Source organism: Brachyistius frenatus, unplaced genomic scaffold (genome assembly GCF_029030835.1).
Source record: "Brachyistius frenatus isolate BFR_SWC_R1_liver_20210118 unplaced genomic scaffold, ASM2903083v1 Contig_10, whole genome shotgun sequence".
Lineage (NCBI taxonomy): Eukaryota > Metazoa > Chordata > Actinopteri > Embiotocidae > Brachyistius > Brachyistius frenatus.
In genome coordinates this window covers 205,583-348,604 of record NW_027210609.1, presented here as the reverse complement: position 1 = coordinate 348,604, position 143,022 = coordinate 205,583, and the positions used below count along the sequence as shown (strand labels likewise).

At 37.9% G+C, this 143,022-nt stretch overlaps 10 protein-coding genes across 20 annotated transcripts in view; 6 read left to right on the top strand and 4 right to left on the bottom strand.

The window, feature by feature from the left end:
* The window catches only part of LOC138616409 (green-sensitive opsin-like), an 8,248-nt gene extending 7,069 nt beyond the window's left edge, over positions 1-1,179 (top strand). For both annotated transcript variants that reach the window (XM_069690665.1, XM_069690664.1), the window contains 3 exons: positions 1-67; positions 185-424; positions 527-1,179. The exon at positions 1-67 is cut by the window's left edge and continues 99 nt beyond it. In XM_069690665.1, the coding sequence (XP_069546766.1) occupies positions 1-67; positions 185-424; positions 527-625 (406 nt within the window). In that variant the 3' untranslated portion in view covers positions 626-1,179. The remainder of the gene's footprint in view (positions 68-184; positions 425-526) is intronic.
* The window catches only part of LOC138616434 (sodium- and chloride-dependent GABA transporter 2-like), a 318,896-nt gene extending 290,873 nt beyond the window's left edge, over positions 1-28,023 (bottom strand). Inside the window, exons 1-15 of one of the 5 annotated variants that reach the window (XM_069690723.1) lie at positions 27,942-28,023; positions 26,310-26,512; positions 25,849-25,983; positions 25,131-25,271; positions 24,947-25,031; positions 24,735-24,867; positions 24,495-24,629; positions 23,354-23,451; positions 23,111-23,241; positions 22,900-23,012; positions 22,665-22,802; positions 22,257-22,359; positions 21,299-21,399; positions 20,325-20,495; positions 18,454-19,827 (exon numbers count right to left, since the gene is read on the bottom strand). In XM_069690723.1, coding sequence (XP_069546824.1) covers positions 19,663-19,827; positions 20,325-20,495; positions 21,299-21,399; positions 22,257-22,359; positions 22,665-22,802; positions 22,900-23,012; positions 23,111-23,241; positions 23,354-23,451; positions 24,495-24,629; positions 24,735-24,867; positions 24,947-25,031; positions 25,131-25,271; positions 25,849-25,983; positions 26,310-26,505 — 1,845 coding nt within the window. In that variant the 5' untranslated portion in view covers positions 26,506-26,512; positions 27,942-28,023 and the 3' untranslated portion in view covers positions 18,454-19,662. Of the gene's footprint in view, positions 1-18,453; positions 19,828-20,324; positions 20,496-21,298; positions 21,400-22,256; positions 22,360-22,664; positions 22,803-22,899; positions 23,013-23,110; positions 23,242-23,353; positions 23,452-24,494; positions 24,630-24,734; positions 24,868-24,946; positions 25,272-25,848; positions 25,984-26,309; positions 26,513-27,941 lie in introns of those variants that run through there. The other 4 variants (XR_011310593.1, XM_069690722.1, XM_069690724.1 and 1 more) reach the window with 4 other exon arrangements.
* Positions 28,024-31,319: 3,296 nt separating this feature from the next.
* LOC138616436 (sodium- and chloride-dependent GABA transporter 2-like) lies at positions 31,320-55,286 on the top strand. 3 transcript variants are annotated; one of them, XM_069690726.1, is made up of 15 exons: positions 31,320-31,395; positions 41,285-41,475; positions 42,306-42,440; positions 43,731-43,871; positions 44,613-44,700; positions 44,805-44,937; positions 48,883-49,017; positions 49,287-49,390; positions 49,843-49,967; positions 50,168-50,280; positions 50,972-51,109; positions 51,195-51,297; positions 51,384-51,484; positions 52,636-52,806; positions 52,890-55,286. In XM_069690726.1, exons 1-15 carry the CDS (start codon positions 31,325-31,327, stop codon positions 52,998-53,000), a joined length of 1,860 nt encoding a protein of 619 aa, XP_069546827.1. In that variant the 5' UTR covers positions 31,320-31,324; the 3' UTR covers positions 53,001-55,286. The 3 variants fall into 3 exon arrangements, with proteins under 3 accessions (XP_069546827.1, XP_069546830.1, XP_069546829.1); XM_069690728.1 differs by lacking the exon at positions 31,320-31,395 and adding an exon at positions 36,578-36,776; XM_069690729.1 differs by lacking the exons at positions 52,636-52,806; positions 52,890-55,286 and adding an exon at positions 52,126-52,597.
* A 21-nt stretch (positions 55,287-55,307) lies between these two features.
* On the bottom strand, positions 55,308-72,151 carry fkbp5 (FKBP prolyl isomerase 5). Its single transcript, XM_069690732.1, has 11 exons — positions 71,743-72,151; positions 66,634-66,776; positions 66,291-66,435; positions 65,625-65,767; positions 63,718-63,832; positions 63,464-63,620; positions 61,745-61,835; positions 61,455-61,538; positions 61,180-61,365; positions 60,803-61,042; positions 55,308-59,576 (listed from the first exon to the last, which is right to left on the bottom strand). Exons 2-11 carry the CDS (start codon positions 66,736-66,738, stop codon positions 59,475-59,477), a joined length of 1,368 nt encoding a protein of 455 aa, XP_069546833.1. The 5' UTR covers positions 66,739-66,776; positions 71,743-72,151; the 3' UTR covers positions 55,308-59,474.
* Positions 72,152-72,367: 216 nt separating this feature from the next.
* srsf3a (serine and arginine rich splicing factor 3a) lies at positions 72,368-89,341 on the top strand. 2 transcript variants are annotated; one of them, XM_069690739.1, is made up of 7 exons: positions 72,368-72,390; positions 82,453-82,502; positions 84,014-84,224; positions 84,314-84,448; positions 88,400-88,438; positions 88,542-88,628; positions 88,712-89,341. In XM_069690739.1, the coding sequence occupies exons 2-7, from the start codon at positions 82,496-82,498 to the stop codon at positions 88,737-88,739; spliced, it is 507 nt and encodes a 168-aa protein (XP_069546840.1). In that variant the 5' UTR covers positions 72,368-72,390; positions 82,453-82,495; the 3' UTR covers positions 88,740-89,341. The 2 variants fall into 2 exon arrangements, with proteins under 2 accessions (XP_069546840.1, XP_069546839.1); XM_069690738.1 differs by lacking the exon at positions 72,368-72,390 and adding an exon at positions 80,142-80,311.
* A 71-nt stretch (positions 89,342-89,412) lies between these two features.
* On the top strand, positions 89,413-103,087 carry rab44 (RAB44, member RAS oncogene family). The gene is made up of 10 exons (XM_069690721.1): positions 89,413-89,631; positions 89,977-96,372; positions 96,979-97,047; positions 98,314-98,383; positions 98,526-98,663; positions 98,748-98,829; positions 100,367-100,481; positions 101,195-101,293; positions 101,388-101,464; positions 101,559-103,087. Exons 2-10 carry the CDS (start codon positions 89,995-89,997, stop codon positions 101,644-101,646), a joined length of 7,116 nt encoding a protein of 2,371 aa, XP_069546822.1. The 5' UTR covers positions 89,413-89,631; positions 89,977-89,994; the 3' UTR covers positions 101,647-103,087.
* A 1,204-nt stretch (positions 103,088-104,291) lies between these two features.
* On the bottom strand, positions 104,292-107,454 carry trub2 (TruB pseudouridine (psi) synthase family member 2). Its single transcript, XM_069690737.1, has 8 exons — positions 107,206-107,454; positions 106,929-107,063; positions 106,678-106,752; positions 106,492-106,553; positions 106,316-106,397; positions 105,359-105,431; positions 105,012-105,148; positions 104,292-104,914 (listed from the first exon to the last, which is right to left on the bottom strand). Exons 1-8 carry the CDS (start codon positions 107,321-107,323, stop codon positions 104,577-104,579), a joined length of 1,020 nt encoding a protein of 339 aa, XP_069546838.1. The 5' UTR covers positions 107,324-107,454; the 3' UTR covers positions 104,292-104,576.
* A 162-nt stretch (positions 107,455-107,616) lies between these two features.
* hdhd3 (haloacid dehalogenase-like hydrolase domain containing 3) lies at positions 107,617-110,882 on the top strand. 3 transcript variants are annotated; one of them, XM_069690662.1, is made up of 3 exons: positions 107,617-107,810; positions 109,568-109,902; positions 110,267-110,882. In XM_069690662.1, the coding sequence occupies exons 2-3, from the start codon at positions 109,573-109,575 to the stop codon at positions 110,660-110,662; spliced, it is 726 nt and encodes a 241-aa protein (XP_069546763.1). In that variant the 5' UTR covers positions 107,617-107,810; positions 109,568-109,572; the 3' UTR covers positions 110,663-110,882. The 3 variants fall into 3 exon arrangements, with proteins under 3 accessions (XP_069546763.1, XP_069546764.1, XP_069546762.1); XM_069690663.1 differs by lacking the exon at positions 107,617-107,810 and adding an exon at positions 107,930-107,934; XM_069690661.1 differs by lacking the exon at positions 107,617-107,810 and adding an exon at positions 108,696-109,452.
* An 8,623-nt stretch (positions 110,883-119,505) lies between these two features.
* tgfa (transforming growth factor, alpha) lies at positions 119,506-126,543 on the bottom strand. The gene is made up of 7 exons (XM_069690574.1): positions 126,235-126,543; positions 125,144-125,329; positions 124,731-124,916; positions 123,202-123,316; positions 121,277-121,426; positions 121,032-121,123; positions 119,506-120,255 (listed from the first exon to the last, which is right to left on the bottom strand). Exons 1-7 carry the CDS (start codon positions 126,272-126,274, stop codon positions 120,248-120,250), a joined length of 777 nt encoding a protein of 258 aa, XP_069546675.1. The 5' UTR covers positions 126,275-126,543; the 3' UTR covers positions 119,506-120,247.
* A 5,806-nt stretch (positions 126,544-132,349) lies between these two features.
* LOC138616334 (solute carrier family 2, facilitated glucose transporter member 11-like) lies at positions 132,350-141,788 on the top strand. The gene is made up of 12 exons (XM_069690572.1): positions 132,350-132,373; positions 132,905-133,003; positions 134,096-134,256; positions 134,757-134,881; positions 135,077-135,206; positions 135,311-135,459; positions 136,061-136,248; positions 136,859-136,969; positions 137,981-138,082; positions 138,625-138,700; positions 139,274-139,401; positions 141,570-141,788. The coding sequence occupies exons 1-12, from the start codon at positions 132,350-132,352 to the stop codon at positions 141,786-141,788; spliced, it is 1,512 nt and encodes a 503-aa protein (XP_069546673.1).
* Positions 141,789-143,022: the final 1,234 nt, after the last annotated feature.

Below are 143,022 nucleotides of genomic sequence, written 5' to 3'. Positions count from 1 at the left end.
CCACTTCTTCATCCCTGTCATCTTCATTTTCTTCGCTTATGGGAGCCTTGTGCTGACAGTCAAAGCTGTAAGTGAAATTTAAATTCATGAGAGGTTTATAACTAAACTTCAAAGAAAAAGTTGTTTTATGGGTGCTTTTCTTTCATGCTTCGATAAAGTGACTTTGCTTCTGGTTTCACTTTAGGCCGCAGCTCAGCAGCAGGAGTCAGAATCCACCCAGAAGGCTGAGAAGGAAGTGACCCGCATGTGCTTCTTGATGGTCCTTGGCTTCATGGTAGCTTGGACACCATATGCCACATTCACTGGTTGGATCTTCCTGAACAAAGGAGCTTCCTTCACCGCCCTGACCGCATCAATCCCTGCTTTCTTTGCAAAGAGCTCAGCACTATACAACCCTCTTATCTATATTCTAATGAACAAACAGGTTGGTATATATAATAATTTACCCTGCTCTTTCAATGTTTAAACCATCATGATGCTCATCCAATGTTATTTCAATATCTTTTTTTTCTCTCTCTCTTTTCAGTTCCGTAACTGCATGCTGAGCACTATTGGAATGGGTGGCATGGTGGAGGATGAGTCCTCAGTTTCAACAAGCAAGACAGAAGTGTCCTCTGTCTCTTAAATATAGAAACATTTTCATATATCTGGACATTTTCCTTTATACTCTTTTTTGATCTGGAATCATCCTCGATATGGACTGAGTGAAGTTCTGGGACGTCTGAACTACTTAAACAGTGATAAACAGCTCAAGGAATTCATGAACTGCATTTTCTCTACTCTTATTTGAAGGATATTGGGACGTATGTGAATTTGAAACCAATGCAAATAATGGTAAGATCTGTGAACACATGTATGTGGATGCTCACTTTGACTCCCCCTGCCTGAGGCAGAGATATACCTATGATGTCTGAACTATTTGGTACCATTGAATCTACATAACATCCTTAAACAGCATATGATTTGAATGCCACAAAAATCTTTTTTCTTACATCAATGGGAACATGTTTTGTACTGTATTTTCAAAATGAGCAACTATATACCCTGTATAACTCTATTTTGTCACTTGTTCAATTGGTCATCATGAATTGTAAACATTGTACATAATTCTAAATAGTATAGATAAATAAATGCATGCATAAAAATGAGTTGTCATAATGAGTTCATCTCATAAACCTGGCTGCCAGTACTATTAGGTTGTGACCTTAAATAATATTTATACATGAAGAAAAAAAGCTAAGAATTACTATCATTAATAAAGATATTGAACGGTTTCTATATCATGATTTAATCAGGATTTAAAAGGCTACGAGACAACTACAACTTAGCTCGTGCTACTCCAGGAGGAAATATCGTTTGTGTTGTTTAGAGCTACGCTTGCTGACCAAATGTTCCCGATTTAAGTCTTAACCTAAACACACATGCTGCGTGTAAAGGGGCATTACCTTCAACATGAGGCCCCTAAGGGTAATGTCCTTATGATCAACAGGTGCTTATACAAAAAGAGTGTAATAAAGCAAGATCAAGTTAATCCACTTAAATAATTATAGAGCAAAATACAGAACACCAGCGCTGCAAAAGCTTTATTGGCTTTCATTGGCACAGGAAAATCAACTCTAAAAGTGTTTCACATTGAATGAAGAAGTTTAATCTATCTATAACAGGTAGAAAACCAAAATAACTTATAGTGGTGGTGGTGGGAATTGACTATAAAAAAAAATTGTACATGTTGCTCTTTCTGAAAAATATAGACAGGGTCTGACAAGATGGCGCTAACAATGACCAGACAGAAAAGTATGTACAGTAAGCCATGCATGCAGGTGACAGCTCTTGTTTGCTGTGTTTTGTCTATTTGTCTCTTCCTTTTTACATCAAGGAGGAGAGCGGGAGGAGCACAAGAGCCTGTTTGTTTGCACCTAGGTTAAATTAAGACCCAGACAAAAATGTTGTGCCTTAATGTAATGCATACAGTCAGCCAATAATATCTCACTGAATAAACATCTATCGTCTTCTCAGAGTTGTACTAACATTGTCTAGTACTAATTTAAACCAAATAAATATGCACACAAAAGAAGTAGTATACTATTAAAGTAACAATTGATTTGTTAAAATTCAAATTACATCCTGCTGTACTTGCCAGTTTCTTCTAACACAAAATCTAAAAGGAAAAACAAAGAAAAAGATTTAAAACAAGGAAATTCTCAAAAAGAAAATAATCCATGTGCAGCAATAGTACTCACCGACAAGTGACAGTACTGCTATATATATAGTAATCAGGCTTTTATTAGCAAAATTGCATATTTCAAACGATTATACTATTATCATTGCATTAATAGATAATGCATTAGCATGTTTACTTTGTAGTATTCATCCTATTTGACATAATTTACCAACAGGGGCTTACATTAGGTATATCCATAATATTTTTCATAATGCATCATGTAGGTAGTATAGAATATTGATATATTATGAATAAAAAGGCTGGAATACAGTCGCAATATAACTGCAAAATAATTGTATTTGACTATAAAGTATGTGAAGTAATACCTTACCCTAAATGTATATAGGCTAATAAAGAAAAATACAATATCGGCTAAAGTAAAGAACAAGAACTTCATATTTGTAAGCTAAGTAGCTTATAATAGCTTACTTGAGTAAATTATTTATTTTAAAGCCCATTTGACCATTTTCCTGAACTGTAAATCTCAGGCAATATAACACAAACTCTAGCACAGTTTAAGCTTGTAAACTGGTTACATAAGATTCACTGCAAAGACTGCTTTCGCTAACATAGAGACTACTTCTGTCTTGACAGTAGAACATATGGACAGACTGACACAATCAAAAGTATTAAAAGTAAAACTATTCATGATGCAATGATGATTATCGTAATTCAATTATTGGATTACTGCTTCATTGACGTGTAGTTGTGAGCAGCATTTCAAGGTTGTGATTGTGTGGCTTATTTCAACACAATACAGTTGACTTGTGTAGTCTATGTATTTGTGCATAACAAACTGATCATATATTTTATGTAACAAAAAATGAACTGAAAAGTAACTGTAGCTGTGAAATAAGTGCATTGGAGTAAAACATTTTCCCCTCTGAAATGCAGTGAAGTAGAAAACAGCAGAAAATAGAAATACTTAAGTGAAGTGCACGTACCTCTAAGTTGAACTGAGGTACCTCACTGCACTTTACAAAGCTATACACAAAATTGTGTGTATAGTCACTAAAGACCCAGCGATGAATGAATCTGGAAGAACCTGATAGTTAATGAGAACTTAATGATTAGTACTTATTAATTAACTCTGATCCAGAGGGAAACAGAACTGTAACTACTAATCCATTACTGATTGCTTGCTTGTGTACCCTCAAGTGGTGCCACATAGTACGGAGGACAATTCCATTAATTCATATAGCTCCCTTACTAATCCACGATATGTGTGCCGTGCCCCCTCCAGTAAAAGTTAAACACCTTACAGAGTGGTTACTAAGTAGCTCCTCAATAATTACCAAGTAGATTGGTGAAAGTAAATGGGACAAATGTCAGTATATTGCAGGGAACCTATATCGTTTTTCTCCAATTCACATTTATTTCTAAAGTATTATTCAGCTACACATTTAGGCAATTTAGCTTAGCCTTCTGGCTCAGCTCCCTCTCTATCAAAATGTGCCAGTACAATGTGCGCTTTAGAACTAAGCGGCAGGAAATGGATAGATGGATGAACACAATTGCTATTTGAGTATCCTGCAGTCTCTGATTTGAGGAAATAATTGTGAAGATAATGAGGAATTACATTGTTCCTACAGTCATTCAGCAGAATGGAAACCTCCCCAAACACAAATAATAAAAACCCATCTTCAGTGTCAAGAAGGAGTAAAGCAACAGATGGTACACTGTTAAAAATGTTCCCATCAAAAAACAGTAAAGAACTGTCAGCATGATTGCTAGCATGTTAATTTAAAATAACGGCATCTGGCTGTTGCAGGAATTCACGGTTTGCTACTGCTTTTATAAATTCATTATAAATACACAGTAAAATACTGACAAAAGGATTAACATTTAATTCATGTTTATGTGCATTTTTAACAAGATGTACATTTGCTGTATTTTACTGTTAACTACATTACAAATACAACATTCTACTGTATAAGCTACTCAGTAATTGATTGGTAACAAAAAAAAAAAAAGCACAATTTGTTTTTTGTCTTTTCCAACCAAAAAAAATGCACTTTCTGAGTTGATAAAAATATAGCAAAGTCTATTCTTGACTCATGAACACTGCTCTTTACTCCATTATAATGTTACATTTTGGGATCTTTTATCATTGTAACCTCAGGTGAAATGCCTGTCCGACATCTGCATCAGTGGATTTGTTGTCCAAGAACTCAATGGCTCTTCCACAGTCCTCCATGGCAAGCTGAATCTGAATACAATTAGATTTACGTCTGTAGAATTTGTATCATTTTTGGATCAGTGACAAGAAAATGTAAACATTACCGCTAATGATTTATTACATTGATTGAAGAATTTGAATGTGCTCATATGCCCATTAGAATTCTGTGCTTAGCAAAATTACATTACAATACTAACCAGCAACAGCCAAACTGTGAATGTGAACCATCTTTTCTGAATATTTCTGAATATATCCAATACAGCCAACACTCTTACAGAAAAGATTTCCCCTGACAAATGGAGAAATGTACAAATCAGAACTAGCTTACCCAAATTTAAATCCCAAACAAACTTTAAATTGAATTATCCTTGTAATTTCAGCACTCCAAGGACCCCTGACTACGTGGGGAGATCTGTGCGGTGCTCAATGTGGGCAGTCACATATTTGACCCCGCCTACATTGAGCACCCTGAAGAAAACTCTGATCTCACCATTGTGGAGTTGGTCTGAGATTACATGAAGATACTGGGACAGCCTAAATCCATCCAATAACTGTGGCAAATTCTGCAAGAGGCAACAACCAAACTGCCAAATGTTGAAAAATGGTGCACAAGTGCAAAAATATATATATATGAAGGTATAATTTCCAAGCATCAGATATCTTAGTTTTCCCCAAAGACAGAACAGCTGGGTGTGTTATAGGGCCATTTTGAGCCTTTACGGAAAATAATGTTTAATGGAAACTTAGATTTTAATTTATGCATTAAGAATTTCTCAATTTGCTTTGTAAAAAATACTATGTCACACTATACCTGTATATGAATGTTAACTAAAGCTGATAGAGGATGCAGATTTAATCTTTCTTTATCACCACTAGTGCTGTTATTTTTTCACAACTCTGAAAAAAAAAGTCATCTTACTCTGTAAAGTCTCTGCTACATATTCATTATTCTACTTATTATCATGTCTAAAACTGTCATTTAAATGTTACACCGAATAAAAGAAGAATGCAACAACAAACTGTCAATGCAATATTTGCAATTGTGGATTTTTTTGTTGAAGTTGAGTTGTTGAACCTCTAAAATGTAAAAAAAATAAAGAAAGCAACAACCAATAAATCGTTTCATGCAAGTATTTAATATCTGTTTTCTACATTTTTGGTTTAGAAAATATTTACAGAATATTATGACAGAGGCTCATAAAAACCTCTCCAAGTCATTAATATACAAATGTGATTCTCAGCCACTCATCATCAAAGATTTCACAATCTATCACTGTCTTTACACTGAAACTAATAATAATAATAATAATAATAATAATAATAATAATAATAATAATAATAATAATCTCCATGTGTGATAATGGCTAATCACCATTTTTCTAAAAGTTTACCTCCAAGTGTAGCCATGAATCCTTCAATAGCACAGCTAGTCGGTCCCATGGAGAAATAGCCATTGAGAGTAGAATAAATGGTGACTGTGAATCTAAAGAGAACCATGATGAATCCATCCACAGCCAAATTAACCAGGATAAAGTTGAGAGGCTGCCGCAGCTTCTTGTTCTGAGCTGTGACCATCAAGGTCAGAGCATTAATGGGGAGGTCCATGCAAATCAGGAAAAACATGTAGGCAGCTAGTAATTTGAACTGCCATGGGTCTGCCAAATAATACTGTGGATATTCAAAGGGACTCCTTACAAGCCCAGTCCTGTTGGAAAAGGGGATGTAGAAGTTCTTGCCCTCTGTGCCATTGGGCTCAAAACCTCCTTCCCATGCCATCTTTGCGAGTCAGTTGTTGGATCGGCAGAGAAAGAGATTCTTCGGAGGACTTTCAATTTCAGCAGACTCTGCTCTCAAACTTCTTATATGCAATACATGGTTATATAGCCCCCAGGGGATGCACAAGAAGATTAGCTAATAGGATCTGGGTATTCAGCACATAATCCCTTGTTATAATGTCTTGGTTTTTTTGTTGTTGTTTTTTTTTTGGGGGGGGGGGTTAAGAACGAAGGAATAAGGAATAAGGAATTATGGAGATCACATTACAAGAGAGAGGTTCTTCACTTTTTCCTTTTTTTTTTTTTTTTTTTTAAGTTTATACACTTTTACCAAACAGTTATTCATCAATTATAAGTGAAACAATTCCACAAGTAGCCCATTTCTTTAAGTAAGCAGCATATACAAACTTCTATCCACCCACTGATCTCTGTCTCTAAATCAGTTTGAGATTTCCTTTCCTGAGTGAACTGCACTTTCAAACATTACGTGTGTATATTTAAATGCAATACAGCACTTTTACGGTTACTGAACAACCTGTTATCTTGTTTAACCTGTATCATTAAGAGAAGACTCTGTTTAATTTTGTTTTCATCTAATTAGGTTGTTATCCCTTTAGTTGGGCTGGAGCTGATAATCTCTCAACAGGATTTCAGATGGCACGTTGATGTGCAAGCTGCAGTGATAGTTACACCATAGAAACAAACAGTACTCCAGACAGATTTTTCAAAACAGACTGGCAATCAGACTGTAAATAAAATTTTAAGAAGTTTTAACAAAGAAATTTTACCTCATGGCATAAAGGCTAAACTACTAACTGCCCAACCAATATTGGATTTTTGGTACCAAAAAAATTTCGATATTCTTCTTGTTTAAAAACTGCCAAATAGCGATATGAGCCAAATTTAAAACTTTTTTACAAAGCAAAATGCTGAGAAAGTTTTGTTTTTTATAGTAATTGCCTAACCTCCTTAGCATTGGGGTATTAATTTACATGTTGACGGTAAACCAATGGCAGTGGTTAATCAAAGTCAGGAGGCTCTGGGTTGAAGACAGTGTTGTTTTAATTAACAGGCAGTGGAAAGAGATACTTCATAAAAACTGTTTCTGATTTGAAAGCACGTGAGCTAAAGGTAATTACTATAACTAAACAGAGTGGCAAATGATAGCTAAAGCAAAGAAACCGTTTAATTTACTGCTGTCTGTTTCCAACTAAACACTATTCTTAACTTCTCTACTTGAATAACAAGAAGCATCTGAGCCTTGAATTCAGTGTTTTTAGTTTTTCTCTCAAACTACTCTCAAGTACTTATTTCCACTGTTTGTTTCAAATTCCCAGATTTTTTTTGGGCTATCATAAACCCCTTCAAACCTTTAGTCTTATAGTGAGTTAAATATTCAAGTCCTAGATGCTGTTATTTTAAAGAATTTTCCATTTCATGCGTCTCCACATGCGTCCCGAGTGACCAACTAAGATTGGATCTCACTTCCATGCTCTACATGCAAATGGACATGTTTCCAATTCGTTGAAACAAGCCTCGTCCAGCTGTGTTTTAAACAGCTAAAAAGCGGCTTTATAAAGTGAGTTTGCGGTAAAACTGTCCTGATGTCTGCACAGTTCAGCTCTGCTCGGCACAATCACACAGGAGTTTTATCTGGTAACAAAATAAATAGAAGAGGAGCAAGCAGAGACTTCATGTGAAAGATTGAATTGAGGGGGGGGGGAATCCCCAAATGACGAACCTGCTATAATGTGACAGTACAGTCAGAAAAAACACAAGCTGCATTTATTTTTATATCTTATTCAGAGGACGTCAGCTGAATAGGCCGTCTTCAAATGTGGTAGAGGACGGATTGAGGACGCACTGCGTTTCCACTGCAAAGAGAATGTGGCCACAAGCGTCCCAGACCAGATCACACCAGGACACGTGTTGATTCAAGGTCGAAACAGCGTAATAGTGCCACTGACTCATTGTTGTAAGGATGTTATCTACTCTGCACTTTACAGTTTTCATCAAGCAGAAGGAAAATTGTCAATGTTTGATGGAATTGACTTGGAGTTACACTGCTATATACTGTATGATTAGGCTACTGGAGGACCTCCAATGATGCACTAAGCACCTCTCCACTCCTCCATGCATTTACATGCCACTATTGCATGTCATTGACATATGTGTCAATTCTCTCATGTAGTTTGTACTTTTTTCCTCTCTGTCTCCTAATATGTATTGTTCGTCTATGCTTTTTCCTTTCTCTGTTCTCCTGAGTCTGGTTCTGCCAGAGCTTTCTTCCTGTTAGCAGGGAGTTTTTCCTCTCCACTGTTACTTTTAGTTTACTCAAGGGGGGAGTCATTGGAGTTCTTTCCATATTACTGTAAGGTCGCGATCCTACTATGTCAACTGCCCTGAGACAATCCATGTTAGTATTTGGTGCTATATACATAAACTGAATTAAATAGAATAATGTTTTTTCAGGTGGAAATTAAAAAAAAAAAAAAAAAAAATGGCCTGGGGCTGAAGGGGTTAATGTTGAACACATTTCATTGTATTTCTTCAGAACTTTACATACAATTTTGTTTTAGGTCTGACAACATTTGGTTGCTCAGCAGAGCTTTACTGTAACAACCTTCAGGTCCTTCAGGAGGATGTCTGGTGCTGTTTAATAAGTTAAAGACTTTCAAAAATAATTTTTTTGGCTGCCTCACTCAGCATCTTAATACTAATTAAATAACCAGATAAATGTCTAAGTGACATCTATTCCATTTTTTTAATTACAGCGGCAGTATTTCCAAATAATCCATTTACTACAGTCACCTATTCATGGAAAAAACACACAACACGTAAAGATATTGGACTTTGTTCGTAAATTCACTATGCGTTATACTGGTTGTTCTGAGTTAGATATACAAACATAAAAGATCCAATTCCTTCTCATGAAGCCTTTAGTTTACTGAAACTAAATTAGAATTGTTTAGCTTCTCTGCACTATAGGATTATGGATTATTAGGGTTAATACCAATTTGATTAACTAGATTACAGGCTGGGCCGAGTGTTTTGTCTTGCAGTAATTAATGATCGCGAGCATCTGAGGTAATCCCTTTATACAAATATCTAGTCTGTCATAAGAAAGCAAGTTTACCTTAGTAGAGTTTCAAAAGTCCATTACTTCATTACACTTTAAGTATAATACCCTTATAATTGAACCATTTTGCTTTCACTTAAGTCTATTATTTTAAGTTTTGAAACAAAGCAAACTAGTGTAGCAACTAGTCATTTATTTGTGAATGTAATCACAACGCAATTCAGATTGTTTCACCTAGTAAAAATAATGTACAAGTCACCTATATACAGAGAATGCTTAGTGAACTTTATTAATGATAATCTAACCAAATATTCTTGCACTCCCTTTGTATTAAAATCAGCTGATTTTACTTCTAGATTCAGTGTCAGCAATAATCTGATTTAAATTGACACATAAATTCCCTGCAGGACTCTACACTTACACCACCTTTTAAATAAAGTTGACTTCTTTTTGTGTTTAATTTATCACAGATATGTAAACAAAAGAAATAGTTTCTGAAGCAACTTTATATAAACTGCTATGGTGACTAATCATTGGGTCAGTATAGGAAATCTCAAAGCATTTCAATATTTGTAATGTAAATATTATTATTTAGAGCTTTTTGATTTAGTGCTGACCATTTTGAACTTTAACGATATTTGTACTGGTAATAATTGCTCAATAATTACATTTATTGGAATTAAATGAATTATCAACAGCCACGGTCGGTACTGTCGCCTCACAGCAAGCAGTGTCTGGACTCAAAGCTTGTTGGCTGGGGCCTTTCTTTATGGAGTTGGCATGTTCTTTCTGTGTCTGCATGTTTTTTTTTACGGGTGCTCCAGCTTTCTCCTACAGTTCAAAGACATGACTCATCACATTCTTTATGATTCCCTTAAATTCATAGTGTCACAGAAAATGTAAAAGATTTCTATAAATACAGTAAATGTGTTTTAGTTCAGAGTTACAAAAAGCTATTATAAAACTGAAAATATAGTTTCAAAATACTTAGAGTTGGAATGCAAGTCAAAGTAAGAAGCTATTAGGTCTACAAATATGCAATAATAAAAACTGAATATACATTTTTATTTTTTATTCCAAGGCACTTTTTGTTTTTAATACTTGTTGGACAGCGTAACTCAAAAAGGTGCAATTCAGCTTCACTTCAGAGTTCCCTATACATTTAAATAAAAGTCACTTTGTTATTTGTGTTCAGGTAAACATCTTCCTGTGTCACTTTGTTGTGATTTTGTAGCTCTCTATTGTAACATCATTTGACAATATAATAAAATTAGTTCTTTACTTATGAGAATTGAATCCGCAAAAACAGAGCATCTACTTTGTACGGCAGCTAATTTAGCTTCGTACTGAGTTTAAGTAACTAAATTGAGCATTATTTTTCTTTAATCTATGGACAAGCAAATTACATTTCTTCTAACTAAACATTCATATTGTTGAAACTATAGATGAGAAAGTGATCTTTACAAATTTTAATAGTAATACATTTGTGGGAATGACCTGGATGTAAAAAACGGAAACCATCTGTCACAGCTTTAAAAAGTGTGCCACTTCCCACAAGGGGGATTTTCAGACCAAGGAGCTTGTGTTTATCCGCTTTGCATCCAAAAATTGTCACTAACAGTAGCAAGCTGTTAAACCCGAGAGGTCTGTCCCGTTCTAATCTTCAATCCTCACAAATTGGATTCACACCTTGTACGCAGTTCAGAGGTGTTGAGTCGGATGTCTGGGAGTCATGGTGCACATTAGAGGTGGCACCTGTCTCCTTCAGTTCACTTCATCTTCGAAAGTGATTACAGGACAGCCGATAGCTGATTGGTTAAGGCCCATGCTGTGTGGGTGCAAATATACCTGGTTTCATTTCCGTCCGGCCAGGCCTACACTATGTGTCAAACTTCTCTTCTCTTTCCCCATATATCATATCTGTCTTTACTGCTCGTATCTAACAATAGTGAAAGAAGTATTCGTGTTAAATAAAAGTACCGATACAGTAATGTAAAAAAGTAAAAGAATTCCTACAAAAAACAAATCCTACTACAGTAAAAGTACATAAGTATTCTCAGAAAAATGTGGTTAAATCATTAAAGTAAAGGTTTGGTCCCTCTGACTGATATATTATATTATATAAAATCTTTGGATTATTAATAGTGAAGCATTAGTGTGTATGCAGCCTGTTACTGTTATAGCTGCTGGATGTGGAGCTACTTTGAGCTACATCATTTACAGTTTTATATAGAAGGACACCTGACACAAAAACTCCTTTGCTGATTTAAAATAGCACTGATTGTTTTGACAGATAAGCTTTAATTTTTATTTTCCAATATTTAAATAAAATAGAGTCACGATAAAACCTAATCCTCAATCAGGATGGGATGGAGGTCGTCATTTTCCAGTTTATTGTCCACACTCATACCGGTGCACTTAAACAGAAAACTTCACTGGAAATTTTATAATTTTAAAATACTATTTTTAAAAAAAGAACAAAAATAGCAATGTCTAATCCAGCCCAAGCATTATTTCTGCATTAAGTTCTGTAAAAAAATGTTGGCGGATATAAGCCAACATGTACACTGATGACCATAGATATCTGTGATAGGCCAATATCAGCCACTGACCTATCAATCAGGCTCTAATCTGCAGCAAGACAACAATAATGTCTTCTGTGTGGTGCCAATCCTCAAAGTTTTCCCATCCCTCTGCTTCTCCGTTCACTATGCTGGCTCCCTGTTGAAGCTCAAATTTATTTCAAGACCCTGGTACCCTAAACTGGCATGGCTATCCACTTCTGTGCCTCTTGACGACTGACCACCCGGTGACTTTGAGAACAAAGAGTCTCTTTTCTTTCCCAATGCTCGCCACCAAGTCTACAAAATTAAACAAGATATGTTGTTTCTAATTGGATGCATCAATCAGCATTTCTTTTTTGCATTTTTGCTTTCATTGTAACAACCCTCCTTGCGACCCAGACTGCACACTGTTCTTTGTAAGACATCAGAAGACAAACAGGTCGGAGACAACAGCTTTAAGTATTTTAAAAGCTTGTTATGATATCTATAGTGTAAAATCTTCATCTTAAAAGTAACTAAAACTGTCAAATAAATTTTGAGGTGCAGAAAGAACAGAATTTCCCTCTAAAATGTAATAAGTTGTAAGTCTATATATATATACATAGAAATATATACAAATACCTAAGGATAGTACAACCATAACGTTTTTTAATTCCTCTTTTTAAGAAATGTTTCTGTTTAGTAAACACCATCCCCCCCCCCCCTCCGCCCCAGTATGCCTCCCAGTATAATGAAATAATCTATTAGCTGTTTTATCTTTGTGATTAAAAACATATCCATGTTATTTAAGACAGTGAAAACCTTCAATAGAGTAAATTCAAACAATCAATTACAGGATTGTGACTGAAAAGAACCTCAACAGTGTGTTCAAGATAGATAGAGCGATAGATAGATAGATAGATAGATAGATAGATAGATAGATAGATAGATAGATAGATAGATAGATAGATAGATAGATAGATAGATAGATAGATAGATAGATAGATAGATAGACAGACAGACAGACAGACAGACAGACAGACAGACAGACAGACAGACAGACAGACAGACAGATAGACAGATAGACAGATAGATAGATAGATAGATAGATAGATAGATAGATAGATAGATAGATAGATAGATAGATAGATAGATAGATAGATAGATAGATAGATAGATAGATAGATAGATAGATAGATAGATAGATAGATAGATAGATAGATAGATAGATAGATAGATAGATAGATGGAAGATTTATTTTAACATGGTTTGAAGGTCAACGTGGAGATTTGTTTATTTGGCATCTGGTACAATGACGGTATGAGAGCTGAGCACTAAATGAGATTTATTTATAATCCTGAGGCAGGTAAGAAGACAAAAAAAACTTGGATCAATAGGATGCGTGACGTGCCTAAAGTCACACGTAAACAACACCTAATTGGGATTAGCTTTCTGCCCTGCAAGTACTTAACACACTCTTGGTGGAGGATTGGTGTGTTGAAAGTGTAACAGGAAGAAAACAGGAACAGCAGCTAATCTGTCAGTAGGTCAAGAAGACGTATTATACGACCAATCTAGGGCATTTTGTATCCCACCAAGTGTCAACCAGTAAAAATATGACAAAATGTTACCTACCTCCCTGACAGTATAATTTTAAAAATATTTTACAACAGGTGGCACTTCACTATCTGAAAAAGGTCATATGACATCCAGTATGTTGCAAAATTAACTCATGCACATTTAAGTAAGAGTGTCTCATTCACCCACTTTCCTTCTTTTTATCTCACCTGGGGAATTTTGTGTCATAATTTATTTCTCAAAAAGCAGTAACTCCCTTTAATAAGTAAAATATGAGGCATGGCTGGATATGGCGTTTTAGCAATTAATTACTCCGACAATTTATCACAAAATAAAAACATCTTTTTTTAAATGCATATGGGGTTCTAAGGATGTCCACCACTTAATTAGTGCAGCTAAAAAATACAAAGTAAAAGGTCCCTTAGAGACTATAAGAGTTGTATAAAAATATAGTCAAAAAATTGAAAATATATGCAATATGTTCCTCACCTGTGTATTTCTGATTTCTGTCCCAAATACCTGGAATAGAATAAAAGTAACAGACACATTGATTAGTTTGTTGGTTGGATGACTATATGTAATGTCCAGAGGAATACATTCAGGATGTTACTCAACAGTGTGTCAGATACCCTTTAATTACAAGACTATGGAGTTTTGGGGGGAGAAATTGAATTGAATATTGAAATTAAGATGTAATTCCTGTCAAAGTATTTTGCGATGTTATTGTATTTTAGTGTGAATAACACAAAGTGAACACTTTCCCTCAGGCTCTGCTGTCACAGACTCCCTGTGATGCCTGATGAGACCAGTGCCCCATCTGATCTCCGCTCCCAGAGTGCTTCGAGGATTATGCTCTAATGCTCTCCTCTCCACCTCACTTCTCTCCCATGCATAGACATTACAAGCCATTGATACTGCATCAAGTAATTACACCAGTCTTTCTAATGTTTCAAAAACATCTCCACAACATTTTTAGTCCAGTTTCTGATAATGTCATTGAGAAATAAGTAATAATTAGTACAATTACAAAAAAACCAACAATGATAGCTATAATTAGCAACCACAGAACACCTATGCAGAGATATATTTTTACAATATTACATTTTCCAATGGGTCTTTTAAGTGTCATCAGAATAATGACTAAATATTTAGTTAAAGCTCAAATTCCTCATTATTACATAGAAACAGCATGTATCCTTTAACCATTCATCTTATCATCATTAAGTAACCATTCAGTTCGTAGTCTATATAAAATACTGTTCAAAAATAACAACATCGCATGTACTGCTGGGCCACCCTCTAAAGATCTTTTTTATATTCTCTTCAGCATGTTTCAGTATTAGGGGACACACACACACACACACACACACACACACACACACACACACACACACACACACACACACACACACACACACACACACACACACACACACACACACACACACACAAACACAATAGCTTAATCCTGCCTCAGTAAAGTTTGTAATTCAGTTTCACACACTGTCATTTTGCACTGACTGGAAATGACCTCATCATGTGAATACATCACCCACCAAAATATCTGCAGCTTGAATTATTTTACTCAGAAATGAATGTGTTTTTGTTTCCTCTGTTTAACACACTCAATAGACACATTGATTCTTTTATACACCAGTTGGAGTGAAAAAATAACGTTGTGGTGTTCGGTAACATCTGCAGCTTCCTCGGGGCCTTAATTTGAAAATTCTTCACGCCGGTGGCCCCGCCCCTTCCTCAACAGAGCAAAGATGGCAACGTTTAGGGTGGAAAGTGTTCAGCATTTTACACTTGTTTTTTGGAATGTTTTGAGTGCATCATCATGGTACTTGTCGTTCACTGCATGTTTCTGTACTTGACAGTGTGAACGCTCTTATGCACTCAAAATAGTGAGTGTTAGTGCACAAGTACGCCATTTGGAACACAGCAAAGGTATTGAACCTTCAAACCCCTTCTGCACTGTAATGTAATGTGACAGTTTAGTCAGTGGTCACGCTCAGCACAATTCACTCAGTCAATGAACAATAGAAATTGTTGTTTAATGCTGGTATAACAGCAGTGCTGGCAATGATGCAAATACAATTGGAATATATAATTTATGTTGATTCTATTAGTGGTTTTACTTCTGGCTGATTTTCACCATATCTCAATTTGAAGGCCTCTGCTTGTGTAGTTTAAAAAGTTCTTTGATTATGAATGATGCTTCAGGAAACTTTTAGGATTTATTTTTTTCACAACCGTCAGTTCTATATATTTTAATCATATATGTATTTTTGAGGAATGTTTAACGTGCTATGTAAAAAATTTTTTTTTTTTTTTTTGAGCTTGTTAAGTGATTTACTATGATTTTCAATGCATTACCATCTGTTGTTTATTTTTGTAACTTAACATGTAATCTTGGAATATAGTGTCAGTTTGTCTTTAAGTGGTAGTGGAACAGGTTTTGTTTTAACTACTAAAATATTTTAACACATCAGCCCACACTGATATAAAATAAAATAAAATACAACACTAACTTCATCGTCATTCCTGTATCTGTGTGTATTGCAGCAGGTCAGCCAACAGGTCACTACAGTCCTACTGTCAACCTCTGCGGAACAAAATGAGCAGTGGTGCTCAGTTCTCTATATAACTGTTTCATTACCTCTGCTGTTTGCTGCAAATCACACACACAGTACTTAATATGGCTATAACTCTATATATAACCATAAATATAAGATGTAAGGCTTTTTTGCTGCATGTATGGAGCAGAGATCAGAGTCCTACTCAGTCTATGGGTGAAATACACTGATGTTGAAGCAGGATTGTTGACTACAGACCTGCAGCGCCTCCCACAGGCCAAATCTAAAAAGTTAGGACACTGCATTAGTTTATTTCAATGAATAAAGAACAGAGCATGGAGGACAAAACTTGTGTAACTGTCCAACTGGTTTAGACTGGGACCTAGTTAACAAATAACATGTAAAATGATTTCTCAAACAGATTCCCCTCATGTTACTCATTGGCAGCCAGTTCATTGACATTAAAAGAGGAGTGATTTGCTCTGTATCCTAGGTTTTTTGTCAAAAGTAGCTGCTAGAGTCAAAGCTTCTGGAAGCCTATTTGACAATAATTAATGAAGCCGCCACCATTAAACACTGGGTATGCTGTTATCAGTGAGCTTTGGTCTGGTTGAGGAAAATATGAAATAAAGAGCTAATGACCCTTAACCAAAAACTGGGTAAGAGTAATGCTTTTTTCATATTTACTATGTTCTACTGTTTTTTCATTTTTATGTTAATGTAATTAAGTTTATTGTATTATAGATGTTAAGTTTTATATTGCAGTCCAAGCCTGAACTTAGACCAATTGAAGTGTAAAATGTTTGAATACTGATGCTTTTAAATGCCCTGTAATTACTCTGCAATATAAGCTGTGAACATGTTGGATTCCAGCTAGCAGACCTGCAGGCTGTGTCTCAAATTGCACACTTGCGTAAGTGCATCCACACAGTCAAGTATGGAAACATACAGTGCACTCTACCCACATGGTGTGCTCATAACGGTCCACAGATTAAGGTTGGAACTCTGGACACTAAACAGTCACCTTCATGACTATGTAGTAAAACGGTGGGACCCTTGACCTCAAGTATTTTCAAACTGCGGAGGCCGAGGAAGCTGCATCTGTTGCAGAACGCTACACCAAAAGTGTTTATTGTTTACTGAGTAACACTATACTGCTGTTGGATAGAAATCAGCAGTAGGTTTATTGTGTGCATGAAACAGAGAGCATGAAAGCATGTTCATTTTTCAGTAATAAAACCAAACAAAGCTGACAGATATGTTGGCACGTGATGCTACGGTTGTGTTATGGTTATTTCCGGTGAGTAAAGTTGGGCAGTGTGATATGAGACATCACTAACCTGTTGAAATTCACGCACTACATTAATGTGCTAACAACTAAGTGTACTATATGTAAGTGTACTAACGAAAGAACATGAATTGAGACCAAGTACCAACCCACTTTGACATCACCCATTGGCATCTTGTTCATCGTCATCTTGGTTTTTTTGGAGCAATAAGTGACCATATTTGGATGAGCCGGGGAGGTGGATCTGACTGAGAACCCAAGGTCTTCTACTCTTGCCTACCTCATCTGCAAACCTGACTGGATCCAAAGAAGTCAATCAAACTAAATATGCCCCTAAATATTCCACTCTCAAAATCCTAATGTGGATATGAGGATTTTGAGAGTGGAATATTTAGGGGCATATAAGTATGGAATTATCTTCAGATTGCCCACCTACTAAACATAAGTAAATTTACCAACTGACATCATATAAACTTGTGGGGAAAAAAATGTATTGACTTTGTATGAGAGAAGTTAAATGGGGACCATAGAGAAAGAGGTTTTTGTTTTTGTTTTTGTTTTTTTGTTGTTGCTTTTTTTAGTGGCCTAAAGTGGTATTGCACCGTAAGTCACTTCACTTGTCTGACACAGAGACTGTATGTCCTTTTCTTCTAGAGTCCAGAGTCCATCCACTGAGGTTGAAAAGAGTTGAGTGTTTCATACTGGTTGGTGCTAGATTGGATCTGTTGGAGGGATGCTCTGGCGGGATTGATTTCTATGTTTTCTGCTGTCGTTGTTATGGTTGTTACGTTGTGATGCAAAAGAGAATGTGAAACTGTGTGATACTCAGTTTTTTGACCGCAACTGGTAGTTCACTACATGCTGCCTAACGTGTCAGTGAGAACGCACTTATGTCAACTCAAAATAACATGTGCAAGTACAAAGTACATAAATTGAGACAGACCCAGTTTTCCCTCAGTTTCAGGTGTGAAAGGTGAGCAGGTGTAAACTTCTTTACTTCTTTATCGCCATACCTTAATTACGTGTTTCATATATCTATTAACCATAAGTTTTTCATGCAGTATGTATGTCACTACTTTATTAACATTAACAAAGAAGTATTTATAGCTAAATTCATCTAAATGCCAAAATTTAAACTATACATTTTAAAATGAAGGATTCCAAAACTTTTCTTTTTGCCTTTTTCAACACCTTAAATTTACTGGGGAGAATGAATAATGAAAAGCAAAAACATCTACGTACAGTTAATATAAATGTACAATAAACAAAAACAAACTACCATTATCAGTGTCAACAACAAATTATTAAAAAAAACGCAATAAACATAAATGTTTTAGTTTGTGGTTTACTAAAGAGAGCTCTGTCCTTTCATGTATCATATTTGAATAGCGATCAGTTCAAATGATTTGAGTGTAGTTGGGGGGTGTCTGCACGTTTTCTTTACAAGGTTAATACTGCCCCAGAACCTCCACCAAGGCAGGTTGAACGTTGCCAGAGAGATTAAATCCAGGGCAAAAAAGTCAGAAGAAAACTCAGAAGAGCATTTTAACATTACGATAAACTCAGAGCTTCTACCATCTTTGATGTGGGGTGGCAGGGAAGCGGCACAGAGTGGTGCAGTGGTTAGCATTGTCCCCTCACAGCAAAAAGATTCCGGGTTAGATTCTAGGCCGGGGACTTTCTTTGCGGAGTTTACATGTTCTCCTAGTGCCTGCATGGGTTCTCTCCCAGTGCTCCGGCTTCCTCCCATCATACAAAAACATGTATCTCAGGTTAATTGATAATTCTACAAAAATTGCCCTTAGGTGTGAATGAGAGCGTGAATGGTCTTTGTTTCCATCTGTTTCTATGTGTTGACCCTGTGATAGACTGGCGACCTGTCCAGGGTGTACCCTGCCTTCACCCAAAGAGAGCTGGGATAAGCTCCAGCTCCCTCGTGACCCTGTTTAGTATAAAGCGGGTACAGATAATGGATGGATGGATATCATGGACATGAAGTGAAGAAGTCAAAGACCTATCTGGGTGAAAATGCAGTGATGTTTATTGGCAGAAGCTCAATCAATGAGTGAGATCACAATGCCTTAACTCTCACAAAGGCCCATACAGGAATACATTCTTCCAGATAAGGGCATCTGTCCTTTTGAGTGATTCTGCCTAACTGGGAGCCAGCCAGGCTGTCTCCAGTCTCAGCTTGATCACTCTAATCTTCGACAATTAGTTCATAAGGTCGTGGTGTCCTTACAGGGACCTTTACCCCACCTGCATCAGCAAATCAGAGTAGTCTCTGAGAGTGTCAGGCCTGAACAATTGAATTTCCCTGACACCTTGGTTTTTAGACAGTTTGGGTAACCGAGTATAACTGATTAGGAACTGCAATCCTCACTGTTATGGTTGTCTTTCAATTATTTATTCCTTGCAGTTTAAATAAAAGATGATCTTTGCGTTCTGTCTTCCCTCTCACTGGAATTTTCTATTTTGCGCAGTGTGTACAAGTCTGTGAACGTCTGAAATGCTTCAGGGTTTGAGGCTTTCTTTAAAGTTGCAGTAGGTAAGTCCTTTGCTGGAGTGCACAGACGTTTCAGTCTCTGTGTGGGGAAAGAGTGAGACAGTTGGCCATTATTAACTGTTACATGTTAACAATAATAGTCACACACACAAAAAAGTAACTTTTATGCAAATTTGGCATCAAATAATGCAAATATCCTGACTGCCAAATAGTTCATAAGTAACATGTAGCTTGCTAATGCATGGTGAACGACTGCACCTACAGTTCAGGCTGAATCGGTACAATTTTGAGTTTCATTGTATCATTGCCGATATCAGTGTATCAGTACTGATACTAACCTTACTAAACAACCGAGCATCACTGATCCACATGTAAAACAGTTTGTCAATGTCAGAATGAAATTCAAAGCTTCCTCTGTCTGCTACATTAATTTACTCAGTTATTCAGGCAACAGATATCCCTGGACTTCTTTTACCCAACAGAAACTATCTCCATCAGGAACTGATTTACGCATTCATGTTTTTTAGTTTGTAACCATTCCAAACTCTTTGACTTATGTTTGTCATGTGACTGTACCTGTTTCAATGTTCCTGGTGTGACACTCACAGCATACAGCATCCACAGGGGAACCATGAGTGTTGAAGAGAGAGTAAAGAACCCTCCAATGGCGTATCCCCACCAGGGGTATTCATAAGTATTGTTGAATTTGAGCGGCGTATATTTGACCACAGAGAAGAGAAATGTGAACTAAAAAAACAGATGCAAAGAGAAAAGAAAAGAAGGCATCAATCCAAAATTACCAAAATTCAGTTAGTTATTGCATATTTTATTTAGTGTAAAAGATCATTAGAGAGTGAGACTGATGTTCAGGCAAAGCACTGCATAAGCTGACGAATAATGTTCATAACAAAACAACTATGACTATCGATCATATCCTCATACCAACACTGTTTATTGATTCACCTCCATCAACAACTAATCCTCTTCTTTCTTTCACATGGAAACTTTTAGTAAGGTTAACTTTTGCTAATATCTAATCTCCATGTGCAGCTTTGTCTCTGTTCTATGTGGTATGAGACTTTTTCAACTAAATCTAATTGTATTACCGCTTATAATATATGTGTATTTTTGACACAAAAGAATAAAACAAACTCAAGTGAAATTATCAGGCCTTTAACAGGATTTGTGTTTTTGTCAGTGCAATGCTTGAAAATGATTGTGAATCTTGGTCTCAGTTTATTCTTAAAAGTTAATGTAAATAAATATTTCTTGGCCAAATATAAAAAATCTATTTGCCAAAAGATATCTTCAGGAGAACCATGGCAGTGATGAGCTTAAATCTTACACCAATTCATTAAACATTTCACTCAAGTGACATTAAATAGTCTTGAGTTGCTGTGCTGTGATTCTTCAGTGGAACTTGGATCCATCTGGTTGAGACATGGACAAGTTTCGAAGCAGAAGATTCTGGCAGCTGTCAGATACACTCGCTTGTTACAATAGCGTTAACAAAGTTAGAATGCAGGCACGCCTACATTTGTAATACTTACAGTGCATATAGCTGGTGTAAAGTACTGCCAGCAATATTTCATAAAAGGCCATGGTCGATATCCAATCATGTCCTTTATATTATCATACTGACGATCGGCACCTGAAGAAAATAAGTAGTGCAAGTTACTTTAGCATCACTGTCTTACACATTGTAAAACAATGCTTTATTGTGCTTGTTATAACACTTAACTGAATGGATTCTGTGAAAAATATTTCATTAACTACAAGTATTGTCAATTTTATGTGCATAATTTCCTCAAAACTCATACATACTTGCCAACTATGTAGATTTGGCGATCTCAACTAAGAGATTAAGAGATTTCTAATGTCATATCTGCAGTACAAACACAGGCGGTGACACCATAGAATGAAATTCTTACTTTGCTAATCTCCCTTTCACCTTTAACAAGAATTAAAAAATATATGATATTTAAAAACTTACAAGATATAGCAAAGAAAACAATAAGAATAGATATAGTTAAATAAAAATGTTGCAAATGCAGCAGGTAGCCAAAAAGTGCATTATACATCATTTCAAGTAGCAGTGAAATGTACATGAATTTACAGATAAATGGATAAAGAGGCAGTGAATGAATTCTAAAATGAAGATTTGTGGTTTAAAATCATGGTGTTATCAACCTTTCTGGTTTGAGCAAAGCTACTTATACTCATCAGACATGTGAACTGTAATGGGCCTCAAGTATATTGCTTCCGTAACCCTTCCAAATTTCAGATTAATTTACAAAAAACAATGATCACATTGAGAAAACATAAATTAATGTTGTGCTTTTTTTGTCCCATCACTTGCTAAACAAGCAGGCGGGAAACTACAAAACTCAAGTTAAAATAAAGCGCTATAAAAATAAAAGGTATTATTATTATTATTACGGAAAGGTACTTTTTTGTAAAACAGGATGGATAGATGTAAGTTTTTTCCAAGTTAAAACTGTTCCTTACCGTAAACCCATCCAATACAGAGAGACTGAAGAACAGCAAAAAGTAGGAGTGTCATCCCACTGCAGGCATAGTAGTCAAACAACTGGAAAATATAGAGGCCCCCCTGCAAATGTTAAGAAACAGTGTCCATTACTAAAAGTCAATCATACACCACTATGCACAGTGTTTGACCAGTGTCAAGAGAGATGGTTCATGTACAGGCTCAGTAAAAAGTACAATGTACTTTAGGTTAAAGGTCTATTATTCCTGTATATATGGTTCTTAAAAGCGAAATGTTTTGTCTTCTGTTCATAGATATATCCAAATGACAAACCTAATAAATGTTAACTTCATTTATTTCATTGATATGTACTGTAGATGAAGGCCAACTGTATTTGATTATGAAAATTAATATCTAAAACCACTCACCTCTGTCACCATCAGAAGGCCAATAAGAAAACTTCCAATACTGATGGCAAGAAGAAGAAGTTTACGGTGACAGTTGTTTTGAAAGAAGGAAGGATACATGTCAGAGATGGTTGTGACCAGCGCCTCTTGATAAACAAACTGTGGGGATGAGAGATTATTTTGTATTATTACAACGGAATTGTATTGCAGTATCTAAGAACTACATTACAAATTGACCAATACAACGTGATACTACCTCACTATCTAATCCTAAAAAGATGATCATAACGAAGAAGAAAATCGCCCACAGCTGAGGAAGCGGCATTAGAGCCACAGCACGAGGATAAGCAATAAATGCCAACCCTGGACCTGCAAATGTTCATGGAGAAAAATTGTCATGGTCTCAAGCTACTCACAACATTATTGTTCTGGGATTCTGAAAAACATGCATCGCCAGCCTTTCATACCTGATTCAGCCACCATCGATATATCCACTCCTTGCTCCTTTGCCATGAAACCAAGCACAGAGAAGATGGCAAAGCCAGCTATGAAGCTGGTTAAACTGTTTAACAGGCACAGGTAAACACAGTCTCTGTAGGTGAAATATTCAAGCGTTAGAAAAATTCTAGATTACAATAAGTTGTTGTAGGCAGTATGAACAAAACTGAATTGAGAGCAGCCAATAAAGACATAAAATTATAGACCTGTAGCAGTTGTTGTTGTACTTGTTGTAACTTCCTAATGATGTCAGAACACCTGTGCAAACTCCATAGGAGTAGAAGATTTGGCTGCCAGCATCCATCCATACCTGAGAGATTTGAATGAGTTTATGTTCAGTTTTTGTTAGTTAACATGCACGTTTCATACAAATTACATTTACATATTATTAATTGCTACTAGTAGGAAAACCTTAACAGTGTCAGCCAAAGTGAAAGCAAGCGACAGTATCTGTAAAATGTTCTACAACAACAATATTCACACTTCAAAGAGAAGCTCATACACTTTGGTGATTTTTTTTTTTTTTTTACTTTATCTGTTCAGCCACAATTAGGTTGACAGTTATGGTTTGAGTGCACTGTGTCAACAACTCTGAGAGGATTTGTCATCAAATTTGGTGCAAACATAAATTCTGATAAACTTGATGATCCCTTAACTTCAAATCTAATAATTTATAAGGTAGGTTACAACACACAATTATCAGGTCAACACGTTGTTGTTTTTTTGATCTATCTAATATATTTTTTAACCAAGTAACCGTGTACTGTATTGTGTTTAATGGTAATTAACAAAGGTTAGCTTGCTAACATGCTGGCTTAAAAATTAGCATATTATCATTGTAATTTTGAGTATTCTAGCTTGGTGACATTTCCATTTAGCTCAAAGCACTGCTCTGCCCTATAAACTCTTATGGACTTTAGGTCACCTGCTTTTTTGGCCAAGTGTCCCAAGTTAAAAACCAAGTGCAAATATTGACATACAGAGACACATATGGTAGAGGTGGCTGCCCAATAATCGTAATGTTGGTGGTTTGATACCCACCTCCTCCTGTCCACATGCCTAAATGTCCTCCGGCAAGACACTGAACCCCAAGTGGCTCCCGATGGCGAACCATCGGTGTGTGAATGTAGTCTTGATGGCAAGCACCTTGCATGGCAACTCAACCTCATTAGTGTGTGAATTGGTGAATGTAAAACAGTTTAAAAGTGCTTTGAGACTGCCAAGGTGATAAAGCACTCGACAAGTGCAGACCATTAACCATTTATATTGCAATAGTGGTATAAGAAAATACATTTTTAAGAGAACACTTTGACTGAAAAAAAATAGCAATAGCTGAATTTGTAACAGCAGTACCTGTGGATCGGTAAGGCGAGACGGGTCTGGGTAGAGGTAGAACATTATCCCCTCTTTGGCCCCCGGTAATGTAAGACCACGAACAAGCAACACCAACAACATCCCATATGGAAATGTGGCCGTGAAGTACACCACCTGCCGTCAGTATTTGTACCACTTTTTAAGATCAAATACTTTAAGGAAGCAGAAACGTTCAAATTAAATTGGACATTACAGTTAAACATTAGGTTTGTGATGTACCTTTCCTGTAGACTTTACTCCATTCCAGACACAGAAGTAACACAATACCCAGGCAAGAAGTAGGCAAAGTGCCAGGTCCCAACGAACATTGCCAATCTGATCAATTCCACCAGACAAGCCCAGGATTCTCCTCCTGTAATACAATTTAGTGAGTATTATAGACCTAAAAAAAAAAACGCAGGCCATTTCATGCTTCAAGTCATGATACTCACTCCCAAAATTCGACCACTGAAGATGTAATGTTTCCATGCAGGAGCAAAGGGGATGTTTGATTGTGGCCATGCTCAAAACAGCCATCTTGCATGAAAGGATAAATGGAGGTTGGGGAAATTGAAGAAAGAGGTAAACATAGTTCACAGCTGTATGTGTAATGAATGCTAAATAAAGTCTTGGTACCTGTGTTCCAGCTGTTGTTGCAGGTCGCCCATGGAAGCTCAGCCCTGAAGGATGAAAACAGGTAGAGAAATGTCCAAGCCAGTATGATGATGTAATACACCCCAGTGTACAAAACAACCACTTGGCTTCCGTAACCTAAGCCTGTGGAGAGATAGTTATGTCATACTGTGAAATCATGATCATAAATACTATTTAAGTTTATTGAGATAATTCGAATCGATTGAAGCTGCACTAAGCTTTTATTATTTAGGTCATTTATATTACCACAGACTCAATCAGGGACAGACGGTGGAGAGGTGACAGACGTGAACTGCCCATTCTGAAGTAAAATTTTGAGACACTTGTACCTTAGTATTTCTATTTTATTCCACTTTATACCACTTTATCTACTCCATTACATTTCAAGGTGGAATATTTCACTTTTTTTCCTACCTTTGCTTTATTTTAGTTAGTTACTTTTCAGCTTAAGAGTTAAAAACATAGGATAAGCTAATGAAATATAGTACATTGTTAAAAGTTAAAGTTGTGTGTGTGTGTGTGTGTGTGTGTGTGTGTGTGTGTGTGTGTGTGTGTGTGTGTGTGTGTGTGTGTGTGTGTGTGTGTGTGTGTGTGTGGAGGGGGGGGGTCATTTTTTTACCCATTTATTCAACATCACACACAAATGTTTTAAAAGTGCTCTGGTTTTTGGAGATGATAAAAATCCAATTTACAAACCCACCTTCAAAAAGCGGGGAGATTTTTCTCCAACATGTTATTCCACCCTGACTGGTGTACTGGCCCAAAGATGTCTCCAGGAAGAAGAGCGGGATGCCACAGGTAAACAAAAACAAAATATATGGAATAAAGAAAACCCCTAAAAAAAAAAACATATCAACAAATAATGATCACAATTCAGAAACGTGTGCACACAGATAATGTTTTTGTAAAAAGCATAGTAGTTGTCGAGCTAGGAGATCTGTTTATTCAGCTAGTCCTTTGAGGTTGGAGCCATTATAATTCTTTGCTGTTCACTTTATAAATACAACAACAGAATTTAAGTTTCTTTTTCATTGGTGTCATTAGCCATATACTGCCCAGCAAACCAACTATTAACCAAATATCATCTTAATCCCCAGAAAGACAGGTACATTGCAATATTTTATACGCAATGGAAACCTGGCCACAAAAACAAAGACTTACCTCCACCATTTTTGTAGCAAAGGTACGGAAACCTCCAGACATTTCCCAGACCAATGATGTGTCCAGCCACTGCAAGGATGAACTCTATCTTACTAGCCCACTGCTCCCTCTCCTGAGGTTTCTGTTGAACAGGTTCTGGTCTGTTCCCGGAGTTCATCAGATTCATTTTCACATGGGCGTTTCGTGTTTGATCCATTTCTAGCCTGAGTAAATATGAAAGCAGTGTATGTCAGTACATATTACACCAGAAAACATACCATGTTAAATACTGAAAACACAGTATACACGTTGGACTCTGTTCCATGTTCCCAGTGATTTAATTCATCAGGTCTCTATTCAATATTAAATTTTTCCACTGAAGAGGGATTATTACATGATATACTAGATGCTGGACCTGAAGGGGGGAAACGACTATAAATCCCACTTTCGACCATTAGGAGACATTATGAACTAAATGTAAAGATTGGTGTTGATTATGATTACACTGGAGACAGCCTGGCTGACTCTCAGTTAGGCAGAATCACTCCAAGGACACATTCACATCCTTATCTTAAAAAAAATATTTAATTATAATTAGGCCGTTGTGAGACACATTGTTGTGATCTTTCTCCTCGATCAAGCAGCTGCCAGTAAACATCACTGTATTGTCACCAAGAAAGGTCTCCTTTGATTTCTTTATTTCATCTACACAATTTCCATCACTTGCTGGAGGTGACTTCACTCTGAGCTAAATGCTAACTTTGGCATGCTCGCAATCACATGCAGATGTTAAGCAAGTATTTACCACAGTTTAAGATGACATACTGAATATATAGCGAATATTTAATAAGTATAGCTTAGGCTCATAGAAATGACATTAGATTTACAAGTACTTGGTCATTAAACAATCCAATTTAAATGTTTATCTGACAATGACACTGGATGACAAGTTATGGGATCATTATTAATCATTAATGACCCTACTGATCCTATGGTCAGTCGATACAGGACTGAATAGCACTGTAATCTTCTAATCTATATACAACGTATATAAGTATAATATTTTTGTAAGAGTAGCATCTAAAATTGAAAGACTAAAAATCCAAAATCATGAGCTATTTAAAACAGCACTATCTTAAAACTAACAAGGTCAAATAACCAGATAGACAATATGTGATACTGTCTGCCAATTGTTTATTTTGTTATAATTTTCTGCTTTTCACCAAAATACAATCTTCATGCAATCTTATCTGAATTGCATTTAATCCATTTTTCATCAGAATTATTTTATCTCTAAATTAAAATGTTTATAATTAACAGATAACTAACAGATAAGCCTTATTAGATATGCAAAAAAATTACGAGAATACATACACCTCCACTTAATTCAAGATGTTTTAAATTTAGGATCAAATACATTTCCTTTACAGCAACAAATGGGAACACACAATACAGTTAAGATGTAATATGTATAATCTTTGCCTTCAATTTTACATTTCGATGTATAGCTGCAGTAAAAACTAAGTATACTCTGGATTTAACTGCTTTAATAACTACTTCAAATATTTGTATTAGCATCTTGAGAAAAAGTAAAACATGAGCTAAGTTTTTACTTTAAAATAAGACGTCAAACTTAAAAGATGCACACTTTACCTTGAGAAGCTCAAATGGTTCGTCCTCTGGAAATAAAACGCCTGCCTTTCTCCAAAAATAAATTGAGTGAAAATGGGTGTCTGTGAGGAGTGGCCACTGAGACTAACACAAGCAATTTTTTTCTTGAGAACCAATTGAAACCAGTGCCGTGCACACCCACACCCACACCCACACGGCACACCCACAAAATTTGGTGTCTGTTTTGTCTGTTTGTCAACAGATAACCACTTGGGGGGGGGGGGTCCTTTATCTGGGGGCCACAGGCTCACATGCAGCACATTTGTTTCCCCCTGTTGTTCTAGAGCCAGGTCACTTTAAAAAAAAAAAATCGTTTTAGTTTATTTAGGTAGTTCCTAGGTAGTCATGAATCAACAACAATATCTGTTTTTGTTTAGGAACGAATTGATGCAAAAACAGTGCTGCTTACTGTGCATCAATTATGTTTACAAGTATTTCAGATCACTGTATTTTTACAAAGTTCTGCTGACTTCTGCTGAGTGTGAAGGCTACCACAGACAGGTTTTTCCAGCTTTTGTTTCATGTTACATTGCATAACAAGAGGAACAAAAACACAGAATCAGAGGATAAGATTTCTTTCGTTGCTCAGTCTCATTGTTCTCTTTAGTAAATTAAAGCTACAGAGATTTTAAAGGGTAAGTGGTCTGCACTTATATTGTTAGCAGTCTCAAAGAGCTTTACAATTGGCCTCCCACTTATCCATTCAGAACATAGTTACACACCAATGGTGACTGAACTACCACGCAAGGTGCTCACTTGCATTTGTTAAATCTTGGGGTTCAGTCTCTTGCCCAAGGACACTTTGGCATGTGGACAGGAGGAGGTTGGTATTGAACCACCAACCTTATGATTACTGGGCAACCACGTCTGTCATCTTAGCCACAACCAGCCTTTTTAAATTAATCATCTTGTATTGATCATTTCACAATTATAAGAATAAAGAAGAGTGAAACAAAAAAACATACTTTCAAGTTAAGGCAGTTCGACAGGTGCATTTTAACATTGTCTGCTGGATTTTCTACAAAAATGAAGACAGGACTCACAAGGGGTACTCGATTAGTAACACAAAAAGCAGAGTAGAAACACCAGTAAAAGATCAACATAAAGTCCCCAAAGCAGTTACAGTAATTAATCCAGTAAACATACACACAGAGAAATCAGGACAGGTAGTACATTTTTAGACCTGGAGAAAAAATTACTGTGAGCGTGAACCAGTGTGGGCTGGACAAATAAACAATAGACTGAAGCTCACTCACTAACTTTGGCTAAATCTCCATGCCCACCACTCCGCGACTGATAGGTCCGTTAGCGTCAAGTCTGTGCGGCCTTGGGGCTGTTCCACTGTCAAATTGTCAAATCCATGAGGGCAGACTTTTATTGATTAATTTACACTACCACAAACTCAATCAGGGACAGATGGTAGAGAGGTGACAGACTTGAACTGCCCATTCTTTGAAGCAATTCAAAGCTCTGAGGTAGAGGGACTCCATCAGCCCCCCTCAATATTATTGACACAGCAGTTAACTCAATAGAGCCTGATGAGGTGCCCAGTACCTCTGCTCCAGGGCCATCCACTACCCCAAACCAACTGTGTGGGGGCTCTAAAGGGTCCAAACCCCCAAAAAAGAAAAACCGAGGTTGTTGAGTACCTACAGGAATACACAGAAGGCAGGACAAGAGGCAGATAGAGGGATGAAAAGAGAGAAAAGGATGGACTAGCTTACTGTTATCTTTGAGAGATCAAAACACTATTCAATTTTAGTGGTTTGAATATTTTAATGAATGGTTATATATTTTTGGGGTTTGTTTGGAAAAAATAAAAATAAAAAAAATAAAATATATATATATATATATATACATATATATGTGACACATACTCTGTTTTCTTCAATCAAATGATCCCTAAGTTAAAAGCTGCATGACATTAAACGTGAGTTGCCTATCTCCTGTTTCGGTGTAGTATTCTTGAAATGGAGATTTCCAACATTAATATTGAAAGTTTCCTTTAAAATTTGTGGGTGCAAAACAGAAATGCATGTTGAAAAGCAAAAAAATGTATGATCCATATTCAACAAGAATCCCAGATGGCAGTAATGTTTTAAGTGTAAAACAAGGTTGTGGTAGCTGATATTAAGGGAAACTAACTACATTTTCCCACAAGTAGTTTATCTACACAACAAAATAGGCCATATGTCAATACTGTAACAAAACAGCTCATATGACCTAACAACCAATGCTTATGGTGAGGGAAAGGTTAAGCTTAGCAGTCATTATTCACATGGCCACTAGAGGTCACTTGTCAGGGAAACATCAATGTGTCTGTTCTCCTGAATGGACTGGACAGTATTTTGGGTAAAAAAAACTTGTGGCCACTAGGGTGCATTGGTTAGAATGTATTCCAGACAAAATGGTCCCCCTCTGTTGTTTATTTAGCTAGAAGTCTTATGTGAGTGTGGTACTGGAGCACAGACTAATGACAAACAATGATTAGAATATAGAAACAGTAAGCACACTTCAACAGGCTGTCATCTGCATCATACATACAGAGCAAAAACAGATCTTCACACACTGACCTTGGATAGTTGTTTTGCTTGAAATGCTCATTCCTAACTTGAACAAACAGTTTTTTTTTCAGCTGCGCAGTCACTCCCCTGTCTTAATTGTTCTGCTTCTCAAATAAATAAATAATTCAGTATAGCTCACTGCTATATATTTTGTTATTCACTTAATTTGAATGTCACATTGTTTCTGATCTGTATAATTATACCACATGTATTTGTGATTGTACATTTTAATACACTACTTTGGCTACCTGGACTGGCATTAATTAGCTAAATGTAGCCTGTTAAGTTCTAAAAGCTCTGTGATACAAAGTAAAATATACTTTCTTTTTTTTTGCACATTATTGTAACAAAATCATTAAGTTTAACTTTCTATGGGGTAAAATTATGCAGTTTTATTATCTTTTTGAAGGCTAAATTACCCAGACCTTTACTGTTAAATGTGTGCTTGAAAGAAAAACTCCTAATGACTGTTACATACTATATTTCAATCAAAATGATCCTTACTAAAAATGTAAAATGGGATTAAGAATAACACAACATAAGCATAAAGTGGCATTAGAAATGTAAGAGATGTGTAATTCCATTAGATGAAAAAGTTAGACTTGTGTTATTATTGCAAGAAACAGCTGTGTTTATTTGAACTTGAGTACCCCTGTCCAGCCTCCCTTTGAAGGAGGCTGCCAAAGATGATTCATTAACAACTTATAGAATGATTTGTCCAACATACAGCTCATAGCAAGCTCTTCTGTCGGACATAAGACAGACAGGCATAAGCTCTTAAGTGACGACAACTTTTTTGAAATGGAAAACAATGAAACAATGTCAGACGGACAGCCAGATGGATATCAAGCAGCTCCAGAAGACGACAAACAGTGAGTATACATAAGCCCTAATTTCCCAATTGGCTGTTTGTACTCATGTTTTTAAAGCACACAGCCTTCTTTGGCATTCATACGGTAAGTAACCCATTTTATTCAGTTAAATAATAGCAGAACTAATTGACGGTTTGATCTCAACCGCTTTTCGGAGATCTCTTAACCTCTGCACACCTGGCATTATAAAACCGTCCTGTGCTGGTATGATCAGATCACAAGCAACCAGTTAGCACCTGGCATTCTCATGCGTCTCCACATGCGTCTCGGCTGACCATTTGTGATTCGATCTCACTTCCCTGCTCTAAATGCAGTGTACATCACAAAAATATACTAATAAATAAGCACCAGAACACAAACAGAAACACGAGGAGTTTAAGCAACAGGCATTTAACAAAATGTGACCCCTTTCCTTACAAAAGACAATTTATTTCTTATTTCACATTTGTAAATTTCAGAACACAGCTCAGTGAGATTATAATTCACAATTTGAACAGTCAGGACCCGATCAATTCAGGTCAGACTATTTAATGTTTCCAGCGCACCAAGTTCTGCTGCTTTGGATAAATGAACTGTGTGAACGGATGACAACTCTTCCCATAGCACAGCTGTTGGTCTGATATGTGTCGGGAATTACGCGATATAAACTAAAAGAAAAAAAGATAAACCCAGATTACACTTCGGTGAAACAAGCGTAACATGCATCCTGTGTTTTAAATCACTAAAGAGCTGCTTTATAGCAGGAGTTCACAGGTAAATCTCTCTTGCTTTCTGTACAGTTCAGCTGCGCTCATCAGAATCAGACAGGAGACATTTTTTTTTGGGGGGGGGGATCAATAAATAAGAGAAGAGAAGAGCAGATAGAGATCTTCAGGTGAAAGATTGAATATCCAAAATGAACAAACCTGTTGTAATGTGATGGTAACATGTGTAAGCACACAGTCAGATACAAACACAGGAATGTGGTACCGAGAGCTGCATTTATACATATATTTATATATTATATGTGTATGTGTATATACAGTGGGTACGGAAAGTATTCAGACCCCTTTACATTTTTCACTCTTTGTTTCATTGCAGCCATTTGCTGAAATCAAAAAAGTTCATTTTATTTCTCATTAATGTACACTAAGCACCCCATGTTGACAGAAAAAACAGAAATGTAGAAATTTGTGCAAATTTATTAAAAAAGAAAAACTGAAATATCACATGGCCATAAGTATTCAGACCCTTTGCTCAGTATTGAGTAGAAGCACCCTTTTGAGCTAGTACAGCCATGAGTCTTCTTGGGAATGATTCAACAAGCTTTTCACACCTGGATTTGGGGATCCTCTGCCATTCTTCCTTGCAGATCCTCTCCAGTTCCATCAGGATTAGAAAAGGCATACACCTGTCCATATAAGACCTTACAGCTCACAGTGCATGTCAGAGCAAATGAGAATCATGAGGTCGAAGGAACTGTCCAAGGAGCTCAGAGACAGAATTGTGGCAAGGCACAGATCTGGCCAAGGTTACAAAATAATTTCTGCAGCACTCAAGGTTCCTAAGAGCACAGTGGCCTCCATAATCCTTAAATGGAAGAAGTTTGGGACGACCAGAACTCTTCCTAGACCTGGCCGTCCAGCCAAACTGAGCAATCGTGGGAGAAGAGCCTTGATGAGAGAGGTAAAGAAGAACCCAAAGATCACTGTGGCTGAGCTCCAGAGATGCAGTAGGGAGATGGGAGAAAGTTCCACAAAGTCAACTATCACTGCAGCCCTCCACCAGTCGGGGCTTTATGGCCGAGTGGCCCGACGGAAGCCTCTCCTCAGTGCAAGACATATGAAAGCCCGCATAGAGTTTGCCAAAAAACACATGAAGGACTCCCAGACTATGAGAAATAAGATTCTCTGGTCTGATGAGACCAAGATTGAACTTTTTGGCGTTAATTCTAAGCGGTATGTGTGGAGAAAACCAGGCACTGCTCATCACCTGCCCAATACAATCCTAACAGTGAAACATGGTGGTGGCAGCATCATGCTATGGGGGTGTTTTTCAGCTGCAGGGACAGGACGACTGGTTGCAATTGAAGGAAAGATGAATGCGGCCAAGTACAGAGATATCCTGGAAGAAAACCTCTTCCAGAGTGCTCTGGACCTCAGACTGGGCCAAAGGTTCACCTTCCAACAAGACAATGACCCTAAGCACACAGCTAAAATAACAAAGGAGTGGCTTCGGAACAACTCTGTGACCATTCTTGACTGGCCCAGCCAGAGCCCTGACCTAAACCCAATTGAGCATCTCTGGAGAGACCTGAAAATGGCTGTCCACCAACATTCACCATCCAACCTGACGGAACTGGAGAGGATCTGCAAGGAAGAATGGCAGAGGATCCCCAAATCCAGGTGTGAAAAGCTTGTTGCATCATTCCCAAGAAGACTCATGGCTGTACTAGCTCAAAAGGGTGCTTCTACTCAATACTGAGCAAAGGGTCTGAATACTTATGACCATGTGATATTTCAGTTTTTCTTTTTTAATAAATTTGCACAAATTTCTCCATTTCTGTTTTTTTCTGTCAAGATGGGGTGCTGAGTGTACATTAATGAGAAATAAAATGAACTTTTTTGATTTTAGCAAATGGCTGCAATGAAACAAAGAGTGAAAAATGTAAAGGGGTCTGAATACTTTCCGTACCCACTGTATATATATATATATATATATATATATACTTATATATATGTGTGTGTAATTGCTACACGAATGTGGACACGTATCCCAGACCACCCCTGAATGTGTCCTAAGCAGATCAAATCTTAATGCACCCTGGGTCCATCCACAACTGCATTCTTAGCTGATCACTTGGGACACAATCACACCAGGATGGATCAGATTGGATTTAGATGACAGTTGTGCACAGCCTCTTTTTTCATAATAGCAGTCTACCCGCAGATATATTTTTTTTTTTCAGCACCAAACAATGTCCCCTGGGACAAAGCTGCCAACTGTGGAACTTCAAACTTTGCTCTGATGATGTTGTTCTCTAAGTGTTCTGGTTACAGCAATGAGCACACTACGTTATTAGTTATTATAATGCTATTCATTGTCCAAAAGTTTGATGGTATAACAAATCCCTATTTCATTTGAATAAAAAGAGAAACACATAAGTATGGAACTATTTCAAATAAAATAGTATGCAACTGAGGCCACAGAATGTAGAATCTCAAGTTTTGCAAACAGTATTGCAAATGGGAAAGTGAATAAATTAACAAACTCTTAAAGTAACTCAATACTGCAATAGACAAAATGATGTCTCAGCCACAAAATCATTTTAATGATGAAAAAGCACAGCTGGTGACCTGAGATTATTTTTTTTCTCTCCCTCCCTCTGCGTCAGTCTTTGGCTCACACACCCTGCAGACCAACATCTACCACCAACACACATTATGTTACATCCAACACAGCTACAAATACACCGTGTGAATTACAGACAAAGTCACAAGTTAAATCCACTGATACAAAGAGCACTGGTTAATTGGCTTAGCATTAATATAGTTTTATAATACAAAACTTAGTTTGGACAAATAAGGTTTTGTATTTTGAGGATTTTTTTTTTTTATTGGGAAAACATTCAAAATCTTAAGTCTTTTTCACTGTGTTGTCAAAATGATTTCACATACAAATGATCTCCTGTTTTGTTTTCCAATAAGAATTACTCAAAATGACGTAACAGTGCACTTTTTGATGATTTGTCAAATAACCAAGAGACCATCGATGTCTGAAGGGATTTTTTTTTTTTTTGACACAAAACTGTGCCAAAAAAAACTGTCTTGTACTAAAACTAACAGGAAATCAGTTATCCGTAAAGTGATGCAAGTTAATTCTGGGAAAAAAGGACAGTTAGGAATGAAGAACTGAGAGGAAGACTAATGGCTGATGGATGTAAACGGTCACCCAGTGGGTGATTTGGGGAACACAGAAAACTTATGGTCTAAATCATGTTTGAATTTCCACATTTTACTGTACATGGTCAGTTGTTGATAAATAAAAAAAAATGTTGCTCAATAAATGTCAATCGTTTTGAGTGCACAAAGCCTGTTTTTGCAAAAAGTGCATGCGCTCAAACAACTTTTTTTTTTTTTTTAACAGGCAGGCAACAAGTCCATGGGAAACACTGTTTACAGTCTGTGTCTTAAGGTCACTCGTCTTCTGATACATGCAAAATTCAACACAGGATTTTAACCCTTTGTCCGATTACAGTATGTTAATCACATACAAAGTCACCGCTATTCGGTTGTGACCTAGAACAGGGGGAAAAGTGTTCTGTTCCCCTACCTCTCAGTTATTTTTTATTGATCTGTTGTTACGAAACAATTTCCAACATGGAGCTCCTTCATCTTCCACCAGACCTCTGCAGGGAAATACCACTGTAATACCAATACATGATTTTTGGGGCCAATACCGATGTTAGATGGGTAAAAAAAAAAATGCCACTATTGATATAGTAAACAATATTCTTTATATATACTGTACATACAGTATAAAAATATATTTTTAGTCCTCAGCACCAATAAAAGCCATAACCTGAAGGATTATTTTTGGGGGTTGGGTTATATATCCGAGGGGTCTTCAGATGATTACTGGTACAGCAACGAAGAAAAAACTAAAGTCCTGATCTGTGGTAGTTTTTCTGTTATCCTGCTGAAAACAAACTGCACTAAAAACATAACCCCCTTGGTGGAGGTGATATTATATAAGTCAGAGGGACCATACACGTACTTTAACTTAAATACTTGAATGGCATTTTGCTGCTAATGCTCAAGTACTTTTACTGAAGTAGAATTTCTCTTGCAGGACCATTATTTGTAACGGTGTATTTTTACATTACTGTATTGGTACTTTTACTTGAGTGAATGATCTGAATACTTCCTCCACCACTGGTGTCTGCGTAAAGAAAGATCTCATTTGAAGGATTCACTTCACCAGTTGTTCATTCGCTCAGTTGGAGTCATTCATTCTAGAACTGACAACCTGCACAGGCACATACGCAGCCAGCATGGCTAATGTGAAAATCCCCTCCTCCGGTCTTTACTGTGAGACCATGTGGCCTGCTGGAACAGTCTCCGCCTTAAGTTGATCATTCAGAAACACATAACACTCCGCCCCCTCCTTTCTCTGTCGCTTTTGCTCTTTCGTTCTCACTCATTGTCATACCGCTCAAATACAGCTCTCCCAAGTATCCACTCATGGACTCACTCATGGTCAGAGCTGGGAATAACACTTGTCCTGATCAGACAGGGGGATCTAGACTTGTATTTTCCCCAAAAGGCACCAGATGATTTGCCCCGGAATGGAAGCATAACACAGAACCAAAGACTAAAGACCAAAGAGGCAAACTTTCTCAGGTACTCTTCCCTTTCCCTTAACATCACAGGACATTTTTTCCACAATACCTTCTGTTCTTTGTATAAATTGCAAGTGGACTGTTCTGTGGTTTCATTCCTTATACAGGAAACAAATGTTGTCCAATTCTAGTTCAGCACGGCAGTCCTGCACTTAGCAGGCACTCATTGCTGTAATATGTAGGCCAAAGGTTACTGGCTACGCTGCAGTGAAGGCAGCTATTTCCCTTGTTTAGTGTAACATTTCAGACTGCTCTGTGATCAGGGCTGCAAAAAGCAAAACAATTTTACACAAATGGATTCGTATTGCGCAAATATTTGAACAGGCCGCATACAGGTAATAATAAATTCTTTAAAAAGTTTTTTTTTTTAAATTGCATAATGAATAAATCTTGTTTTTGTCTTTAAGAAAATACGTGGTGCATGTGTTAATTCCTGAATGTGTTTTTCATCACATTTTTGGCAATCTTAAATCAAAAGAAAAAAATAACTGTTGAGGTTAAGTTACAGTAGAAGAGCAGAGAGGAGTTTGTGAATATTACAGTTAATGCTTTTGTTCCACAGAAAAATATTTTCCGGGCAGCCTACTCTCCCCTGCCAGTGATGGACTGGGATTATTAAAAAAAAGAGGAACATACCAGGCACTACTACTGTACTATTTTTGGTGGTACCCCCTTGCCAGTGCATGCTCATGCGTGTCAAACTTGTAATTTTCCACCAGGGTTTGTGATGACCAGTCAGTCAGTACAGAAGGCCAATAAATACAGTCATTCTGGTGTAACCAACCTTTTCTCCTCATTACCACGCCTTACAGGAATCACATTGCTTTCAAACAAATATTTGTCCATGTTTGAAAAAAATCAAACGTATTACTGAGGTTTTCTGCCTGGTTATCACCAAATTTTGCACACATATGTATTTGAGAATGTAATGTTTAAGTATTTGAACAAACACTGACAATGTCATCAGCCTCAGCTGCACTGTGTTCATTGCTCATTGGCAAAGGTTAGCATTCCGATGTGCTAAACTAACACAGTGATGATAAACATTACACCTGCTTAACATCAGCATGTTAACATCACTGCGGGCATGTTAGCATGTTGACATTTGCAGTCTCAGAGCTGCCAGCATGAATAGATTTCTGGTCTCGCATTGTACTCTGGGGTGCATGGTAGAGTGCAATAACTCACTAGATATTTGGACAAGACAACAAAACGGTTTACACAAAGTGGCCTGAGTTTCTGTACAGAAGCATAGTCTTGTCTTTGTAGTAATTTTCCTGATTATAAAAAGTCCTTGACCTAATCAAATCGCTTGATTGAGGAGATTTATTGAGTTGTCAACATACTAGAGCCTTCCCAGCACATAACCTGCATCCTCCTTATCACTCTAATTAATGACAGATCCCTTCTCATACAAGTCTTACGCTTTGCAGGAAAATATTTAGGTAGAATTTATGCTTTTGTTTCCAAGACAATATTAATTTAAAGTCTGTGGAGTTTCTACTGAGTCAGGCGTCCCCAAATATTTCATAGGCAAAGATGAATCTCAGTTCTCAAACAGATGTCTGCATAACACCTGTTCACCGCATTTTATTTACTGCAACTCTCCGAGCACACGTACACGCGCGCTCGACAGTTCAAATGTCATTCCGTGTTAAGCACATGGCGAGATATTTAGCTCAAGGGGTGTAGACGTGAGCTTCACAAGCCTACCTGTGTAGACACACCTCTGGCTCTAAACCTTCATACAGTTATGCAAAAGACAAGAATGCACACCACACAAGTGTGTGTGCTCATTTAGCCACAAACTCATGGTGCTAGTTACCAACACCTGAATGAATAGTACTCCAGACCACACATATTGTTAAACAAATGAGAGATAACTGTGTGGAGTCAGAATTTGTGCCTCAACCACAAAATGCATCAACTTTATAACAGGAAACACAGGGAAGAAATCATGCACTTACTATTAGACATCTTCATAACAAAACAATACGTAGTATGTTGTGGTAGTTCAGTGTGAAGGTATCAATGATTTTGTGGCTGTTCGAGGCCCCTGTTCATTGTGTTTATAGCCAACAGTGCTGGTTACTGGTTCATGAGTCCACACTGTTGTTAAAAACTGCTCAAAAGCCGACATGTAAAGCAGAATGCCGTGTCTTTAAACAAGATGTAGCAATGCATGTTAAAAGTTCTCTGCTGATATCCAAATGTCCCTGCGGTGTATCTATAGAACTAGTTATTCTGGTGCCTCTTGGGGATGATTGCTAAAGTGTTATCAATGATAAGATCCTCAGACCCATCACAGGCAGGTTCTCTTCCTCATCTCTGTCCTCCGAGTTTCCGAATTTCTCGGTCCTGGTCAGTAACTACTAACGGTGTTTACATCTTCTTCACACTGATTAAAAGCACATGTATGACCCTTGTTAGTTTCACAGTCACTCTCGTCTCCAGGTTTTGATACTTCACATAAAAGATGCTTATTCAGCTGGTTTGGTAGAGCTCAGCTATGTGAATAAATGTTACAATGTTACAGCTACATTAGTAGCTGTAAGAGGAAACATGTTTGGAGACTCCTGTTCCAGAGGGTATCTACAGCGCCCTCAAGCTTCTCCCAGACGTTGCCTTTAGTAACCTTTAAAATATTTCAGACAGCCTTGGGTACCCAAAGTGTAAACCGCTAAAGTTTTTCTTTGCTTCTTCGGCTTTGATATTGAGAAATCCATGACAATTTTTATTGTTTCTTACCCAGGGCCCAGTGATTTGTATTATAAAAAAAAAAAAAAAACCTTCCTAAGCTCTAAGAAAGTTTGACAAATATTATCATTGGGACAAGAGGACGACTCTGTCAACAGTTAATTGTGGTTGTACCATTGAAATCACATTAATCAGTAGAGAGTGTCAACAATGTCTGACTAATAGATATTTGGACAGCAGATGCGGTTGAAGTTGTGTCTGCTTCTCCAGGAGAGTCCTTGAGATATTTAAACCCTACTAGGTCCGAGGTTGCTGCTGTATGTCTGAATCTGGAACCTTGAATTCCCACAAAAACTGTAACCACTATAGGAAGAATTGTTGAATTAGACAGCATTAGTTTTACCTAGGTGTGTCTAATAAACTGACAACTGAGTTTACATTTGCGGAGCAAAGGTGCCTCCTCAAGCGCACAAACAGCCCTTCAGTTAATGACAGACCCACTCGTTTGCTGTGGTATGGGGCAAGTTTTGAGCACACAAGAAAAATCCATTTTTCCAGTTGTGAAAACCTACTTTTTCACTGAGTATGATTGACTGTTGAAAATTGCCTCAGTCATAGCCTCTGTAAGACTGTTAAATGGAGCAAATGTGTTTCGTTTCCCTTTCACATATCAGAATTGCTTATTTCATGAAATTATAGATTCTCATGAGGAATGGCCACTCAGCATTATTGGTCATTGTCTCAATAAAATAATGATACAAATATTTTTTTAATCAAGTGGTTACTTTTAATTTGTTCTATTTTAATTATATATATATGTTTAAACCAAATTCTTTACATGTTCTTACAAACATGACTAATGTTTTTAAGCCATTTCTTCAATTCTGTCAACGTTTAATGTTTAGCTTTACTAAATATGTTTTAGAGTATAAATGTTGCCCATTTCTATCATTTTGAGGCCCATTAATTTATATCAGCATGTTACACTTTTATATGTTCTCTAAAAATAGACCAAAACAATGCTGCTGCAAGGATGGCAGATGTGGAGCACAATATTACACTACAAGAAATGAAACTTAACTTGAGATAGTTTTGAAAGATTGGTATTATGATGGGGAACTATTCATGGAATGACACCAGTCAAACTTTCCCTTGCACAAGCTTTTGTTGTTGCTGTTCTTGTTCTTTAAGCAACATACAGTACAGGCCCGGCTCTCTTGATGACTCTGATTCAAAGCTAATTTTTACACTTCTTAATCAACACATTAAATGATCACTGTAACGCTTTCGAAAAAATGTGTTTCTGCATTTCAGATCAGACTTTTTTTTTTGTAATTTAGTGCCACACATATTTTCCAGTCTGTTTGCTTCACTCCCACATTAAATCCAAGGCAGCCACACAAAAGCAACATTGATGAAAATAATTACCCTCATGCCAAGCTGCACTGACCTTCTATTGACCTAAAGTAGCAAGACTGCTGGCATTGTGCAGATTAAAGACATTAATATTCAGTGACTCAATCATATTCTATTCCTAATGTTGTTTGTGATTATGTTATGTTGTTTACTTGGAACTGACAGGACACAAGAAAAGTGACCTGTTAATACAGAGAATGTATTTTTCATTAACAATTTGCAGAATAAAATCCACAAATAAGACAAAATATGTAATAAAAAAAAAAAGACTACATGGCTGTAAATAACTATGAGTGTGGCTAACCATATTGTAACCAAATGCTACAGTTAGTGCCTTTCAAATCATCTAATCTGATCAAAAATATTATTAAACTTTCCCGTCTTTTTTTGTTACAGCACAATGGATAAATCCTACGGTCCAGAGGTGAAGTTCGGGCTGGACATGGTCACAGCCCATTCTGCACCTAGCACCCTGACCAGAGGACAGTGGTCGAGCAAAATTGAGTTCCTCTTGGCTGTTGCTGGGCAAATCATAGGCCTGGGGAATGTGTGGCGGTTTCCTTACCTGTGTTACAAAAATGGAGGCGGTGAGTTTTATTATTGTCAAAGAAAATAAAGTTTTCTCATAAGTGAAAGATGTATAAAAACAAGCTATCGGTGGCAACTCAAAGTATTTAGTTTAGATCAAAGGTTGCAGCACCATTTTTTTTAATTAAAATATTTTGGCCAAAATTTCATTTCAGAGCTACTATTAAAATATCAACTTTGGCTAATTACGCAGCTACTCATAACTCCTATTCCTAAAACTATTTTATTATTTAGTATCTCATTATGAGAAAAGATCTCCTACCTATGAGCTTTTTTTTTGTAATATGCTTAAAACAACCTTAAGATGAAGGTATATACACAAGATGTGCTTATGCTTTACACTGCACCATTGTAAAGTGTTACGTTATTTTTGTTTGATGAAGTTAAACAACCATACAACTTCCCACCAATCTGTGATGTCGTTGTACATTTGCCAAGAGAAGCTTTAGGTGAAGAAATTATCTCTATAATTTTGACAATAGTACATGCTGTTAAACATTTAGAATTGAGAAAACATTTCTAAAAAGAAGATAAGCAAATTAAGAAACGTACGACAACACATTCATTATAGGGGTTGTCAAGAAATGCACTGCAAATCACTACAAATTAAACATAACAACCCAAAGAAGTTTTAAAAGTAAGCTTAAAACTGTTGAACATGGGAAGACGAATGAGGTGATGTTGGAAAATGCATGATACCAACAATATGTGGAGACTAGACACATCAGCATTAGCCAAGTTGAGCTGTCACAGGATCAACCTATATCATTGTGATACATATGGATTAATTAAAGTTTTCAACTCACAAACAACTTTTGATTTTCCCTAGGAGTGTTCTTCATCCCTTATGTAGTCTTCCTCTTTACCTGTGGCATCCCCTTGTTTCTGCTGGAAACATCTCTTGGCCAGTACACTAAACAAGGAAGTATTACCTGTTGGAGAAAAATTTGCCCCCTATTTGAAGGTAAAGATTTAAGTCTACTATCAATGTGAAATGAAAATAAACATGTGAATTTAAAAGATAAAAGATGGCACGTGAGTTTTTTTTGTTGTTTTTTTTAAACTAGAACATATGATGTTACATCATTGAACAGGCAATCTGGGTTTTTGAAATTCGCAAGCCCTGCCATCAAAATTCAAAGCAGATGATTGTAATCTGCTATTAATCTAAAATGGACTGACGCTGTATGTTTTTATTACATTTGAGTGAAATGATTTCTTCTGCTTGAAAGGTTTGGTTTATCATTGAATGAGGAGATATCAGGAAGTTACACAGGCCTAGCTTCTCAGTCACCATCGGCATATGTGAAAACACACCTATAAATCAATGACATGCAGTATGTGAATATGTAGGTTATATGTGTACAATATGGTCAAACATATACTGATTCGGTGATCAAGAAAACTGCAATTATGAGTTGCAAACTTGAAGGAATTTTGTATTAGTAATGGTTGAATTTTCTTTCAAACAATACAAAATTCAAGGACTTACATTTTTCCACAGTTGTGACATTACAGACTAAATTTGCATAAATGTATATAATAAGGGGAAGAAATGATGCAAGGCCACTATTTCAGTGGATAGATCTATAAACTATCCAATGCTGTATTCCTGTACATTTCAGCTGACCTTTGAGTTCTCAGATTGCTACGACCTCTGTCCCATGTTATACCTCCTTCTTTACTTCCTGTTAGTATCTCTTCCTCTACTAACAAAATAATGAGTTACAAAGACTGATGTTTATCTTTGAGTCATGTTTACATGTCTTCGGTGAGTGTACAACAGTAGAACATGTTTTCACTACACTGAAATTACTCAGCAACAACATTCACTTTATAATAATATTCTGGTGGTATTTTTTAACGTAACTTTTTTTTTATAATGCATTAAATGTGAGGCATTTAATCACTTTCTGTTGCACAGTTTTTCTATGTATTTATTATTTGTTGGTATTTCAAATTATTTTATAAATCTTTTTTGTATTATTTTATTTCTTAAATCATTTTAAAAGTAAATTGTGCAATCATTTTAAAATTAGTTGTATAGTTAAACTAGTCCTGATATTTTAGCAATAACAAGACGGGCCAAGTCAAGAATGCCGAGCACTTCCGTTACGCAGAGGAGACCAAACTGGCATGGGAGGAAGGGAAACTGTCAAGGGACACATTTTAATTATTCTTGTTTTTGTTAATTCTTACTTTCATGTGTTGAGTTTGACTTAATGGATTCTTATTTTTCTTTTTCTATTTTCAGGGATGGGTTATGGTAGTATAGTTGTTGTTTTATACTCCAGTATCTATTACATTGTCATATTGGCCTGGGCATTCCTATATCTCTTCTCTTCTTTCAACTCTGAGCTTCCCTGGGCGAGCTGCAGAAACAGCTGGAACACAGGTAGGACCCCGGATGTGATCATAGAAGAAGAAACATGAAAACAAACAAGTAATTACCATGAAGCTTCAGTGCAATTGTGACGTATTGCATGCTGATAAAGTTCACCGAAGTCATTATGTTACTGGTTAATTAACTTGTTTTACAGGTTTGTTGTTTAGATTTTTTAGGGGTGAATCAGATTGTGGGAAAAGATCCCTACCTTTGAGGAGTTTGGTTTGGGTCTGGAGCTCAAAGTTTATTTGCCACAAAAACTCACTTAACCACCACTTGAACAACCATCGGCATACTAGCATGATATCATTAGATATTGATGGTTTTCAAAAGAACATAAATAGAATTTAAAATTAAAATCTTTATCAAATTTGTGCGTAAATTCTGTCTGATAGAAACAACTGCACAACAGGCTAAGTGTGACAACTAACAAATTAATTTTACTAGGTCGTTTTGTGTTCATGACTGGTAATTATTTAATCTATTGGAAATGTAAAAGTATCTGTAAACAGATATGACAAATCAGCATAAAATTGTATTTTGAAAGTTATTGAGTTATTGTTAAAAGTAGAAACGGCTCTATGGAAATGTCCCCCAAGTAATAATACATAAAATACTAGCACAGTTTACATGCATACAAATATAAAAAGGAAAGCAATTGATTTGATGTTGAGATTGAAGGCTTTGATAAGTGATTTGATCATTTGTATTTAATTCCATGACTTTTTCCAAACATCCGTTGTTTCTCAGAAACTTGTGTGGAGTTCGATAAAAGACCTGATTATTTCAACATGACTGTAACTGAGAATTCAACATCGCCAGTGAGAGAATTTTGGGAGTGAGTAAGAAAATCTTAAACTTATTCAGTGTAAGTGTATGTATGTTGACAGTGTAAGCTCTAAAACATTTTTGAATTTTAAATGCTACAACTGTGATTTGCAGGAGAAGAGTTTTGAATATTACAGGAAGTATCCATGAGTTGGGCAGCATACGATGGGAGCTGGCTCTGTGTCTACTGTTGTCCTGGGTCATCTGTTACTTTTGTGTCTGGAAAGGAGTAAAGTCTACTGGGAAGGTAGGACAATAACATTTTTATTTTTTTATTTTTTTTAAATGTTGTACCAAGAAACCTTTAAACTGGAAGGGATAACTCAATTGTTGGCACATTACATTTTTGTCTACTCTTTAAAAATACTCCAATTATATCACTTTGCAAGATACCATGCCCCTAGATATTGGAAACAAGGTGTGTTTATACAAGGTTCACGGTTCACATAAATGATCAGAGAAGTGTAAAATCTGCTAGAACAACACAGTTTCAGACCTTCATCATTCCTAGACAGTTTGATGGTGCTATAATGTTTTTCCTATTCCCACTGTTCTTAAACTGGGGGTTGCAACAGGATAAGGGTCATGTGCTCTGTGACAGTCGCTGTTTAGGGTGCTGTTGAGCTCCTCAAACACACATGTACACACACACACACACACACACACACACACACACACACACACACACACACACACACACACACACACACACACACACACACACACACACACACACACACACACTAACCTTACATTAACCTTAAACTAAGTCATCACTTTTAAAACTAATGATTTAATGACTTGTTTTTTTGTCTTGGCTGTAAGTCCCCACAGCATTAGTAATATAAGTACAACCAAACATCTACTACTGAGTAGGGAACTGGGAACAGGTGAGGTGGGCAGCAGACTGGCAGCTGACTGGGTTAACAGAAAGACACAGGTGACCTCTGGTGGGCAGGAGTAAAACAGAAACAAGACTAAATGAAACGGTGAGCGGCAGAACGAAAACAACACAGCCATGTGATGCTTTGTTATGCGAACTTTAGCAAATGGTAGGGAATGAGCGAGTTGTGTGTAATTATTGCATTTGGAAACGTGTCCTCAAAAGGGGATCACGCTCCCAAAAAGGTTAAAGGAACAGTTTGCCGGTGTAAAGATGATCTTTGTACAAACCCTAAGTGTCTATGCACTTTTCAAAAGTTTTTGAAATTGGTGCTGCGACCAGAAAAAAAACGGAGAAAATATGCCTTAGTGTTCAATTTCGCTCAAAATGCGAAAGTCCTACAAACCCCAGAATGCACTGCGCTCGTCGCGTTCGCTTGCAGCCGCCCCGACGTCGTTTCTATCGGATAAGCTTGAACGGAGGTCCCGGTTACCTGCATATAAACCGGGGTGTTGGCGAGTGAAAAGCCGCCCGTTCGTTTACACAACTTTTTGCTCGCAATGGTATCGACTTGCATTGTTCCCGGGTCCCGACCGCTGTAAACCGGAAGACTGAGAACACAACGACTCGGACCTAGAGGAAATAGGTCGAGGATACCGCCGCTCCATCTACCGCACCGGGACTGTTCTCTGCATCCTCCCGGACCCAAAACGCGCCGCATATAGTTGAGGATGTCGCCACAATATATCGTTCCTGCGATGTTGTTATCTTAGCAGCTAAAGTACATTATACCCACCCGGGCAGTGTTCTTGGTCAGAGTCTCTGCACAGCATCTTCCTTGTTATCTTACTGTTTCAATAATACAAACACATTGCCTCGAATATCGTTTCCAAATTGTAATCTAGCCCAAAACTATGAGCCATTTCATAAATGCTTATACAGATTTTAACATTCTTACTCTGAAAAAAAACAAACATTTCCCTTCCTCTTACAGGAGAACCACGTTTTACACGAGTTTATTGCGATTTTCAATCCACACACCACAGAGTTCATCTGAATTATCGAGGAACAACTGAACCCAAACATTCCCTACAAGACACCAATGTCATCACCTGCCTGCGCCGCCAGCCAACACTGAACCGATACCAGAACCTTCAAAAGGAGCTGCAACAACAACACACTTCAACAGCTGCCTCTGAAGCAGACTTCTGGGTGTTAAAGTGGACGGTGCAATGACGATTGACTTTGTGCTGATTCAGATTAAAAAAAAATATATAAATTTAAAGTTCCTAATCGATACATTTTCAATGCTTTAATTACCATCTATATTATTGCTTTCTGAGCTGTGTGTTTTGCAAAAATGAATCACTGGGGTAGATTTTAAACTGAAGTACTGTCAGGATGATAACTCCTGGAAACAACTGCAACTATACTGATATAAAACAAACATTTGTTGTATTGGTTGGTCTATAAATCAGTAGTTTAGCAATTCTGTGTTGTGTTATTAACTTTCTTCCTCATTAAAAACAACCCTTTTATAAAGAACTATAGTGTAGAAGCACATGGGCTATTATAACAGATTATGTTAAAGTAGTCATATAGGTGCAGAATAAATCAAAGGGAGAAATATCTGTCTGCAAAAACAATCTATTTTTAGAGGGTCAAACCTAATATTCTCTGCTGCTTTCAGCAGCATGTACTGAATAATGAATGGGATATAAAACAAACTAAAACCAGCTTCTTCAAAGCTTTGTTCACAGAATTTCTGAAAAGATATTTCAGAATAAACTTCAATTTCACATTCAAATGAGTGTAAGAGATAAATAGTATGATCTCTCACCTTATGAAAATTTAAACAATGTCTAAGAATACTTTACAGTTCAAGTTGATCTAGTGCATCTGTTCTTTCTCTGAGTCGCTGGTGCAATCCATCAGTGATGGAAACTTCCCTCTGATGGCCTGCAAAACAAGACGATCGTCCTCCCCAGTCTCTCCCTGCAGAAATCCAGGAAACGGCAAAAGGCTGTCAGGCGATATTGAATGCAAAACAACAACAACTTAGCGAGTCAAGTTTATATACAGCTCAAAGAAAATGTAATAATAATTTTTTAAAAAGTACTTCAGAGTAATGTACATAATGTAAACAACAAACATTTCATGACTGCAGGGTATCTGGCAGCAATATCAAAGCCTGTCCGTTTGAATATGCAATCAGAGGAGAGGAAACGATCCCTGATAAACTATTACAAAAAAAATGATAGTGAATATCATGCCACATTTTGTAGGCTATGCTGTCACTATATTTCGTTCCGCACCGCTGGCTTCGTTATTTCACAGCAGCATGGCGACTAGTTCGGTGTCCATCGGTGCACATTTCCCGCAACGGCTCCACCTGTTGTCTCCGGCCCGGTTCGCTCTGTGCCGCTTCCGTTGCACGGTGCTCGGCCTTCACTCTCGGGCTCTTCCTCCTCCATACGCCGTAGCTCCTCCACACTATATTTTAGCTCATATAAGTAGCCATCAATGTCTGAATCCAGCATAACACTGTTAAAATGGCTGCAGTGCACATTAACGTTACTTTCTGCCGGAGTCCTCCGGTTTGTGTACGTGAGTAGGCAGCATGGCGGGGGGGCCGTTTTGAGTTTGGAGCAGGTGAGGACAGAACCCGCCTATCCTCGCCACTGACTGGCTGTGGAGGCAGGCTGCAGAAACCCAGGAAATAAACAGTCTGTAGTTTGTGGGATATGGCATGTGTCATGGAGTACGACTGGTGATTTTATATCGATACAAATCGGGTTGAAAATCGGCAAACTATTCCTTTAAGAACCACTGCCCTCGAAGATGAATTATAATCGGGTTCATGATCCTCCTCTTGACTTTTCCATCACCTCCGGCTGTAGTTTGTGTTCAGTGTTTATTAGTAATTGTTAGCATACTGACACATTAAGATTAAGATGGTGAATATGATACTCATCAACTGTTAAACTCCCTGCATGTGCCAAAGTATAGTGTGACTCAAAAACACATCTAAAAGAGAGCAATCTCTAAATTGAAAGTAACAATATGTTTTATTGGTGATTAAAGTAGCTGCCCATTTTGCCTTTGGGTTATTGAACTGTGTTTCCTGTAGCTTCTCAGACAAGAACACCGTTTACAAGATGAGTTAACAGTATGTGTTTAATTAGTGCTACAGTACCTTAAACCAGGCCTTTCATGTATGTTGAGCATACATTGTGTTCTTGAGCTCAGAGTGACTGACAGTGTCCTCAGTTTTGCCACAAATTAACCCTGTCCATGGTTCCTCCACAGGTAGTTTACTTCACTGCGACATTTCCATATGTGATGCTGGCAGTGTTGCTTGTTCGGGGACTCACATTGCCTGGGGCCATGAATGGGATCAAGTTTTACCTCTACCCAGATCCATCCCGCCTCTCTGACCCCCAGGTACAAACAGATCCCCATTTGAAGACTTTATTTATGTAAAATAAAAAGCAGAAAAACAGGATTCAGTCGGTTACTCATACATGGTTTTCAACCGTCATGTTTTTTTACTATAACTATATTAGCTGATGATTGCCTTGCCGTTGTCACAAAAGTTGACAGCAGTGTAAAACATTAGCAAATGTTCTTTCCTGACACTCTGCACAGCTGCAACACACAATAAATGCCTTTCATATGTAATTTATTGTAAATTACTTTTATATGTCTTGCAGGTGTGGATAGATGCTGGCACACAAATATTTTATTCCTATGCTATTTGCATTGGGTGTCTAACCGCACTTGGAAGCTACAATAAGTACAACAACAACTGTTACAAGTAAGTTTAATGTTACATCTGTTGCATATGAAACACAAAATGACCCCCAAAAAAAAAATCTGAAAATGCCCCATAGGTGACAGATTTAAAAAGCGGAAAAATGCAACATAAAGGTTATACAAAGATGATACAAACCAGAAAAGATGTTATAAACAATGATACAGAACTACATTTTATAATAAACTCAGTCAAATTTTGGTGACCGTTTGAGACATTCTTCAGAATTCAGAGTCTCTTCTCTGCTTATTTCAGGCTAAACAATATGAGTTTATACAACAGAATGCTCTTCTTTTTTTTTACCGTGTTAATAGGAAACAAGTAGCTAAGTAAGCCTCAACTATCCACAAAAGATGTGAAATTTTAATGGATTTTAATGCAAAATAATGTGGTATGATACATACGTTTGTTTGTTTTTTGCTCATTTGTTTGTGATTGTGTTTGTTTGTTTTTAGGGATTGTGTGTATTTGTGCCTACTGAACAGTGGAACCAGCTTTGTTGCTGGCTTTGCCATCTTCTCTGCTCTTGGATTCATGGCATATGAGCAGAACACAGACATATCGAAGGTGGCAGAGTCAGGTGAGTTTATGAAAGTACATTTTAATAAACATTTAAGAGAATGAATAAATAAACTTAAAATGAAGATTTCATGAATAAACATTGCACTTTTAGAACAGCAAAAGCAGCCAAAACATGTTAGTTGCACTTTGGTGAAATATTTTGACTCAAAAAGCAGAAAAATGACCAGATGTCCATTATATTACTTATTGTTCCTGCAGGTCCTGGCTTGGCTTTCATTGCTTATCCGCGAGCAGTTGCCATGATGCCTTTTCCTCAGCTCTGGGCGGTTTTCTTTTTCATAATGGTCATTTTACTGGGACTTGACAGTGAGGTAGGCTGACCATTTTTCCAACCATGATGAATTAGAAAATCTGTTTTGTTTCTCTCTTGAATACAGTTTTAATCAAAGGTAAAATATTTTTAATGATCATTAGATCTGTTAAATCTGTACATGAAGTAATCATAATGGTTGCACAGTCTTCCCTTTTCATCAAACTATCAAGTTGTAGTCTTTTCCTTCTTTTTTTTTTTTTGGTGTGCGAGTGTCTCAGTTAAAAAAGAATGAATGTATTTCTTCCATCCATAAAGTTTTGATTTTGGTCCTATTATCTGTCTGTGTATTTTTGATGTTTTAGTAGCCAATCCACAGATTTCACTTTATTACAGTGGAAAGTCTAGCCAAGGAATGAATAATCACAGCTTTGTTTGCATCTAGATTGATCGCAGGATTTTTATTTTGAAAATTGCTTTAGGAACAACTCATCATTCTCATGAACTACTTAATTTAACTCAAATCTGTCTCAGATGTGCCATCATATTTATTTCACTTGTGACACAATTGTTTCCAGAGACAGATAAAACATTCTTAATCTTTAATACTATTTAAATATAATTAGAAGAAGATTGCGCACCATAAACTCTCTATTTCTCTCTCTATTTTCTAATTACTAAATTACTACTTGTGAAATGTTTGCCTCACATTTGGTGTTATTAATAATTTAACTGAGTAGTCTGTGTTTCAGTTTGTGGGTCTTGAAGCGATGATGACAGCAATTTCGGACTTGAATCCATCCTTCTTCCATATTGGCCATCGACGTAAACTTCTTCTGCTCGCGATCAGCGTTGTTAGTTTCTTCATCGGCCTTGTGATGGTCACAGAGGTAAGATTAATCTGTCACATAATTTACATTTCCTTATGATAAAAGACCATAACAACAGCTAACACAGCTATTGTCTCCCTCACAGGGTGGCCTGTACATCTTCCAGGTGTTTGACTACTATGCCTGCAGTGGGATGACATTACTTCTCTTTGCCTCACTACAGTCTATATGTGTTGGATGGGTGTATGGTCAGTTTATATACAGGAGAAATATCTCTGGCCTCTTCACATTGAATTTCAATTTTTCTCACCTCTGTGTTTTTGTCCACTCGCAGGAGCAGACCGGTTTTATGAAAACATAGAGGACATGATTGGATACCAGCCTTTACCCCTGATCAAATACTGTTTGAAATATGTCACTCCAGTAGTTTGCATGGTGAGTTACAGTTAAGATGAGCTAAACCCCGCCCCCTTACTTACTGTCACTATAAGCCTGTCCAGTTTCGCATCCTCACAAAGGACACACGAGACACCATTTAAAATAAGTACAATCGGTCTTTAAAGTCTTACAGAGGCAGACAAAGGCAGGCTCCTTATTTCTAGTCAGTCACAGTTTATTTTGCTGGAAGGTTTTATTAGCTGTAATGAAGCTAATGTTAGTTCTGTTAGTTGGTTGAAAACAGCCTCCAGCAGACTTTTAATGTTTCCTGCTAACTCATTGTAATTAAATGATCTTGTCAAAGGGGATCTTTAATAAACACTCAATACATGAAATCCTAATAAAGGACGAGAGCTGCATGTCACATTCAAAAAGTCTGCATCCTCACCAGCTGATTAACAGTAGAAAAAAAAAAGCAGCTTTGTTTTTGTTTTCAGCTAATTAATCCAAGAATTAATAGTATAAAGACGTAGGATGTAGAATTAGCCAAACATAAAGAAAGTGAGAAGCAGTGACTGGCCTCTCTGAGCCAACAATAACAGAGAGGTTTCCTTCTCGGCAAAAAAAAACATTGTCCACCTAATACATTTGTGTTTGTACATTCAAAGCACAAAAACAACTTAATGTCTTCCCATCAGCTCTCAAACGTTCCCGTCTGTACAGAAACACATCTATAAGGATGAGGAGAAGAAACGCTAACGCTTGCCTAAACTCAGACAGCATCTAGTGCTGCAGGTTGGAGTGTTTTTTTTTTTTTTTTTTTTTGTCGTACAGACTCTGGACTTCTAAATGTATTGAGTAATTGGGTGTTGTGCATGCTCCAGGCCTTATAAAATGCAGAGGACAGTAATATGATAGGGTTGTCGTTATCCTCACAAAATATTATGCTGTCGACGACATAAAGCTGAAAACGTTTGTGTTTTTATTTTAGTTATTTTGATAATTGTGTTGATGCTACATGTGTATTATTTTTTACAGTCAGTAAAGGAACATCTACTTACTTGCGTGTATGTAGCAGAAAGAAAAGAACCTGGAAACAATAAAATGATCTAAATTAAACTACTTTAGGGGAATATTTATACCATTTTGTAAATTCCCGTTAACTTGTAATTAATGATGAAAAAATATTTTGTCCATAATTTGTTTAGGGAACGCTTGTTTTCTCTCTGGTGAAACACACACCTCTGAAGTTCAACAACACAGTTGATTATCCATGGTGGGGTTATGCTCTTGGCTGGTGGTTCACACTCTCCTCAACACTCCTTGTTCCCCTCTTGATGCTGTACAATCTGAACATCACTCCTGGCACACTGCGGCAGGTAAGCTTAATATGGGACTCCAAAATACTGTGTGTTTTGAATTCATTTGTAATTAAATTAAATTAATTATTATTCTTTGTTAGCGGATCTCGACCTTATGTACTCCAGCCGAAGACCTCCCTCTGACAAAATCAGAGAAGAAAACGTTTGAACTACTCGACTTGTCCTCATCTCTTGACAACAGATTGGCCTAATGAGAACAGACAAGCTGGACAAGTTTGAGGCATATGGAAAAGCTAACTCTCAATCCAGGGGTCCTACACAAAGTCGCTCAGAAGACCTGCTTTCCAATCTTTCTGGTGTTTTGTCTTTTGAAACAGCAATTATTTGTTGAGGCTCCTGTCACTGGTTGGATATGTCTGCTAGTTGGAGCAGTTAGACAAAAGACCAATATTTGGATTACATTTAAAATGCTTGAAAGTGCCAGTAACTCACAAAAAACGCAAAAATCTAAGGAACTTCCATATAGAAAGAATTAACACACACTATTGTTTTTTGCAGAAATATTTCTAATTCATCTTGCGACCCCATGAGAAACAACAGCACTTCAAACATTTTTGTGTTTTTGCTCCATTGAGCCTTTGGAGTTTAAAATTTAACACAAACATTTGAATGGTATGTACAATATGGTTTTAAGCACAAATGTTTTGTTTTTCTTCTTGGTGTCTGACATGTAAACCTTATGTTATGGTGTGCATTTAGCAAATGGAGCTGTCTCAGATGTTTTAATGTGACTTTCAATCAGTGACTGGTCTGAAAATTTCCCAGAACACTAAAGGGGCATCTGCACATGTCTTGTTTGGACTAACAGTCCAAAGATATTCAATTAACAATTAAACAAAACGGAGGAAACCAGAAAACCCTCACATATAGGAATCTGGAAACTGAAAATGTTCGGAGATTAATTGATTATCTATTGTATATTACTGCTTCTGTCGATCAATAAATCGTTTAGTTGTTTTAGGAAATGGACCTTAAATTCTTAGATTCTCTTCATGGCCCTGTGAAAGAGCATCAATGCTCAAATTCAAACTGATAGTTGATGTTTTGATGTTTTACTTTTTGTTGTTGTTGTTTTGCCCAGTGGCCTGTGCCACAAAGCTAGTTGAACTTAGTCTGGCTGTTTTTGGGTTACCTATTGAGCCCATCATTGATGAACCTGGATCACAAAGCTGCTGATCAGCTGGTTCTGGAGTTTTCAATTCAGTTGTGCACATGTAAACGTAAGAGAGTCACAGCTTTTAATTATAAGTGATGAATCAAAGCCATGAGTGAATGAATTGATATGAAATGAAACAGTTGAAAAATTCAAGTGAATTATGCTATGTGCCTTCAGTATAGAGCATTTTGTGCTTTTTTGTGTTGCTATGAACAAAACCTTTTGTGAATATGTGATGCACATAAAAAAAGCTCAAAGTCATGTAAGACTGTTTCTGCTGCCAGAGCAGGAGAGAAAAGGAAACCAGTAGTTAATGCCTGATAAGTTCTATCTGATCAAAATGTTGCATAATAATCACGGGAGCTCATCAACTGTATGTTTATTATGGATTATTACCATTATTTTTGTAATAAAAAAAACCACAAGGTAGATTTGTTTATTTTATTTTATTTGTTATTCTGAGCTACAGTGATAGAATAGAATGTAAAACATCAACAGTCAGAAATTGCCTTGATTATTGTGCATTTAAATATGCAAATGTAACCATCGTTATGGATTTAGCTGAAAAAGTACTGCTTTTTTTTGTCACAAGCACTGCTTTAAAAAGAGATTTGAAATGGAAATACCTGTCGCCTTATTTCAAACTCAGCACTTTCCTCCCTGTTTGAATCAATTGACGACTCAGTCTTTCCATTGATCTGATTGGTCAGTCATCATGCTGTTAATCTCACTGTTAGCACTAATCTCCTTTTTTGGTCAAGGCCCCAGGTTGTGTAATTGTTTGGAGTCAATGTATCCTTGATAAACACTTGCCAAATAAGCCACACACATTGAACAATATAGTCACTTTTAGGTCACTGTGACTGACACAAATTCAATTTGAGACTGATGGTGCACATTATAGCCTAACTGAATAAAGCAGTGACAGAAAGGAGGTTGTCTGATTTGAACTTGTGTGCACCTCAGTTGACTGAGCCCTCAGGCTAATCCAACACTAAAGTGTGTCCGACCTATACAGAGAACCAATACTGTAAATGTTGTGTATGAACGACTCGTAAGCAGGCAATGATCCAGCATTTACAAGTTTGTGTTTGATGTTGAATTTTAAAAAAATATTGTTGTAATGACTGTACAAACCTGTTGGCTCGAACAGTTATAATGACAAAGAGTATATTTTGACAGTTATGTAGATTATTTAGATCCTGTAGATATTTTTTTGTTTTCTCAATTTAAAGTGTGTTTGATTTTAGTTTTTATACAAAATACTCATTTATCAAGATTGCAGGTTCATGTTTTGATTATTGTCTGTCATTTTTATGTCATTAAATGACATTATATGACATTTTTCATATTTACAAATCAATCAGTTATGTATTTTGTTAAAATATCTGTTTTCAATAGATACCTGTTACAGACAACTCACGGATAACTCATGTTTAAATTGAAATGGTCACATTTTATTTAATCCATTGTTAACAGCAAATACATCATGAACAAACAGTTTTTCTAATGTTTTATTAAAATGTTTATGTGATCAATTGAATTGTAGGATTGGTGTTTCTTGATTTAAATCTTATTAAAAAAAAAATGTGCCATTTGTAAAATAAAATTCATGAATGAGGCAGTTGGGTGTCATAATGCCAGAACATTTGTGTCTTTGATTGCACCAACATAAGGACGTAAGAAAATTGGTGAGAAAAGCAATGTCCCCTTCAGGTCTTCACTTAATTGTAACCAGCACATGGACTTTGTGCAGTTGTAATGGAGGCACGTAGATGTTTAAATTTCCAGGACTTTTTTCCCTTTTTTGAGCACTTTAAGAAAATCTCGTCCATGTTGGCTTTAAAGCGAAGGTTCCAAGGTCATTCTAGAACTTGGAAAAATCAGTTGAGAAAACAATCTAGATTATCCATTTAGTAGCTGTTCTGGTGCTCTTAACTATATCACATGACCTTTATGCTTTGACTTTAATCTGACATGCATAAGAAGCCCTTAACATTTTAATTTCAAAATCTATCTGCCGTTGAAGAGTAGTCATGTCAAAATCTTCAAAACAGTGACTAAATGGAACTTTTGGCAAGAAGACTGCTTTCTCCACTGTCATTTCCAAGTCAGTGAAAAACGTTCAACTTCAGATTAATCACGATTTATAAAAGAGAGAAGAGGTTAAATATTAATTGGCAATAATCAATATTTTTATAATACCAGACAGTTATTTCCTGTAAACATAGTAGGGTATTTTGTTGATAATAGAGTTGGCTCTTTCCTTCAGTGGTTGTTAAAGACCAAAAATTGAAATAAAATAAAGTGAATATCGGACTTGCATTCAACGGTTTGCTAAAATATGCTGATGTGTCCGAATCCAGCAATTTTTGGACGTTTAACAAAATGCTCCGATTGTGTGCACGACTGAGGATAGTTACAGTATGCTTAACATCAGTGTGGACACTGTCAGTATAAATCAGTAGCTCCGATTCACATTTATGATCCTCAGAGACAAGACTGGTTACAAGCCTGAACTACAGTATGTCTGAATATGTACCTACCAAAGATACAGTGTTAAAAGAATATACTGTATATAAAGCTATAAAACTGAGAGCTTTGAGATATAGAACATAGAAAAATAGCGATTGTAACAGGAGGCAAGATAGTGTCTTAGATTTTGGATATCGAACTACCATGATGTGGCGTAAGAGTTGTCTCTTCCTGGTTTTAAAGGCTGCATTACAGTAAAGTGATGTAATTTAATTAATTGAATGGACTGTTCTTCTTTTTTGTTAAAGCTCTAACAGACAGCCCAACAATATTGTCGCAATATCACTTTCAAGATTTTTAGTTACAAATATTTGAATATTAATTTTTTTTCCTTATCACCCAGCCCTAACTCATATAGCCTACAAGATTTCCACACAATATTTGATAAAAGCTCAAACTTTCTGTGACAATATAAACATTCTGAAGTCAAAAGCACTCTTGCAAGATTCAATTACACTATGAAATAGTGACCTGCAGATGACGTCTCTCTTTAAATGCAACTTTTGATTTATTTCTATGCTTATATGCAGTTCTTGTTTTTGTTTGTCAAAAAATATTTCTTTTGCATAAATGCTGTTTAAAACATTGATCACGTTTTTTTTTAAAGGGCAATGATTTACTGAATAAATGTAAACAGTTTTATGACATGACACTTTGATTTCTAATAAACCCAATCTCACATCGGTCACGCTGCAATTTAACCAGCTGCATTTTCTCCTGTTTGTCAAAATGACGCCTGGAATTTGTAACTTCAGGTTATCAAAATGATGACTTTAAGAGGCCTGTACATCTTTTAGCTGTAGTTGTCAGTGGGGTAAAAAATTTGAAATTCTTAAATACAATTCATAATAGCTAGAAAAAGTACTTCATGCTCCACTGTACAAAATATTTGAATGTTTAGAGCCAGCAGTACTTGAAAACATTTAGCAACAAGCTATTTAAAAACCCTGCTAACATACAACAGTATTTATTGACACACGCACACGGTTGATTATTATTATTTTTTTTTTCCACAAAATATTTAAGACAACTAAGGTATTCATTCTGAACCAATCAATGTTTATAAAACATCTCAACATTGTTGTCCAGATTTTATCTGGACATTTTATGAAAAGATAACAGTGTTGGTTTGACAGTTACCAAAGTGCATCATTGTCCACTACACTAACATTCACACACTTAAAAAAATTAATAATAGAATGAGTGTTACCCAAAGAAAAATCTGTTTCAGGATTGAGGCAAAAATAACTGCACAGATATAAAGTTATGTGGTTAATCACTTTACCAAAGTTGAGATAATGGTGTAAGTGGTAAAGAGCCGTGGTTCTGCTGATTTTAAAGCTTAATTGCAGTGTTTATGTTCTGCTGTCCCACTTGCACTCAAAGAACTAGTGCATCTGATCTGTAAAGTACAACAGTGGGAATCGGGGGAATTTGTTTTGTGGTAGTCTAACCATAATTACCAGGATTTTTGATCAGTAGAGGTAATGACGCATGCATTTACCAGCTGACTGATGATTTTATGTACATCGAAGACTGTGCCATGCTCTTTATGCAACTAGTTAAATAGATCAACATTCGGTACAATGAGTGCAACAGAAGAAAGCTGAGTCAGCCATCTATAGTCCATTAAAGCTCCGGAGCTGAAACATTTGATTTTATACATGTATATTTTATCTTTTAAAATGTTTTTATTTTATTACAGTTTTTGCAGCTGCCACCGACTTAAAATGTAGTCAGTCATTTAATCTGTTATCCCTCCCGCAGATGGCTATTACCTGTTATTTTACTTGATCCACTACAGTACCAGACTGGCTTCTCGTAAAATAAGGTGTGTGTACTGCCTGATGTGTTTAATAGTACAATAATAATAAAGAAGCTTTCAGCATGAATGTATTTAGGATTAAAACATTTTGTGTATTTAAAATTATTTTAGTGCATGTCAGAATCATCTTAGGTAAACAATGCCCGATTCAAAACAAAGGACTAATTTTGAACTGTGTTTCTGGAAATACCCAGCCCACACCACAGTGCAGGTTCTGCTGTAGATGAGATACAGCCAAATGTTACAAATCAATTTCATAATAGCAACAACTAAATACAGTAAATTGTGAATTTCCTCCAATACCAGGAATACATTAAATATCTGCAGTTTGTGCTTTTGTTCAGACTCTGCGCTCTGCCTCTATTGTCTGTTATATGTCTGGGATTTATGACAATAATAAACGTTCATGTCAGGAGAATGGTTTATATTTTTATGAGTCTTTGATTTGTAGTATTAAGTATTTTTTATATTGCCCAACTCTAAATGAAAGAAAGCTTTTGTAAATGCCTACACTAACTTGTATATGAATGGTAAGTTGTGGGCAACATAGATTGGTAGAACTGACTTTTCTGAACTGAACTAAAAGGACGTGTTCCACTTTTTATCCAAAATAAATATTGCACGTTAAATAATTAGCACAGTTTCAATTCTGAATCCCAAACATCTTGTGATGTATGCATGCAGCTGCCCCAAAAAGGCCTTAATACCAAATACAAGTCACAGGTTTGACAACCAACAAGGGTGATTTTGGAATCAGAAACAAACTATGGAGGCATATCTCAACTTTACATAGTAGCCTTATGAAATATGAAATGGGATTCTTCTGTGTTTTGGAGAAAAATATACAATGTATTATACTTCAAAAAAAAAAAAAAAAGTTGGGGGATAGAGGTGTTCACCAATCTTAAGTCACTGGTTCTGTAGTACTAACTCCACTGGGAGGTACGTCCTTGCAGTCCATGTGACAAGGGAAATGCTGTTTGGCTTGCAAACGTCCCTGCTTACACTGCTTTATATGCAGGAATGGTCACGCTTGATTTTGGGATAAAAGAGGTTTGGATTAGAAGCTTTTATTCAACTTCATTCATGCCTCTGCTGCCAGGACTTGGAAAGCAAAGGGAGGCGTTCTCCTCTTCCTTTCGAATGTCACTACGAAGGACAGTCCTGACTCCTCCGCCGTCGTTTCATACACACTTCACCGTTCATGCTGCTCCTCAAGCTCTCATCCCGACTCCTCTTTGTCTTCCCAGTCTGTTCAGGAGACACAGACACAGATGAAGTACAAATGACAACAGCTGTCTAAAATAAACCATATTTTAAAGCCAATGGAAATTTCATGGAAATCATTGACTGTACACATCCACTGAATTAGTCCATTTCATCAGAATGTATCTCCTAATACAGCATCTAAAAACTTAATTCAGAAAATTAAATTGATGAAAAATTAATTAGATTAAATGTTGTAAAAAGTAAAATAAATACTTTTTTGTTGCTTTATCTCTCGACACATATTTACTTATTTTGAACATCATTAGGTGTGAAAATCAATCCATACACTAGAGGTCAGTATGATACTGAAGAAGTGCATAAATGATACAACGGCACAATTTACTATCAGAGTCAACGAGAAAATTTAATATATTTAAATGTAGGGGTCCTGTAAGAAATAGCAAACCATGATTTATGTATTATTTTGGCGATTGGTGGTGGGATGGATCTCCTCCAATTACATCAGTAACTCTCACCAGGATTCCCAAAATGGCTGATCCAGAGCTCAAAAAAAGGTAAATTTACTCATCTTAAAAGGTTTGCAGTAGTTAAAGCCTCTAATGTAATTTCAAGAGCTGAAAAAAATACAAATTCTGTTCAGATAGTATGTACAGAAATTAAATAGCTCTACCTCCTAACACTTGTGAAATTTAGTTGTCTTGTCTACATGCTTAGCTTACATATAAATCAATCGTTAAGATTTTTGTTTTGGGGTGTTGATTTGTTTACATTTAGAAATGAAGTTTATTTTTTTCAAGGAAATATTTTGCATTTGCTTAAAAACTCTGGGGAAAAAAAGATTAATTCCTAAGTATTTTTATCAGGGGAAAAAAGAGTATTTATCTCTATAACTGTTAAATGTGTGTGTGTGTGTGTGTGTGTGTGTGTGTGTGTGTGTGTGTGTGTGTGTGTGTGTGTGTGTGTGTGTGTGTGTGTGTGTGTGTGTGTGTGTGTGAAATTGTTATTGCTAACTTGTTTTCTCTTAATATTGAGTTCTCTCAGTTAATGTCAAAACAAAAAAGGGGAAAAAAGAATATATTAGAAAAGAAAAGAAAAGAAAAGAAAAGAAAAGAAAAGAAAAGAAAAGAAAAGAAAAGAAAAGAAAAGAAAAGAAAAGAAAAGAAAAGAAAAGAAAAGAAAAGAAAAGAAAAAAACAAGTCATGCCGACTGTTGGTCTACATAAAGCCAACAAATTTGAGTTTACAGACCTTGGCATCCCGTTCTGCAAATTTCTGGAACATGTTTGCGTAGATCTTTTTGTCCTGTTCATGATGTTCCTTAATCTTGCTCTGGCAGATAGAAATCTGAACATGAGCTGCTCGATTTGAGGGGTTTACTTTCAGCACTTGCTGAAAGTCTGCCATGCCCAGGCTGAACTCGTTGCGGAGGAGCCGGGCTTCCCCGCGACGATACAAAGCCTTCTCATTGCTCCCATCGAGCTCAATTGCCTTAATACAAACACACACACATACAAACAAAATAACAGTGTAGTATAGTAACACTGTAGTAGCACTTGAAATATGCTGCAATCCAGCAGCCACGGTGAGGAATGGATATGGACTGTCATCAGGGTGATGCAGCTCACCTTGTTGCAGTTGTCCACTACTTGTGAAAAGTCTTTTATCCGCAGGTAACACAACGCTAAATTGAGGTGGGTTGTCAACATATAGTCTTGTATACTCCTCTGTTGCTCCATCCCAGTACCACACTCCATCTCTAGCCAGAAAATGATGCGTTGGTACTGGATGACTGCCTGGTTGTACCGCCCTGCCTAATAAAGGAACAAAATACCAATTTATAAAGATATAAACAAGGAACAAAAAAAATTGTGAGGATAAAAGATCAGCATGGAGACTGCACCTTAAAATACTGATTCCCTTTATTCTTCACTCCAGCAGCCAAATACAGCTTTTCTTTCAAGTCCATTTCCCAGGATTCGTTAGCCTTGTAAACATCACAGAAAGTGAGTAAACACTGGTTTAAAAAGCATCTGAAATTATCTACATAACTATGTGGGACCTGAAGTTTGCACAAAGTCTGCTTGAATTAGTTTTATGTAAATTAGAAATCAATGCCAAAATTACACAAAGGTATCTATCAATTTTGGCTTTTTATTCATTACACAATAAAAACAAGAAACTCGTGCTCACCCTTTGAAAGTCTTTAAGGGTTATTTCATATACAAGGTCTTTGTCTGCTCCAATTTTGTACTCTGATTTACCTTCGCTTCCAAAGCCGTACCTGTAAAAGTAACAACAGAAAAAGAAATCTGTTGATAATTCTGTTACACAACCTGTGAAAAGGCAAATATTTATAGTGACTTGATTATAATGTAATCTGTTAAAAGGAAGCTGGGGACGTTTTGGGGGGAAGTGGTGATAAATGTTTGGGGAAAAAAAGACATAACATTACTGTACAGTAAATGGTTGAATACAATTATATTCACACGCAGAATGTACTGTATATTCTAAATCTATATGCTGAGGATTTTAATATAAAACAGATCCAATGCAATACAGTTTATTATGGATAATTTGGATAGCACTTAACTAGAAAAGCTAAAGTAAAACAAGTGGAAGGATGGTGATGATGGTGTCATGTCATGGCATTACTACACACATACTGCAAAACAAAGACGATGTATTGTTTGCTTAAAAAGCAAGACAGATTTACATTCGCATATATGAATAGCTCTGATTCATGTATAGAGACAAATGTAAGTCAATCCTGCTCTTGAGATAAATGTGGATTTTTATTATTTGGCTCAGAGAAACACTTAATCCTTTTGTCTGCATCTCTTCACTGTCGTTCCCGTGTTAGTTGACTACTTTCTGGCTGAACTCTAAGTATGAACTTTTAGTGTGTGATAAATTTCTAGTATTTATCAGTGGTACTTTGTTTCGCTTGTGCCTGAGGGGAGGACGGGGGAGGGTTGGTGTGGGCAGGGTTAAGAGAACGATATGATGTGGTTTAGGGTGCTATTTGTTCTCCTTGTTTATTCTCTGTGTTTCCGTCTATTTTATTCATGTTTATATAAATGTTAATTGAGGGAATTGTGAAATGTGGTGCAAGAAGTACTGTGTGTGTTTTGTTTACTATTTTTAGTCTCTTTGCATGTTACTTGCATTTTTTTTTTAAATGTTACTTAAAAAAGGGAGGGAAATCCTCACAAATACAATTACATGAACAGGGCTGAGCTGGATTAAGTTACAGTAGAAGAAGAGAAGAATCTGCTCTTTATATTAAGAGGAAAATACCATAAGCAGTATAAACCTACATTTGTATATTGTTTCAATGACCCAAATCATGCATGTCCTTCTTCATGTCTCACACAGATGATGGATTTTAAACCTTTTAGAACATTACCAAGACAGTTATGACATCAAAAGTATTGTACATGTACATTCTTTACCTATATAGTATAACTAAACCAGTGTAACATATCCACACTATACCCATTCAGTAGTGCAGAGACTTTAATTATTGCAGAATTGATAAAGACTACATGATTTCTGGCTGTACACACTATGCACTATTAATTGTATCAATAACTGCACTGGATCTGGATCTTTGTAAATGTATTGATTTTTCTGGTGAAATAGATGAAAACAAGCAGAGGAAATAAGCAAAATGAAAGTTACAATCATCGGACAGGAATTCAACAAATCCATCAAATACCTTTTAAGTAAAACGTTCCTTGGTATTTTGGCTGTACAGGTGTAATGGAGGAACAAAATCTAGCTTAGACAATTACCAAGGCAGTCCCACATAGAAAGAAGTCCCACAAACTGGTTCACTGTAATTACAGTGAGTGAGTAAACATAATGACACAGATCACATTTTTAAGATTTAGAGAGATAGTATCTTACTTTGGTTTTAAGTAAAGTATACAACACTCTCCTCTCTGCATCTTGTCCATGGCCCGGTCTACTCCTAGAGGAATGCCTTTATCTTCAGCCTCACCAACAATAAAGCTGACGTCCCTGCAGTCAAACAATCGGCCACCACAGCTGCCCTCCAGGTGCACTGAGGGACACATCACACACGCTTAACCTCTGATCTTACAAATCTGACAAACTGGCACAAAATCTGTAATTTTCTATGAAACAAACAGTGTTGTTACCGTCAACACTTGCTCCATCGTTGGGATTCGTGTAACCGTCCCCTTTGATCTTTATTCTTCTTATGATACCACTGTCGTCTGTAAGTATTTCTCCTTCAAACCCGAGTAGCTCCATCTGTTTTGATATAAACATTTATGTCATCATTGTTCTTCACAAAAGGTGATGCAAGACACAATACAAAATTAGAGCTCTGCAGAACCTGGTGTACAATGTTACACTAGGTGTGGGAGGAGAAAGCAAATGCATAACGAAAAAAATTTGGGAGTCACCACAGGGAAAAAAATAAAGTTATAATGACAATTGGAAGTACAAGTATACTGTCAAATCAGAAATATACTGCATGTACACACATGATAACTCTAATAGGACTAATATTTATATTGCACTAGTACTACATTTATTTACACTGTATTGTTCAACTAATATTTCTTTTTGTGCTATTCTTGCATTTAAACATTTACTGTTTCCATTTTCTCAGCATTATTTAGTTATAGATTATAGTATAATGCACATATTTTAACATAATTCTTATTTTCTTTTAATTTCTATGTGCTTAAATATTCTAGAACATGATAAACTGTAATATTACCAATTAACCCTCAGCGTTCAATCAAGTATTTCTGATTCTGTAGCACAATGGATCACCAAGCTTTATCTGCAGTAGACTTGACTACAGTAACGGTGTGTTTACAGGTCTCTCTAAAAAGTCAATCAGACAGCTGCAGCTCAAATCCTCACTAAGAACAAGGAAGTGGATCACATCACTCCAGTTCTGAGGTCTTTACACTGGCTTCCTGTCGAACAAAGAATCGACTTTAAAATCCTGCTGTTGGTCTATAAAGCACTCAATGGTTTTGGGCCAAAATACATTTCTCATCTGCTGCTACCTTATGAACCATCCAGACCTCTCAGGTCGTCCTGCAGGTCTGCTGCAACCGTCAGCTCCTTTAAATCAAGACTGGAGACTTTTCTAATTGCTGCTGCATTTCACTGAACCAGATTTGAGGACGTCTTAAACTGCCTTTACGATTTTTACAAGAAATCTAAATACATTTCTGAGTGTTTTAACAAACTTTGGCTCACTGGCATGAGTTTGTGGTGACGAGCCCTTCGGTGACTCAGTGGGCTATAGAGTAAGAGGATTAACATGAACAAAGAAACTTTCTTTTACGTTTACGTCCCCCTATTTTGCTTGTTAAACATATACAATGCATTTTATTATATTGTCATTCATCTTCTGTTCATAAACAAGTGAAAACCAACAGTGACGTCACCCATTGGTTTGTGAACGGCCATTACGAGGCCTTGAGTTTGGATATTGGCTGTCGCCATGTTGCTAGTTTGGAGCGGTTTCAAGCCAGAAGTGACCATATTTGGACGAGCTGGGGGATGGAGTGAGTGGTGGATCTAATTTGTTCTGACTTGAAATCCGATGATATTGTCCAATCCAATAGACACACACACAAAAACAAGACTTTTGGAGGCTTATTATAAAACACTTGTTAACATCTAGATCAGTTAAATTGTTGCTGGAAATTACACAGTTGAGGCAGTAACAAAAGGGTCATAAAAGGGGGCTCAAATATTTGCTTTTATGAATAAATTGTGCGATGGGGGTTAAACTGCAAATCTCTTTAGATATTTCCCATAACACCATTATAATTATCATTGACAGAGAAAGTCTGAATCGTATTCCCACTGAGCATTACACAGAGTAGTGAGAAAGGTTATTGGACGACGCTGCCTGTTATACTGGGGGGGATTTAAATAGACAAAGCAGTTAATTTTATGACCACAGAGCTCCATCTGCAGAGACATGAGACATGCTCCCAAATTATCAGAGTCCCTGGGTGTAATGCAGAACTAACGCACAGCACAAATGGCAGCACTGACATGGCACACCTACCTCAAACACTACTGAAGAGCTGGGTGGAATTCTTTCAGGATTTCCAGCAGATCCATAAGCATACTCCGGTTTGCAAATAAATGTGGACACCTCACCTCTCTGCATAGACAACACGCCGATGTCCCAGGCTTTAAGGACTTGTCCTGTGAAACACATTTAAAACAATGAGATTTTGTTGGTTCATTAACTAGCTCGGAAGGGATAGTTCAACATTTTGGTAAAGATATTTAAATCAATCAGAATCAGATAAGAAAATGTATGTCATATCTATCTGTGAAATATGACGCTTATGCCAGAGGACAGGCAAAAGGCTTAGCTTTGTCCAAAGGGCCATCCTCTCAGAAAACTTACCAATTAAAACATATGTTTAACCCATAGAAAAATCTAAGTATGACAGGATTATATTAAATGGCAGCCTATTCATAGGCTTTATATAAAAATATAACATGTTAATTAGTGATTGTGATTTGTGTATATTTTTTTTGCTGGATGAAGCAAGGCTAGCTATTTTAACCAGCCACTGGCTATAGCTTCATATTGCAGACAGTAGAATGGTTCATCTAACTCTCAGCAAGTAAGTACGCATTCTATAAAATGTTTAACTAACCCTTAAGTAGAAGACAAAACTAAAGCACCATGAGATTTAACAATATTGTCCAAAATCACCTTTGCCCACATTGAAGCAAAAAGGTTCTTTGCGATCTCGACTGCAGTCAAATGTCTTCCCTGTGAGCAGTTTCCCAGTGTAGTGGACTGTTACTCTGTCCCCAATCATTGGTTGTTCTCCATCTTTCCCCTGACGCTTCACAACCTGAAGACGAACAGACAAGTTTCAACTTCAGCTAAGAAACCTTTCACTATTTGACAGAGCAAATCAAAGAGATACCTGTGATATGCAAAGAGGAACACACAAAACATCATGACGTGAGATACGGTGAAACAATGAGTCTGACTTGTGCCTGAATGTCTACAATAAAACGTAAAAATTTAAAGCAATGACAGTAAATACCTTGATAACTCCTTGGTCCTTACTGGGTGTTACATCAATGCCCTTTGCAGCAAACTCAGCTGTGGCTGACGGGCCATCCATGGCCAGGTCCTGATCAGTGGTCATTTCTGCACGTGGGCATCACACACTGCAGAGACGTAACACTGCAAAAGATATAAACACACAAGCCAACACATCAGCAATGTGAGCACTGTTAATGAAATGTTATTGTGTCTCATGTTTTCACTTTGGGAATTTGAAACAAAGAAAATGACACATGATACAAATCCAATTTGTGGAGCAGGACTGGAAAATCAAGATATCAGATACAAATATAAATGAGCTCTCCATAATCCGCCCAGTGAATTTTACTTTGTACTCCACATTATATAACTGGTAGCTATTTAAGGACAGATGTTCTAAATCTATGTTCTGTACAAGAAATATATTTAGTTTTGCTGAAAAAGCCACATTAGCATTGACCCAAGCTATACCGCACAATGTCTGATCCTCCTGCAGATGACGTAATTACATAATTATAAAGGTATGTTACAGAGAGCAACATGTTTCTTAGATCACTCGTTTTATTGTATAACACACTCACGGAGGTACAATATGTCCAAGATTATTACTTTATGGCCCTTTTTAAAAAAAAAAAAAAAAAAAAAAAAAGGGCCATAAATCCATCCATCCATCCATCATCCAAAAACATGCACCTCAGGTCAGGTTACCTGGCGCCGCGCTAGTGGCAGCCTGCTGCAGCATCTCCCCCCTGAGAGCCCCCCTGCTATAGTGAAGAAATTTCCCCTCGGGGATTAATAAAGTGTATAAAATCAAAAAAAAAATCAAATATGGACGGGGAAAGTGTGGGCTCGACAACACTTACACACACTGTACTGCTTAAGGTGTGCCATCACAAATATATCATGTTATCTGTTAGTGTTGATGATAAGATAGGAAAATGTTGAATTTGATCAAGTTTCTAAGGTGATATACTTATATAATATCTTATCACAATATGAGGCTGCATAATGTCCGGTTTTGTCTAGTGATGTTGGGATTTTGTTAAAATGTTGTCTTCGGGATCTTTCAGACTGCTTCACAGTCAGGTACACAACAATACAGCTTTTCTTTTATTTATTTGACACTTTTAGCCAAATAAAATACGCATTAAAGGCCTCCAGCTGCATGACCATCACATCCAGATAACTCATGATCTTTTCTTTAAATTTTCTCCACTAAATTATCATTCAGAATGCTACCGACCGATCGGGCTTTCTCACTGAAAAGAATTCGAATAAATCAAACAAAGAATTCTCATTCTTCACTTTTGTCGACACAAAGCCATAAGAAAACAATGCTGAACATTTTTGTAGAGATACATAATGTACATGAATTTGGCCAGACGTGTAATGCCACCTTTTCCAACCTGACAGTTTTAATACTTGGTACTTGTACTCAAAACAAACGGGTTTGATATCCAGCTGCATAGACAGAGTCAGACAGATAGATACCAAGGCAGAAACTAAAAAAATTCTACATAATACGAATATGATAACAGGTTTTAAGTTGCCAATTCTGTAAAACAAGGATCAATCTTCCATCCATCCACAGGGGGGCTAGAGCCTATCCCAGATCACTTTGGTACTCCCTGGACAGGTCGCCCATCACAGAGACAGATGAAAACAAAGACCATTCATGCTTTCATTCACACTGAAGGGCAACTTTTTTTCAGAATCACCAATTAACCTGACATGCATGTGTTTGGATGGTGGAAAGATGAGAAGAACCCAGGCAGGCCTCGGGAGAACATGCGAACTCCACAGAGAAAGGCTCCCGGCCGAGGTTCAAACCCAGAACCTTCTTACTGTGAGGCGACAGTGCTAACCACTACACCGCTATGCCGCCCAGGATCAATCTTATCTAAGAATAAAAAAGACATTATAAATATCACCAGGTTTTTGAGACTTTGTGCTACAAACAAACTTTGGCCAAATGTATTGAAGTTGAATACTTTTCTTTGTGTTTAATATCCAGCCTCACAGACTGACAGAGCAGTGCTGCCAACATATCATGCCTTCATGTGGCAAAAACAATGTCAACAGCAGCTTTGCCAGAGCAATAAAACCTATAATGACATGTTGTTGGTGTTAAAACTGTTAAACGCTGCCTCCCTCATCACAGCAGGAATCATTGTCTACATGTTGCTGCCCCAAGACTACCCGCCTGTCTTGGCATAATAAACTTGACATTGTCTGAAGACAAAGCTCTTTAGCTATGTTAAACATGTTGGCAAACACCACATGGTGATTATTATCACATGCAACAGCTGAGATGTTAACACTTGTTCACACAGCATCAGGTCACAGCTGTTCTGGACTGTATCGGGATGATACTCAGGCTATAGTACTTTTGGCCGGAGTTCTCAGGTAATAATTACAGTTCAAATTGTCACTTTCACGATGAGATAGATGTTAGACAGACCAACAAGTGTTTTTAGCTTCACAAAGACTCACAACGCTGCAGAATGCTCCTTTAAATTTTTTTTAATAATATATAGAAACCTTTGGGTTCAGCTCTTTATCAGGTCCAGTAGTATCAAGCCAGTTTGGTTGCTGTACTTTTCTAAGCAGAGAACCTTGTACAATTTTTGACATCAGCACCTGGACAGGATTTTTAATCAAATTCAAACAAAGTTTGTTTTTGGTTTCATTTCAAACTGAATACTTATATTGCAAGCAAAAAAGGATTAAACTTTGATTGCATAAATGCATGAATGCTTGATGCTTAAATTTATGGTTGTATGCTGGTAGTCCCAAAGAAAAAAAAGACTTATAAAAAGGCTAGGTGTTTTGTTTGTTTGTGTTTAGAAGATATAAAGATTAGAAATTCTTTCACTGATGTTGCAGGGACAGCTTTTATCAAATTTCTTGCAGGTTTAGATACAGAAGTGAGATTTTATATTTCTGTATCAAAACTCTTTTAATTCCTATTTACTTTGACAACCTGAGTAAAATTACAATCATGTTTACTGTAGAACTCAAAGAGAGTAATGTGAGGAACAGGGTGGGTTAAGCCTGATCAGACAGTAGTCTTGTGGCCCTTTAACATTTCTACAGAGATGATTGAGGCTATTAGATTGCTCAGGGGCAAGTTATTTTAACAGAGGGACAGCAGCTCTCATTCCCTGCATCAGTTTTCTGGATTTTACTATCATTCCTCTGTTTGACGTGTAAGACATCACAGATGCTGTTGATGACCTAGTACAAATGAAGAGATGTTTTGCTGTGGCAACTGAGGCTGGGCATGAGTCGCAATGACGAGCAACATATCCAGTGTACTGAATAATGATCAAGAGGTTTTAACTCATTCTGAATGAGGTCTTAAGAACCCAAAGCAAGGAAACCACTGTGTGCCTCAAGCAGCAGGGTGAAACCATAAAGATCTGTCTTATTCACTGACATCTCCACCGTTTATTCTGTTTCTTCACTTTAGTGTCACTCTCAGATATCAAGTGTTTGTACGCTGAGCTCTTCGAACAAAAGAGCCGCACAAAATGTCCATCCCACACAAGCATCACCTTGTCCTGTGTCTTTTGTATTGCATGGATTTCATTTTAGATGTAACTCATGTATGTGTGTGTGCGTGTGTGCTTGTGCATGTGTACGTGTACGTGTGTGTGCGTCTGAACACAATGTTCCTTCTATTCACAGTTCCCCACTGGCGTAGTCCAACGATGTTCACCAATCTAAGACCCCATAATGTATAAACCAGCTACAATGTTTGGATAATAACAAACACATTTTAATTAGTCCAATTGGGCTTTCGTTAATATTTACATTAACACTTGATTTAAATCTAGACAAAACAAGTAAAGCGTGTTGTGACATATTACCATCGGTATTCATTTCACATTAATTAAGTTACTTTTCCCATCAATTTCACCACTACATTTTTTGCTGTTCATGTATTCAAAATATAAACACGGACAAGGGAAACGGTGCAAATAGTTACACACAGATAAGATGGCATGTGGGCAGTATGTACCTAAACTCAGATACCCTGTGGAGGAATGCAGGAACAGGACACAATGAGGCAAAGACCACATCCACAGCCGTACACAATGTACATTCTGTTTTACATCCGTGCTCTGCTGCTGATTCATACGTGAACATGTGAGTACATTATGTGCACGACAAACCTATACACTGACATCCTGAAGCGAAGCTCTGTCAGAGATGAGGTAGTCTTTTTCTTTTTGACCCGTTAGCCCCAATAACAGGGTGTTAAAATGATGCTGGAAAAAGCTTGTAAAGTTTATGGACATACATTTTCGGAAGTGCTGCTTGTCGAAGATTTGTACTCTAAGTACTTTTACTGTAAAATGTTCCAATGTTGCACCTTGACTTTGACTGATTTTTTTCAGGTGTAAGGCAACAATAAAGAAGTGGGTCAGTGTTGTAAAGTTATTTATCTTCCTTAAATATCTCCATGAGACATGTCTGATTCATTCTTCTCTGCTTCTCTCAACATCTCATCTTGCTAAATATAAATACATGGATGTTAACACCCATATATTTGAAGTTACTCAGAGGCTACCATCATGTCCTGTAATGAACAAGTTCGTCCAAAATGAATCAGCACAGAGTGAACTGAAGTTATTGTTATAATTCTCATAAACAGTCATACACCCTGTAATTTATGACGATACACCTAACTCAACAGGGATTCTGCATGTAATCTGTTGTCCTCCTCATCCACCTCCACTTGGAACCACAGCCAAGTGCCACATAATATACACACTTTCACCTATTTACACATACACACAAAGAGTCCTATCAGCCCTTATTTTCCAGAGCAAACAGTTGTAACCTCAGATGCTCTCACATGTGTAGACAATTCAACATCCATCCTATAATATGCATACTTTTTTGTTTTTTTTATTTTACCGTTGACTGTTTTATCACTCTAAATAAAAGGAGAATCTTCACGGTGTATAACAAGTGTCCTTTTAACTAAGTCAGGGGTGAACAAAAAAGCTGGTAGTAAGCAGGGAAAGCCCATGTCTTAATTAACTCCTTAATTAAGTCTTGCAGCAGTACAATAGCGAGATGAAATTAGAAGACTTACATTTTCCTTTTGATCCGTTTATAAAAAAAAAATAAAAAAAAAAATGCCTTCCCCGAATCGGCGGCCGCCGGTGATCAGCTGAAATTTTTAGTCTGTTCCTCCTAATTCAAGCCCGCCCTTCTCATCTCATATCCAGGGTACTAAATGTTCTGCCCATGTGGTTATTAGGTAGCGCTCTTTCTGTCTTTCCCCAACTCTCTTTTATACCTTCCCTGTCCGCTGATGATAAACGTGCCGGTGTAGTAACCACATGGAGCTCACACTCGAAAATGAGAGAGGCAGAGACACACCGAGAAAAAGAGAGAGAGAGAGAGAGTGGAAACGAGTAGAGTTGTGGGAGGGCGTTTAGTGTAAAATTAAGGGCAGGTCTTGGAAAGCAGCCACAAAGTAACACAATGTTCCGGCTGTACTGTAGCTGTACTGCTGCCGCTGCTGATGAGAACACTGTGTTCCAATAGACACCCTGACCTGTAACCCGTTCCGTGCCGAGCCAGCCGGGAACAGCCTGTACCGCAGCAGGCTGTCCTCTTCGCTCAGCTGACAACACGTATCATCAACACTGCTGTGTAATAGTCTGCCTGCAGACACAGACGGGGATGTGTAAGCACGGAAATAAAAGCACACCTCCATGTCCGATAAAGACGCGCGGTGAGACGGATTACTGTTTCTGTGAAGGACGGTAAAAAGAAACCGCCTTTTATCCTTGTTTACCGGGGATTTTTTTTTTTTTTTTTTTTTTTTTTTTTTTTTTTTAGATTGTTATAATACCGTTGCTATGTATGCTATTTGACGGTAGGGATTTCGCACATATTGCTACGTGTTAACTTTGTATCATTATTTTCATTACCGCCTGCTGGTAATGTTCCTATATTGCGATGGGTGGGGGATAATTTCCCAAAGCAGATAGTGTTTACACCACTGCGGTGTTTACTGTGGTGAAAAGCATTCAGACAAAAACAACACAATTAGCCTGCAAGTTAGTTAAATGCAAGCAAACTTTAAAAAAAAATAAAGCTGCTCACTTTAGGAAGGGTGGTGCAATTAAAAAAAAAAAAAAAAACTGTTTATGGTGATGTTATGTGTAGGCCAATTAGGCAACTTCTTTAAATTATGGGAAGTATTGTGTTTTATGAGCTCTTGTTTACAAGTCAGATCTGCAAAGACAACACAGCTGCTTTGCAGTAGGCCAACTGTGTCAAAACTGTATATTTATTTAATACCCTTCCTTTATGAATAATATCAATATGGAAACTTCATTATAATGAATTGTTTGCAATTCAAATCTTAAATCTGCCAAGAAATCAGCAAGGCTGTTTTAAAGTTTTGAACTGCCTCAAATATAGTCTATACATTCCCCCCATGTGTCCAGTATAAGAAAAAACTGTTAGAACTAATAGGCTATCAAAATAACAGTGGGTATATTCACTGCAAAGGGGAGGAAGGACAGTCCTTGTCACAGTGTTAAATGTCAAGTCAAAGTGATGAATCTGGGCCAGGCGGTAAATAGGCTTGTCTAATCAGTCTAAATCTAATCTAATCTAATATTTGAGTAAATATGTTTACCCTGACCTAACCCATGACTTTAGCCCAATATATGCTACAGTATTAAAGTACATTGATGTACAAGTAAATATGAGAGTAAGAGTATGCTCACTGTGAAGCACGGTTCCTTTCAAAGTGTTTAATATCATCAAAGTGAAAACTTAAAACCTCAACCAAATGTTGTTATTTGTAATTAGTTAATGCATTTAAGTAGTATAAACAGACTACATTATATTTTATCAGCTCTTTATAAGTCAAATATTATGCTGAAAAGAAAATAAATCAGCTAATTTTGATCAAAGTAAATTTATGCCAAAATGGTACCTTTATCATATGTTTAATTACTTCCTAAATTACCTGAACTGTGACCAGTGCTTGAAGTGAGCCGGTAATCACCGCCAATTCTTCATTTACTCTTTGGTGTGCCGTGGCCTTTTCTTGTGCATATCATTTCTCATAAACTGGTGGATACACTTTTCTGCCATCTCGATATCAGGCTATCTGGGCAATTCATAATGTCCCTAATTGAACTTCATTACCCAGGAGGCACTACATGACGCTCAGCTGTTTCTGTTCTGACGTGAGTGCTTTTTTTTTTTTCCTGATGACGTCTAACGTTACTTTAATCTTCAAATGATGTTAACCTGGCTCCAAAAGAGCACAAAGCTAACACACACATAGTCCGATGATGACACAGCAGAACGTCTGAAGTCAAATGCTGCCTAGCCTGTTCTAAATGCTGGCCGGGACTGACAAGGTAACCTTAGAGCCACAGCTAGCAGTGGCAGAGACTGTTGATGTAATGTTAGTATTAGCAAAAACACTTACGGCTACTATTGAGCTTCAGACTCTTAAGTAGTGAACATCTAATTCATTATCAATAATAGTGTTGTTTGTCTTCCCAAAAATGTCGAGAGCTGGCTGAAGTTATCTCACCATCAAATTTAGAATTCGATAACTAGAATTATTGTTTATCTAGTTTAAACTGAAGTCACCACTGGTCCTGCAAATGCTTCCTGTATCCATTTCATCTGAAAGCCTTCCTTTCAAATTAAAAGCCCTCTAGCGTCTCATTCACGCTGCAGCGGCTTCGGACATTTTTTTTTACCTACTCTTGATTGAATTTAAACCTGGTCCAGGTTCAGTAAAAAGTAATTATTAACATAATAAATGATATTTTACGAAAGTCTTGTTTTGTACATCAAAAGCCAATCTAGCGCGATACAATAATTAGTACAGTGCAATAATTTCACTTGAAGTGTAATGAAAATAGTCATTAACTATCAAAACTGTTCTGAAATACAGCCCTAGAGTACTTAACATACATAGAGGGCTGGAGATTAACATAAATGTGTGGAGCAAAATGGAGCAGTTTTATTTGAAAAATGTTATTTAAATAAATTATTGGTCTAAAAAAATTGCTCAAAGACTGACACAGCTATTTTTGATTGGTTTATGTGATTATAGTATAGGCTGTTATATGGAGGAAAAGTTGATTTATGTTTGCTAATCAAACTTCCCATAGTCATCAGGTTCTACCAGTAAAAATGTTACCCAATTCCCAAAATTTATTTGTTTATTCAGAGACTTGTGGCAACCTGCAAGAAGACTTAAAATCGTACCGCTATGGAGACCCCAGAATCACCGTCTGCATATTGATGAAATCTTGTTTTCAACAAGCCCTGTCACTATGACATTTATGTTTTTTGTTTTCAAGCTGCAATGTGTTTAAATATATTTTGTATGTTATGTTTAAAAATAGTTCAGAATCTCTCTGAGGTTGCATATGAGCGTGCTGAAATTCCCATAACAGTCCTAAAAGATTTTTATGGCTTCACTTTTGATGGTTTTGTGGTCTCAATGTATTGGCAGAATATGTATATACAATGTTTGATATTTAGTAGTTTTATGGCCACTTCTTGTATTTAATGGTCTATATGCTTTCTATTAAAACATTTAAAACGCAGCATAAACTATTGGTGTGAGTGCCTCTTTATCCAGGCTTTATTTGCATGAGACCGCAAGACAAAACTCAGCCAGATATATTTGTTTATGCTTTAACTGAGATGCTCAAATAGTGAACATTTTATTCAGCTGGGTGAATCCCACAATCAGAGGTGGTGAGGACAAAGTCTGACCACACTGCTGGCAGACAGCAGGCTGCTATTGAAGGGAACATGATGATCCTGTTAATTATAAAGGTGACATAACACAAGTGAACCTGGTGCAGCAAACCCACAGGGATGCTCTCAAGTGGTGGAGTGATCTTCTGGTTATCGGAAGAAAGTAGGCTTTACACACTCTTGTTTTAGAACATTTGAGTCACACAAAAAAAGTACAGAAACAGAATGACTATGGTCTTGTGATCTAAATACAAAACCATAACCTTCCTTTGCATCACCTCCCACTTGAAGCTACTGAAAATAAATGCATAGATGATTTAAAAAAATACATTCACAAAAGACCTTGTAAGACAGTTAACTCCAGAGATTTGTTTGTTTTACCCAAACTTTCAAACTGCGGTGTTCTGGCTGCTTTGTTGGCACTTCTTCCTGCCTTGTAAATGGAGGTCAAAATGAACTTAACTGACCTGAGCTGAGCTGAAATGCATGAATAGATTTGTACAGTGAAACATGTCTTGAGATGTTGTTTTCCTTCCTGAAACATCGTGAACATCTTGTTTCTGTTCTGGTGAAAACACCAGCCTTATAGGAAACCAGGGGATCACATGGTTAAAGGTTAAATCAGCTGTTTGTGGTTTTATGACTTATATTTAGAGCATCAGAGCTTCTACTGCTACTTCATTGTTCACTCAGTTTTCATTAAAAGGTCATGTATTCTTTGTTAAAATAAACCAATAAATGTTGAGTCTTCTTGCTAATTGCTTAACATCTTTATTGAATATTGTATTTCGTACTAAAATCTGACAGGCAGTTGTGAGAATACGTCTGTCTGAGTGAGTGTCTTGGTGAAACCAGAAGCACGCGGGTGAGTTCATTCAGGGATACAGGCTGCACAGTCATCAGGAAGTGAAACAGAACAGAATGTGCTGTACTAATCTGATTGAAAAACACCGCGCTGAGTGGATGCATGAAAAAAAGATGTTTCATTTAAACAGCAACAAGGAGAATCCTATGGCAGCAGGAGGATATGAACAAAGCAAACAAACCAAACTTAACTCTTCATTCGGTCATATAAAAGGGGAATGGTGAGGATAAGGTTATAGAAGCACTTGCTCTCGCAGGGACATGCACGCTGCGACTAAAATAAAGCTGAGCAACATAATGCTCTTTGTTTGTGTTCTAGGCATCCCTGTTAAGTACATGGGAGTAATCTCCTGAGTGATCCCTTTTATCCCTGAACTTTTACCCTCTGAAGCAAAGGTTCCTTGCTGCTGTGTCTGCCAAGGACCTGAAATAAAGAGAAGCTGTAGAACAGTGAATAATCTTTTTTTAATTTTTTTTTATCATTTCTTCTTAAACTTGAGATGGTTGTATTTTATTGTTGACATTTGGTGCTCATTTTATTTCCTTAGTTAATCAGTTTGGATGACAGGTTTAAGGATTGATGATTTTACATGTAAGAAGCATTTTCATGTTGTAGCAAGTTCAGGTGGGGCTACTTTTTGAATTTGAATATATTATGTTGGGTAGATCACTATATAACTGTGCATTGTTTTTTGTATTTGGTGTATGTCAAAACAAAATCTGCAAATAGTCCTTATTGTGTTGGAGGGAAAAGGTCACGATTAGTATAATACAGTTTCCTTAAAATGATGCTTAAGTGCAGCACTTGAGTAACATAGCCTACTTTGTACCTATCCTGAGCCATCCATCCATATTTACATAATTAAATAGGCAATAATTTGTGGCAGAAAATTAGATTATTATTTATTTTTTTTGTAAATGCATTTTTTCATTTATAAACATAACTTGATGTGCAATCTCATTCAAGGTGCATTTTAGGTTCTTCTATGCAAATAATTTTCTCCTCCACACTGATAAGTTATTCGTGATTTATAGCCTCAGTATTACTCTCTTGCTTGATGGGCACATAGTAAAATTAAGAGTATGATACGCCACGTTTGTTTTGATACTTTCATGTTTTGTGTGACATTTGGTCACTTTATTTTTTTATTACAGATAAAAAGGCAAAAGAAAAGTATTGCTTTGATTTCAAGTCGTGATGATCCTGAGCCCTCTTTAAAAAAAACTTACTGGAAAGTGTTTTATCACCTACTGATTTTTCCGTCACTGCTTACATTATTTGGAGCTGATTAAAGCAGTCCTTAATGATGCATTATATCTGTGTGGAGTCTCAGCTGTAAAACCTGTTAAATACAACTGATTATTAAGCTCTGTATGTGCGCTGACAGTAATTTTTATGCAGCATTACACTTCAAAAATCCCAAGAGTCTATCTGTGTTTCTGGTTATTTAGCCTATACTATAATAATATTAATAGGGTGGAAAAAAAATTATAGAAACACCTTTCTATAGTGTAATACAAGTTAGTGACACCACAAATTGCAACTTTCAAACTGGCTCAACACTTTCCGAAAAAGTTCATGAAAAACGGAACCTCGTAACTTTCATGCAAGGGATGATTTGTTCCAAGACTGCTGTATTAGACTGAATTTGTTTTAGCAATGTGTACTTACTGTAATAAACTGGCAGCTGAGTGTGCTCATGCTCAGCCCATAACACATGACATATCTCCTTATATGGTGTAACAACAATGCTTTATGGTCCTTTCCGCATTTTGTCACCTTCATCCGAAAGCACAGTTTATGCACAAGAGGTGTCACCAATTTAAATTATCTTCTATATAATGGGTTTTAATGAGATCAGAAGAAAAGAAAAAATGTTGGAAGGAAGATAAATGGTTACGTTTTTTTGTTGCTATTTGTTCTCCTTTACAGCAGTGGGGTTTGTGAGACTGAGGATGAAAAGGTGTTACACTTTTTGATAGCAAAGCAAGAGTGAAACATCTCTCTCCTTCTTGGAGCACCATTTACCTCAAACTTCTGCTCATCAAGTTTGTAATTCTTAATCAGATAATCTTTGTTTAGTGACAGATAAGTCTAACAAAGCAATTTCATCTAACTTGTCAGACAATCATTCATCAAAGACGTGTGTGACTAACTCCCTGAATCCTGGCAGTGAGAGCTCTATTATAAACATATAAACCTATTAGCTGAACCATTCTTTGAACAAGACGTGACTTTCTACAAAAAAGGACGCTTCAATACAACATTCGTGACTCCAAAATGTGTTTGAATAAAGATGTAGGCCCAGTGCACTAATGTAACAAGGAAATCAGCAGGTGAAACAGAGTTTACTAGCAATAACGGCATATAAATATCCAGTTCAAACATGGAATAAATAAAGATTAAATAAACAAAAAAATCTTCTGGGTATTATGTTTCATTTTGTGATGTGTGGAGTTAAAAGTTATGTTCATGGTCACAGGTGTATAAAGATTTCTGTTGAACACGTCTTCCCCTTTTCACCACTTCTTGAATGCGTCTCTACACAGGAAGTCTACATACTATGTCTTCCCGCCCACTTGTACAACTTCACGGGGTCGTTTGAGGTGTTTCCTCCCGTTGAGCAATAACCCTGTCTGTTGATTTACTTCTGTGTTCCTGTGTAAACACTGAATGGCAGACAGCTGTTTTTCTCAGTTTTATCTTTTTAAGGTTGAACTGATTAATAAAAGTTTGTGTTTCTTTTTAACATGAAACATGAAAGATACAGTAACATAGCTGTACTATCAATGGATTTAATGAACCAGGACATTAACTTAAAGTGAACTTTCTCACACTTGTTGTCCAGACAATATGGATTTTTTCAAGTTTATATTTTGTCTTGTGCACATATAATAATGATAACATAGCTGCAGTCAAATCTCAATTATTCAAACCTCTTGAAAATAAGTCATTTTCTTATGCACTTTCTACTTGTAAGTGGTGGGAGAAGTACTCAGATCCTTTACCGAAGTAAAAAAAAAAAAAAAAAAAAAAACACCACAACCGAAATTGAAAGTCATGTGTTTATAATCCGACTCAAGTAAAAATACACAAGTATTATCAGGTAAATTTATTTAAAGCATTAAATGTGAAAGAAAAAAATTAAAGTACTTAATTTTCAGAAAATCGGCCACAGTGACTGATAATATACAGCATTATAATACTGGAGGTGGAGGGTATTTTAATTAGCTCTATATGCAGGTAAGGCTTGGGTAGGTAAAGCTCTAGGCTATTTTTAGATAGTTTCACCTGAAGAAAAAAGATTTATTAAGAAACGGCTGCAAAACTGTAAGACTAAAGTGACCAACCCCAGGGTCTTGGTTTTATATTGTCACAAAAAAGCCACAATTTTTGCAGGAATATTAAACAATCTGTCTCAACTAAATGCTAAATACAATCTAGAAATATTTAAACATGTTCAAAATGTAAAGTCTGATACTTAAAAAAGAAAAGAAAACAGAATATGGCTCATGTTTTAATACTGGTCTTTGTTTTGCCCCTTGCTGTCTAAAATTGGTCATTTTTATGTGTTATTGTTGCTTATGTTTACCTTTATGACTAACATACCCTGAATTTATGCAATTTTATTCTTCGGGAGGACTTTGGACAGCTGCTCTGTGGAAGATGCTATATTTAATAAACTTTATTTACTTTACTTACATTTTTCTGTTACCAAAACAGTCTATGAATAATACACTGTAGCCCTTGGTGTGTTTTGGCCTGTAAACAGTGAATGGTTGTGAAGACTGTCTCACCGCAGAGGCAAGCTAGGGGGCGGTATGTTCATCCAACGTCATTTCACAGTCCGCCACACACACACACACGCACACACACCGTAGAAGAAGAAGACAGGCGGCTTGTTGTGCCTCTCTTCCGCTGTGCTACCGGTGCTAACATAAGCTAACAAGCTGGGCCTCCTGTAGAAACGGACGGCGTGAAATCCCCTGCTAACATTTCGGTCGCGCTGTAGCTACAAAAAAAAAAAAACCCCAAACAGGTAAATTATTTAACATATAATCTGCTTTGTTCCCTCCGCGGTTCTCACGCGACTTTATTCGGCATTCTGACGGGCTCGTGGGTTAATTCGTCCTTTTAAGCGTTTCGCGCGGATAAATGCTAACCACGCTACCTCCTTTCATTCTGTGTGTCGAGGCATGGTTTGTGAAAACTTTCTTTTCTCATTCATTTTTTTTTTTTTTTTTTTGGGTATCCACGTTAGACTCGGAAGTAATTATTCTACGTAGTAATAATAAAAAAAAAAAAAAATGTTCGTCACTGACAAACCAGGAGGATCAAAGATGCAGCCTTAATTTTACCCGGTCGCTGGAAACGCGCACGCTGACTTAAAAAAAACAAAAAAACAACTACTTTTTTTTTTTTTTTTTTTGGGTGCTCATGTAGCCTGCAAATGTGCGACCAGCATTAATCCAAAACATTAAGCTACACTTAGTTAAAACTAAAGCTGTTTAAAAACCTGTCTGCGATCATATCCTACCTTCGTGGAGGTTACAGTGTTAACGAGTCTCTGCAGATGTCTTTGCGTGATAGACTACGCGTTATTTTGTGCTTTTAAAATAATATAATCCTGTATTAGCCCCAGCCTGAGGACATTTGCAGGATAGCGCGAAAGTGTCAATAGCATTAAAAAAAACAAAAACAAGATATGTAAAAAAACAAATTATATATAATACACAAAGGGTGTATTTAAAAAAAAAAAAAAAAAAAAAAGAAGTAAGTAAGCAGAAATATGTAGATCTCGGCATTACATAGTTGATATGGATAATCAGTAATGTCGCACGACAGATTGTCAGATCGAGTTGTTTGAGTGCTCCTGACAGCAGCTGGAAGGAAGCACCTGCAGCATCTTTTCTTCACACGCAGCTGGTGGAGCAGCCTGATGTGTTACCCAGTGCTGGCAATGTCCTGCATGAGGTTGTGTTGTGTTCGCCAAAACATTTAGGACATTTTCGCCACCACGCTAATTTCTCCCACCCACTCCTTTCGTTGAGGGGTTGGGGAGAGGAGGGGGGAGGCAGAGCTGGTTCTTTTGACCAGTCTGCTTCCCCAGCAGACTACCTACCTCCCATGTGGTGGATGCCACCACAGAATCAGAAAAGACCCTCAGGAACGCTCCGTGCCCTTGAAAAGACTTGAGTCTCCTTTATCAGATAGAATCAGCTCTGTCCTTTCTTTTATAAAAGTGCAATTGTAATATTCATACGGTTGTTCCAGAAAATAAATATGTGATTATGGGGTTAGAAAAACTTAAAATCACATCGACGTCTCCTCTGTCACTCCGAAATTTGAAAGACGCGAATATGCAAATATTTTACATTTCAAAAGTTGGGTAACTACCGGATACAAGTTATCTCTGAAAAACCATCAACCGTGTATGTGCAGTGCTGGCTTCAAGTTTCCACCTCATGCCGTGTGAGTGACCTAATGAACCGGGGTTAATTTGTTATGTTGTCAGAAATCCTGCTCTCGACTACAAACCATTAAGTTACATTCGTAGGTGATCACAGGAAAAAAAAGAGAAGGAACACTGGACCAAAACACTTTTTTTTTTGAGTGGAGGGGGAGTCAAGCGGTGTTGATTGGATATCACAATCATTTTGGAGTTAGTGCTGTTTGCTAAAACTAGTTCATTATAGAGTGCCTTCTCTCAGCAGTGGGCAAAACAAAAGAGAAATGCAGCTGAATCAACACCTCTCAAAATAGTGCCACTAAAAACTGAACATTGTAATATTTATGTAGATAAGATTTACTGCAGGACTGTTGCATTAGAGTATACAATTTGTAGCTGTGCCAAATAAACTGGCAACTCAAAGTACAAATATTCAATAGTCCCCTTTACTGGAGTTATTATATAACTTTGACTAATGTTATCAGTTGTGTGGCATTCAGACCAATATTTTTAAACTCCAATTGCCTTCTTGTGGCTTAAAAAAGTTCCATAGTGTCTGGGGTATATTTAAGATTAAACACTTTTAGATAAGGCTATTGATAAATAGCCTATCACTGATCCTGGAGTGTTCAAAATGCACTCTGAATCAGATAACATTAAATGGGACGATGCCTTTGTAGAGCTCAGGTATGTGGTTGTAAACATTTCTTGCCGTCTTTCTTTTCTTTCAGGCACACCTGATTGTTGGCGGACTCCTCCGAGAAGACGGTTGAAATGGCAGGTATGATAACATGTTACTTCACACGTTTCTTGTGTCACCTTTGTCCTCCTTTTTTTTTTTTTTCCTTTTTAAATAGTTCAGCCAAGGTTATAAGCTACCCAGATGTTGTTGTGTCTTGACTGCCCAATCTTGTTAGAAGTTAATAGATGACCAACTAAAGAGAAGTTGGACTCTAAATGTGTGACATTTAAATATGACCTTTTGCTGCGACCAGCAATTATTTTCATCACTGAGTAAACTTGCAGTACTATTTATTTTATTTTATTTTCATTTTAGCAGTTGTTTAGTCTAGAAAAATGCTCACTTCTGTTTCTTCGAGCACAGTCTGACATTTTCAAATGCCTTGTCTAGTCCAACTAACAATCTAAAACCCAAAGAGCTTCAGTATACTTTAAGAATAAGACAAGTAAACGCAGCAATGTGGATTATCAAAATAGTTGTTCCGGCTCTAAAATCAAAACAAGATCATTTTTGTGATGGTTGAACAGGGTAGTTCATCTCTTTAATCTTGCAAGAAATTCAAGACCAGTATCCTGCAAGTGTTCGTGAGAAAGTTTTAAACTGGCTGAAACATTTTTACTTAGCTTATGGTGGTCATGCAAGCATTTGTTGATCTTAGCTTTTATCACCCCGATCTGAGAGACTAAAACACTGCAACCATTGTGTCATGTCAGATGGACTTCCTCCATCGCATCAGATTATTTTCACGCAGTGCTTTAGAGCACTATTACATTACATATCATTTATCCAAAGCGACTTACAACATACCGATGGTACACCATCGGAAGCAATTTAGGGTTCAGTGTCTTGCTCAAGGACACTTCGGCATGTGGGCAGGAGGAGCTGGGGAGGTGCATGTTTTGTTTTTTGGGATGTTGGGAGGAAGCCGGAGCACCCGGAGAGAACCCACGCAAGCACAGGGAGAACATGCAAACTCCGCACAGAAAGGCCCAGGACCGGATTCGAACCCGGAACCTTTTTTGCTGTGAGGTGACAATGCTAACCACTGCACCGCCCACTATTAGCTCATGTTATAGATAAAGCTTAGTTTTTCTTTTCCTAAATAGGGGTGGTTGATGTGAATAAAATCTTTCTACAAATTACTGGTTATCTAAAGCGACCCAACTCCCCTGTTGAGGAAGATGCAGGTCTTTTACAGTAAACTTACTATCGTCTATGGGGCATCATTCATCCTCTCCTCTGTTGTCCTCCCCTGATGCTGCTGTATGAAGAGATATAAAGGAACCGACAACTGTAATTGATGAGCACATCTCTTGGCCAATCTTTGTCTCCTAAAAATATGGCAGTCTTTTTAAATTAACGATCATTTTTCAACAATTAACTTTGATCAAAGATGCAATTAGGGAAAATATCTCTGGGGGCGTTTGAATCACTCAACACCAGAAAATGACTTGCATATTTTTGGGACAATCGTTTTACATTTAACTTGCAAGTCTCCGATGGATGAAGCAGAATTAGTTTTATTCGGTGTTTGTCTCTTTGTCTTTCAGATCCTGCCTTTAATCAAGACTGTCCCCTTGACTGCAAAGTGTATGTTGGGAATCTTGGAAACAATGGAAATAAGACAGAGTTAGAAAGAGCTTTTGGGTACTATGGTCCTTTAAGAAGTGTTTGGGTCGCCAGGAATCCCCCAGGTTTTGCTTTTGTAGAATTTGAAGATCCCAGAGATGCATCTGATGCCGTGAGAGAACTGGATGGGAGGTAACGCCTTTATCGCATTTCTTAGTTGTTGTTTTTGTAGTTCCCTTTTTCTGAATGACTCTGCTCATTTTTTTATTTTGTTTTTCTAGAACCATGTGTGGCTGTCGAGTGCGTGTTGAGTTATCCACCGGGGAAAAGCGCTCAAGGAGCCGTGGCCCTCCTCCATCCTGGAGTAGACGTCCCCGGGATGATTTAAGGCGACGTAGTCCTCAAGTCAGACGCAGGTATGTGTTTTCCATTTGATGATTCATTTTAATGTTTTCAGTTCAGTCCCATTTGCAGTGTTTATTAAAAGCACAAATAATAAAGCAAATATTTGTTGCCCACACACTGTAAGCACTAAGTGTTTTGGGGGTTTTTGTGGGGTTTTTTACTTTTAACTTTTCGCCATTTTAGATCCACAAAATTCCTACATTTGATAAAAAAAAAAATTTTAAAAACCTCTTACCTCTTTAGATCTCAGACCTATTTCAGCTCAAAAGAAACCAAAGCCAAGTGTAGAATCAAGTTTCTAATGAATGCAGCCTACACCTAATTAGTACTCTAAGGGCCTGATTTACTAAGATCTGAAATAAAGGGTACTAAATTGCATGTTCCTCCCAGAAGTCTGCAAAAAAAAAAAAAATTGCACCTGTTTTGCAGGTGATTTACTAAGAGTAATTGCATCATTGAAATCAGGTGCAAATCGCTATATTTAAATGAGGGGTTTGCGTGTGTTAAAGTGATTCCAGCAATGGAAAACAGAGCAACCACAAAAGGAAAAGGAAATCTGATCCAACTGGAATTAAGAAATATAAATATAATTAAAACTGCAAGCAGTGATGTATGGGCCCTCACACTCCCGCGCGCCGTCTCCCCGAACCCATCTCCCCGACGTGCAGCGCGCGAGGGACCGCATATCCCCGCTTAAAGTTGCTATTTTTGTCTCGTTTCCTGTCTCCAGCAGGGGGCGCTGGCGAGCCTTTTGGCCACGCCCACTCGCAAAACACATATCAGATGTATCGTCTCACCACGCCGGATGTATGTCACACGTTTCGTGAGGTTTCAAGCATCCGTTGACCTTAAACATCAACTTCCTGTGTCACGGCGAGACATCCAACTTTGCCATCACGGCGACCCCCATCGACAAAGTCGAACGAATGTCTCAATATATCATCAACTACATGTTTAGGTTATTGTGACCCGACTTTATGTTCATGGGATCAACCAGCGCGACGTAGAATGTATGAAAAGTGTCATTTCCAGTGGCCAACAGGGGGCGCTATGACTATGAGCGAATATTACCCCACAGGTGTCTTCAGGGCGGGGCTGTTATCATTCCTGCGATGTTTGGAGAAGGTCGGTCCATGTACATACGATTTAAAGCAACTCGTAGTTTCATGGCGAGACGCTCAAAATGGCCGCCTCTTTACGGGCACACACATCAATGAAAACGAATTATTTTGATGAGATTTAATCCCAAACATGTTTTCTATCCATGGAAACTAAATTCAAGTCGGTGCGACAAAATCCCTCGGAGGAGTTCGACAAAGTACAACGTGTCAGAATCGCCCAAAATGGGGACTAAATTCAAAATGGTGGACTTCCCGTCCAGTTGACGTAACGGTGCGATGTAACTTTTTTGTGCGTCCAGGTGTGATACACGTGTCCACCGGATTTGGCGAATTTAGGTAAATGTGGCCGCCGGGACATCTCCGCAGGGGGCGCTCTCGAGCGTAGGAGATTTATCAGCAAGGAAGTCAATACTGTGGGAAAAACAAAAAGGCAAACAAAAAAATGGCTTAATGGCTCGGGAACCTTATGAAGCTGCAAGAAGAGCAGCCGTCTCTCCTGACGATCATCTGATTAATACGTTCCCTTTCAATCGTACTAAAATAAACACGCGACCACTTCTCCTATTTCTACTTTCAGGTTTAGTAAATATCGTTGCGGGTGGCAAAATTATTCCACGTGCATGTTCCCTCCCAGTATTTTGCACCTTCGGGTAGAAACGCCCAATATTACACACGCGCGCAGGCAAACCAGCAAAATGGACGACGTGTTAAATTGAACGTTGGAAAGACGCCACGCTCGCTGCACGTCCTCAGTCAATCTGCTGGGGCATTTTTTTATAAAAAAAAATTTTGCGGGTGGTGTGAAGTTTTCACGTGAGACACAAACCTTTAGTAAATCAGGCCCTCGGTGCTCCATGTTACATTAGTTAAATATCATTCTTTTTCTTACCATTATTGTTATTGTTACAATTGGCACGTATACAATGTTCATCAATATCTAATCTATCGATCTGGTTGCTTCAGGCTTTGATAAACTGATATCACTCCCTTTTATTTCTTAAAATAAATTTAAAAAAAAATATATATATATATCTGTGGCTGTATTCACAAAGGTTTTAATCTTTACAACTATGAGTCCTTTTGTTACTAAGAGTTTCCCCCTTAAGAGCTAAAGTAAGAAGGGAGTAGAGCTGCTGCTGTTCTATATCTTTTACAACGACCGCCTCTGACTTCTGTCACACTTGGAGGCTATTTTTTTTAGGCCGGAAATGATTTTTGCAGTTTCTCTCGGTTTTATAAGTTTCTCTTCACTCGGCCAGTTTTGGGGTTATGTTGAACCTTTGGGTGTTTTTGTTGGAGGGATACTTTTGAAACAAAAGTTTTTCGTTGTTTTATCATTTCAAGAGTATTTTAATCTGTGCTAGTATTGCTAAATTGGATCATCTAAATCGAGTGGCAGTCCACCGCATGCCAGCACTTAAAATGTTTGTGAACTCTTCACAAGGGGGTATATCTGTAAAAACATCCAAGCTCTCCTGGAGTGGTATTCCTTTTACGGGAGCATTTTAAGAGGCACAGTTAGCACTTCATCATCCAAAACATTTTTATACGTACTTTTAGATTTACTTTCTGCAGCTGTCAATTTTGTTTTCTTTCTGAGTTCAGTTGCCATCTATTAATAAAACTGAACCCCGTTGCAGAGACACCACCACGCTTCTCACCATCTGAGTCAGTCAACTAGTCCTCTTTCAGCATCATGTGACTGCTGACCAGCGAGCCCCAATCAGCTTGGCTGGTGTTGTCACATGACCCAGGCGCATCGCCAGTCGTCAGGTTCCACCAACCTTATGGTTCCTGAGCATGCAGTTCCCAGCATCCTCCTCTTCTTCCTCCAACTATTACCCAATCGACAGCGGTCCACCCCACATTATCAACCAATCGGCGTCTTTACTCTTTCTATTCGCCACACATCTACTGTATCAACGGGAACAGCCCATGGCTTTACATCCCTCTCCGTCCCCCGCCCCCCCCAAAAAATGGCAGGGAAAATCGACAACTACCCACTCCAACCAGCCACCAGGCAACTTCATATCTCCAACATTTGCATCATGTGGCAAATCCTCTCTGCAATTCGACCTCTCTCACCATCAGTCTGGCTTCCTTGCGTCATTTCTATCTTGTCCAAATCCCCCAAAATAGTAAGTTGTTTTTATCCTGCTCTTTGTAGTTTTTATGCTTAATCTATCTTTCAAAGCTGCCTGACAGTTTTCATTCAGCAGTTGTGTAATTTAGAGCAAGTTTAAGTGCAGAGGTGCAAAAATCGAAAAGTCAAGGAACTTGACTGTCTATCCTAAATTTTCTTTTGCAAAATTCAGTTTGTTTATTGGATGTTTAGTGTAATTGTGCTGCTAAGTGCATTTCATGGCTCGACGTTAAACCATATTGAGTGATAGCCGCTTGAATAAAGTGCTTGGTTTTTGTAGTTTTGATGCGGCTCCCTTTTTTTTCTTTTTTTTTTTTTTTTTTAAAGTTATACCATTTTTTGCAGCCATCACATGTTGGTTACTAATGTTAAGTGTTTCAGGATATGTCCCACGTCCAGGTTTGTTTGAACCGAAGTGTCCTGTTTCTTAACGGGCCCGCTGTAAGGAGCAGTTTACTATGTGTAGAACATGGTACCTGCCCAAGCTGCGCACCTCCCATGTTGCTTAAAGCCAATTTAAAAGCAGCACTGCAGTAGAAACGTGTACGTGTATCCACATTGCCACGTGAACCTCGTATCTCTTTAAGGATCAAAAAGCCGCAGGTTTCATTAGTGATAGGACGTGTTAAATGCGCTGCCCTAAATTCTTTTGTTTGTGTTCCATTTTTTATATTTTTTTAACGTCACGCACATCATAGATCACCGAAGAGGAGGAGCCTCAGCCGCAGTCGCAGCAGGTAAGCTTGTGGTCAACTGCCTTTATTTAAAGTAATCATTTGTCTGCAATCAATGATTAAAAATTTAAAAAAAAAAATCTTTATTGTTTTCGTTCGTCCCCAGGTCTCTTTCAAGAGACAAACGCAGATATCGGTCTCTGTCCAGAGACAAGAACCGTAAGCGCTCAAGATCCTTCTCACGATCAAGGAGGTAAATTGACGCATCATTATCGATCTACACACCAATATATGTTTTTAACGATTTTGCGTTGATTCAGTTGTTTTCTTTTGCAGTCGTTCCCGATCAACCGAGAGAAAATGAAGATCTCGGATGGTTCGTCTGCAGGTTCATGATATGGTTGCGAAGATACAAATTTTTATAGCCATGTTAATCTTTTTTAGATTCTGTTTGATAAATCCAGGCAGCCTACGGTTGGCCAAATTACACTTTGTGTAATCGTCTGTTAAACAACACAACAAAGGTTTTTCTTCTTTCATCAGTTCTCATCACAAAATTTTCACATTTTACTAAAAGTTTTTTTCTTTCTAATTGTTCACATTAAATGAATGCTGTCTTGCCCTGCATGTTTTGAAACTGAGGACTGGATTTAGTTTTACATTAACTTTTTTTTTTTTTTTTAAACTGTTGGATTGAACTGATGTTTTTTATTCTTGGTTGACTCTTAAATGTCTTTTAATGGGTGACTGAGAAGCAGGGGGATAAACTTCCTACCGGTGGCAGAAAGCAAACACTGTTATTTGTAGGCTATCCTTGAAACGTCATCTGTAATTCTGTATTTTACCCATTTTGTCACTTTTGCATAAAAAAGGTGTGTATTTTACTCCGCTTTATTCTATTGAGTTCTTACAATTTGTGCTGATGCAGTTAAACCACTTGTTCAATAAATGATTTTTCCAAGGTGACATTATGTGTAATTAGTTTCATATACCGGTCACATTTAATATTGTGGGAAACATCACCATGTAAAATGATAGAATGACCATTATTTATGAATTGTATAAGTTTTATACATTCAGGAAGTAAGTTGCTGATAAAGGCTTCAAGTGTCGCCCACACAGGAAGTTTTCGGATCTGGTTGCCGTTAAAAGAACACTCCCCCATGTGAGAAATGTAACTACTGCTGAACAGAGGCTGATGACTTGACATTGTAGAGGAGCTAATGTGGTGAGACGACAGTTGCCAGATTTGGGTGGTAAGTACATGTGGCGTAACTGTTTTGTAGCCTAAAATCGTTGTTAAATTTGAATTACTATCTAGTTTTGCTTTAAGGTAAATTTCATTGATGCAGTTTAAAATGTGTAGTTTGCATTTTAATTCCTTTCGTGGGTTGTTTTAAAAAAAAAAAAAATCTATTTGCACATTTTTTGTGCGCATGTGTTTTGCTGTATGCAGCTAGTTGGTGATGAGAATTGTTTCAAATGTTTTAACTGGAGGTTTTATTTTCATAAAATTTTCTGTGTTCAGTTGTTATTTGATTGGTTGTTGATTTGAATGTGATTCGCTAACTAATTGCACAACTGACTGTTTGACGCTTTAGGAGAGAAGATTAGAAGTTATGTCTGCTCAAAGTGGCAGGAAAAAACGGTTTGGTTCACGTCGAACGGCAACAAACCAAAATGAAACCTCTGTGACACAACACCACGAACCAGAAGACACCACTGACTCATTCAATGTTTGTTCTAATTCTGGAAGTTCAGAAATTAAAACCCAAAATCCAAATGTACCAGAGGTCACAATGAATAGGAGAAAACTGGGGTCTAGTCGTAGAAATAAAGGAAGGCAGCATGTGAAGGATTCAGAAACGGAACTATACCATGAGCCAAGAGAGGAAGTTGAGGGAGAGACCAGGGTTAATAAAACCCTCGATGAAACACAAACATCACTGGCAGTACAACGTGAGATGCAGGAAGAAATGCGACAAGGGGGTGACGGTGACGTGTCTGCAACACATGCGAGTGCTTTGTATTCAGCCACTACACCTGATTATCATTCTGAGGTTAAGATCCCCACTACAATGGACAGTCAAGAGGATGCCGTAGACATTTTAATCCCCCAAATTGATCATCTTGAAGCAGACCGAGCTTGTGGGACTAAATTGCAAGGGATAGAGACTCTTCAAAGAGAGGAAGTCAAAGAAAATGCACCTCTTGTTGGCATCTCTGAGTTAACTAGTTCAAATGTACTTGCATGTCCTTCAGTGGATCACCAGCTAATCAACAACCAACCCTCAAATTCTGGGGAGGTTCCTGATGATGAACATTCCGCTGCGTGTTCTGTAGCAGAACCAGAGAATAACGAAAACGATGATGATGCGGATTTGTTCAGGCAGGAGGGAAGTGTGCCGGGTGACTTGGTGAGTGAGGTGCATGTAGATTCTGTAGTTTTAGAGTCTATCACGCCAGAGATAACCACAGATACAAGCAGCCCCAGAGAAAGTACTGAAGTCGAATGCAGTGTTGAACAAGCAATACATTCATCACCGAAAGAGGAGTTGCCTGCGAATGAAGAACAAAATGAGCTTTTCACCGTATCCGAAGTCAGAGGTGCTCAGGATTCCAAGGATGTTGTAAATGAAGTGCAGGATATAAATCAAAATGATTCCTCCCCTCAAAGTGTGATACTTGATGCCACTGAAGATGCGTACACCTGCACTGCAAACCTGCCAGACCAAAGTGAGATCAGGGAAACTTGCCTATCCGAGTTGAGTGCGAAAAGTACTGGTGATGCTGCAACCACGCAGGCAGTTTCACATTCTGATGACAAACAGGATGTGCATCCTACAGAAGGAAGACATTTTGAGGCTTTAGACCAGAGATATGAGGATGGTCATGTGTTCGATTCCAAACAATCACGGCTCAACAACACACACAGAGAAAACACTGTACTTGGTCAAACAAATGAGGGTGAAGGTCAAGTAGAGGATGATATAAACCACAACGCAGGACCAACTGTTCATCAGGACAAAGATGCAGTCCTCTCCGAAGTCGAAGAAAGCACATCTTTACAAACCTTTCGATCAGAAATGATTGACTCCCAATGTAAAGATGATTCTGTGAGTAAAGATGATTCTGTGAATGAAGATGAGCAAATTGAGTCTCGCTTCGAACCCAGTCACAACGGAAGAAAACTGGGATCTAGTCATGGAAATATAGGAAGAGAAAGTGCTGAGGAATATACAGAGGACATTTTAGAGAATAGCGGGGCTGATGAAACCTCTGAAATGATAAACACGTCATTAACAACAGAGACAACGAGGCAGGAAGAGCATGATATTATCCTGCCGGCACCGCAAGAAAGCTCCATGTCTTTAATGTCTATGAGTGGTTATCCCTCTGAGGTTCAAAACTCCACCACAACAAACTTTTCTGAGCCTGAACCGGAAGGTTTTATTCCTAAAAGTGAAAATCCTCAAGATAATCAAGATGAAAGAGACACGGAGTTTAAAGTGGAGATGTCTGACAACTCTGTGGAAGCCACACTGGAAGAATTAGATCAATCTGACACTCTTCTGAGTGAAGAAATCAGAGGTGCTGGTCATTCAGAGGAGGCTGTAAAGGAAGTGCCGGAAGAGAAGATTAAGGCAACACAAATACATGAAATTCAGCAGATTGATTACACAAGTAAAAATGTGATAGATGAAGCCGCAGAAAATTTGGAAAGTGTTTGTGAAAACTTGACAGACCAAGCCGAAATCGGAAACAATTACCAATCTCTACTGATGTTGAAAAATAACAAACAGGGTGTTTCAAACCCTGATGACAAACTGGATGAACATCTCGCAAAACAAAAGGACTTGGCTTCAAACCAGACTGAGGACAATTGTCATTCATATGACACCAAGAAACCACAGATCAGTGATATAGAAAGGGACGCAGCACAAGATCAGGTGGATGAGTTCAAAAGCAAAGTAGAGGAAGACATAAAGCCTGAACAAAGAATTTATCAAGTTCAGGAGGAACACTTCTCTGAAATGGAGGAGACAATATCTTCCTTACAAACCATTCAATCAGAAACAAATGCTCCCGTTGATTCCCAAACTCATGACAATTCTGCGAGAATTAATGAGACAACCAACACTGACTTCAACCACAGTGGCATCAGAAGAAAACTGGGGTCTAGCCGTAGAAATAAAGGAAAACAGAACGTTAAAGACTCCGAATCATACCACAAACCTGATGAGGACTTTGGTGGAAACACAAGGAGTAACGAGCCCGGAGATACAGCATTAACAACAGAGACAACAGGCTGGGAAAAATCAATGGAAACCATGCTTGAAGGAATGGAAGAATCTGACATTTCTCAGACTGAAGAAGAGAATGCACACATTGGCACACTTGTTTGCACCTCTGATTTAGCTGTCATTAGTGTTCATTCCAGCCCTACTGTAGATCAACAGGTAATTGATCAGTCACATTGCAGACAAGTGGCAGATGAGGAACTTTCAAATGTGTATTCTGTGACGAATACAGAAAGCCAGGAAACGGGTGAATGCAATAAACTGGATGAAAATTTACTGGAGAACTATTTGGTGAGTGAACCACACGTGTGTCCAATCGCACTGGAGATAGCCACAGAAAGAAGGAGCTCCGGAGAACCTACAGTATCCGAATGCCAGGTTGAGAAAACAATAGATTCTTCACCCACAGATGAACAATTATCCGATACCAGTGGGGCTCAGCACTCAAAGGATGCTGTGAAGAAAGTGCCTGAACAGGAGGTGAAGCCAACACAAATGCAAGAAAAGTCTCAAATTGATTACTCATCTCAGGGTGTGATAGATGATGCCACGGAAAATACTGAAATCCTTTCTGGAACCTTGACAGAGCAAATTGACAATGAAGACATATATCAAGCCGACCTGGCTGTTAAAAGTACAGAGGATCCGACTGCAGAAAACATCTTTGAGGCTTCAGACCAAATGAATAAGGATTATTATGAATGTGATAAGGAGAAACCACAGATTGATATAGAAAGAGTAGACACTGAACAAGGTGATGTACATGAGATTAAAGACCAAGTGAAGGAGGACGCAAAACCCAGTGCTGAAAGAACAGATCATCAGGAGAAGGAAAGGGTCTCTCCTGAAATGGAGGACAGTGAATCTCCTTTACAAAGCCTGCAATGTGAAACGCAAGCTCCGTTGGACCATGGTGATGGGAACAGAAAAGAACTGGGATCTATCCAGGAAAAATCAACGGAAACTGAGCTTGATGGGGTCGAAAAATCAGACAGTCCTCAAATTGACAAACAAAAAGCCCATTTTGGCACATTTGCTGGCATCTCTGATTTCACAAGTTCAAGTTTACATTCAAGTCCTGCAGTAGATCAACAGCTAATTCAGTCAAATTACAGCGAGATGCCAGATGAAGGACTTCCCACTGTGGATTCCGTAACAAAAAAGAAGGGAAGGGACGAGGATGGAAATTTACAGGACAACATTTTAAGTGTGTCACACGTGAAATCAGAAACCATGGAGTCTTCCAACATAACCAGAGAAAAAAGCCAGAATCATACTGAAGCTGAAGGTAGTGTTGAGCAACAAACATTTTCATCACCAAATGAAAAACTGCCAACAAATGGGGAACAAGATGAGCGTTTCAACTCCTCTGAAGTCAAACAATCAGACGATGTGGTAAATAAAGCGCACGAAGAGCAAATTATCCCAGTAAAAATGCAAGAAATGCATCAAATCGATTCCACCTCAATTACGGGGAGCGAATCTTCTCCACAAACACTGCCAACAGAAACAAATGCTTCTTTGGACACCCAACCTCAGGGCAATTCTCAGAGCATCAAAGATGAAACTCACACTGGCCTCAACACAGCAGGGAACAAAAGGAAACTGGGTTCGAGTCGAAGAAATAAAGGAAGGCAGCATGTTGAGGACGCTGCTCATAAAATATACCACAAACATAAAAAGGAAGTAACAGAAAACAATGATGAAACACCCGCTGCAACAGAAATGTCATCTGCAACTGTGAATGACGAGAACACAGAAGAAATGCCGAAGGAAGATACATTTTTCTTGCACAACGTTTTTGACAATATTACAGCGGTGACTTCAAGCTCGGACAAAGATGACTTTCTTGAACCCAATGAGAACGTTAACGTGAAAGACGGGAAGCTTGTAAAAGAAGCTGACACTGCAGGGCATCTTCCAGGATATGACACAGTTCAAATGGGCCTGATGCAATCACCAGACACCTCAGTGTCAAAAGACGACTCGCAGAATATCTCACATCAAGTCAGCTCCAGATCAACTGCTGTTGAACAAGCCTGTCTGGTGCAAAACACAGAAACATCTTGTGACAAAGACTCTTTGGAACAAGTTCATTCACAACCGATAAGTCACGTGACAGAAACTGTGCGATGTGTCACGATGGAAGACTGGAATATGGAAGTGGAGAGTTTGATGGATGTACAAGGTCCTGGACTGGATGAAAAATACGAAGATCCTACAAACAAAGACCATCCAGCCCAAGAAATAAATACCTCACATGAACAAGAGCCAGCTGTGGATGTGTCAGATGAAAGTGGAACTCCTACAGCAATGGATGCATGTAACAGCCAAGAAGAAAATGAAAAAACATCGCACCTAGATTACAGCGAAAACTTAAAAGCAGAATCCAAACAGAGGAGGAGGAAGATGGGTTCTACTCGCAAGACCCAGAAACAAGAGGCAGAAAGAGACAACAAAGACGAGAGAGACTTGAACACAGAGGCCGGTGTGAGTAATCTTGACAAGATGGAAGTTGTGGAGGAGGCACCGTTAACTGCACAGGCGTCACAAAATGAAAACGCACCCCTATCACCAGACATTACTTACAAAGACCAACAGGATACTAATGAAAGCAGCTCTGTTAATGATGAGGAGCATAAACTACAAAACAGTGCTTCTGACCTGCCGAGCACAGGGAGTAATGTGATACCCGGCACAGATGATTTAATGACCCTCCATCCTGAACTGTCTGCATCTAACAAGGAGGAGGTTGTTAATCCAGTCGCGCTACTTAAGGTAGCTGATGGTGAGAGAAACGAAGATGTTAGCGTGGAGCCATCACAGATTGATTTTACAAGCACTGAGAAGCAAACGACCTCGGTGGTCGCCGGAAGAAACAGACCCTCAATTAATCAGTTGTCGGTCTCAAATACTGAGAGCACCACAAACACCGGCATCACATGGGGGAGCTCTATATCTATTTGTGAGACCACGCAGAGCACACAAAATGATGAGGACAGGCCAGAGAGTGTGAAAGTCACGCAGGACCAAGATGCTAATGAACAAAAGCCAGTGAATGAAGGAGCTCACAATAAAACAGGAGAGATTCAGAACCGAAGTCCAAATTTAAATTCAGCCAACCGGAGAAGAAAGATGGGTTCCACCCGCAGGGTTCTTGGATCACAAGCCAAAGGAGAGGACTTGCATCAAAAGCAGGAGGTGGATAATGAAGCGACGCAAACCGAAACAACCACTGGGGATGTCATGACCGAGAGTGTCTCGGCAATTGATGAAAAAGAGCTGCAACTTCAAACAGAACACAAAGACTCTGAACACGGAAAGGAGAAAGTATTTGAAACAGTGGAATTCAGCCATGCTGGTGAGTCTCAGTTAATACCGCTGGCTCAGCAGACAGCTGAAGAAAATCCTGTTTCTCCAAGCCAACTAGTAGAAACAGAGCTTCAGCTGAATCCAAATTACCTCCCATCCACCTCTTCCAAAAGTGATATGTCAGAATCACCATCTGGAGGGAGGAGAAGGAAGATGGGATCTCACCGCAAGTCACGCGGACATCAAAGCAGCGGAGACCAAAACGTGAGAGAGAACAGAATAACAGATGCACAAATTGGGAAGGAAGTCAGAAATATCACAGAAGAAGGTGCAATTAAAGCAACTGAGCAGCACACAGAAGAAACTTTGGACAAAATATCAAAGGTAAGCAGCAAATAAACGTTTTGTTTTTTTTCATTTGTTTTTTACAGTCTGATAGCACATTTTTACTAATGCACAATTATTAGTTATGTCAAGATCTTTGTAAACTTTCTTAACATTGTTGAACTTTATGGTAGTCCTAATTGTGAGCCTTTTGGCTAAACTGAATGGTTATTATTGGACATGGGTTATTTCACACAGCGAGTCTTATGTTGTGCTGCACTAACAATTTGCATAAAACATCTTTCACATGAGTCAATTGTTTGTTGCAAGAACAAAATGACACAACGGACCAAAATGAGGAACATGTGGTCACTGGGAGGAAAGGAGAACATAAACCTGCATGTGGCCTCTTTAGAAACCTGAGACATAAATACTTGAGAGATCAGCAGATGATGACTTTCCAGAGTTTAAGTTGCAGTTGTAAAATAAATGAATAGCGTACTGTTTTCTTCATAGTTGACATGCAAAAGAGAATCTGCTATTTATCAAAATGTCACAAATTATATGTCCCTTCAAGCAGAATATCCACTACTGCCAAATCATGAATGTGCGGGCTACGTGATCCGCACTCTGAAGCAAATTAATGTCACATTTATGTCTCCACAGGTTGAAAGTGACAAGAAACCACCGTCCAGCATCTCCAAGGCTGGAGAGCACTCAAAGCCTGTGAGGCAAGTCCAACGATGACCTTTAACAGAGATATAAAAAAAAAAAAACACCGCAACTTCCAGGGGTTAATAATTCAGAGAGGAACATCAATATAAACGCCAGTTTTCAGAAAAAGTACAAATCTATTATGACTTTATTCATTCAGCTGCATGTTTTGTCAAGAGACATGCAGCAATGAACAACCAACTATGACCTCGGACACCACAAAAAGCACATCATATTCAGTTCTCAGAGGCAGAGATGTTGCCACCCACTCTGCCTTCTAAAAGCTTTAGAATACGATAGCCTGATCTCATCCGGCACATGTAAGTCTGCTCTAGCCTTTTGGTGAATCAGAACATTACTTCTTTACGTGTTAGCCTTCAGAACAAAGACTCGCTATCCATTTTTCGGTGTCACAATGAAACTACGCATCATGCGGTTGAAGAGATTTTGCCACTCATCAACGTGACTCATCAAGGAGCCGAAGCTTCTGAGGCGAGCCTTATGTCGAAACGAGCCCTCATGCACGTAGGAAGGTACGTGTAGTACACAGAGCAAAGAGCAAGAGATTTGTTTTCTTCAGCGTGCAGTAGCAACATTGGTTGGCAGTGCACTGATGTCATCTACCTTCCTTCATGCTATGTGACGGTCCGCAGTTCTCGGCCGGCCCGTTAAGAGACAAGAGAGGTAAAAGCAATTTGGTGCGAGTGCCGCAGAGAAGTTCTGATGTTCAGTGTAAACAGCTTATAAGTGAGACGCAAACATGTATTTGTCCCTCTTTCAATTAGAAGTAGCAGGCAACTAATGCAGGGCAGACAAAAGTGCAAGAGGCAGTGAGGTAACTCTGGGAGGGTTCTTATTAGTGAGGGATATTATTGTCTTTTTTTTTTAGTCGTGTGATTGCAAGCTTGTTATTTTATTGTCTTTTGTGACATTTCTTTAATCCAGGAGTTTTCTCCTTCAGGAGACAATGTAAACAATGTTGACCTTGAAACACGCGTTGCAATAGTAATCTAATATTTATTCAATGTGATTATTCAGAATTGAGAAGTGAAAAGAAAGCCTGACTTGAACTTTAAATCCCCCTCTTTTTTTTTTCTTTTTTTTTTTTCACATAATCACTGTTTAGGTAAAAGATGCAAATCTTTGTCAAAGATACACCTCATTTCTATTTTTTTCTGACCGACAGCTAAAACCTTGCAGAATATTGGGTGTTAGTAATTTACAACCTTTAATATGCTGTAGTTGCATTTAATCTAAAGTTTGTTTGGTTGTCTGTTCCACAGCGAGACAGCTGGAGTCCAACCCCATCACGCTGAGATCGGAGTGGGTCAAGAGAGTCAAAAGGCGTTTTCTTTGGGTAAACAGATCACTCACACTCACACGCACCGACACCGACGTTGCAGCAGAGAGACGCCGATTGTAGAACGATAACAAGAGGGAAATTTCAGAACAAGAATTATATACAATGTGACCAGGAGGTGTTTTCATTTGTATTTCAGCTGGTAATGCCAGAGGGACAGGCTTCAGTTCAAATAGTTGCAATGTGGTGATGGTCGGAGACAGCAGTGTGGGAAAGACTTCCTTCATGAAAAGAGCTCAAAGTGGGAAGTTTTCTTTGGATCTACCCGCCTCTGTTGGTAAGACCCCGATCTTTACCTGACGATTATTTGCGCAGATATGTCTCAATATACAGAGTAACGTTTCCTAAATGCACTTCATAGGCCTTGATTCCTGCATGTGGACGGTGGTGGTCGATGGGAAACCTGTTGGACTGGAGTTATGGGATACAGCAGGTCAAGAAAGGTAATTTTCCTTTTCCAGTTTGTTATTGAGACTCTCATGCCAATAATCTTTGAAATAAACTAGAGTAGGCAGTTTTCTGATAAAGGTCAATAAAAACCTGCCATGATTCGACATGAAAGCCCTCCTCCCGCAGCCACAGGCATATGCACACGCTTCATACACGCCCGCAACACAACAGTTGCCTGTTCGCTCAGATTCATGTTGAATGGTTATCACTGAATATTTGTCCGACGACACCCTGAAAAACAATAAAAATCTTCTTTTTTTTTTTAAATACTGCCTACCGTCGTAGGCAGTGTCAGTGCTAAGACAGTCCGGCCCAACACCATCTCAAGGCTTAACTCCAGCTAGAGTCATCCTGATGTCAGCTGTGAGGCGGCTTAGTAACCGGTCATGAATAAGAGGGAAAGTCACGGACTCTAAAGCGTCGAGAAAATCTGCAATGTAGGCATCACCATCAAAAGTACACGGTGTTGTTCTTTGGTCTGTGATGGCCTGGATGTTGTACCGCACGCACTCACTCTCTCTTTTCTAGGAAGTGTCTGTGGTTTTTCTGCATACTTTGCTTCTCCGGTAGCCGGGGACAGGTTGTGTCACTGCCCCGAGGGCTTCCTTGTCACCCTGTGTTCTCGGCAATGAGTACACCACAGCATTTAGCCAAGACCTCCGATTAGCACAGCAATGTTGACATAAGTGATATCCTCCATGTGCTTCCAATTGTAGACACGGATGCATTAACTGCATCACTGAACATATGAGAAACAATGTGTTCAAAAACAGTTTGTTAAGAAGTTGCCTTCGGGCCAGGATGTAACCTGTTTCAGAACAGGTTTGGCACATTGCAGCAGTGTTTTTGTACGGGGTATGACAGACTCAAACATGCAAAATGGATTTGGTCAAAGTAACAGAGGTGGAGGCAATGAGCATGCAGTGTGTAAATTCTCACTCCACATGTGGCATCTTGAGTGAATTTTAGCAAGTCTAATATTTGATATGCTTGGTTGAAGAACATGGCAGCAGTGTGACGACTGATGCGTGTGAAGTTTGGAGCTCACAGAATGCGCCAGAGTTTTCAAAGAGCTTCGTTAATGTCTACACCGAGCTTGACTTTTCATCTTTTGGACACGTTTTTCCGAGATCCCATTCTATTTTGTTTTGCTTACAGCAGATCTGGATTCACATTAAGACTTAAAAAGGCCCAGAACACAAATTAAGGGACATCGCTTACAAAGACTAGTCTCAATACTTTTGTGGATTTCAAGTGTGACAACATGTGGGGCATCACAGTGAGATTTACTCCACTTCATTGCGGAGGAACTTCTCATATTGTTTACATTATCGCTTGTTCAAGCGCAGATGTCCACATGTATCGGGGGAAAAACCTTCAGGGAAGTCTGTGAACTATAGAGTAAATGTGAGGAAATTCACTACAATGCGCCAGATGTTCAGTTTTAGTGTCCTCCTGATTTAAAAAAAAAAAAAAGGATATTAAATCTCAAGGCAGATTGTCTGATTTTATTCTTTACTGTCTTCAAAGGTTTCACAGCATCACACGACAGATTTTCCACAAAGCCAAGGCATTTCTCCTGATGTATGACGTCACTTGCCCTCAGAGTTTTTCTGCAGTCAGCTACTGGACAAAGTGTATTCAGGTACGGTACGTAGCAAGCTTCAGGGGTTAATGTCCCTGCTCCCTTGGTTTAGTTTGAAGTCTGGTTTAGTTACATTTGTATAAATGTAATTACTGTTATTTGTGTTAATGTGTACGGCACCATTAATACGTCCCGCTGAGAAATACAGAAATGGTTTCTATGTCAGAGCTAAGTATCTTAACAGTCAGGCAAACCGAAACTTTTATTAAACAAAATACTGTATTTAAATAACAAAGCTGTTACTTAAATTCAGAGATATCTCAACAAAGATTTAATAAACAAATATGACCAGGTATTTACTGCATCGGCCGGAGACACACGAATGTCAGTACCCTAAAAGTATTGAAGCTTTCATTCAAGAACCCAATGTGAATATATTCTAGATTAGAGAAATGACAACAAATGTATACTGAATTGTATATTTAAAACAGCGGCACATATTTACAGTTACAGCAAGTGATATGAAAATGTCCAATACGCACCAAAAAAAAACACTAATACAATATTGACGTTTGTTAAAGATATATTTTTCAGTGAACACATAACTATTTGAGAAACTAAATAAAACATCAAATTTTGAAGGCCGGTTTTAGGCGTTGTTGTAAATGGTGCCTAAATGTGTAAAACATTTGAAGCCCTACAAAGTCAGATTGGTCTGTAACATGTTTGAGTGGCAATCCAAACAATAATTAAAATGATCCCTTTTAATGCAGGAGGCTGCTGCAGAAAACGTGACCGTTTTACTTCTCGGGAACAAGAGCGATGAACCACACCGACAGGTGACAAGTCAACAGGGGGAATTTCTCGCTAAGGTATGAATCTGGTGCATTATATAACTTCTCACGATCAGTTTCTAACGTTTAATTATATGAAACACCAACACAGAGGAGCTTTTTAACTCCACAGGAATACGGCTATGAATTCATGGAGTGCAGCGCTGCCACGGGCGAAAACGTGATTCAGTGTTTGGAAACTGTGGCAAGGTAATACACTTATTAAGTCCTATAAATATTTTCTGTGCTGTACTGTCACCTCCAATTCTATCAGTTAATGGTGTTTTTGCTGTGTTGTTGCCAGGATGTTGAGTCAAAGAAGTGACACAAGAGAAGAAGTCACAGTGTTGCACAAAGAGCCAGATCGCAACAAAAGATCAAGATGTTGCTGAACAGATGTGTTTTTCTAAATTCAGAGGTTCCCAAATTTCTCACTCCATCTATCATTATCTAGCAAACCACATTTCCCATATATCACTTCACACTGCAGATAGCAAGTTTTTTTTTTTTCATAAATCAAAATTCACAGATTCAAACCTGCAATAGCCTCAGAAAGGCTCAATAACAACAACAGAAGGGTCCTGTTTTAAAATCAAAGAGTATGTTTGTACGTCATTTGACTCGGCTGTTTTTAGACCATGTATTGATTTGAAAAATTCCTCTCATTCCGCTTGCTAAAATCGGAGCCTGTACATGGCTGAAATCAACAAGTGAGAAGCGTCGAGCTCATGTGAGCTTTTTGCTGTGTCATACGTGACATCTCCCCGTGTGGCTGAGCAAATACAATTTTCACTTCTGAAATATTGACATGAATAATTAAAATGATTTATATGAATGGAACATTTTGTCTGTTATCAAATTAAATGAAAATCTTTGGACTTGAGCCAGTTAGAGTGCAACTCTATCAGCGAGGCTCTTGGTGGCATCACCAGGTGGAGCCTCAGTTTGGAAATCACTGGGCAAAAACCATGGACAGGAGGTGAAATCCAATAAACAGTGGGCATACTGTACTGGCTGGACTTTCTTATAACCCAGTATATTAAAACAAATTTGATGTAACACAATTGTAAAAGTAAAATTTCCTTTTCACAACTACCTTTCGCTATTTCGTTATATCGTCCGAACATACAGGTAGATTTTGGATGTAGAGGAAAATACAATACAATAAAAGTAATGCCTGCATTTGCATGAAATATAGTGTTGGAGTTGGTAAAATGAGCTTAGAAAACTTCAATAAGTTTTTCCTCTGGAATATGAAATCCCTTCTCAATATGTGCAATTTCAAATTATCACCTTTATTTAAAGATTCTTCTTCCAGACTGAGACATCTCAACGTGTGATAGTCAGTCTCACTGGTAATCACAAGTTTATTTAGTTTCAGGTTGAAAATAGAAAATAGTTTCCACAAAGTTGATCTCCTCTACTGTACAGCTCATGAATGTTTGCTTAATGATGTCTATACTTCACAGAAATTAAGTCAAAATGTTACTATATAATGTAAATGTGTACATAGTATGTTTAATCTGAACAGGCAATGAGATATTTTCAAGGGACTATTAAAATTTAGAGTTGTTTTTGTGGTTATTTAATAGTGTTATTCAAACATATTAACATAATTAAACATGCATGTGCTTACCATCTGCCCTAAATAAATAATGTTGGCATTCGTGCAAGGTCGGCCAGTTAAAAACAGTAAAATGATTAACAGATTTTCATCATGAATGTAAAGTAATTTTTTTGCCGACTATTTCCCTATGACCTGTATCACCAAGAACCTTCAGTCAAATTATTTTAATGTCATGTTTCAGGCTTAATAAAGCTCCAGAACAACAATTTGTTTGCTCTCGTACTTAATTCGTGTGCTCATGGAAGTTGCGTGTTTCCAGGCTGACAAAGAAAACTGTGTTCCCAATGGAACAACAAGTCCTTCAGTGGTATGAAGAGCATGACAACAATGGCGCCACTGCAGTAACCTCATGACATCCCAGAGGAGCGTTTGTGGGAAACTGAAATGTTGAGACAGCATCTTCCAGCATCATGAGAGGACACTGATAATTACATCAAATCTAATATCAGTGACTGGCACCAAGTTCACGGGACACATTTACCCTCTAATCGAATGTTTGTCCTGCCCTCCGTTATTCTGATTATTCTGTAAAAACAACATCAGAAACATGATAATGCATGATTTTATGAGTCAAAAAGTTTCCATTAGTTTTAGAGCAATGTCCAATTCATGAATTTCTATTTAGCTGCAGCTCTGACCAATTCAGACTTTTTGGTCATTACACACCAGGAGGGCTTAAGCATGTTTGTCTCTCGTCAAATTCGCCTTATATGAAGACAAAAGTTTCCAATAATAACAGGGTTTTTTGGGTTTTTTTTTTATCTTATAGAAAGTTGCTATTTTCACCATAATTACTTTCAAATCACAAACTTCTTTTCAGGAAATCTCCCAAACCAAAAGAAAAAAAAACCTTTTAAATGGACTGAGGCAAATATTACAGCTGGAGTTGTATTTTGTGAGCCGATTGCAAGTGGTGCTGTTAAAGTCATTGTTGGCGTCATTATTTCTTTCCCCTGTATCGCGTCTATTATCTGTTGTTGCTCAAAAAGGGAAAACTTGCTGGCTGCCAACCGTTCTTTAGTTTGTTCATGATGTGAGAGACACTCAATCACAGCAGGGATAAGAACATTGAGTTCAGTTGGTCCAAACATTACCCACCGTTTTAGAGATGGCGGGTTTATAATGGTGTCAGAAGACACTAGGGTAACTTTGACTGCAGTTACACAATTGTAAAAGTAAAACTTTAACTTTTTGATACTTGGGTAAATATTTGTGCTGATAAAGATGGTGCACCACCCACAGACCTAAAATACTGTGGACTCTTGTCACTTCACTTGTCACGATAAAAGCCTCTATTCATTTGTGCTATCTGCGTTGCACTGATGCATTGATCCACAACCTGTTTAAAGACAATGAAATAGAGCTCAAATTATAACACTGTAGGAAAACTACCAAAATCAAACAACAATATCATGGACATTTTTGTCTCAATTTATTTCCCGATAAAAAAACAAACAAACAAAAAACGTTCATATTAACATGTAGGGAATAAGTTAATATCACATTAATAAAAGACATATGCGTCTCCGCAAATGGAGGGAAATTTGTATATTAAACCAATTAAGCTTCTCACTAAATGTTCAAAACCAGCTTCTGCGTTCTGCAAACATATTTTCCAACCGAGCTGAATTCAGGCTCACAGTCGCAGCAGAGCAGTTACATTTTTTTTGTGATCGGTCAGCAGGTTGACTCGCATCAGCTGCTTGTCTCAGACACAACTAGTTTGAGTCTACCTACCGCTGCTTCTTCAATAGCTTCATCTTTTGGACTGGTTTCTCCAGATGTTCGTAATTCTGGTTTCTTGATCGGTGACCGGGAGCGTTTTTTGTTTTTCTTAGTGGAGTGGTATTGTTGGATGGCCTGCATGACATCGGCAGCAGTCCAGTGGCGATGGGTCAGGGCATCCTGCAGGCTGAAAAGTCCATCTCTGGTGCGCCGGACTCCTTTACACACTGCTGTGCTTCGCAGTTCGAGTCCTATCTCGTGCACCACTTTGCGCAAATATTTCTGAGTTTCATTTAGGCACTGCACCTCTGGAAAAGCAGCAGACACACGTGTCAGACTAGATCAGCATTTTTTATATTTTTTTTTAAACTGAAATTAGATGTTGCTCAACTGAAGTATATTTACCTAAAGTGAAGTTGGGCGGCTGGAAGTGAATGCAACGCAAGCCTGTCAAAATAGGTGAGGATTTCCCCTCCGGACCCAGTAAACCTTGCACAGCCATCTCATAGGCTTCCTGTGAGCGCATGTCTACGTTGGAATACCTGTATAGAAGAAAGAAAAAAAAAAAAAAGGCATCAACACTACTAAACTACATAATCATTTAGCACTTTATAGTAGCACTGTTGTGTCATAGATACAGGAGTTCTTCTTCCAAAGTACAGTGTAACTATGAAAAGGAAGACCAAGGGAGTAAAACAATGTCAAAGTTATGTTTACAGAGATTTAATTGATATTAATTATAGATGACATACATTAACAATGCCTTTTGATTGGCACCCTCCAGCATCGCCAGAACTCTCTCCAGCTTGTCCTGTGTGATGTGACCTAGTGAACAAGACAAGTATGGTAGGGACAGATGCAATCAGAGGCACATAAATTGGCACAGCGAGTCTAAACCTGAAGCGAAGTGAAGCTTTTTTTGGCTCCTTCTGGTGTAATTTGAGCGTAATTACAAAAACATGTAATAGTTACAGAGCATTCCCCAAATAGTTTACACATCTAACGCTGCATCCATGTCTGCCTTCCATCGCCTCTTTTCTCCCGGCACTCTCAAACAAGTAAAATGTAAACTGATGTTTATCTGTGTTTGTGCTTACTTTCTTTTTTTGACCATAATCCTTCCTCTAAACGTGTTTTGTTTTATTTTTTTTTTAACAGGACCATCCACTCCAAAAACCTTTCTATAACGTTTGTTTGGTTCAACCACGATACTCTTGAGATGTCGCAGCCTTCTCTCATTGCTGCATGACGCAAAACGCATCACCACGGGTGGCCAGCGCGGGATTGTCTCACCAGACAGCGGACTTAAAAACTCTTGAGATACGGAAAGATTTTGGCTGGGGAAAATCAGTAAGGTGTGTAACTTTTTGGCAAGTGCTTGAAAGTTTTGTTTGGCTGGTAAATAACACATCACATATTTAATTCCAAAAGCTGGAAATGCAATACTCTAGATAAATATCATATCTGAGGTCTAAGATTGAAATGAATTGCACTTACGGTATAGGCAGGTATATTGGTTATATCAGATGAAAAATATATCCATTAAAAGGTACCAAGCTGCTAAAATTACAATTCTACTTCTCAAATGTAATGATCTTAAACTATATTATTTTCGGTAACTAGCTGAAGAAGTTAAAAATTTAAAAAAAAAAGAAGCGAATTTTAACAAACTGTTGTAAAAAAATAAATAAATAAAAAAAGTATTATACCGTAGGTGGACCTTTCCACAACTCGACTTGTGTGAGAGAAGTCATCTGTTGCGGTACCAAATTCACCCTCCACTGTGTAATCCTGGAACAAGTCAAACAACACCAAACCTGTCAACGTTGTACTGTAACTGCATCATTTTATATCGGATGTAAAACCAGCATAAATTATAAATTACCCTCGTGACTCGGGTCCTGTAGAGGTCATTCAAGGCCTTGTTTCCATTCCCGACAGCAAGAACTGAAGGTTGAAAACACTATGAGACAAATATATATATATATATATTTTTTTATATATATTTTATATATATTTTTTTTTTTTTTTAAAGTGGATTTTCTCATACAAGTCGGCGCTACAATTATACCTAGAACACCAGAGGAGCAAACATCCAGGCGATGTCCCACTCCAACTTCAATATGCTGGAATTCAGGTCCAGTCACTAAAACACGGGCAGAAAATACACCTTATAGTATAGTATTCACCACAGCTGCAGTTCAAAAACAATCCTGACGTAAGCGCTTCTGAAATAACGTCAGACTTTATACACGGTCTCGTGTGGCGAAGACGTCTGTGATAAATAAGCCGGTGACCCAGGACGCGGGAAGCCCCACGTACCCAGATGGTGCTTGGACAGCACAGGCACCGAGGCTGCGGAAACTGTGGGTCCGTTGGACGCTTCGGTCTCACTGCTCGGGTGCGTCAAAAAGCGGACCTCGTGTGGAAGTGGCTGGGAAGGTGTAGCGTTTAAACCTGTAGGTTGAGACGTTCAAACAAGTTAATAAGATGCACTTATTTCATTGTACCACAGGGTCAATTCCGCCGTAACAGCGGGCATCGAAATGTTTGCGTGTTTAAACGCGTAGTACGCTTTTTAAGAAAACGTCATCCTCACCTTTCAGAAGATTTGTCTCGATGCTGTCCCGTACGAGCTTCCAGTGAACACCGGAGGGTTTGTAGACACAAAACAGACCCTCCAACCTCCGAAACATCCGAACAGCTGCAGTTGTCATAGTGTCAGCAACATAAGCCCATTCCGATTTTTTTTTTTTTGTTGTAAAAGTAGATTTAACCTCGTTACGAGAGACGGTAGTTTTATTTTGTTTGTAAGCATGAGCAGCTTGTCCTGCTTTACTTCGCGTGGACGTTCGCGCATGCGTACCAGACGCTGTAGGATTTGATCGCTGCTTTCTGTACATACTGCCCCCTGCTGGACTGGATGTATAAAACACAGGATTGTATAAAAAAAAAAAATAAATAAATAAAAATAAAAACCACAAATGCTCAAAACAGGTTTGTTGTGTGACATGACCTTCGGTGGGACAGAAAATACATTATTATTTTTTTTTACAAACAGGAATGAGTCCTGAATGAGTCCAACAGATGGCAACAAGCGGCAGTAACTCCCCGACAGGGAGGGAAGAAAAAAAGACGACGAAGAAGAAACCAGGAAGCTAACTTTATTTCACCTTGTTTATATTCGCTGACATCTTGACTTCGGTAACGTCACAACCTTCGTAAATTGATGTATTTGTTGGGGGGTAGCTCTCTGACATAGTGTCACGTCCACGACGCACACGTTAGGTACCAAATAAACCAGCGTAACGTCAGCCTTTTAACGTGGGTAAGTACGGTCGTTGGTCCGAATTTGTAACCAAGACGACGGCAACAGCTTGCGATGAGGTTACGTCACGTAGTTACACTGTAACTACGTGACGTAACCTCATCGCAGCTTTTCTAAATAACACACGTGTGCTATTAAGAGGCGTCGAAAGCTGTAACGTTGGCAGAGCGCAGTGTTTGTGGTTCACGATGAATTCAACATTAATTTCTGGTTTCCATCCCGCTGTGTTGGTTCCACTATCTTATAGTTACCGAGCAATCATTACAATTGTTAGTTTCACCTGTCATTTTCTTGCCGCGTGTCAAATTGTCTAAATGTCGGCATCTCACGTCTTCACAGCACAGTGGGGCTTTTAGGTTGGTCTGTTTTGACCGTTGTCAGACTGAAACGGTGGTTATCGTCACTCCTCTGTCCTGAATAAATGGGACAGCAGGTAATCAAAACCTACCGTTATTTGATCCAGTGTTCAGATTGGGAAAGCTGCACTTTTAACGAGTAAGCCAGAAGGCTGCGTTTACTGCGACCTCTACTGTCTTTAGTCATTACGACAGGAGCAAAGGAGGAACTGATAATGAGAGTATGATAGTAATGATAATGTCGATAATATTATTGGACATCATTTTAGGACAGCTTTTTGCATTTTATATTGGTTGCTTTCATTTGGTTTTGTTTGAGATACAGTCGGGCGATGTAGTCGAAAGAGTGTAAAATTTGGGAGGAGATTAGGAGGGGGGGGGGTTGGATGGTTAAAACACAGGACTTTCACCTTTAAGGCTGTGGTTCATGTCTTGTATGAAAACAATATTCACGGCTTTAATTTTGAGTCGATGAAGGAACTTGGATAATGCATTGAACTTGACACATCGGCATTCTATTGATATCGTGATAAAAAAAACAACAACAACAACAATTAGATATTGTCTTAGATTTTGAACATCATAATATAGTGATAGGAAATAAGTTTAGTCTTTTCCTGGTTTTAAAGGCGTCATTACAGAAAAGTCATGTCATTTTCCAAACTTACCAGACTGCCCTAGCTGTTAATGTGTTTTAACTATACCCACTTAGTCATTGAATCCACATTACTGATCATTATTTATCAAAAATCTCATTGTTTAAATATATTATTAAGACAATATTTGGTCAAAAATATGGTGATATTTTATTTTTGTCTATTGCCCTGTTTTCTTGACATATCTATATAACTTATGTAAGTAACCTATTTTAATCCAAACCATGGTATTTTTCTGATCCAAAGCGAGTAATTTTAGCGTCAAAACGTAAACAAAGCGCAACTACGTCACAACATTAACCAAGTGCCTATTATTCTTACCGTACGACCAAGGTTCGGTACGCACGTTGCTGGTACTGTCCGATGTTGATACAGTATATGTTGTTGGTAACAGCCAACTGAACCTGCGAGTAAGTTTGATGGAGATGACTTGCACATACATGTATATCTCTGACCGATGCGTGATGACAAGCACCTATTCCGTAGTCTGATAACCGTAAAACCAGGTGGTCTGCAGAGCTCCATGAGAAACAGTCCACTTAGAGAACATTTGTCAAGCCATTCTTCTCGTGTTTTTCTCGGCTCTTGAGTTGTCTCGTGTCTGTGGTTTTATGTGTGCAGGTGTAATGCGGGCTCCTCTGCGCTGGGTGCTGTGGGATGTGAAAGACACCCTGCTGAAGGTCCGTGCATCTGTGGGAGAGCAGTACTGTAAGGAGGCTGAGCGGATGGGCTTGAGCCTCAGCCCCGTGGAGGTCGACGTTGCTTTCCGGCAGGTTTATCGACAATATTCCAGAAGATACCCAAACTATGGCATCGCGCAGGGTCTGAACGGACAGTCTTGGTGGATCAGGGTGGTGCGAGAGACTCTTTCCCAGTGCAGAGTTCAGGATCCAGCCCGGCTAAATACAGCAGCTAACAATCTTTACCATAACTTCTGCGATGCAGAAAACTGGGAGGTAAATAACCAGACACATTAATTTACATAAAATTAACTACGAGTTGTTTGAAAATGTTAAAACCTGTTTTTTTTGGATTTGGATGTGTTTCTAATGTGTTGATCTTATAGAATATTTTCTAATCTTATGTTACATGATAATATGTAAAGACAGCTCATTCTATGTAGGTTTGGTTTTGGGATTGTCCTTGTAGGAAGCCTTTCTCACAAACACATTAAAACAGTGCACACAGTCATTATGGATCCGTTTTGCTTTGTGAAGCAGTTTGGACTGTGTTCCTGATGTTTGCTCTCTTTTTCATTATTTACAGTGGTGCAAACCGTCAATGTGTCTGTTTAAACTGTGTAATGTTCCTTTGTTTCAGGTATTTCCAGACTCCGTAAAGGCCCTGGAGAGTTGTTCTTCTCTTGGGCTGAAGCTAGGTGTGGTATCCAACTTTGATAACCGTCTAGAAGGGATTTTACATGCTTGTGGGCTGCTTTCACACTTCAGCTTTTTGATAACATCGGAGGAGGCTGGTGTCGCAAAGCCCAGTCCCGCCATCTTTGATCAGGCACTGCAGAAATGTGGAATAGCAGCTGACAGTGTAGCTCATATTGGGGACCACTATGTGAAAGATTACCTTACCTCTCGGTCCGTGGGTATCCACGGTTTCCTATTAGACAGAGACAACAAATATAACCAATCTGACATTCCTCAAGAGCACCGGCTGAGGTCGCTGGAAGAGCTCCCGTCACGGCTTCAGCGGCATGTGGACTAACGCCAAACAGTCATGGGCTCAAGTGCAAATCTACACGGCCTAAAAGTGGTTTAGTTAAGGAGCTCATTTATGGGATGTAGCAATATTGACATGAGTGAACCCTGACAGAATGTATAAATATATCCTGAATATCATGGGTTGTAAGATATAAACTGTATGTCTTCATTAAAATAAATGTTTTGTTAAGTCACTATCAATCACCGAATGAGGTGACAATGATCGAACCTGTGGCCCTCAGATGATTGACAATGGTGAAGCACTTTCATTGCCTGAAGCCCAGCTGGGGTGTAGACAAATAATGAATATTAACCTCACATAAAAAAAAAAAAAAAAGGCAGAGGTGCCCCAGATACGCTTTACAGATATTTAAGCCTTTATTTCTTAGGAGGATGGAGTTCTGCCAAAGCAAATTGGATTATCTAAAATCCTAATCCTGACTGTGACATTTTTTCCACCACTACTAGCCTTAAGTATAAAGTTTACTCTGTTTACATTTTCTCTGTCTTTTACAGGTGTGTAAACATGAAAAAATAAAATAAGCACAACGTGGAGCATTTAACTGGGAAAAAAAAATTCAAAATACCACCAACCCTTTCCTCAGTTTTGCCGAGTAAATAACCAGACAGTCAGCGCTCCTGCTGCTGTCACTTATCTTCTTATCACTGGCTTCTGTCTTTTTTATTTGTAGTGACAGATCCATTAAAATCACACTGGGTTCAGTGAAGTTGTTGTTGCCAGATCTTTCCATGCTCTTGGTTGTCTCACCAACAAAGTCTGTGTTGCTGATGCTCCACCTCTTGTTTTCTTGAGATGTACCAGCATCAGAAATGGCTTTCCTCTCATTCCTTCTGAAATCCTCAACTGACACCTCATTATCAACGGGTATGGTACGCCACACCATTTGCTTTATCTCCAGCCCTCCTTTCTTTTTCTTTTTTTCACTGACATCCTGCATGTTCTTCCCTACAATTGAAGAAAATTAGTGAACAACTTGGTTGCTGGACTGCACATGGTACATTTTAATCATTGAACATCACCATTTTCTTAACCCAGAGTGTAAAAGGCAGTTAACTACAACACTGTTTCTGAAAAAAATTGGGATGCTGTGTAAAATGTAAATAAAAACAGAATGCAATGATTTGCAATTCTCATAAACCGATATTTTATTGCAAATAGACCAAAGACAACATACCGAGTATTGAAACTGAGAAATGTTATTGTTTTACGTAAAATATATGCTCTTTTTCAATTTGAAGCCAGCAACACGTCTCAAAAAAGTTGGGACAGCGGCAACAAAAGACTGGAAAAGTTGTGAAATGCTAAAAAAAAAAATAAAAAAAAACCTGGTTGAACATAATTAACCTTAACTAATGAGGTTAACTGGCAACAGGTCAGTAACATGATTGGGTACAAAAAGAGCATTTCAGAGAGGCAGAGTCTCAGCAGTGAAGATGGGGAGAGGTTCACCAAGCTGTGAAAGACTGCATGGGACAATGGTGCAAAAAAATTAAGAATAATGTTCCTCAACATAAAATTGCAAAGAATTTTTGGATGTCATCATATACGGTGCATAAAATCAATAAAAGGTTCACAGAATCTGGAGAAGTCTTTGTACGTAAGGGATAAAGAAGAAAACCAATATTGGATGGCTGTGATCTTCAGGTCCTCATGCGGCACTGTATTTAAAAACGGACACAATTCTGTCACGGAAATCATTATCTGGGCTAAGAAACACTTCTAAAAAAAAACACTGTACTGTTCATCGCTACATCCACAATGCAGGTTGAAACTCTTATCATGCAAGGAAGAAACCATAAATAAACATGATCCAGAAACACCGCCGCCTCCCTGGGCCCGAGCTCATTTCAGATGGACTGAGGCAAAATGGAAAACTGTCCTGTGGTCTGACAAATCAAAATGTGAGATTCTTTTTGGAAATCATGGACGCCACATCCTCCATGGCTGAAGAGCGGCGGTTACCATCCAGCTTGTTATTGGAGCTCAGTTGAAAAGCCACCATCTGTGATGGGTAGCCTGCACATCGGGGAAGGAACCATGAATGCTTAACAATATAGTTCAATTTTGGAGAAACATACGCTGCCACCCGGACAACATCTCTTTCAGGGAAGGCCTCGCTTATTTGAGCAAAACAATGCCAAAATGCATTCTGCACCCATTTCAACTGCAGGGCTCTCTAGTAGAAACGTCTGGATGATAAACAGGCCTGCCTGCAGTCCAGACCCAATTTAAAATATTTGGCTCATTATTAAAATGAAAAAATATAATAAAGGAGACCCTTAACTGTTGAGCAGATACAATATATCTTATCCAATAATAGGACATCTTTTCACTTCCAAAAAAGTCCAGAAACTGGTCTCCTTTCTTCCCAAACGTTTACAGAGTGAGGTTCGAACAAGAAGTGGTGCAACACAGTGGTAAACATGCCCCTGATGTTTGTTAACCATATTAACCAGTATTAACTAGCAAACTCTGGCTTCATCATCTTTACGCGAGCAGCCAGGTTGCTAAAAGGAGTCAAATTATGAGCTGAAAATTCCATCTAGAAATTCCATGACACCAATAAGGAATTGTTTTTTTTAAAGCAGGAAACACATAGCAGGCTGATGAGGAAGCCGGTTTATCTATGGGATTTTAGAAGTAGTCCTATTTATGAATTATAGATTGGAATTATAGAGAGGGATCATCTTTAAAGTTAACCTTAGGATGCTCAGAAAATATAACCTTTGAAATCAACATATTTGGTCTTGGGTTGAGAACAATTCGGTCTTTGTTTTCCAGAAAACATTGGAACATAACACAATTATGGAGGAAGTTTACCCAAAAATATGTATAAAGAAATGTCAAGACATATATTTTTTGGATCACCTAATTTTATAAATTAATATTGTTTTGTATTATCTAAATAAAACAAGTGAATAGACATTTCTATCTGATCAGTGCACAGGTAAATAGTACAGTTAAGTTTTCCGGATTTGAAATATGTAACTCGAGACTCTTCACACACACCTTGAATTTTTCAAAAAGACATAAATTATCAATGTTGTTAAAAGTCAGTGGACATGACGCTGTTGAAGTTTTTAAACAAGATTATTTGAGGACACAAACACTTTGAGATATCTGAAGAATGTGTATACTGCTACAGTGAGACTGGTCTGAAGTCGTGGAACTGTTGCCCTCATAATGTGAAGATACACTAACTGTGACATAATAATTCAATCAATTCAATGCAAATTCTCTGATAAAATTTCATCCAAACAGCATTTATTTATTTATTTTCAAATATTGTATTTATTCATTGTTTATACACTTTCCAAAGAAAGTCAGGTAATCCAATGTGGAATGCGTGGTTCTTCTTCCCCTACTTCAGTTATGATTAGTCTCAATTACCTGCTGTTTTCGAGTTAATAAAGTACCTACCTACTTATCTACTTATCTATCTACTTATCTATCTATCTATCTATCTATCTATCTATCTATCTATCTATCTATCTATCTATCTATCTATCTATCTATCTATCTATCTATCTATCTATCTATCTATCTGTCTATCTGTCTATCTGTCTGTCTGTCTGTCTGTCCAAAATAAGTCCCAATTTTTTTTTTTCATATTTTGAATGTGTGTTTTGGAGCACAGTGTTGCATTGTTGAGTTAATACATTCAAAATACAGTTTAAGATCTGTGTGACCACTGAGGAACAAGAAGAAAATGCTTTTGTTTACCCTATATCACCATTAATACCACAATTAGTTCATACTTTCCCTAAAAATGCACATCAGATGGGCTTTTGAAGATATTTAACCTTATCTGATTTTTTAATTTTTTTTTACATATTTTATTTTGCAGTGTGTGTGTGTGTGTGTTAAACACTATATGGTTAAACAATAACAGCGTGAAAAAGTACGAGAACTTGCCGGGCAGCTGAAAGAAAGCGGAGGAAAACTGGACTCAGTTTACTGTAATATATACAAAGAAGCCATGACTTCCGATAATAAAGCAATATGTCTGGCAAGAAAGGATTACTTTTCCAAGATTATTACAGAGAATTCTGGGAACTCCAGAATATTGTTCCCCACTATTGAGCAGCTACTCAACACTAGCCCTGCCCCCCTATGAGTCTCGGCCTCAAAATGTGAAGAACTAGCACTGTTCTTCATAGACAAAGCCACTTCAATCAGAGCCAGTGTTGCTGCTTATGTAAACACAAACTCCAAAAATCTTGTAACACATGTGCAACCATGGACAAATTCCCCTCCATCACATTAACTGAGCTTTGTAAGACTGTCGCTGGGTGTAACTCCTCCACTTCCTGTATTGACCCGATATCAACAGTGTTTTTTGAAAAGAAAGTTTCAAGTATCTTGTTTCAAGTGTCTTTTCAAGATACAAGTATCTTGTTTCAAGTATCTTTTCAAGATACTTGAAAATAAACTCCTTTCTTAAAGAAAACAACATCTTGGAGGAGTTTCAGTCAGGCTTTAGAGCACATCACAGCACTGAAACAGCACTTACTAAAATAATCAGCAACCTTCGACTAAACTCTGATGAAAATAAGGTCTCAGTTCTGATCCTCTTAGACCTGAGCGCAGCCTTTGATACAGTTGACCATGATATCCTGATCAATCGTCTTGAGAAGTTGGTTGGTCTGTCCGACAGTGTCTTGAACTGGTTCAAAACAAACATCAAAGGGAGGAAGTTTTATGTCAGCATTGGAGATCAAGTGTCAGAGAAACATAACGGCTGCTGTGGGGTTCCACAGGGCAGCTGCCTCGGTCCTTTACTGTTCTCCCTTTACATGCAACAACTTATTTTTTCCACCTTAGAAACGTAGCCAAGGTGCGGCCGTTTATGAATCAGACAGATACCGATAAGTTGATTCATGCCTTCATAGCCGACTGGACTATTGTAATGCACTTTTTACTGGCCTATCAAAAAAAAAAACATATAGACTTCAGCTCATCCAAAACTCTGCAGCTTGAGTATTAACCAGAACTAAGAGAAGAGAACACATCAGTCCAATTCTTGATGCTGTGCACTGGCTGCCTGTAAGACAAAGGATTGACTTTCAGGTCCTCCTCCTCAAATACAAAGCTCTTAATGGGCTCAGATCGAGTTACATCCGCAGCTCTCTGGTTATCTATGAGCCTTCAAGAACACTGAGATCATCTGCTGCTGGTTTATTGGAGGTTCCCAGCAACAACCGAAAGAAAATTGGGGATTCAGCTTTTGTCAGCTACGCTTCAAAGCTGTGGAACAAACTACCAGCAGATATCAGGGAAGCTAGCTCAGCTAATACCTTTAAAAGAAGGCTCAAAACATATCTCATTACACTAGACTTTAACCAGCTACTCTTGAAGCTCTCTTGCACTTGCCATGCTCTTGAACTACAGTGGCTTTGAAATGCATATTGCTCATTTTATATTTTGACTATATATTTTGATAAAACTTAAAAAAGACTGATATAGTGAAAAGGGAATTTTAGTAGCGTACGAAACGGGTTGAACCCATGTGAGTTTTTAACTGAGGTTTAGCAGAAACCTGGAGGTACACTCACGAGCCTACTTTAAAGAATTTACTAAGACCACAGCAGAAGAGGAGATTTAATCTCTACTGTATTACTGGGTAACATTATAGACCGTGTGAAGTAAAGTTCTAGAAAAGTGCACAAAACGTACAACTGCTACAACTGCTTTTTGTGCTACTTCATATCACGACCCAAATCAAGTCTACTTGTAAATGTTATGTTTCTTGTGCATTTTATCTGTTCTTACTCATTTTATCTGTTTTATCAGAATAATACTGTAGGCCTTGTCAAAATTAGAAGAAAGAGAGAACAGCTTAAATAGTCTTAAACAAATTAGAACAATTTTTCAGAATTTTTAAAAGACTTCTAGAGGTTTCCACTCAGTTTTTAAGTTTGGTTTACTTTCATAAGGATTTTGGTGACCCACTGAGCACCATTGAATAGTGTTTCCACTTGTACACAAGAAATACCAAAAGGCAGATTGCCAGATTGCTCCACAAACTATGGTTTCCATTTTTCTATATCAAGTGTGTGTGTGCACATGCATGAGCTTCTACACAAGTATGTACATATGCTTAACTATGTTTAAAGCCACAAGATAAGCACAATAAATCTGCGATAAGGCCAAGCTGTAAAATTGTCTTAGAAATGTGTCTCGTTTTGGCTCTTAACACTGGATGAATGAGTAAAATGTGAAAACGCTCAACGCAGTTATTGGATTGATTTGCTGAACACACTCAAAAGCACAGATGTGTGCGCATGCACGGATAGGCAAGTACTGACCTAAATGTATATCTTTAAATATCCACTGATGTAACTGTTCACATCATTACATGCATTGTATCTGCAAACACTGCTAGTGAGTGTTTCTATGATGTTGCAATAATTCAATAGCTCACCAACACAACAAGACTTGTTCATGACCTGGGAAATCATTTAGTATTATTGTAATTAGTTGGCTCAGTCTGTGTTGAATGGAATACTGTGTTGACTCAAATATCAATATCTGTTCTGGCCTCAAAAAACCTGATAAATTCGTGCACCTGCAATTCCAATATTTGACACAACAGTTTGAATGCACAGTACTCAGTTAGAGGGGCGCCACATTGAAGATGACACATTTTTAATAGAAAGCCAGCACTGCAAACTGGAGGAGTGGTTTGTTAAGACAAAAGCTTTCACCAGGCAGGATGGGTGACTGAGACATGTTAATTGACAATCAAGCATTTTTACAGCTATTAACGAGAGTCAGGATGTGTCTGCTGCATTCATTTTTACCTTCTTTTTTTCTTATGTCTTGCAAATCCTTCAAATTTGTGTCAGTTTGTGCTCTCAGGAGCAGCCGCCACTGTAAAATTTATTTTAGGTGATGTGGGTGAAGTGACCCTTGCAGCAACTAAGCTTTGACCATTCCTTATTATTTATTTCAGTGCTTAGCAGTGAGGAGAACAAGAGGTTGCTTAACCCTAATACCTTTGTAAATAGTCTTATTCCAAACCATCTGGTCAGAGGCAGATACTGGGAATGTTGGGCTGAGGATCAAAAGGGCCAGAAGAGAGACTATAGGGAAAATACCAGAGAGGCATTGCAATTCAAAGCAGAGCTCCAGCCTCTTATGGGGAATAAGGATTGACACTTGTCCAAATCAGATTTAAAAACTTCAAGAATTTCCTGATGTTCACAAAATCGCCTTCCACTTTGTGTCCTTGAAATGTGAATCAACATACAGTTTTTACTGAGCATCTATTTTTCCCTTTTCTTTGCCTTGTTTATGCTTGATTTAATATGTTTCCCCTTCCATCCGTTTATATGTTAAAGGGTATTGTGTATCTTTAGGGAAGCATCCATAAGAGCTGCTTAATTCAAAGCTGGTTTAGTAGCTCAGCCAGACGGCTCTAAAGAGCTCCACAGAAATCCAATTGCAGCTATAATGGGATTGCAAAACAAAATGAAGCTTCTCATGCAGAGAGCGAAAGAGAGGCGCAAAGGAGATGCAGTACGTTATGAGGGACGATGTCATCCCAATGACATACAAAATAAAACACAAGCACGATATCCACCATGTGACGCAGCCTCGTACCGGGAACAAAGACTTTAACATGAATGAGTATAGATTCTAAAGTAAAAAAAGACAAAAATAAGAAAAAACTGAATAGCAATATAGAAGAGGGCCAAAACATTTCCTTCAGCTATAAAAGCACTCAAGAGTCCACTCTTTGTTCAGTTGTGCCTGGGGTTCAGGGTTTCATGTTGGCATTTCTGCATCTTGAAATATTCAGTGGAAGAGAAAAATAGTGGAGCAGAGCGTCAGAAAATTAGAGTATTTGAAGACAGAGAAAAGGAAAGAGCTTCGGAAGTGAAAAGAGGGTCACGCGATGAGTCAGATAGCAGACTCTAGAAAAGAAGGAGCAAGTAATAAGCACATATAGAAAAATAAACACAGATACACTTGCATATTTAATTATTCATTGGAAAACAAATACAGATGATCGAGGCTTTCCAACCGTGACAACATAAGTCTGACAAAGTAAAGGGATGACGCACGAGAAGATCAACAGTGGGATCTTTTCAGATGATTTTCTATTGACACTCCATGCATTTTTGATATTTACACATCAGAGCTGTAATAAAGACACAAATTCTGCAATGTAAATAATATCAAATGTAAACAAAGACAAGAGTATAGTCCCCTCAGAGTTTGGCATGTAAATACCATCACATTGATTATATATTGTCTCTTCTTTTTTTTTCCCACACAAAGCACATAATCATGCCATTATCAGTGTCAGTTGGTAATTATCATTTTAAATTCCTTCACAAATAACGTTGAAATTTCATGAGAAGTTTTTTAATAATTTATTTGAAACTATCACTCAGAGGCTTTTCTCTCTTTACAATAATTCAAACCAAAAGCAATGCTATAATACACCACTTCTATTTTGTGCCATTGCTTTAAACATACAAGCTGCGATTTAAGTGCATGCATGCTTAGTTGGATGTGTGCAAACCGCGTGCCCCTTCCCATCAGTGCTCATTCAGGCAAATGTGTTTGGCATCTCTTGTTTGTGGACGCATTTTCAAGTGACTACATTGTGCATTGAGTGCAATTTTTTAATGAGTAGTGAGCAAGCTTGTAGAAAAGTGCAATATTACAAAAGTAGCATAGAATAAAGTGGCCACCCAGGATTTGCATGTGTTGGTACAGTTATAGCTTGCAAATTTTTTAAAAACCTCTGATGCGTGGACATGTTCAAGTACAGCTCAGGAATAATAAATAAAACTGACAAGTATTTTAGCAAATATTAGAACAATTTTAAGTTGCAGTCTTTGTTTATAATGGTTGATTGAAGTCCAGGAAATCTATGAGCAGTCAGTCCAGTAAACAATTCCTAGTCCTGTCCAGTGAAGTGAGATCGTTCTTTAAAAACGGACACTAAAACATCTTTAAAGCATCAGTTTCCCCCACCATAAATGATTAAAAATGTCCTTTGTGCTTGTAGAGTTCTGATGAAAATTGTGCAAAGATAATAAAAGACAAAAATAGGAATTAGGGTCTCCTGGCTGGAATAAAGGTATTATTGTTGTCCCACAGTCCAAAATAAACACCTGTCCTATTCAACATCCACACAGGATGAATAATGGCGTTGTAGATCATTTCTCATGTCCTCCAGGCCGACCATGAACAGTAATGAGGGCACACAGAGCTCTTCCCATGCAGGATTTGGCGGCAGCTTCATTCTCAGCAGTTCAGACTGTTGCAGTTCTGAGTGTATTTCCATAGAATAAAGAGCGAAGTAAACACGTCCCTAGATGGTTGCAGTCCAAAAGTCCCAGTTAGTGGGAAGAAAAAAATATATATATCATGGAACAATTAACCTCCCATATCAAGAAGCCCTACCTCAGTCACATTGAAGATAATACCGCTTCGCCTCTGGCCCATTGGACCACTTTGGATGCAGTCCGGAGAGCCTGCAGGCCGACAGATGAGGGAAAACTAAACACGTCATGATGCGAACAGCTCGTGTTCAGGCAAGATGTTTTCTCAAACCACTGAAAGGCAAAAAGTAAAACATAAAAGGTTACCTTTCCCATATGAGGCTCAAGCACAATACTTTAACAATTATCAACAAATCCCACCAAAAAAAAATCCCTAAAAAGGTATTGCTGTGCCGTATTGCCTCCATTGTTGTCCAAAAGATGTGAAAACACAGCAGTAGAGCCACAACCTTGCACTGGTCCATAAACAATGCCACTGTAGTGTGGATTAATCTGCGGCTAAAAATAGTCCCCAACAAAGACATTTGCTAATAAAACCTGCAGTGTCCAGCTCTTTTACGCAATAGTTGTTTTTTTTAGAATACAACTAAATTCTCTTTGACCTCACAAAGGAGAGCTACAGACAGAAAGAGGCGTTGGAAATCATTGAGAAACAGCCAAGAACATTGTTGTTTTTTTTGTTTGTTTTGTTTTATCAGATTTGTAGACAATATTATAAAATAATGCCAGCCTTCTAACTTAATGTCTATATCTAATTTTAAACTACAACCACTGACATGCATACAATTTTTTACAAAAACTAAGAGATTTCATTTATCTGTATCACATGCTCACCTGTACATGTATGTATGCGTGTACACCCTGCCTAAATACAGCCAGCATATGCAGCAACTATTGTACATCTGCACTCATTTCATTCTTCACTGGCTTTCGACTCTTGTTCTCTCATGTTCATGTAATAGTTATAGCATCCCCTGCAGCTGACATGTAAAAAGAAATATGACTTTACAAATGCACTTTTTACACAATAAGGAAATAAAGACAAGTACCACTCTCGGATGGATAGCAGGACGCTCTGTGCTTTTCGGTGACGTAGTGGTGTTGATGGCTCTGCCTGCGACAGTCCTGCCTCCACCAGTAACTGAGGGAGAAAGGACATGTATCTCTACATTAGCTAAATGAAAATATATCTACACCGTTATCATCCTAAACACCGTACAGATTATCAGCTATGAAGCCAGTGAACCTGTTAGTTATGTACTAAAATATGAGCTACATCATCTAGGAAACTTACTGTAAGAGTGTGCACAACACCATGATGAGAACACACCCAATCACACACAACACCAGCACTGTGGCAACGGTCTGCTGTCGGTGATTGGTTGCTACCACAGCGAGTAGGTCTGCATGCTCGCATCTCATCCCGACGAAACCTGGATGACACCTGGAACAGAGATGGAAAATCTATATGATCTTTGGGTAGCTTGAATCACAGTGATTGGCTGACAGGGGAAGTTTTAATGCTTCTAGTTGTCATATCAAAGCTGGATTACTGAACTTTTATTATTAATAATAATAATAATAAAAAACTTTATTTGTAAAGCACCTTTCATACAAGAAATGCAGCTCAAAGTGATTCACAGCAAGATAATTACATGCAGTGTTTCACATAAAAACAGATATAAAGGAACATTTAAAAATACAGAAAAGAAATTAGATAAAACAGCTAAAATGCATAAGAAACAGATAAAATGCATACAAATGAATACAAGTAGACTTGATTTGGGTCGTTCTCTGGGATTCAATTTATGATATGAAGTAGCGGAAAAGCCGCTGTAGCAGTTGTACGTCTTGTGCACTTTTCTAGAACTTTTCTTCACATAGTCTATAATGTTACCCAGTAATACACTGGAGATTAAATCTCCTTTTCTACTGTGGTTTTAGTAAATTCTTTACGGTAGGCTCGTCAGTGTACCTCCAGGTTTATGCTAAACCTCGGTTAAAAACTCACACGGGTCCAACCCGTTTCGTACACAACCTTTAGAAATAACTCAACATCTGTTGCTTTCCAGCCAAACGAGTTCACACGATGCTGATTAGGCTTATAACCTCCAAATGAATCTCTCTGTATTTCACTGTATACAGAGTTTTTGAATGTGGTGTCTGGTGAGACAGTCCAACGTTGACACCGTCAGTGATGCATTTTATGTCACCCAGCAATGACTGTTGCAACCACAGCGATGGAAAGGATTAGGATGCAGCAGCAAAGTGTAGGGCAGAAAACCTAATAAGCATTTAAGAAATGTTTCTGGAGTGGATGCTCCTCATTAAAACATTATTATTATTATTTTTTTTTTTAACTCAATGGGGAGGAAAGGTACGGATGTCGCGTGACTGCACTGCAGGTTTAAAGATCTCTTTGTTTTTTCAGTAAAATCATATTGATAGCACACACTTGATTGTGCACTTTGCAAAACATAAAACAAAAAACAAAAAAAGGGTAACAAAATCACTGTTATAAACGGAACTGAAAATAATTTTTGGCTATTAATGTACAAAACAAGTACAAAGTGGATTTAAGATTGTAATCTGTCCTTATTTACATCATCTTAAAATACTGAAGGCAAAGGTACTGAAATTATTTAGAAGTTTTAACATTAACGCCTTCAACAAAATGACATGGGCCACAGAGGCAAACAGGTTTGTAGCCTGTTAAAAGTTAGACATGAAGATTTCTGTAGATATTCTGTGCAGTGGATTTCGGGATGTAAATTTGTTTTCTGCTAATTTAGATTAAAGCGTCTGCCTTCCTGCAAGTTTCCTCTCTTATTTGTCGCTTCTCCAGAAATACAAAGACTATATCGCCCCAATTCCAGCCTTGAACCACAAGTTCCTGAGTCAAACAGCTTTAGATCTTAAGATTTCACAAATGTCTCTGTTGACAGATGGCCGTAATTTGCTCCAACATAATGTACAGAACCAGACGTAAATGTGCTTTGAATTGCTAAAATACCAAAATGACCAAAGACATGTAAAATACAAATGTAGAGGTTGGTGAAACATATTGTTACGCGTGTGTAAATTGATGTGATCAACGATTACAGTTACAGTGCTGTCTCTTGTTTCAGCTATATCGGTAAAAGTCATGTTATTTTTTAAGTCGGAATCACAAACAGTATTCAATGGTGATATTTTAGAATTTAAAATCTATTGACTTACACACATGCTGGTGTTTCCTCCAGTATCAGGAAGCGGCACGTGCCATGAAAGCAGAAATGTTGGTGTGAGTCTGGACAGTCGTCGAAATGAGACCGAACAGCCGCTGCCACAAACTCTGGTAAAACAGCAGATAATGTTGTGGTTGATATTGATGTTAATAATATTGTCAAAGAAATGTACACAACTTTTTGAATGTAAAGACTTCCCACTGAAACCAGTAACTTTAATTAAATCATTATAGTTGGGTGTCTACTAATACTTAGGTGCGTTTTTTAAGATTATGGTACAGAGGGCAAACCATTGGGTCAGGAAAAGGTGAGTTTGAACTTTCCGCCTTAACAAGCAGTTAAATATACACATTTTACCAAAATTAGAATATCAAATGTAATGGAAGTACCCATATTCAGAAGACAGAACATGACACAAGTGAATATCATAAATCTAAAAATAGCCTAAGCCTGCAGAGGCCTGAAACAACATGTACTAAATCCTAAAGCTGACACCCACGCCACCAACAATAGACTGAAGCCGTTTGTTCCCGGTTGCGTGTGGATTTGTGGTGCATCACATCTCTCGCTGTACCTGGGAGGGACAATTATAGTCAAGAAAAGTCAAAGAAAATTCCCAGTAAGATGTTGCAAACAAAAACCTCTGTCCATCAGCCTGCACTAGGACTCAAGAGAGAGCACATCCCTGCAGGAATTGTAGTTCTTAGGAAGAATTTAAAGCCTTCAAGTCACCTTTTTGTCTCGCAAGTATATTAGTTTTCACTCTGGCAAACAAAACAGCAGGACAAAAATATCTGACTAATGAGCATTCAGACGAAACAGAACACCTCTTTAACATAGGCTGTACAGTCAGACAAATTCCTACATTACCGACTCAAGCAAAAGTCAATGTTGCACAAGCACCCGAAACAGATGCCACAGTGTTGCATTCAGGGTGAGAAGGAGGATGAACATCCAGACAGATAGCTGCATTACAGCCTTCGTCACACACTCCATTCCAACGGTAAATGGGCTCTTGGATTTCAGCCTACATGCATTGTCTCCTTCTTTCAGTCTCTGTGAAAGCCCTCTGTTGTCCCTGAGGCATCTGCCTACCAACCCCTCTCTCTTTCCATGTGATTTTGGCAGTCGAATGAAAGCAACATTGAGACGGAAACAAGCCCTTTAGGGCAAATAAGATGCTTTTCAGATAATAATTCAACACTGTAGGTGCGGCTTTTTGTTAAATAGCGAAATATACTGCTCATATATAGCGCTCCTAATCTTTAATTTACTACTATCGGTGCCCCCACTCACACTAAGAGGATCAATTATCAGTGCGCGCCACACTGTCTGCATGATGTTGATGCACTGCAGCTCAGTGGGAAACTGTGTTGGGAACTCCTGCTGCAACATTGTAGTGAGAGTGGATGAAGAGGACAACTGGCACATTTAATGTGAAACACTGTGAATCATTTTCTTAAGAATCAAAATGATTAAACTCTCTCTGTTTTATTATAAGACAGCTGAGCTAAAACTTACTTTTAACTGGGTGGATATTGGTTGTAGTGGTTGCAATGGGGCTTCTGGTTGTGGTGCTGCTGCTGCTGGTTGCTGGCAAGCTGCTTGTTGAGGTGTTGGGAGCAGCAGTGGAGGTGGTATTGATGGAAATGGTGGCATCTATAATTGTTGTGTTCGTCTGCCTTGCTCCAAATGTAAAGAGGGAACCTGTTAACAAATGATACCGCCATAGTGTGAGAGTTATAGGAGTAAGAACAAATCCCTGCAGGAGTGTAATGTGGCCTAGAAGTCTGAGGGCTTTTGCATTGCAACTGCAGTGAGAGTAGATAGAAGACTTTAATGGAAACATGCGTCACATAGACTACAGGGATTTTCTTTCTGAAAATGCTGTAATCATGAGTTTCAATCATGCATCTTCACATAACATGGCTTACTTTTAACTGCAGGGATATTAGCTGTGGCTGCAACCGTTGCAGTGCTTGTGCTTCTGCCGCTGGTTGTCACAGAACTGTTACTGGGGGTGTTTGGAGCAGCAGTGAGTTCAGAGTTTGTATCAATGGGAATGTTGGCTTCAATAATTGCTGAACTGCTCTGCCCTGCTCCAAATGTAAAGAGACAACCTGCAGAGAGGAAAAATAAACAGCTCTTAATGTATGGCACAGTCCTGATGTGAATTTTTTTTAGGAATAACAAAAAATCCCCGCAGGAACATAACAAAGATACGTTCACCGTAAACTCACCGTTGAGTACCACAGACATACTAAAAGTACCTACAGGAATATAAAAAAATATATATTACTGTAATGTGACTTTATTTTTTCCTCCAAAGGAAAACCAGGTGTCTCATATCCTACTATTATCACAAACAACCTGAGGGTTAGTTCTAGTATTGCACAGCTATGATCATGTGACCTGGTCTTTAATGTGATATCGATGCTTCATTGAGTAACTGGTACCCAACAATAGTAACAGGGTCAGGCATCCACTAAAAGGATGAAACCAAAGAACTATAAATACAGCAGGCACTGTGAAGAAGTGTAATCACAACCAGAGACTGGAAACTGGCAGGATAATTTAAAAATTTAAATAGATTAGATTAGATAGATAGGAGTAGATTTGAGTGAAACCAAAAGATCATAATTTTTTCTTATTTCCCCCTTTTTTCTCCACAAAAATATAATGCAAAAATCAATTAAAATAGCACACCCAATTAGGTTTAAATACTGTATATTGACAAAAGCCATTAAATGTATAAGGTCAGCACTCTAAGGTCAATACAACCAATACAATCTATGGAATGGATAAAAACACTTAAATGTTTCATATTGTAGAGTTTGGCATTTCAAATCGTAGTTATCCACTGAATTCATGTTAAATAATAAAATTAAAAGAGAAAATCTCACATCAAGCACTTTAATCATAATTTTTAAAACATTTATCTAAACGTTTAAAATAATCTTGACAAGTCTGGATGAAATTTGAGCTCAAATAAAACTCCCCTTCTCCAGCAACATTAACTACTTACCGCTTATGAGGAAAATTGTATCCCAGAAAATCCGAGTCATCGTGACGACTAGCGGTCTAAAACTTGCACTAACTTCAAGGGCAGCTTCACTGAAATGCGGGCGTGTTAAGAAACCACATTAGTGTTGCAGGCTGCAGGGCGAGCAGCAGCAGCAGCAGCAGGAGGAGCAGCAACCATCAGCAGAGAAAACATTTAATCCGACGATCACACAGCAAACCTGTCGACCCGTGTGAAACACAAACATCTGATGACTTTAGATGCAGCGGTAGAGAATTATCTGTACTTTCTAGTGTCTGTAGTTTTCTTTCTTCCCACTGGTCCTGGATGTTCGGGCGTTTAACTTCACAGTGTTCAATTGAGGAAACTCGTGTAATCCTGTCAGAGCTGACCAATTAGAGAATGAGTGGGAGGGGGAGGTATCATCTCATTGTGACCTCAGCATAACACTTTTTTTTGTTGTTGTTTTATTTTTTTGATTTATGCGCTGCAGCACAAATATAGGCAAGGCAAGTTTATTTGTATAGCGCATTTCAACATTAAGGCAATTCAAAGTGTTTCACATAAAACCATTAAACCATAAGGCAAAAGAGAAGTACATTTAAAAACAATTAAGAACAGTGATTAAAACATTTAGCAAGCTAAAAAAAAATAAAAATAGGATAAAAGTTACAGTGCAGTTCAAGACATCCTCAAATCTGATTCAGTGAAATGCAGCAGCAAACAGAAAAGTCTCCAGTCTTGATTTAAAGGAGCTGAGGGTTGCAGCAGACTTGCAGCTTTCTGGGGGTTTGTTCCAGATATGTGGAGCATAAAAACTGAACACTGCTTCTCCATGTTTAGTTCTGACTCTGGGAACAGAAAGGAGACCAGTCCCAGATGACCTGAGAGGTCTGGAGGGTTCATAAGGTCGCAGCAGATCAGAAATGTATTTTGGTCCTAAACCATGCAGTTCTTTACAAACCAACAGCTGGATTTTAAAGTTGATTCTTTGTTCGACAGGAAGCCAGTGTAAAGACCTCAGAACTGGAGTGATGTGATCCACTTTGTTGGTCTTAGTGAGGATTCGAGAATGCTGCAGCTCCCTGATTGACTTTTTACAGAGACCTGTAAACGCACCGTTACCAGTAGTCGAGTCTACTGAAGATAAATGCATGGACAAGTTTCTACAAATCCTGTTAACCATTCAGTTTTAGCATGATTTAATTTATTCTGAAAGTGAGAGTGGTAGAGATTTCCTACTCTAGTTTTATTTGTAGGACATTCTGCAGCATACGGAATTGTTGAAGCATTAAGAGTTGAAGTATCACTCTGTGAGAATTAAATTTGTTTAGATTTTTCTTATTTGGTGTCCAAGCAGCATAGCTGCACGGAACTCTCTTCTTTCTTCTTCTTCTTCTTCTTCTTGCTATTATTATTTTTCTCCACTAAAAGTGATCGGGCAGCAATAACTGTAAATTCAAACTTTACCAAATTTAGCAGCTACGTTGCAAATTGCCCCCACTACGAAAGCACAAAAAAAATCAAACACACTGACCTCAAATCGGCGCTATTACGATACGTTTTAAGTTTTTGTGATTATCTCAAAAACCGCTTGGGCTAAATCAAAACTTTGCTCACTATTGTAATTTCTGAATGTAACTGCAACTTTGCTTCGATGGTCTTCTGTTTTAAAAATTTCAACTTTTGTGACTTTTTTCAATTTTCTGTAAAACCTACCTGCTAACCTGCCAAGTCGTCCTAGACCGTTGGGCCAATCGTTTTTGTTAAAATATGCTAAATTAATAAACATCTATAACTCCACAAATATCCATTCAAATGCTACCAAAATTGACACAGACATTCTTTGGATAGTAGATATCAAATGTGCTCAAAGGGGTTCTGTTTGGTCAAACGGGAAGTCCACAGTGATATTCAATATCTTCCTGTAATTTGTATTCTATGCACATTATTTTGTATTTCCCTAAACTCCATCTACCCGTTATCTTTGGCCAATTTAGAATCAAAGGTCCCTGCCATAGTTGAGGTTTATACCAAGCCCCAGGCAGGACTCGAACCCTGCTTTGAGGCGACAATGCTAACCAGTGCGCCACCAATTGGCCTGGACCCCAATCATTGCCCCTCGAAGCTACAGTATGTTCACGATTCTAAATTTCTAGCTATTTCACATTCCAAACTTCAATAAATTACCGTTATCGCCGACAGAGCTGAATTTTTTTCAAGACATCCTCTGCATTGTGACAAAACCATGGCTCACTGCAACCTACGGTCAATTCAGAAATCGGTCACTCTTTTTTTTTTTAAGTATGCAAAATCAATTAACATGTATAACTCCACAAGTCTTTATTCAAATGCTACCAAAATTGACACAGATATTCTTTGGATACTAGATATCCCATGCTTTCAAAGGGGTTCAGTTTGGTCAAACAGTGAGTCCATAGTGATATTCAATATCTCCCTGTAATTTTTTTTTACTGTATGCACAACAGTTTGTGTTCCCCAAACATTCGATTAAACTTTACCAAAACATTTGACAATACACCTGACATCTTCGGAATGATGTGATTTTTTTTTTCTCAGAACTTTATCACCAAACAACCCCTTTTTTGCACATTTAATGTCACCTGAGTTACTAGATGGTTGTGCATCATCCCGAGGATCCGAAGGTTCATGGATCAAATCCGCTCTTGGACAACTCATCAACAACGTTGCGATGTGAGCACGTGGCTTACTTTCATGTGCTTCTTGACTTCTACTTGCGACTTGCTTGGATCCTGATCCTGATTCTTGCCGCTTGCGGCTATATTATTTTGCTTTTATTTGGTCAATGATTTTATGTTGTACAGGCTGTAAAGTCCTTTGAGTCGAAGCCTAAACTTTAAGCCACATAATTAATAATTACTTGATTTATTCTCCTGAAAAATCTTAGCTTATTTACATCACTGGGTTTTAAAAAAAAAAAATTAAGTTTTCATTTAATTTTTTCTTTTCTTTTCTTTTCTATTAGCCATGGGCTTTACTGTAGCTCTGTGGGCCCGTCTGTTCATTCATCTGTCCACCAGTTTGGTGCAGACAAAAATATCTTTTCAACTACTGGCCACATTCCCATGAAATATGTGGTGGATATTTAAAAACTCCAATTTCTAATGTTTTCAGTGACCCGTTGCCCTTTTGTGAATATGACCAACATGCATTTCATCAGGTTCAAGAAAGCTGAGATAGCTTTCTAGGAAAATACTGTTTTGGCCCCTCTGACAGATTTATTTTTACATACTGTATGACATCATTAGATTGCTAAGCATCAGTGTATAGGCAGCATGTTAATTTTGCAGCTGCTGCAGGTGGAGCTAGTTTGAACTACTTAATTTCCAGTTTTGTACACAGAGACAGCAGATACATCTGAGGGGTCATCAGATGATTACTGGGAGAGGAAAGAAGAAAAAACAAAGTTCAATTCTGTTTTCAGCTTTTGGGCTTAATTCATTTCTGGTAAGATATTGGTTCATTTAAATATCTACTGAAATGAAACCATGTGAGAAGTTTAGAGGAAGATGTCACTATTTGATGGAGCTATTAACAATTCATAGACATTTGAAATGTGACCCTGACTACGCACCGCTCTTATTTTATGCTGATCATTTGGTGAAATTGTATTGCAGTTGCTTCAAATTGACCTTGAAGATTCAGCCTCAAAGCAGTGTTGATTAAATAAGTCGAAAGGCAGAACCAAAACAATGTAAACAGACAGACAAACTAAAACAAAGCTAGAGGTAATGAGTGCCAGCCTTAACAACTGCTCTGCTTGAGCGTGTGTGTTTGGTTAACTGAATCTTTAGCAGTTGATTCTCTTTTGTGCTCCTCACAGTTTATTCAAACTTTTGTCAATGAGACAGTCCTGGAGCGCTGGGACGTCCAGTTGGAGGACTACCAGGTGACGCTGGTCTGGACAATCATTGTCTCCATCTTCTCGTTGGGGGGTTTGCCGGTGCTCTCATTGCAGGACCCTTGACCATACGCTTTGGGAGGTAATACAAGATGCTGCTTGTATGTAAATGTGTGAATGCACGAGTGCAGAAGGTTACAAATTGTGATTTTCATTGCAACCTGGGGAGAGTGAATGATCAACCCGTTGGTGTCCGTGTGTGACTTAATTAAGAGATTGTTCATTTACTTTCCTTGATCGTATGTACATGCCCACGACCCTATAGGTTATCTTTTTTTGTGTGTATTATTCATGCTTCCATAGTTTATCTTTATTGTAATAGAAGATAAGGCTGGTGGTATTAATTTTTTTCTGATTGTCAACAAATCCCACTAAAAACCAAATGTCCAACAATGTTCATTTTAATACTTTTACTTACTTACTTCCACCATGTATCTGTCTGTCACACTCAGCTCAAGCACACTGGTTATAGGTATAGTAGACATACATAAAACAAACATTATTTATCCGTTTTGTCCATTTTGATTTACACTCCAATTCAATTCTGTTTTCAGCTTTTGGACTTAATTCATTTCTGGTAAGATATTGGTTCATTTAAATATTTATTGAAATGAAACCATGTCAGAAGTTTAGAGGAAGATGTCACTATTTGATGGAGCTGTTAACAATTCATAGACATTTGAAATGTGACCCTGACTACACACGTCAGAAGACAAACAGGTTGAAATCCGCTGGTTTAATCTTTAACGATGTGTAGTATTTCAAAAGCTTGTTATATTATCCATTGCGTCAAATATTCATCTTAAGTAAATAAAGCAGTTAAATAAATGTAAGGGAGAAGAAAGTAACATTTTTCCCTCTGATATTTAGGGGAGTGGAAGTAGAATAGAATACAAATTCTCAAGTCAAGTATAAGTACCTAACAATTGTACTTACTTGAGTAACTGTTGTTACTTCCCATCACTGCCATTTATGCATGAACTGCCCTTTGCATGAGCTGCAGCTGAGTAGCTTGTTTTGTAGGCAACAATGAAATCCTAGAAAGATCAGCAGCAATATTTCAAAGCAGCTCCATCTGCTGGACATAAACAGTTAGTTTGTAAAGAACATGTGAAAATGTATAATTATATTTAAATGTCATTTGGAAAAGGTAATAGATATTATACAAAATTAACAGGATAGCAGTGTTATAACTTTATTAAAACTTTCTGTAAAACCCAATGTAAAGCCGTCATAATGTGGAGCTGCAGGCTTTATTGACCAGGAAACGCCAGCAAGCAAAATTCTACAGCTTCACTGCATCTCAGTGGGCGTAGTAATTTGACTTCTTGCAAATTTGCTTAGGATTTTTCACAATAAAAGTACAATATCAACAAAGGTAGTTGTGAATTACTATCAAACCTTTTTTTTTTGTCCTCCTGTCTTGCAGAGTTTAATCAAATCATTACAAACTGACACAGAAACCTTCAGGCCAGATCCCCGATTACACATGCCAGTGCAACCTGAAATATGTGCACAAAAGCCTATTTCCTGGAGCTTCACCCAGTTTAGTAATATTTCTATGTTGCTTTTGCTTGGGCCTATTTATTTATTTGTCCAAACTTGGGACTTGACCTTTAAAACTTCGACTGAATACAACCAAAAACACAATGAATGAAGGCATACACTGGCTTAGAGAGCATTACTTTCACGCGAAATGAAATTGCAGACACCTATTTACTTATTAAGAGAAAGCCCATGTGCCAGCATCCCCCTCCTTGTACCTGAACGTGATTCCGCTGTGGTTGACGGAAACATCACCAGGCTCGCTGCGTATGTGTTGTTGTTCTTTAATTACTCACCGACTCTGTGACAGTCTCTTGTCACACTCTTCACCGGCACACGGTTACGCACCTGACGGCACACATTTGTCAATCATTATTGTGACATTTGAAGAGTCCTAGCAAGACATCACCTTAGTATTTGGTCTGTGCGTCAAACCGGCTGATTGCGTAACTGCAGCCAATCATAAAAGGCCTAACGCCGCCACACGCACGCTGCATGCGCGTGCTCGGGCTCGTGCTCGATGGAATAGGTATTTGAGGTGGGCTAAACTCTGGGTTTCTATCGGACTCCAACAAGTATTTTTTTTTTTTTTTTTTTTTTGTACCTTTTTACCACCACCTTCGATTAACAATGTCGCATTCTGGTGCACAGAAGGTAAATGAGAAAATGATGCCTATCAGTAATTCATGTGTTTTGAAGTTTTCCGATTCCCTTGTTTGATTTATAAACTCAGGTATTACGCAGAACATTCTTGCAGAAAAGCTACCCTACTTTGTGACTGTGTTGTTCCTGTAAGTTGCAGCGTCATTAGAATGGCTTTTGTGTTTTGAATGTGAATTTGCATGACATGCGCTGGTACTCTCAGACGAAGTAACAACAAAACTATCTGATCCTGCAATTTCCAATTACAAAATATACAGAATATTTTGCCAGTGTCACATTCTCATATTGTCATATGTTGTATGTGTAAGCCTGATAATATGTCTCCACTTGAAAATCTATCTATCTATCTATCTATCTATCTATCTATCTATCTATCTATCTATCTATCTATCTATCTATCTATCTATCTATCTATCTATCTATCTATCTATCTATCTATCTATTTATCTATCTGTCTGTCTGTCTGTCTGTCTGTGTACTTGTATTTTATTATATTACATTGTATTGTATTTGTATTAACAGAGCAGCCCTCTGATATTGGTGCTGATGGTTGCTTCTGCAGCCATTGGAGGAACTCTTCAGTATGGCTACAACCTCGCCATAATGAATGCTCCCACAACTGTAAGTGTGTGTGTGTGTGTGTGTGTGTGTGTGTGTCTGCGCAGATATTTCCCACTGACTGCTTGTTGCACAGCCCAATATACATGTGTTTGTATAATATTTACACTTCTTAAAACCTATCTTTTTTTCTAAATGATAATTTTACTAATATCTTTGTCGTACTTTGATCTCCAATGGAATTTATATTTGTTAGGTACTTTATTATTTCTTTTTGGACTTTATCTATTCTGTAGTTTTAGTGACGTGTTTCTATTTATTTTATTGTGTTGAATTGTTTTATCTGAATTTTCCTATGTAAAGCCCTTTTTAGAAGTGTACATTATTATTGTTATTATTATTATTATTATTATTATTATGCAGGTGTATGTGCAGTATTTACATTACATTACATTTCATTTAGCTGACACTTTTATCCAAAGCGACTTACAATAAGTGCATTTGTACAATAAGTGTAAAATACATATTTGAAAGATAAGGGTCAAGGGTGAGGTTTCAAAAAGATTTAAGTAACATATACTGTCGTTGACGTAGCCTATATTAACATTGGCAGGGTGGTAAATTGACTATAGGTGTGTATTGTGTCGACCAACATATCTGTCATTTCACATTTGAGGCACAATGTAATGGCAAGTAAGAATTATCTTACCTGTGTCTGGGATTATCATTCTAGCTAACAACAATAAACATGAGATAAACATCCCATGTTTATTGTGCTATAGAATTTTGGTAGCAGGATTTGTTTTTTTCTGAGGCAGAGCCGCTGCGCTGTTAAATAAAGAACCCAAACTTAGTTTGACAGCAAACAATTGCTAATAACTTAGCAATAGATGCAAATATTTTGCATCTATGCTATCCATGCTGATCATTTGGTGAAATTGTATTGCAGTTGCTTCAAATTGACCTTGAAGATTCAGCCTCAAAGCAGTGTTGATTAAATAAGTCGAAAGGCAGAACCAAAACAATGTAAACAGACAGACAAACTAAAACAAAGCTAGAGGTAATGAGTGCCAGCCTTAACAACTGCTCTGCTTGAGCGTGTGTGTTTGGTTAACTGAATCTTTAGCAGTTGATTCTCTTTTGTGCTCCTCACAGTTTATTCAAACTTTTGTCAATGAGACAGTCCTGGAGCGCTGGGACGTCCAGTTGGAGGACTACCAGGTGACGCTGGTCTGGACAATCATTGTCTCCATCTTCTCGTTGGGGGGGTTTGCCGGTGCTCTCATTGCAGGACCCTTGACCATACGCTTTGGGAGGTAATACAAGATGCTGCTTGTATGTAAATGTGTGAATGCACGAGTGCAGAAGGTTACAAATTGTGATTTTCATTGCAACCTGGGGAGAGTGAATGATCAACCCGTTGGTGTCCGTGTGTGACTTAATTAAGAGATTGTTCATTTACTTTCCTTGATCGTATGTACATGCCCACGACCCTATAGGTTATCTTTTTTTGTGTGTATTATTCATGCTTCCATAGTTTATCTTTATTGTAATAGAAGATAAGGCTGGTGGTATTATTTTTTTTCTGATTGTCAACAAATCCCACTAAAAACCAAATGTCCAACAATGTTCATTTTAATACTTTTACTTACTTACTTCCACCATGTATCTGTCTGTCACACTCAGCTCAAGCACACTGGTTATAGGTATAGTAGACATACATAAAACAAATATTATTTATCCGTTTTGTCCATTTTGATTTACACTCCAATTAATAATTCAATCACTAAATTTCATTCTCCTTTCCCTCCCCTAGGAAGAAATGTCTTTTGTTGAACAACATTTTCCTCATGAGTGGTGCACTCCTGGCACTGACAAGTAGAGCTGCTAAGTCATTTGAAATGATCCTTCTTTCACGTGTCCTGGTTGGAATAAACTCTGGTATGTCAGTAAATATATGAATTATGAATATGTTTGATTCTCCTCTGGTATTATACTGTCTATCCATCAAGCCTACAACAGACTGAAGGGGTAACTAAACTAAACTTGTGATAATACGAAGCCATGGAAGCAGAAGATGTCAATAATAATAATACTTCAACACAAACTTACAGGAACCTGATGTTTCTTTTGCAGGAATCAGCATGAATGTGCAACCCATGTATTTTGGAGAAAGTGCACCAAAGCACTTAAGAGGGGCTGTTTCCTTGTCATCAGCTGTTTTCACATCATTTGGTGTTGTGTTAGGACAGGTGGTCGGACTCAGGTACGGTGGCTTATATTTGACAAAATAAGCGAAACTTTTGATGAGAAAATGTTTTATACATTTAAAAGATATTCACAGTAACACTCTTTATTATCTATTTAAAGAGAGATTTTGGGCAGTGAGCCGTATTGGCACTACCTTCTTGCCAGTAATGCCATTCCTGGCCTCATTCAGCTCCTGACCCTGCCGTGGTTCCCAGAGAGTCCCAGATACCTGCTCATCGACAGGGGGGACAAGGAGGCCTGTGTTAATGGTGGGAACTGTAGTATGCCAATCATAGGTGGAAAGTCATCAAAGACCTGCAATTTTAATGTAACTGTACATTACTTGAGATTTTAATACTTAATACTTCTGCTCCACCAGATTTCAAAGGTAATATTGGAGAGAAAAGTCAAAAAGTTTTAAGAAAGATTTGTAGAACTATTCTTAATTATCTCATACCTTCAGATTTATTTGGACATTTTTAAGGGAAGCCTTCCCCACTGGACTACAACATTATACTATATATACAGTAAACTACATTATTAAGCTGCAAGAGTAAAATGTTAGATAGGTATTGATGCATCACTACTGTAATGTAGGACAATATAGCAGTCAAAGAGGCAATTTTACTTTCGTTTTTGATTTTGCTGAAAACTATCTTTCTGTACTTTTAGGGATTTTGAAGGCAGGACTTTTACTTGTGATGTAAAAGTATTTTTACGCGTTGGTACTTTTAATCTTAGTAATTTGCCCTCCACTACTGTCAACTCAGCACATTAAACCACATGATGTATTTGTTATATAAGAAACATATTTTTAAAAATGAGCTAACTCTGAGGCATTAATCATGTTGGCCTTTTTCTCCTGGTCAGCTCTGAGACGTCTGCGAGGCTGTGAGGTCCAGAGCAGCGAGCTCGATGAAATCCTGCAGGAACAGGCTGAAACCAAAGGCTTGAGGCCAAGTCGACCCTGGGAGCTTTTCACTGATCGCTCTGTGCGCTGGCAGCTCATCTCTGTCATGATCATCAGCAGTGCCATGCAGCTCTGTGGTAATGACTCGGTAAGAAGAACTGCCACGCTCCCGGATAAAAATGGCGTCACTGACGTGATCTGAAAGAAAGTCAGTGTATGTGTCGTCTCTCTGATGGCTGGTTGTAAAAGATTGCTATGTGACCCATGAGCACAAGTGTAACTGATCCTGAGGTAGAGAAACAGACTCAGATGTTCTTTTGGCTGCAGTCCCCTGCTCGGCTGGAAGATTAATTAGAAATTTGAGAGGATCCATCAGCGGTGTCATGTCACGTTAATAATGTATGCTGGTGATGAAGCATCATCCCTTTCTGTATTGCTAACTGCATGAGCATTAATATGTGAACACCGCTTCTTGTTTTGAGTTGAGCTATGAACTACGGGGCATTGTAATTTTTGTAATTCTTATTTGCCCTGTAAATGAAAACATTAATAACTTGTTTCAACTAATTTTCAGAGCTACAAGATGCCCTCTCACCAGAAAAGGGTTTTAAGCACATGCTTGGTAGTTTTATAGAGGAGACTTAGCATTAACACAATCACTCAATGTACAAATATTTGGTAAATCAGCTTATCAGCTGTAAAACACTTGGAAGAAGCGATGAGGTTCTGCTGTACTCACACATCTTATGTTCTTGCAGATTTACTTCTATGCATCATATGTGTTTAAAGAGGCTGGAATATCGAATGAGAAAATCCAGTATATCACAATTGGCACTGGGACATGTGAATTCACAGCCTGTATAATGTGTGTAAGTATCTGTCATTAAAGCACACAGTTACAGTATGTAACTAGCTAGAGGCAGAGAGAAACTGTTGTTTGCATTATTTTTTTTAAGCTTTAATGCTGACTAAGGACTAGAAACAGCCCCAGCTGCTGCACATAGAGTAGGTTTTAGATTTGATTTCACTGTTGGGAACACATACATATGGCAACAATTTACAGCAGGATGCACAACCTGCTGTATAGCTACTAATGTAATCAAAAGGAACAAACTTGGAATTAACTGCTAAATAGTCAATATAAACCGGTATCTCTATTTGAATGGAATATATACAGTAGTCAAAAAATGTAAGTTAAAGGAATAGTTCAATATTTTAGGAAATACAGTGATTTCTCAATCTTGACAAGATTTGCAGAGAGGAGTTGATCTACATAACCCACATGCAAACTGTTTGTTTTTTAAGTTTTTTTTTTTTTTTTTGTATGGATACAACAAATAAGATGTTAGTTACTTTGGTAAACTTTAGACATGCTGGTAGGCTGATCTTGTTGCCCTCAGAGGAGGCATGCCAGCTGTTTACACATGTTTCCATCTTTTTGAGGAGCTAAGCTAACCACCAGCTAGCTCTAGCTACAGATACAGAGTCATGTGACTGCTTTATCTAAAGCAGATACGATTATTCACTGAAATGTTAATAAATGTGTGATTATTAGCTCCCTGATGCAAAATTGCACAAAGCTACTAACTAATGTGCACGTGCATCATTATTTGTTGTATTCCCATCAAGTGAAGTAGTTTGAATAGAAATATGAATTTCATAAAAGACACAAGCCAGAGATAGGTTGAGTTTCAAACATAGGTTTTGTCATATTTTGAGCATGTTTACTCGATATTAATATCAGACATTCATTCATTAACAGTATCCTGATTTGTTTCCTGTTCAGTGGTTACTGCTACTAGATGTATTGAGCTAAAGTCTTAGATGTAATTTGTCATAACAAGAACAGAGACTGAAACATATTTCAAATTTTTTTTCAGAACCTGATGATTGAACGGAAAGGTCGGAGGTTCATGCTGATGGGAGGCTTTATCCTCATGACCGTCTGGGCTATTGTCTTTACAATCGCTCTGTCACTTGAGGTAACCAAATCACTTCACCGATTTATTGTAACTTTTTAATGACAATTATGGACTTTAGATTGTGTAAATGATCTATAACAGTTCATTTTTGCGATAGTTACTGCTTATTTATTGAATAACAGTGTGGTTGGCGTCGAGGATCTGCTGCTTTGTGAATGTAAAATTATTCCCCGGGTTTAACCAGATTGACTAATGGTGAGAAAGAAAAAAAAAGAAAAAACATATTGGCACGTTTTATCAATCATTTGTTATGTGCTGAATGAAGGATTGTGAAAAGTGTAAGAATCAAATGATAAACTAAGACACTGCAGTGTGACAGTCAGACCACTAGGAGGCATTGTGAGTCAAGATTCAGGCAAGAGTTCATATCTGTTTTGTGTGGGGGGAAATTACTTCCAGGAGATAGAGGGTGGCTTGTTTGGGATTTGGAAATTTCCCATCTATGCCAATTAATTTCCCCTATGGTTTAAGTGTCAGACTGCTTCATCTAATCTCTTGACTGAGTAGCTTATTACGGTACTTCCCTCCTCTTTTACAAACAGCACCTTATATCCTGGATGCCGTACCTGAGCATGACATGCATCTTCACCTACATTCTCAGCTTTGGCATGGGACCAGGTCAGACTCTAAAACTGTCTTGAGATACAACTATCAAACATGCATATTAAAATAAAATATGGTTGATTTATTCTGATTTACTCATATTTTTGGAACTAATGGAAATATTCACAACTGTTTCATTTTTCACTAGATCTTACTAATTACCAATGGCACAGTAAAATATTTAAATGCTACAAAACTTGCATGTTAAGTCATTTATCATCGAAATTAGCTTTAAACACAACTATTAACATTAAAAAAAAAAAAATCAAAACTGTTTCTGCATTTCAAAGTAAACTCTCAGAGCTGTAAGAAACCATGAGGGTTTTCTTTTCTTTATGTATCTTTAATACTGAAGCGAGGTGACTGTCCATTGTGATATTTTTCATGCTAATTATCAATAATAATCACCGCATTAATAAGTGATGAAGCTAGTTTTTATTATTGTATTATGTGATTTACTGCAGTTACATCTGAACATACATTCATTTTGGTGAAACCCAAACCAATTAAGCGTGAAGTGTGAAGCAATATTTCTAAAGATGTGATAGTGACATTAACTTTGCTCAATATGGTTTATCTTTTTCTCAGCTGGAGTGACCGGCATTCTCCCCACAGAGTTATTCAATCAGACCGCTCGGCCGGCCGCCTACATGATTGCTGGCTCCATGATGTGGCTCAATCTGTTCATCATTGGAATGATCTTTCCATTTCTAGTGGTCAGTCTGTCGCAGCCTCTGTGTCTACATCCAACCATTAACACGACACGATAGGGTGTTTTATTTTAAAATTGTGCCAACAATTTAAAACAAAGCATACACATATACCTGCAGCATTATTATGAAGACAATACAAATTTAAAACATACTGGTTTATGCTTGGTATTCTGGCTTGGGGCTACAGTCGCATGTTCTTCCCCTCTATGTCCCCTGTCTCCATCTCCTGACCTGAAGGCAAAAATGAAGAAAAAAAAAAAAACATCTTAAAAGCTTTGCACCAAGTTTGAGCTTCTTTCTCCCTGCTGCACAGTTTTGAGGGAAAAGAAAATCAAGAGTCCAAGGTAATATGGTTACACAGGGTGAGGTTCCAAATGAACAACACAGGAGGTGAAAGGCTTAAAAACTTTACTTTAAAAACTAGTTCAAACCCACAGGCAGCTGAGCCCTGTTACACAAACAGGCAACCAAAACATAGGGAGCTCGCTGATATGGTGTCCAAAAAGTCTCGGTCAAAGAACACAAAAGTATAGTATAGAATATAGTATATAGTATATATCACAGTATAGAAAAAACTGTGAATGTAGAAACTTGCACTTAAAGAGGAATAATTAACTGGAAATCATCCTCAAGAATAGAAACCATGAAAAAAACACTGGAATAAGGATGTAGGCACAAAGGACGAACTGACTCTAATGAGAGGGAAACACACCTGTAGACTGAATACATTAGGAAGACGAGGACAACGAGGGACAGATAAAACTGATCCCAGGCAAACTATCACATAAGTGGGAAATACACAAGGGCAACAATCAAACTTAACCAATCCTGTGTTCGAATTGTTTCATTATATAGCAGAAAAGATCCCTTTAAATTAGTCACTCATCCATTTCATATTCCACTCTATAGTTGACAAGTGGAGAAGAGACAGGGGGTGAGTGATTACAAAGTAAAACAGGTAACTCAACAAAGAAAAAGGTAGAAGCGCGACACACAGTGGTGAGAAAAAGAAGACAAATAAGACTATAGCACATGGCTGTATTAGAATTATAAAGCATTTGTGCTCTGATGTTGTATTTTATAGGAAGTTAATCCTTGTCTAAGCACGGGTAGTGGTGAAGTGAAGCCAGCAGGTCCCTGAAGGTCCTGGTGTTGAAGGGGGGCGGTGGGTTGCACACTGGAAGACAGAGAATTGCAGCAAATTTAAATGGCATTCATGTATTGATTGGCTTGCAGATACACAGATCGTCGGTCCGTGATGTCAGGGCTGTGAATGTAGGCTCTACAATAATAACAGTGGAAGTGACAGAGAAGACGGCAAAGGGGAGAAATAGCAGATATTCAGGCACAGTCATGATTAGTACCAGTCAGCTTGTGAAAACAGTTGTATAATGCCTGCTGTTGCTCTGGAGGGAACTTTGTCATGTAGGTTGTGGATGCTAGAGGGGCCATTGAATTGCATTAAGGGAAGTTTTTGTTTTTGGAGTTTGGCCCACACTAAAAGTTAAAGACCTTGGTCAATGAGGATTCATCATAGATTGTTTTTGTGCCACTTCTAAGTCCCCGAAGTTTATTTAAGCGTAATGCTATATTGTTGCAGTACCCCTTCATAAGTTATTTTCAGTATTAAGAAACCCTTAAAAACTATAGTTTACAAAGTTAAAATTTTAAATTAATAGAATATCACTTTAATGATTCAGTGTAAAAGCCATCCAAACATTAAAGCAGGCCATGCGATCGAGGAAATATATGGTTACAAAAGACCACTTAAGATACTTTAAGATACATACAGTATAACCATAAGTACAGTAATATACCTTCAATATAAAAACCTTCATTGTCACGAAGCAAGTATATCCACTCAGTTTTCTGCTGATTACATTTCATCCAAAGTATCTTATAGCACCTCCCAGAGTTTAGAGCCTGACACTGAAGGAATGAGAGATGAAGGCTGTCTGTTGGGACGCTACTCGGTGCTGTTCCTTTTTCTGAGATATAGAACATGAAATGAATGCTTTACTTTGTTTCCAACATATAGAACCTTTTCTTAAAATTGTTAAGGGAACATACTGAACTTTGCACTCAATAATAATAATGACAATCAGACATTAGCTACCTGTGTAATGCCTTACATCTTGTCTTGACAGCTTCTTGTTGCCTTCTCTTCACAGAGCGAGTTAAGTCAGTACTGCTTTGTGCCTTTCGGAGCAGTCTGCCTGCTGTCTGCGCTGTATGTTGGCCTGTTTCTGCCCGAGACCAAAGGGAAGTCTCTGTCAGTCATCACAAGTGAATTCCACAAGCTCAACTTTAAAGGCCAAGACAAAACTTTTGAGCCGCACACTCAAGCTCAGTATAAGCTGGGTGAGGTGTGTCTTTCCACGGCCTTGTAAACAGACTTTTTCTCCTGAAACACACGGTCACATCCACAGCGAGCCTCACTTTGATGTGATCTGCTTCAGTGCAGTCTGAGGGGAACTTTGATATAACTGAAAGTCACATCGATCTGACTCCTCTCTCTGGAGTGTTTTCTATTCAGAGAATGGTCACTTAAATGCTTTATCTTTTTTTTTTCACACTATGTTCTGCTGGTCCGTGTCACTGTTTGATATGAGACAAAAATCATTAAATCTGCTCTACAAATATTAATCTAACTCTGTGGCAGAGGGGATGTGTTTTATGTTACCAGGCACAAATGAACACTTATTTACCATTGCCTAAAGTCACCATTGCCTAAAACAAATTTCACATACATTTATAAATAACTTTCTTTGTAAGAAGCAACCATTTCAGCCTAGCAAACAAAAAGCAGCGAATTTGGGGACATTTTTTTAAAACTTTTTTTTCCCTATCTGATGGGTCAAAAAAAAGTTTTTTTTAATCCATTGTGGCAGCAATGTTAAAAATGTATCTCCTCTCAACTCAAGCACATAAACTATTTCTTGCCTTATTGTCTCATTTGGGAGGTCAAAGGTCAGAGTAAGCTGTACATCAGGCCTTTCTACAGGGTGCTTTACTTTCTACCATGTAGCACATGGTGGAACGTATCAATGAGAGTGTATTTAGGTAGAAACAATTAGCACCTTATTACATATAAACTGTACAACCGCATCAGCGTGTGCACCTTATTCATAGATGATGGTAAGCATGAACACTTTTAGTAAAGACTGAAATTAGTGATCTGCTGTTTTTACATGAGTGGAATATGTGTAATTGTTTATGTTGAAAATGTATGTCATTGTTTTTGTTTTAATGAATAAATAAAGAATTACAATGGTTTTTATATTCAGTTTACCATGAAAGGTCTGTATATGATCCAATACAGGCAAAATACAATAAAGGAATGACAACACACACAGTAGTGTAATGGAAAACTAAATTTGCCGGATTGTAGTACAAATAGTATAAGATGGACTTTAGCATTATTTTTGTTTTTTTAAACACTGTTGAACTGCTATGCATTGACTCAAGTCATCATGCCAGTTGTAATGTCTTTCCATTCATAGTTTCAATGTTTTATTGTGTTTTTGGATTGTCTGTACGTATGTACACATACGTCCGCCCTGTTCTTATGAGCTCAGGAATGCCTTGAGGAAATTTCTGTAGATTTGGCACAAACATTCACTT

What these genes read in the sequence shown, in the direction of transcription:
- rab44 (XM_069690721.1), top strand. Translation starts at nt 89,995, where the DNA reads ATGTCTGCTCAAAGTGGCAGGAAAAAACGGTTTGGTTCACGTCGAACG. An exon ending in ACTCAAAGCCTGTGAGGCAA is followed by an intron (nt 97,048 to 98,313) that starts GTCCAACGATGA and finishes TTCCACAGCGAG; the next exon opens with ACAGCTGGAGTCCAACCCCA. An exon ending in ACTGGACAAAGTGTATTCAG is followed by an intron (nt 100,482 to 101,194) that starts GTACGGTACGTA and finishes CTTTTAATGCAG; the next exon opens with GAGGCTGCTGCAGAAAACGT.
- LOC138616334 (XM_069690572.1), top strand. Translation starts at nt 132,350, where the DNA reads ATGTCGCATTCTGGTGCACAGAAG. An exon ending in GGACAGGTGGTCGGACTCAG is followed by an intron (nt 135,207 to 135,310) that starts GTACGGTGGCTT and finishes ATCTATTTAAAG; the next exon opens with AGAGATTTTGGGCAGTGAGC. An exon ending in TCACAGCCTGTATAATGTGT is followed by an intron (nt 136,970 to 137,980) that starts GTAAGTATCTGT and finishes ATTTTTTTTCAG; the next exon opens with AACCTGATGATTGAACGGAA.
- fkbp5 (XM_069690732.1), bottom strand. Translation starts at nt 66,738, where the DNA reads ATGACCACTGATCAGGACCTGGCCATGGATGGCCCGTCAGCCACAGCT. An exon ending in AGGACCAAGGAGTTATCAAG is followed by an intron (nt 66,436 to 66,633) that starts GTATTTACTGTC and finishes GTTCGTCTTCAG; the next exon opens with GTTGTGAAGCGTCAGGGGAA. An exon ending in CCCTTAAAGACTTTCAAAGG is followed by an intron (nt 61,539 to 61,744) that starts GTGAGCACGAGT and finishes GATGTTTACAAG; the next exon opens with GCTAACGAATCCTGGGAAAT.
- tgfa (XM_069690574.1), bottom strand. Translation starts at nt 126,274, where the DNA reads ATGACTCGGATTTTCTGGGATACAATTTTCCTCATAAGCG. An exon ending in TAATATCCCTGCAGTTAAAA is followed by an intron (nt 124,917 to 125,143) that starts GTAAGCCATGTT and finishes ATTTGTTAACAG; the next exon opens with GTTCCCTCTTTACATTTGGA. An exon ending in GTGTTGTGCACACTCTTACA is followed by an intron (nt 121,124 to 121,276) that starts GTAAGTTTCCTA and finishes TTTCTCCCTCAG; the next exon opens with TTACTGGTGGAGGCAGGACT.
- trub2 (XM_069690737.1), bottom strand. Translation starts at nt 107,323, where the DNA reads ATGACAACTGCAGCTGTTCGGATGTTTCGGAGGTTGGAGGGTCTGTTT. An exon ending in TTGCTCCTCTGGTGTTCTAG is followed by an intron (nt 106,554 to 106,677) that starts GTATAATTGTAG and finishes TTCAACCTTCAG; the next exon opens with TTCTTGCTGTCGGGAATGGA. An exon ending in ACAGGACCCGAGTCACGAGG is followed by an intron (nt 106,398 to 106,491) that starts GTAATTTATAAT and finishes GACTTGTTCCAG; the next exon opens with GATTACACAGTGGAGGGTGA.
- srsf3a (XM_069690739.1), top strand. An exon ending in GTGAGAGAACTGGATGGGAG is followed by an intron (nt 84,225 to 84,313) that starts GTAACGCCTTTA and finishes TTGTTTTTCTAG; the next exon opens with AACCATGTGTGGCTGTCGAG. An exon ending in AGTCCTCAAGTCAGACGCAG is followed by an intron (nt 84,449 to 88,399) that starts GTATGTGTTTTC and finishes CGCACATCATAG; the next exon opens with ATCACCGAAGAGGAGGAGCC.
- hdhd3 (XM_069690661.1), top strand. Translation starts at nt 109,404, where the DNA reads ATGCGTGATGACAAGCACCTATTCCGTAGTCTGATAACCGTAAAACCA. An exon ending in TCTGATAACCGTAAAACCAG is followed by an intron (nt 109,453 to 109,567) that starts GTGGTCTGCAGA and finishes TTATGTGTGCAG; the next exon opens with GTGTAATGCGGGCTCCTCTG. An exon ending in GCGATGCAGAAAACTGGGAG is followed by an intron (nt 109,903 to 110,266) that starts GTAAATAACCAG and finishes CCTTTGTTTCAG; the next exon opens with GTATTTCCAGACTCCGTAAA.
- LOC138616436 (XM_069690726.1), top strand. Translation starts at nt 31,325, where the DNA reads ATGGAAAACAATGAAACAATGTCAGACGGACAGCCAGATGGATATCAA. An exon ending in GTGTTACAAAAATGGAGGCG is followed by an intron (nt 41,476 to 42,305) that starts GTGAGTTTTATT and finishes GATTTTCCCTAG; the next exon opens with GAGTGTTCTTCATCCCTTAT. An exon ending in TACTGGGACTTGACAGTGAG is followed by an intron (nt 50,281 to 50,971) that starts GTAGGCTGACCA and finishes TCTGTGTTTCAG; the next exon opens with TTTGTGGGTCTTGAAGCGAT.